The sequence below is a fragment of the Jaculus jaculus genome, chromosome 15 (assembly GCF_020740685.1).
Source record: "Jaculus jaculus isolate mJacJac1 chromosome 15, mJacJac1.mat.Y.cur, whole genome shotgun sequence".
Lineage (NCBI taxonomy): Eukaryota > Metazoa > Chordata > Mammalia > Rodentia > Dipodidae > Jaculus > Jaculus jaculus.
In genome coordinates this window covers 72,895,976-73,039,318 of record NC_059116.1, presented here as the reverse complement: position 1 = coordinate 73,039,318, position 143,343 = coordinate 72,895,976, and the positions used below count along the sequence as shown (strand labels likewise).

Genomic DNA, 143,343 nt, shown 5'->3' with positions numbered 1-143,343 from the left:
CTCATCTTTGCATGCATCAGCTCATACAAGGTTGTTCATTACAGAGTGAATTTTTCATGTCCAGAGACTGGAAACACCCTTGAAGTTCATTAAGTAAAGCCAGGCGTGGTGGTGCACGCCTTTAATCCCAGCACTCGGGAGGCAGAGGTAGGAGAATCGCTGTGAGTTCAAGGCCACCCTGAGACTACATAATGAATTTCAGGTCAGGCTGGGCTAGAGCAAGACACTACCTGGAAAAATAAATAAAAAACCACACACACAAAAAACACCACATAGTGGGAAAAGTGGGCTCCTTGTTGTTACCTTGATTTCCTTTTGGCTTGTGTATATATGCGTGTGTGTGTGTGTGTGTGTGTGTGTGTGTGTGTGTGTGTGTGTCCAGGCAGATCCTCATGTGTCCGCCTGCAGTGGCTGGAGAGGAAGGTTGGGTGCCTCGTTCTGTCACTCTTCTGCCCCATTCTGATTTGAGCTGGAGTCTCTCACTGATTCAGACACGTGCCGTGTTTTCCACGAGCTCTGGTGATGGCTGTCTTTGTCTGCACAGCGCGGGGCTACAGATGTGCCCAGCCGTGCTCAGCTGTTTATGTGAGTCCCAGGGTCAAACTCCAGGCTCTCCTTAGGCTCTCATGCTTACAGAGGAGCCAATGTTTTGATTTTTGTTTGCTTGTTCTTTTGATTGGTTGGTTGGGTGGTTTTTGGAGACAGGGTCTCACTGTAGCTCAGGCTGACCTGGAATTCACTATATATTCTCAGGGTGGCCTCGAACTCATGGCAATCTTCCTACCTCTGCCTCCCAAGTGTTGGGATTAACGACGTGTGCTGCCACGCCTAGCTTGTTTTGATCTTTTGAATCAATGTCTATGTAGTTCTGGCTGGCTTGGAACTTGCTATTTAAAACAAGCTGACCTCAAACATATGGCAATCTTCCTGCCTCTGCCTCCAGAGTGTTAGGGTTCCGGACCTTTGCCGCCACGCCCAACTCAAGAAGAAAGTTCTACTCCATCCATTTCCCCACATTTCACTCTGATTTCTAGTCCCATCCCTTGCTCCTTCAAGGTTCTCCTCGCCACCAAACTCTAGTCTAAGACATGACTATGACATTCTCTAGAAATGCACATTAAAATCATTTCTCCTCTCTTAAAAAAAAAAATGTTTCATGTTTATAGCATGCAGAACTGAGGTCACACTGAGGTCCCAGGGGTCAGACCCAGGCTCTGGGAACATTAGGCCCGCGCTCTGCTGCAAGCTAATCAGCAGCCTTTGGCTTCTGAACAGAGGTGTCACTGCAGCCAGAGCTGGCCTTAAGCTCTCTATAGGCTTGCCTTCCCCGAGGGAGTTTTCAGGACTGTGCGCCACACCTGGCCTGTAGGAATATACTTTTAATAGATTGCTGAAATCATCAAAAAGTACAGTTAGTATGAACCTCGCCTTATTTCTCAGTGTGCTCAAAAAAAATCAAAGCTGGTTCTCATTCTTTGGCATTGGCTGTGGGCAATTATTGCATCTGAATTAGTGTGGAATTTAAAAACCAGGTAAATAGTTCTACAGAAAAAAATAGTTATCAGTTGAGCAAATTTGTCTCTGCAGAAACATATAGTGGATATTGAAAAAGCTCATAGTTCAAAGTAAAGAATCACTTTCTAAAAAAATGTATTTCACTTTTATTTCTTTATTTATTTGAGAGACTGAGAGTAAGAGAAATAGGCAAGGAGAGAGAGAGAGAGAATGGGCGCACCAGGGCCTCCAGCCACTGTGCAAACAAACTGCAGATGCATGTGTCCCTTTGTGCATCCAGCTAATGTGGGTCCTGGGGAATTGAACCTGGGCCCTTTGGCTTTGCAGGCATGCACCTTAATAGTTAAGCCATCTCTCCAGCCCCAAAAATCACTGTTTTGGGCTGAAGAGATGGCTTAGCAGTTAAGGCTCTCACCAGCAAAACCAAAGGATCCAGGTTTGATTCCCCAGTACCCATATAAAGCAAGATGCATGCATCTAGAGTTCATTTGCAGTGGCCAGAGGCTTTGATGTGCCCATTATCTCTCTCTCTCTGTCTCTTTTTGCATCTCCTTCTCTCAAATAGTAATATATGGGTAAAAAATTTTAATTCTTCATTAAAAAAAGAATCACTGTTTCTTTTTTTTTTTTTTTTTTTTTTTTTTTTTTTTTTTTTTAAGAATCACTTTTAACCAGGCATGGTGGTGTATGCCTTTAATCCCAGCACTTAGGAGGCCAGAGGTAGGAGTAATTGCCAGGAGTTCGAGGCCACCCTGAAACTACATAGTGAATTCTAGGTCAGCCTAAGCTAGAGTGAGACCCTACCTCCAAAAAAAAAAAAAAAAAAAATCACTTTTTATATTTCTTTTGAAAAAAAGGAAGTACCTAGAGCAGTAAGTGCTACCCAGTGTTCTGGGATCACAGGAGTCTTGGATGGGACAGCGGATTTGAAGACGCCATCAGGTAAGATGCACACGTTTTTCTACCTGCTTCAACCCACAGTAGTGAGTTGCACCTGGCACTTTCTCTAAGAGACTTTGACTCTAAGGTCTGAGGACAGAGAACCCAGCAAAGCTTGGAGGGGATCCCTTTGCAAGCTGAAAACCTACCAGACGCATTTGGGATAGATGTTGGAGGATCTCCAAGGAGCTTTTTCCAAAAGCTACAGGTGTGCCTCTGGAAGGGTTTTGGCTAGCACAAGGGAGTACTGGTTTTGTGGTTGGTGCCAAGAAATATATCACACTCACTGACTCCCAGACCTAACAGGCCAAGGTCGGTGGTTCTCCTTAAAGGGCTGACAGCAGCTGGAAGGAGGCCTCTCTCACATGTGCATATGCAGCAGGCCCCACACACACACACACGGGTAGAGATTTGTTGAGCAAAGAATGCCATGCTAGGGCTTAACATATGGCTTGGTGGCTAGAGGTGTTTGCATGCGAAGCCTACTGACCCAGGTTCAATTCCCCAGCCACCCATGTAAAGCCTGACAGGCATCTGTTTGCAGCATCAAAGGACTCTGGCACACATATGCCAGCAAACACACACAGCCAAGCGTGCACACAAATAAATAACATCTTAAGAAGTAATAGAATTAAAGGAAATAACTAACACTGAGAGTTATCCCACCATGAATAAGCGAGCAAACTGATGCCATCCTTTCTCATACCACATCTCAAGGCTACCTTTGGTCGACGGCTCATCCCCCTTAGAACAACCTTTGCTCTGGCCGGTTCTCAGGGGTCTGTGATTGAGTTTGAAGAATCAAATTGTTGCCTGTTCTATGGGATCATGCAGCTCATTCACTTGGCAAAGCGCTTGCAGAGCAAGCATGACGGCCCGAGTCCAGGTCTGCAGCACCAACAGAAAAATGGGCTTTGCCAGGGCCACTCGTCAGGTTCTCTGGAGGAGCAGAGCCAATAGAATGAACTGTATTAAAAGGGAATTTATTGAATCAGCTTATGGCATCCAAACATCACAGTGTGTAGGCCCTGAAAGTCCAGGAACCCCATAACTGCTCAGCCCACGAGGCCGGATGTCTCAGCAGTCCCCATGGGGCAAGGAGGCCTAGAGGCGTCCGCAGCTCTTCAGTCCACGCTGGAAGGCAGCAAGCAGCCCAGGAGGCCAGGTGGGAGGAGGGGAGACTTTCCTCCCAGAGCTTAGGTAAAGCCCCTCCCCCGCAGAGGGGCTGTCCACTCTAGAGGAAGGGCTTACCCTGCGGGGAGGATTCCTCCTTTAGTTAATCCTTCCTGGAAGCAACCTCACAGACCCACTTACAAGGAATGTCTGTGGATTCCTAAACAGATCAAGTTGACACAAAACAACCATCGCACCAGGTGTGGTGGCACTTGGGAGGCAGAGGTAGGAGGATCACTGTCAGTTTGAGGCTACCTTGAGACTACATAGTGAATTCCAGGTCAGCCTGGGCTAGAGCGAGAGCCTATCTCAAAAAAAAAAGAAAAGACAGTTGGCCATGGCAGTACATGCTGTAATCCCAGCACTGGGGAGGCAGACGCAGGATTCCTAGGGCGTGCTGGGTTGCTAGTCTAGCCACATCAATGACTTCCAGCTCACGGAGAGACCCTGTTTCAAAAAATAAGGTGAGGGCTGGAGAGATGGCTTAGCGGTTAAGGCACATGTCTGCGAAGCCTAAGGACCCAGGTTCCATTCTCCAGGTCCCACGTAACCCAGATACACATGGTGGCACATGTGTCTGGAGTTCATTTGCAGTGGCAAGAGGCCCTAGTGTGCTCATTCTCTCTCTCTCTCCATCTCTCCCTTTATCTCTAATAAATAAATAATCTTTAAAAATAAATAAATAAGGTGGAGAGAGATTAAGGAAGACACCCACCATCAACCTGTGGCCTCCACACTCATATACACAAGCAAATAACTATTGCTTTCGTCAGTTTATAATTCTTGACCTTCTACCAGCCAGCTGTGTTTCTTCTAAGTTCTGTGATGTCCTTGGGGGCAGCAAGGAAGGAAGAGGAGGTCTCTTCCTGCTAGACCTGGGATTTTCCAGGCGCCGTTTGTGCTGGGGAAGGCACAAGTGTGTCTGTGGGTGTTTGGATGTGAGCCGCCGTGAGGATATATTTGAGTGTGTACTCATTCTTTCTGTCTTTTCTCCATCATAATTGCCCCCCACCCCTTGGACTTTGGATTTGCCTTATCTAAAGCAGGAGATACCGATCTGGTAATATAGCCAAGTAGTCGAGCACTTGCGCCTCCCAGCTTCGGAGGTGGCTTTGTAACCACAAAAGGGAAAGAGCTCATGTGCCCTACACGGGCCTGCATGATGAGATGTGTTTCCCACGCCTTATTTGCCCCTAAAGATGATTTTCCAGCACAGACAAAGCCTGGCTATGGAGATGCAGTAACTTCTCCACAGTGACCGAACTGTAAACAGTGGTGCGGGGATTTAATAAATCCAAGACTGTCTGAACTAAGAACGCCTTCCTCGAAAGGCTGCTGCGGTTTATCGCACACTTGCTTTGTGTTATAATCCAACCCAAAGCTTTAGTCATTAAACAAACCCTTCAGGCCACTAGGAATATCAAAGAAAACTCCTCTGGTCACATTTAACCTTACAATGGGCTCCAGAGTGACACCCATGTAGCAAGGTGCTTCGATCCCACCCCTGAAAATCCATCCTCAACAGAGTTCTTGGGTGGAATGAAATTTTCATAAAAATTTAAGATTTTTACATTTATTAAATCCACACGCATCCCAAATCCCCAATACTAACATGTCTTGAGTGTCTTGGTGAATTTAGTTCCAAACAGGGAAACCTTAAGTATCTGGGCTTCTCACCTTTTCCTTCCAGTCTCTGGCTTCAGCCTCACTTTGGATATATCTCCTCTTCAAGTTACTTTTTACAAAATTACCAGAACTAGCCAGGCATGGTGGCGCACGCCTTTAATCCCAGCACTCAGGAGGCAGAGGTGGGAGGATCATCATTGAGTTCCTGACAATCCATAGTGAATTCCAAGTCAGCCTGGACCAAAGTGAGACCCTACCTCAAAACAAAACAGCCGGGCATGGTGGTGCACGCCTTTAATCCCAGCACTCAGGGGGCAGATGTTGGAGGATCGCCGTGAGTTCAAGGCCACCCTGAGACAACATAGTGAATTCCAGGTCAGCCTGGGCTAGAGTGAGACCTTACCTTGAAAAACCAAAAACAAACAAACAAACAAAAAAGCTACAAGAACTGTTTATACTCTTAAAAAATACACAAATCTATTTTGAAATAAGTACTAGGTACTATTCCGAAACCATTGCCAGTTACATAACATATGATAATAGCTTTGTGTTCCTGCCCCGGGTGGAATACCTTGTGAGGCTTCAGTGGGTGTGCTGACTGGATAGCTGGAATGTGCTTTACAATACTGCAAATTGCAAAACATACAGCAGGTTTGTAGCATATTGATGGTTGTTCAAATGGTCATGGGAGATTCCTGCTACCTTTTGCCTCCTTTATAGTTTTTCTTAAGAATTAGTTTTTATTTTTTATTTACTTATTTATTTATTGCTTTTAGGTCTCACTATAGCCCAAGCTGACCTGGCACTCACTCTGTAGTCCCAGATGGCCTCAAACACACAGTGAACCTTCTATCTGCCTCCCAAATGCTGGTGAGAGGCGGGTACAGTTAGGGTAACTGGACCCTAAGACCTGTTTTTCCACAAACAACCAGGACCCCTCCTGGAAAGGAGGCCTTTCTTAGGATTTAAACATTGCGGTTAACCGAGTTCAGCCCCCAGAACTTGCCGTCAGGGCTAGCCTCTTCCTGAGACAGCCCCTAGCCTTACCTGTCCCCCTGAGCCAGAAGACAGCCCGCCACCCTAAGGATATAAATACGTTTGCAAAGAGAGGGCAGGCTCTCAGAGCGCTTGGGGCTTCCAGCTGTGGTGAGGTTTTTTCCCTCAGCTGGGCCTGGGCCTGGACCCAGCCCAGACCCAGCCAAGCTGAGCAGAGGGGAGTCCCCCAGCCCTTACGCTCCACACAGGCTCCTTTACCTCTTCCAGCTCCCCCATGTTAGGAGCTCCTTGAGCTTTCTTTCCTCTCTTTTCTTTTCGTGTTTTTTTTTTCCAGACCTCCACATGGGATCTCTAGCTACATGGGTGCCTTTCCTTGGTTCTGTACTAACCTCAGTAAATAGAATAATTTAATAATTATCCTTCTCAGCCTTCTTCATTATTCAATTATTTGATTAAAATTAGAAACAAACCTAGGGCTTGGGGTCAAGGACTTTCCTGGACCCCTAGCACTTGGTTACACTGGGATTAAAGGCATGTGCCCCCGCGCCTGGCGAGAGTTATATATGCACTCTCCCCATGTGTGGAGGCCAGAGGACAGGCTTAGGGTGTCGTCCTCTCCTTCCGCACTTTATGTGTATGTGAGGCATATGTGCAAGCATGTGCCCTTGTGATGTGCGTGTGCCATTGACTTCGAGGCCATCCTGACACTCCATAGTGAATTCCAAGTCAGCCTGGTCCAAAGTGAGACCCTACCTCAAAACAAAACAGCCAGGCATGGTGGTGCACACCTTTAATCTCAGCACTCAGGAGGCAAATGTAGGAGGATCGCCGTGAGTTCAAGGCCACCCTGAGACTACATAGTGCGGTACAGAACAGAACGCCATTCCTTAGCGCGCCACTCATTCGGCGCGGAGCTGGAGTCTCCTTCGGACGCTGGCCCTTGTCATTTTGTTCATGAGCTCCTGGGATGCCCAGGTCTCCGCTCCCTTGTGAGGCTGGGCTAGGGGCCACACAGGGCCATCCATGCCCAGCCATTTCACACGGGTTCTGGAGATCTGACTTCGAGTGGTCTCAGGCGCTTCCGGCCCTCACTGCGCAGGAAGAGCGCCTCAATACTTAACCATCTCTCCAGCCCCACCTTGTTTTTGTTGCCTTTTTGCCCCGGAAAGGCCCGTCTAGCTGGCCTGCAGGTTTCTCCCCGCTCTGCCTTCCATGGCCTAGGCATGTTGGAATCACAGACCAGTGGGCCACTTTGCAGCAAGCTTTGCATAGGGGGAAGGGATTGGACGCGGGTTGGTAGACTTATGGAATGAGCACCTTCGACCGCTGAACCACCTCCTCTGCTCCCCATACGAAGTTCTAGAGAAAACCGCGGTCCCACCAGATTTCTGTGCTCACCGTGTGGAGCTCAATACTCAGAGTGACGGCCAACTCCAGCGCTGGGTTTTGCACGTATCAAGAACTCCAGACGTAGAAGGCTGCCACCATTAGCTCAGCTCCCCTCTGCAGAGCACCCCCTTTGTTTCCTCTGCCTGATCGCTGCCACTCACTCTCTTCCTTGTTACAAGACGGCCCCAACAAGGTAGCTCTTGATTCAGACGTCATATCACAGTGGAGACAGGAAGGCAGACAGGCGGGGTCGTTCCTTGGGTCTGTCACGTGCAGCTAGTTGACAGTTGTTCGCATCTGCACGGGGAAAGTCACGCCACACCACAGAGGCTCCCTTCTTGCCAGGGGGCCACAGTCGTGGGTGTCACCAGTTCACCCTCTGTGCTTCTTCACGGCTCAGCTCACTCCGTCATCCCGCCTCTCCCAGGAAACTCCTGGATTCCAGAAGGTGGGGACAGCTAACCCATTCTCCTAACTCTTTTTGTTTAATTTTTAATTGATGCATGATGACACAAAACTGTATGTACTGACAGGGTCCCACGCTGTCTGACATGTGAGCGCGTTGTGTCATGTTCCTATCCGGGTTCGTAAGCTTGTCCTCGGTCTGGGCCACAAGTGCTTTACCCCTGGGCCAGCTCCCCGGCTCCCCGGCTCCCACAGCCTCCTTTCCACCTGCCCAGTGATGTCTCGGGAACACCAGGCACTCAGGACACTGGGCTCAGTGAAGCCTCACAGGGTGCTCCTTCTCAACGTGCAGGATGGCGCTGTAATAACAGCTCACGTTGCCTAGTACTTCCCCGGCTCCAGCCATATGGAAATGCTTTACACAAACCAACTATTTACATTAACTGTGTGAGTGAGGTGTTAGAACTTCATTCTTACCTCACAGATTAGGTAACAGCACGGAGACGTGGCAGAATGTGCCTGCTCATGGTTGACAACTGGGATAAACTCAGCATTTCAAGTCAAGTCACGTGAGCATGACGCCTTCTCTCAGCCGCTGTGCTGCTGGGCCTTGTGCACCATATAAACCCTGACAAAGTACAGAAAGTGACTCAAGCGCTGGAGGAACGCCTTAGCGGTTAAGGCGTCTGCCTGCAAAGCCACAGGAGTCAGGTTCGATTCCCCAGGACCCACGTTAGCCAGATGCACCAGGGGGCGCACACATCTGGAGTTCATTTGCAGTGGTTGTAGGCCCTGGCACGCCCATTCTCTCTTTCTCTCTCTCTTCCTCTTTCTCTGTCAAATAAATAAATATTTAAAAAAGGAAGTGATTCACTACACATTGGTTGGTTGATTGGCTACCATAAATAATTTCTGCCTCTCTCCTGTTTTATATAAGCACAGTTTCTCTGTACTGCCTTATAAGTGCTTATACACATAAACCCTACATAGTCACTATATATAGTGTATCCTTACATATTGATTATGTGTTTATGTCAACATATAATAGTTTTAATGTGTGGCTAGGCTTTGGGCAGAAAATCTACACAATTTGCTCTGGCGGTTGGGTGTGTATTTATTTAAGGGCGTAAAGCCTCGTTTCGTCGCGCTGGAAGGCCAGCCTGGATGCCCAGCAGCGCCCAGTGGAGGCGCTCTGCCACCTTCGAGCTCCTCTTGCCCAGCTCAGCCAAGTCCCAGGCATCAGCTCTAAGCTGGTGAGCGCTTGACGCCACCTAGTGGAAGTCCGTTGTGAAAAACCTCAAGCACGCTTGCTGTTGGTGTCTGACACCTTCCCAAATCTATGAATGGAGACAACAGAATACCTTTCCCCCAATGCCTTGGGGTGCTCCAATGTCCCCCCAGACTCCCCCCTGACAGCCCGTCCCTGAGGCCTGGACTGCTTCCTACTGGAAACCCTGCTGGCGTCCGGGGCTCATTAGCTAGGAGCAGGGTGGGCTCCCTTCACCCTGAGGGCAGTCTGGGGCAGGTCTGGCTGAGGATGGCAGGGTGGGCAAACCTGGCATGGGTCGTCTTCTCCTTCCGCTAAAGCCGCTCACCTTTCCTGAGTATGTAAATGCTATTTGAATGTGTTGTTCCTTACTTAGCAGTAAATTCAAGGGTCTCGGCATGATTTTTAATCCCAGCACTTGGGAGGCAGAAGTAAGAGGATCGCCGTGAGTTCGAGGCCACCCTGAGACTACATAGTGAATTCCAGGTCAGCCTGAGCTAGAGTGAAACCCTACCTCGAGAAAAAAAAAAAAAAAAAAAAGATTTTTGAGAACTCTGGGTCTATTCACATTCAAGTTCCTGGAAAAGGCTTTTCTGCCTGGGGTACTAGATTCCCTCAGCTTCCAGGGACAGGGAAGACCTCAGCTTCCCTCCACCTTGACAGAACTTTCTCTTTTCAGATGGCAGTGACCTTGGGATGACTCAGAAGGCACCATGGTGCTGAGAAGAAGTAACAGAGGAGTGCTCAGTACTGCATTATCTCTATCACACCTTCCAAGGCTCAGGGTCCATTGAGGGAGAGGTGACTGAAAGGATGTAAGAGCCAAAGGCAGGGCAGAATTCCTTACAATGTGCTCTTCCAGACACAAAATGGCCTGGATATCCATGACCTTGCAGTGCCTGACACTACCTACACAAGACCCTCATAATAGGAGAAAAAATAGGAGAAAAGATGAAAAAATAAAAGAGAGACTGATTGAGAGGGGGAGGGGTATGATGGAGAATGGAGTTTCAAAGGAGAAAGTGGGGTAGGGGAGGGAAGGAATTACCATGGGTTATTGTCCACAATTATGGAAGTTGTCAATTTAAAAGAACTGTAGAAAGTGTCATCCATATAATAAAGAAGAGAACAGAATATTTAAACTAGACCAAGGTGGCATATCTGATACAGTCCAACAAAGATAAAGACAACCTAATAGGAAGGTAAGAATTTGAATTTCAAGGTCTTCAGGACACTATGAAAATATCAAATGTAAGAATTCAGGGTACACATCATAATAGGAGGAAAAGATCATGACATTAAAACAAAAGAGAGATTGATTGAGGGGGGAAGGGATATCATGGAGAGTGGAGTTCCAAATGGGAAAATAGGGGAAAGGAGGGAATTACCATGGGATATTGTTTACAATTATGGAAGTTGTCAAAAAAAGAAAGAAAGAAAGAGGTGGCGCATGCCTTTAATCCCAGTACTTGGGAGTTAGAGGTAGGAGGATCGCTGTGAGTTCAAGGCCACCCTGAGACTACATAGTGAATTCCAGGTCAGCCTGGGCTACAGTGAGACCCTACCTCAAAAAACTACAAAAAAAAAAAAAAGAAAATGAAAGAGAAGAAAAAAAAAGAATTCAGAGTATAGTAGAAGGAGAAGAATTTCACTCCAAAGGCATAGTACACATTTTCAACATCATAGCATAAAATTTCCCCTAAATTGGGAACGAGATGCCAATGCAGATATAGGAAGCCTTTAGACCACCAGACAAAACCTGGAAAGAACCTCTCCTAGCCATATTATAATTCAACTACCAAACATACAAACCAAAGAACATATATTGAAAGCAGTTAGAAAGAAAAAGCAAGTTGCTTATAAAAAAACAAGTCCATCAGGATAACAGCAGGTTACTCCACACAAAGTTTAAAAGGCAGAAGGGCTTGGAATGATGTATTCCAAGTTCTGAAAGATAACAACTGTCAACCAAGAATGCTTTATCCAGCAAAGCTATACATCCAAATTAATGGAGAAATAAGGACATCCCCCCCCCAAAAAAAAAACAGGCTAAAGGAATATATGACAACTAAGGCAGCTATACAGAAAATGCTTGAAGGGATCCTCCACTCTGAAGAGAAAGGAAAGCACACATATGAGGAAATGGGGAAAAATAAATAATACTCACAAAACAGTTACCAGGGCTGGAGGGATGACTTAGTGGTTAAGGTGTTTGCCTGCAAAGCTAAAAGACCCATGTTCAATTCCCTAGGACCCACATTAGCCAGATGCACAAGGTGGTGCATGTGTCTGGAGTTCATTTGCAGTGGCTGGAGGCCCTTGTGTGCCCATTCATTCTTTCTCTCCCCCTCTTTCTCTGTCAAATAAATAAATAAATAAATAAAATATTTTTAAAAACAGTAAAGGGAAAACAGGAAGCACTACAAAACAAGAAGAATGGTGAGTACAAAAACTCTTAATATCAATGGCCTCAATGCCCCAACCAAAAGACACAGGCTTGCAGACTGGATTAAAAGGCAGGATCCGAAGCCGGGCGTGGTGGAGCACGCCTTTAATCCCAGCACTCGGGAGGCAGAGGTAGGAGGATTGCCATGAGTTCGAGGCCACCCTGAGACTCCATAGTGAATTCCAGATCAGCCTGGGCTAGAGTGAGACCCTACCTCGAAAAACCAAAAAAAAAAAAAAAAAAAAAAAAAAAGGCAGGATCCTTCTGTTTATTGCCTCCAAGAAACTCAACTCTCCAAAAAAGACAGACACTATCTTAGGATAAAAGGATGGAAAACAGTATTCCAAGCAAATGGGCATAGAAAACAAACAGGTGCTGCTATCCTAATATCTAACAAGATAGACTTCAAACCAACATTAGTGAGGAAAGATAAAGAAGGTCACATAATATTGATTAAAGGAAAACTTCAACAGGAAGACATGAAGTTTTCCTTTAATCAATAATGTACTGAGAATCAAATAGTAATGAGAACACAATATACCAAAACTTTTGGGACACAATGAAGGCAGTCCTAAGAGGAAAATTTACAGCTTTAAGGACTTATATTTAGAAATTAGAAAGGTCACAAAAAACAACTTAATGCTTCACCTTAAAGCCTTGGAAAAACAAGAAGACAAACCAAAATTCAGTATATGGGAATAAATAATGAAGATTAGGGCAGAAATTAATGAAATAGAAACCAAAAAAAATACAAAAAATCAATACAACAAAGAGTTTATTCTTTGAAAGGGTAAACAACATTGATAAACCCTTAGCAAATATAACTAAGAGAAAGAGAAGAGACACAAATTAATAAAATTAGAGATGAAAAAGGCACCATTACAATAGATACAAAAGAAATTCAGGGGCTGGAGAGATGGCTTAGCAGTTAAGCACTTGCCTGTGAAGCCTAAGGACCCCGGTTTTAGGCTCAATTCCCCAGGACCCATGTTAGCCAGATGCACAAGGGGGCGCATGCATCTGGAGTTCGTTTGCAGTGGCTGGAGGCCCTGCCGTACCCATTCTCTCCCTCTCTCTCTTTGTCTCTCTCTCTCTCTCCCTCTTTCTTTCTCTGTCTGTCACTCTCAAATAAATAATAAACAAAAAAATTTGTGAAGAAATTCAGAAAATCATAAGGACATATTTTAAGAACAAATACTCTGCTAAGTTAGAATATATGAAAGAAATGTATGATTTCCTAGATTTATATGACCTACCAAAATTAAATCAAAATGAGAGAAACTATGTAAATAAACCTATAACAAGAATGGAGATCCAAGCAGTTATAAAACTCCCAACTAAAAAAAGTCCAGGCCCAGTTGGATTCACTGGTCAATTTTACCAGACCTTCTTGGAAAAACTAACACCAATGCTTCTCAGACTTTTCCATAAAATAGAAAAGGTAGAATCCTACCAAACTCCGTTTATGAAGCCAGCATCACCCTGATACGAAAACCAAAGACAAAACAAAAAAAGAAACTTACAGACCAATCTCCCACATGAACATAGATGCAAAAATTCTCAATAAAATATTTGCAAACAGAGCTGGGTGTGGCGGGGCACAGCATTAATCCCAGCACTAGGGAGGCAGAGGTAGGAGGAGCACCATGAGTTCCAGGCCACCCTGAACTACATAGTGAATTCCAGGTCAGCCCAGGCTAGAATGGGACCCTACCTTGGAAGAAAAAAACTGCAAACAGAATACAAGAATACATCAGAAAGATCATTCATCCTGACCAAGTAGGCTTTGTCCCAGAGATACAGGGATGGTTCGCATATGCAAATCAATAAATGTAATACATTATATAAATGGACTGAAGACAAAAATCACATGATCATCTCAATAGATGCAGAAAAGTCCTTTGACATAATCCAACATCCTTTCATGATAAAAGTCCTACAGAAATTGTGAATAGAAGGAACATATCTCAATATAATAAAGGCTGTTTATGACAAAACTACAGCCAACATAATGCTAAATGGGAAAAAACTTGAAGCTTTTCCATGAAATTCAGGAATAAGACAAGTTGTCCACTGTCCCCACTTTTATTTAATATAATACTGGAGGGCATGGTGGTGCTTGCCTTTAATCCTATCCCTTGATAGGCAGAGGTAGGAGGATTGCTGTGAGTTCAAGGCCACCCTGAGACTACATAGTGAATTCCAGGTCTGCCTGGAATAGAGCATGATCATATCTCAAAAAAAAAAAAAAAAAAAAAAAAAAAACTTTGGGCTGAAAAGATGGCTTAGCAGTTAAAGCATTTGCCTGAAAAGCCAAAGGACCCTGGTTTTATTCCCCAGGACCCACATAAGCCAGAGGTACAAGGTCGCACATGTATCTGGAGTTAATTTACAGTGACTAGAGGTCCTGGAGGGCCCATTCCCTCTCTCTCTCTCCCTCTCTCTCGTGCTCTTAAATAAATAAACAAATATATATTATCAAATTATCCTTCTTTGCAGATGTTATGATTCTATACATAAAAGACCCTGGCAAACTATTAGAGCTGATAAACACTTTTAGCAATGTAACTGGAAACAAAATAAACACATAGAAATCAGTAGCTTTCCTATGCACTAACAACAAACATGCTGAAAATGAAATCAAGGAAACACTCCCATCCATGATTGCCTAAAAAAATAAGCAAAGTACCTTGGAATAAACCTAACCAAGGAAGTGAAGGAGCTCTATGTTGTAAACTTTAAAACACTCAAGCAAGAAATTGCAGAAGACACTAGAAAATGGATAGACATCCCTTGTTCTTGGATTGTAAGACTCAATATTGTGAAAATGGCAATCTTACCAAAAGCAACCTATACATTTAATGCAATCCCCATTAAAATTTCAATGACATTCTTGACGTAAATAGGAAAAAAAAAATCCTAAAATTCACTTGAAAGCACAAAGAAAAATTTCAAATAGCCAAAACAATTTTGAGCAACAAATATAAAGCTGGCAGTATCACCATATCCAATTTTAAGCCATATTACAAAGCCATAGTAGCAAAAACAGCATGGTATTCGCATAAGGACAGACAAGTAGATCAACAGAACAGAATTAAGGACCCAGATGTAAATCCAGACAGCTACAGCCATCTGATTTTTGACAAAAGCACCAAAAATATTCATTGGAGAAAAGACAGCCTGTTCAACAAGTGAAGTCGGGAAAACTGGATATTTATATGTAGAAGGATGAAAATAGATCCTTATCTTTTTCCATGCACAAGAATCACGTCCAAATAGATTAGGGACCTTAATCCAGACAGAAATTGGCCTCAATATCAATGACCTCACAATGCCTAGCAATACCTTCACAAGACCCTCATAATAGGAATAAAAGACAATGACATTAAAATAAAAGAGAAACTAATAGAGAGAAGGAGGGGATATGATGGAACATAGAGTTCTGAAGGGGTGAAAGTGGGGGAGGTGAGGGTATTATCATGGTTGTTGTTTTTTTTTTTTTTTTTTTTGGTTTTTTGAGGTAGGGTCTCTCTCACTCTGGTCCAGGCTGACCTGGAATTAACTCTGTAGTCTCAGGGTGGCCTCGAACTCATGGCGATCCTCCTACCTCTGCCTACCGAGTGCTGGGATTAAAGGCGTGCGCCACCACGCCCGGCTAGCATGGTTTATTTTTTGTAAGTATGGAAGTTGTCAGTAATTTTAAAAATACAAAAAAACACATAAAGTCATACACAGGACAGAAAAATAATGACTCAAAAGCAAAGCTAAGTTTCACTGGCTCAAGAACTAATGAAGAGCATCAACTCTACTCCCTCTCGTTGACATTTCCGCATGTGTGGTGTGGTGTGTGTGTGCACGCACGTGTGTTCGTATGTGTGTACACACATGTATGTGCACAGGCACATGCTTTCAGAGGCCAGAGGTCAATGGGTCAGTCACTCTCCACCTCACTTTCTGAGACAGGCTCTCAGTGAACCCAGAACTCACTGACTTAGGTAGACAAGCAAGTCAGCAAGGCGTGGAGATCTTCCTGCTCCACTTCCCCTGTGCTGGAGTTTCAGGAACATCCCAGCAACATGTGCAGCTCTTGTGTGGGTGCTGGGGGTCCAAATTCGGTTCCTCCCACTGGCACAGAAGCACTTCACCAATGAGCCATCCCCAAAGCCCTAGTTCACAATTTTGTCTCATGACCCATCAACTTTGTTTCAACCCTTCCTCTTTCGAAACATTTTTATTTTATGGCTCCTAGTGACATTAATCTATAACTGGATCTTTCTATGGGAGAAAGATGTGTCTAGGTAATTTAATATCATCTTGAAATTTCAAACAACCCTCAAAGAACCTATAATAGAAATGGCTTGATTTAGGCCAGACATGGTGGCACACGCCTTTAATCCCAGCACTCAGGAGGCTGTGGTAGGAAGATTGCCGTGAGTTTGAGTCCAGCCTGGGACTACAGAGTGAGTTTCAAGTCAGCCTGAGTTACAGTGAGACCCTGCTTTGAAAAAGCAAGTCCTGATTTTACTATGAGAAGGAAAGCTTCCGGGCCCACATACATATAGAAACAGACTTTCTCTTATTTTACTTCAGCAGGTCCATTGAACAAAGAGATAAGGAGCAGATATGGTTATTTACAAGCTAGCTCTGCTTCGACTTTGGACTTTCAAACTCTGCTCTTTCACAATGACTAGAATGGAATTGTATAAATGTGTATTTGTCATAGCCATTCTGTTGGAAAACCATGGAGGCACATTAGGAGTAATGAATCTCAGGTTCATTGGTGTCTCTTGAAAGTCTCAATGAGTAGTCAACAAGTTATTACTTTGTTCAAACATCATGAAATACTGTGACTTTTTTTCTTGTAGATTTACTTAGTTATTTCCATATCCATAAGAGGGAATACTGTTGTGGTGTTGACGTCTATCTCACAAAGGGGGAGCATTTAAGATAGCGGGCACTTTCACACCACCACATTGTAGCTGCCTGAGGACGGGGGCAGGGAAAGCGTCACGGGTTGATGACCCAGTGACCTGAACACACATCCTCTCCAGATGGGGCCACCGTGCTTCCAAACATCAAGAGCGAGCAAACAGCATGGTTTTTGTTTTTTGTTTCTGGGACCTTGAGGTTTGGAGACAGGTTACCAGTATGGAAATGAAAGTGTGACAAAGGTTGCCCTTAATCTGGTTTCTTCCAAGAGAAAACAATATCAGATTAAAATCAGTGAAGATGAGCTGATATATGGGAAAGACCAGAATGGTGGAAAATGACAATTATTTCTGAAAGCTGTGCCATTGGGTCTTAATTGCCCTAAGGTTGTCTCAGTGTAGATAGGAAAGCTGTGGTGACATCTTCTGGTGAGAGCTTGAACCAGGTGGCAGAGCTTACCAGCCCATTTTAGACAGGGGAGGTGGCATCTCGGTTCTGTCTGCCATTACGTCTGAAGCCATTTTTTCCAGTAGATTCAGCACTGTACAATTTCAGAGGCTGAAGAGGAGTCAAGGGAGAGAAAAACAGAGACACGTCTCAGCTACCTTCCCTGGGAATTCGGCTTTAAACCTAACAGGGAGAGGGAGGGGCTATGGCACCGAGGGAGTTGTGACCGCGAGGATGAGGAAGGCTGTCCTGACAGCTACGTTCCCGGAACGAAGGGTTCGGAACGCATCCATCAGCCTCTTGAGTCACGGTGTCCGTGCCTCCACGCGACCCTGCTTCCCACTTTCTCTAAGATAACACTTGTTCTCGGTTTAGTGTTTGTCCTTGAGTAGCATGGCTTGGAGCTTGAGTCTGTAAAGACAACTTTGTTTTTCAAGATGTGTTCCCTAATCGTCTTGGATATACAAACGCTAGTCCCTCTACAATAGAAAGTGTCAGATGCATAGGACTTCAGGTCCCTGTGTCTTCATCTCAGGTGTCTCCTCCAGGATCCCATGAACCAAGAATTCACAACCTGAGCTCAATCCCCAGAGCTCACACACAGAACGATGTGTAGCGGTGTGTGCCTGTATCCATGGCACTGGGCGGGGGGAGTGGAGACAGGCGATCCCCAGGGCTTGTGCACAGCCAGTCTAGCCTAATTGGTGAAATCCAGGCTAATGACAGACACTGTTTCAAGAGATTTCATGCCTGAGGAATTCCTGGCCTCTATGAGCATGTATAATAAGTGAACAACATAATAAATTAATTAAAAAAAAAAAACACAGCAAAGAGCTACAAGGCACCACGGTTGGCCTGGAACTCTTGGTCGTAAGCATAAGATGACCTTCCTGTACAATAACTGTGCCCTGAGCATGAGGTGCTTATTGTAGTCTGCATCGAAGAGGCCATGCTTCTTGTGCGTGACAAAGGAAAGATACTATCCAAATTGTTTACTATATAAAATTTCCTTATCACATAGTCACCTTGTTCTGAAACGTGGGAAGTGATAATCTTATAGGGAGAGTTTGATGACAACTCATGTTCAAAATCAAGTAGATATAAAAAATCTAAAAGTAACTGAACAGTTTGGAAGAAGGAAAGGCAAGTAGCAATATAACGATAGGCTATGATGAAAAATAAATCAAGAATTAACCCTTTATTCACATCTACAGTGATCAGGAAAGCAGCCTTCCAGATACTAAATCATGATTGACTGTCACAAATCTGAAAAATGGGAGTAACTTTGTGGACAGGAATGACTAAGAAAGGGGCTTGAGGGGTTGCTCAGCAGTTAAGGCCCTTGCCTGCAAAGCCTAACGACTTGGGTTTGATTCCCACATAAAGCCAGACACACAAAGTGGTACATGCATCTTGAGTTCACTTGCAGTGGCTAGAGACCCTGGTGCACTCATTCATATTCTGTCTCTCCCCCTTCTTACAAATAAATAAATAAAATATATTTTTTAATTTTTTGTTTATTTATTTGAGAGTGACAGAGGAGGCACAGAGAGAGAAAGAGAGAGAGAGAGAATAGACGTGCCAGGGCCTCCAGCCACTGCAAACAAACTCCAGATGCATGTGCCACCTTGTGCATCTGGCTTACATGGGTCCTAGGGAATCAAGCCTCAAACCGGGGTCCTTAGGCTTCACAGGCAAGTGTTTAACCACTAAGTCATCTCTCCAGCCCCAAAATATTAAAAAAAAATTTTTTTTAAGCTGAGCATACCATCACACACCTTTAATCCCAGCACTTTGGAGGCAGAGGTAGGAGGATCAACGTGAGTTCATGGCCACCCTGAGGCTACATAGTGAAATCCAGGTCAGCCTGAGCTAGAGATGACACACTACCTCGAAAAACCAAAATAAATAAATAAATATCTATATTCTTCTTTAATGGTAAAGGTAATTTCTAAATACTCTTTATTTAGCATTTGACATGTCAAATATTTTAGATGAATTGCATTATGTAGTGGCTAAGTGGTTTGATTATAAAATTAATGGATTTAGAATCACCTGGTTAACATACCTCAGGCCATGGTTGTGAGGGCATTTCCAAAGAGAGTTAACACAGGTAGAAAGACCTACCCTGAATGTGTGTGGCATTATCTTGGGTCTAAGACTAAACAGAAGAAGAACATGAGCTGCGCATTCACCATTCATCTCTCTGATCCTGACCTCAGATGCAGTGATATGACCAGCTGCCTCGCACTTCCGCCACCATACCTTTCCCATCATGACAGGCTACACCTCAAACCATGAGCCAAAGAAAACCCTTCCTTCCTCAAGTGCTTTTATGTGTTGTTTTTGTAATGACAACAAGAAGGTATCTAGTACACATTGTTCTACTACTGCAAAATACCACAGGCTGAGCAACTTAAAACAACAGACGTATTTTTCACTGTAGACTAGATACCTAAGATCAAAGTGCCTGCCAATTGGGTTGCATTTCTAGTGAAGAACCCCTTCCTGGCTTTTTCATAAGGGGAGAGAGAGAGATTAGTTAAGCTCCATAATATAAATCTTGGAGGGACACAATTTAGTCCAGAGCAATAGGAGATCATTCTCATTCTGCAAATAAGACTTACAAAGATTAAAGGGACTATCTAAGTTCTTATAACTAGTAAGGGAAGCAGTACTATGACCTAGGAAGACAAACTCACAAAGTGAATGGTGACAACCACCATCCTAAACAAAAAAGCAGGGAGTCAGGCATGGTGGTGCACGCCTTTAATCTTGGCACTTGGGAGGCAGAAGTAGGAGGATTGCTGTGAGTTCAAGGCAAGCCTGAGACTACAGAATGAATTCCAGGTCAGCTGGGGCTAAAGTTCCTACCTCAAAAAACAAACAACAACAAAAAATGTAGGGGCTGGGGAGACGGCTTAGTGGGGAGGAGCATTTGCAAGTATGAGGTCCTATGAGGACTTGACTCACCCTGCACTGGACTCTCCGGTGACCAGGTGAACAGCTGGCCATGGCCACATACCCATGTCCCCAGTCCTGTGGTGTGCAGAGACCAGAGAATCGCTGGGGATCACTGGTCAGCCAGACTGACTGAAAATGGCAGCTCCAGGTTTAGTGTCTCAAGGAAGCTAGCAGATGAACAATGCAAGTTCTCCTCTGGCTTCCCCACATGTGGAGGGGGCGCATGCATCCACACACATATGTGCCACACCACACACAAGCTCACCATACTACACACCCATGCATGCATGCAACAAGGAAATAAAACAGCATAAATTGCCCATAAACTAACCACCTAGTCAACATTTCAGCCATCATAATTTCTTTGGTGTTTGTCATTACACATATTTTTCTTAAAACTGTAAATGTAGCTGGACATGGTGGTGCACGCCTTTAATCCCAGCCCTGGGGAGGCAGAGGCAGGAGGATCACCATGCGTTCAAGGCCACCCTGAGAATACAGCGTGAATTACAGGTCAGCCTGGGCTAGAGTGAGATCCTACCTCAAAAAATCAAGTAAATAAATGAAACTAAAAAAAAAAAGAAAAACCTGTAAATGTATGCCCACATTTATTGGCACACTATTTAGCAATAATTATTGATTCATTCATACATATCAAAAGTACATGCTTATAATTTCACATTCGTATCTGGTGTTAGGCAACTACCTCACGAACCAACCCATCAGTGTGGTAGAAAAGAAGCTGAAAGTTGAACTGATTCACTGAGTTACTGTTAGAGGTAATAGCTGAGAAGCTAAACTTACCTTTGCCAGCAGATGGAAAAAAATCCCCCAAAAAGGAACTGTCCAGAAAGCCCCAGAGGGAAAGACGGTTTGGGCTAGAACAAAGTAAAATGGAGTTCATTGTTAGAGTGGCCTGACTCCAGAAATGATGGATATGCAAATTGCCACATCATGTTTGTTCACTTATTCCTCCCCTTGGCTATGAAAACTGTAAAATGGGGCCAGAGCTTCTTTGGAGGACTACCTCAAGCTCCTTGGCCTCCTAGTAAATAAATTCCTGTACTTTCACTCCTACTAGCATTGGAGTGATCTTTCCAGAGAATCTCTGCAACATCATCTAAAGCCATTGCTCTCTTGTCCTATGACGTCATGGTCTCTCTTCAAGAATACTACTCTGTTAAGGGGGTCCTTGGTTTCTTGTCTCCTCTTCCATCATGGGCTTGCACTCATGATCTTTATAAAATGTGAATGACATCTATTGCGCTGCTCCTCTTCCAGTACACTGCAGAGGGTTCAGACCCCTCTGGCCTGACAATATTGGATGTTTCCTGACCTGTGTCCCCACCACCCGCTCGCTCGCCTTCCCCTGTCTCCTGCCAGACCGACTTATTTCCATTTCCTTGGGTCTCTGGCCAGCCTTACGAATGTGGGTTCTTCCTGCCCCCTGAGGGAGCGTTGTCCACTCTTCACCTGAAGAAATCGCTCCCACTTTGAAGACCCAGCGCATGAACCCTCACTTCTCCGTGGAAGCGCCTGCACATATTCAGACACATGGCTCCCATTTTCCTGTGTCCCTTCTCTGTTCGGGGCGCGACCTTACAGTTGGTTCTTCATCCTGGTGTATTCTCCAGCTGTGGCCAGCACCTGGACTCCTGGAAAGTGCGTCCTCATGACTTACCTTTACTGAGCACCTAGTTCACATAAGAAAGCCTCCAACAATGCTTATGGCATATGAACTAATCCATTAACTTGGTGATTTTCTTAGCTTTCCCTCCATTATTTCTCAATGTGCTTGTCCATCTTTCAAGGAGAAACTTTTCTACTTAGTTTTCCTCTTTATATCATTTCATGGTAATTTGCTTGCCATGTAGTAATAATAAAGCAACAATTTTGCAACTTATAGCTTATATTTTTAGCCTTGTGCCTCACCAGAAATGTGCCCAAAGGAATGAGGGGCAGCAAGAAGAAACCTTGGTACCTTGACCAAGTCTGCAATTCATGCAGCGCCTGCTGAAGAATGGGCTCTGGTGGCATGCTGAAATTGTCCCTGGTCTTCATGTCCTACTTATTTATCAAAAAGAGAGAAAGAGCTGGCGTGGTGGCGCATGCCTTTAATCCCAGCACTTGGGAGGCAGAAGTGGGTGGATCGCCATGAGTTCAAGGACACCCTGAGACTCCATAGTGAATTCCAGGTCAGCCTGGGCCAGAATGAGACCCTACCTTGAAAAAACAAAACAGAAAACAAAAAGATAGAAAAAAGAAGAAATATTAATCATGTTTTTGGTTTTGGGGTTTGTGTTTTGCTCAGAAAACCATTGTGTTTCTTTTTTCACTTTTCCTAAATTTCTCTGTTTTCATTTAAATGAAAGAATTTTGTTTCCAGGGATGTGCAAATTTAGCTCTCCTACATGGCTTTATTTCTTGGTAAAATTTCTCACTTGGTCCTTCACAGGGGATGACAATTATCTTTAGGTGTCTCTGATCTTAAGATAATAAAAATCAGGAAAAGATACAAAAAGCACAGGCATCTAACCCTAACCCTGCCTCGTCCCCATAGCACGGTGACTGCTCCTGGAGATGCTGTTTGAATAACCTCTGGGTGTCCCTTCCGCCCCCACAGATCGAGTTTGAGCTCCAGAGCAAATATTTGTCCTGGTGTTGAACAAAGTTAGAGAGTTTTCTTCTTGCTTCTTCTTTCTGAAAACGACCTGTGATCCTCTGTTTTCCTTTGCACTTGATTCCATGAAAGGAGGGGAGTCCTCTCTCCGACACTCAAGGCGACTCTGGCAAGCTGGGCGCAGCTGGCCGGCACAATGGAGCGGCTCCCGTGCACCCTCCTCTGCTTCCTCCTTTGGGGAGCACAGGCCTCTGACATCCTCACAGACGGTCTCCCTGAAGTAAGTACTTCTTGGCCTAAACACGCAGCAGTGAACAGCTGAACGAAAACTGCTGTTCAGGGAACTTGTCCTGTGAGGAAGGAAAGCTTAGAAGCTCGTGTAGCAGAGAATGCGCTCACTGGGATTGCCACGGGGAAGTAGTCCTCTCCGAAGGCATTAAAAGCTTTTTGCATGAACATGAAGTCAACTTCAATAGTCAAACATCGTGGCGTAGCATGAAAGGAGCCTAACTGTTCACTCCTTTCCTAAAAACAGGTGTAATAGTAGACCTAGTCCAAAGTTTGTTAAGAAAATTAAATGGTGCATGGAAACTACCTAACACAGTAGATGGACTAATGATTTGTTATTATTACTATTATTGTCATGAAATATTAGTGCTGTTAGTCATGATCCAAGCACTGTTATTTTGAATACCTAGGTGAACAATTGCTTTTGTGATAATGGTACTTTAAGTGCTCCTGAAACAGAGGAAGATGGCAACTGTGGCTAGCCCAGGACAGAAATCATCGCAGGAGTTTAAAGGTTCCACTTTAAAGGACCCTCAGCTCTCCTGATGCAAGGAAAGGCCCGGACTCAGCCATCTGCACGCCATACAAGAGCTGCTTTCATGCCAGGAGAGCAAAACATGTTAGGAGCCTATTCTAGCAAATGCAGGGAACTGCACTGCGGGAAGAACGGGTTGGACTGCATACAAAAAGTGCCCAAAAACCCGACAGCATTTTTAGAAGGGAAAATCACTCTATTTAGAAGCTATTGTAGTCTTAAACACTTTGTTTTTATTTATTTAAGAGAGAGAGAGAAAGAAGCAGAGAGAGAGAGAGAGTGAATGGGCACGCCAGGGCTGCTAGTCATCGCAAACTAACTCCAGAAGCATGTCCCACCTTGAACATCTGGCTTATGTGGGTATTGGGGAATCGAACCTGGGACCTTAGGCTTCACAGGCAAGCAGCTTAACTACTAAGCCAACTCTCCAGCCCCTTCAACACTTTAAAACTCACCCAAATATATTTTAACTCTCACACTGAACCTTACCACCCAGAGGTGTTTGTGTTTTTCAGTCACTTCAAGCTGATTTTCCTTCATACCTACACTTGTCCACTTCCACATGCTTAATGTCCCTAACCTATCCATGTACTTCCCCAGGTATCACTAGGTCACTTTGTGCCAAAATCTGAAAACAAACTTCAAAGTGAATTCTCACCACCAACAAGTTTGAAGAGGGGAATTTCCATTTACTCCCCTCTCAGACCTAACTAGAGGCCATACATATTGAAATTTTTATTACATTAAAATTATGCAGTCCAGTAGTAGAAGAAAAAATAAAATAATGTAATGAATATTATTATCTATCTTTCTATAGTTTTTTAAAACATTTACTTTTCTATCTATTTATTTACTTAAGAGAAAGAAAGGAGAGAAAGAGGCAGATGAAACTGATTGAGAGAAGGGAGGGGTATGATGGAGAGTGGAGTTGCAAAGGGAAAAGTGGGGGGGGGGGGGTTACCATGGCTTATTGTCTATAATTATGGACGTTGAAAGACAGGGAGAGAGAAAATGGGAGTGCCAGGGCCCGTAGCCACTGCAAATGACCTCTAGATGCATGCTATACCTCGTGCATCTGGCTTTATGTGGGTACTGGGGAATTGAATCTGGGTCTTTGAAAAACCAAAATATAGATAGATAGACAATTTTTTAACTGAAATAAGCATCTTAATCATTTTTTAAGTTTGTAGATTATGAGGATCTTGTGGAAACCGCCCCAGGCAAATTTCAACTTGTGTCAGAGAACCGGAGACACCAGGTACAGTGAGCATTATTTCCAAGTGGGGAAAAGCAGGGACAGAGATGATGACTGAAGAAATGTCACTTGCAAAGAGTGTTCTTAATGGATATTCTCAAGGACTTATTTTTTTCTAGCAAGGAATAATACACTATTATTACACCTATGTCAGATATCATGAAGGTGATATACAGTGAGACCTCGGGACAGTCTTCCAAAAATCTCTACCCATCATGGTCACTTAGTCCCTTAAGGAACAAATGATTTTGTGTTTTCTTCAAAGTTTAAGATTATGGAATGATTTTGTGCTGCTATAAGAAAGTATTTCCTATTCAGAGGACCTCTCTTAGTCGTTGATGGCAGACACTTCCTCTTTCAGCCACCCTTTCTCCAACCTCTGGTCACTCACTTTGTTCGTGGGGCGCAGGTTAGAGAGCGCCTTGGGCCACAGGGCTGGGCGTGTTTGAGACTGCCCCTGTAGGCCACCAAGATGACATAGACACAGTCCCCTAGCCCATGGGAGAGTGCTCTGCAGTGCCTTGAAGGATCTGGTTTCAGCACACAGGGCCTGCACACTGGGAAAGGAGGAATTTATGGAGGTAACACTAAGCTAAAAGGCAGCTGACATTGTATGGCTGTGCGTGTTTGACTTTCTAAAGTCTGGCTTTGCAGATCAGTAATACTTAAAACCCAGGGTTGAGGAGGGGGCTCACTGGATAAAGCACTTACCATAAAAGTATAAGGACTTGTGTTCGGAGGCAGGAGGATTGCTGTGAGTCCGAGGCCACGCTGAGACTACATAGTGAATTCCGGGTCAGCCTCAGCTAGGGTGAGACCTTATCTTTAAAAACAAAAAATAAAATAAAATAAAATAAAAATAAGATGGGGTAAGCCGGGCATGGTGGTGCACGCCTTTGATCCCAGCACTCAGGAGGCAGAGGTAGGAGGATTATGGTGAGTTCAAGGCCACCCTGAGACTACATAGTTAATTCCAGGTCAGCCTGGACGGGAGTGAGACCCTACCTCAAAAAACCAAAATTAAATAAATAAATAAATAAATAAAATAAGATGAGGTACAACTGAGAAAGATACCTAACATAGATTTCTGGCCTACACACACATACACACCTGCCAAAAACGAATAGGTATGACTTCATGTCAGGGCTCTTATCTGGACTCCGGACATATCCAGCATGCAGGAGTCTACAGCAGGAAGGATGCCACAGGGCCAGCCTGGCTAGGCAAGGAGCTCCAGGGCCACCAGGGAGATGGAGTGAAACTGCTCCCCAAGACACACGAACAAAACTCTAAGAGGGGACACTTCTTGACCCCAGTGTGTCACATAACACCCACTAAAACCTCAGTTCATCCCAAATCAGACAAGCTGAGCTTGCATGCAACAATCCCTCAGACATTTAACATTTACCCATCACTCTGCAGCCGTCCACCTCTCAAAGGCAGGCAGTGTCCCCGGTCCATGCTCACAGGACCGCCATGCGTGTGGGGAGTCCCTCCATGGCGGGGAAGAGCAGAGTTCTCCAGCAGTCACTGCGCTCAGCGCCAGGCTCACCGTGGGAAACAGCTAGTCCGTACACTCATGTAGCTCAGTCTGAAAGAAGGAGGCAGACCTTAACCAAGCCATCCCCTGAATGGAATGAATAATTCTAAGCAAGGTGCAGGCTCTGAAGAAAGAGTCTGGTGCTGTGGAAACAGAGAGGAAGTCCTGCCAGGGCTGCGAGCTGAAGCGTGAGGCTTGGAGCTCACTGCATGTGCGTTGGGAGCCGAGGGTTCGAGGGGACGTAACAGAACCGCAGTTCAGACTGTGAGAATGGTGTGCCCGCGGCAGAGGGGACGGTCTGCATCCCCACCCCACTGAATGTGAACCAAGCCAAGGAGGGCACATGCGTGCTGTGCACTGCGAGTTTGGTTGGATGCTTGCATTTAAAACTACAGGGTTGGGGTTTTTTTGCATTGTAAATGTACTTTATTTTGTAAGCAACAATCAAAATATATTTGTGCTACTGATTTCTTCAAATATTAAGTGGGATCTTAACAAAATGTGTCCACTTTGATGTATGTTTATACAACTTTGGAACCCACAAAGAACTGACTAAAGAAACAGAGGTAGAACCGGGCGTGGTGGCACACGCCTTTAATCCCAGCACTCGGAAGGCAGAGGGAGGAGGATCGCTGAGAGTTCGAGGCCACCCTGAGACTACATAGAGAATCCCAGGACAGCCTGGGCTAGAGTGAGACACTACCTCGAAAAACCAAAAAAGAAAGAAAGAAAGAAAGAAAGAAAGAAAGAAAGAAAGAAAGAAAGAAAGAAAGAAAGAAAGAAAGAAAGAAAGAAGGAAGGAAAGAAAGAGGAGGAATTGTACAACGGAGGCTGAAGGTGTTACAAGGCTGCAAGTGACGCCACATGTCTTACACTTAACCAACATACTCTCAGAGACCCCCTGATTTTGAACATTAGGAACAACAGAGAACTACTCACTGAAAGTATCACTAATAGATTTCCATCCTTTACTTAAATACAACAGTATTCTACATTGCTGTTAAACACTGGACAATGTTTGAAATTATAAGTTATTTTTAAAATTTTTTTAACATTTATTTTATTTTTATTTATTTGAGAGAGAGAGAGAAAGAGGTGGGTAAAGAGAGAAAGAGAGCTGGGCTTGGTTGTGCATGCCTTTAATCCCAGCACTTGGGAGGCAGAGAGGTAGGAGGATCACTGTGAGTTTGAGGCCGCCCTGAGATTACATAGTGAATTCCAGGTCAGCCTGGACCAGAGTGAGACCCTACCTTGAAAAACAAAAAGAGAGAAAGAGAGAAAGAGAATGGGCATGCCAGTGTCGTCAGCCACTGCAAACTCCAGACACATGTACCACCTTATGTAGTTGGTTTACGTGGGTCCTGAGGAATTGAACGTGGGTCCTCTGACTTTGCAGGCAAGTGTCTTAACCACTAAGCCAACTCTCCAGCCCCATAAATTGTTTTACCATTGTATCATAGTTCAATGTACATCCACACAAAAATGGCAGGTTGTTTAGAGAAACTCACCAGTGGGAAATAGTTTTCCAGAATATTCTATATTTACATATTAACTCCAATGAAGGAATTGCAGCACGGTTTTAAAATAAAATTGAAAAATGTGAATGAGAACTTAGCATTAGTCCTTGAGGTAGTAAGCCACACCGCTGAATGATTGTCTACTTCCTTCCACAGAGAAGCCTTTCTGAAGAACTGGGGGAAGATATGGTAAGGTTGCTTTGGTTTTGTTACAAATTGATATCTGAGTGATTTTTCTTGTTAATTATTACCTGGAAATCAATCCAGGTGTCTCTTGGTCTTTGTCACTGGAAGTATTTACCTGACTTTTGAAACATCCCCTTGCCCAATTCTGTTTGGAAGAATTCCTAAACTTCAGAGTTGAAGAATAGGCTTTGCAGAAGGGACAGACGCCAGCCGAGAGCGTTCCCGTGTTGCCAGTGATAAAACCTTCACCCAACAGTGTGCATGTGTTCTAACTTACACCTAAACTATGACATCCCTGGAACACCCAAAGTAGACTTTCCTTGGAAAAGGGACACCCAAAAGACGTGGTTTAAGTTGGGCTTCCTGCTCTGAACTGAAAGACCATCAGACACTCACAACTAAGGCGAGGAAGCGAAATAAGTTAGCCTGGATTTTATCTTAGCTTAAGAAAATAAAGTCTAGAATATGAGACCTAATGGCAATAACCAAATCCTCTTAGGGAAATAATAAAACAAATGAAATAAGAAGCAGAATCTAATGGGTCTACAATTGCCATAAACCTGAGGTCAGCAGCTCTCAGGTGCCTCCGTGTAGAAGGGTGCTTCAGTCCTTATTTTGATCATACTGGCACACTGCTTTAGTTTTTACCATGGGGATGCATCAAGTCTATGAAGAAGCTAGAAAAGGGGCCCAGCCAGGAGTGGTGGCATACAGCTTTAATCCCACACTTGGGAGGCAATGGTAAGAATACCGCCATGAGTTTGAGGCCACCCTGAGACTACATAGTAAATTCCAGGTCAGCCTGGCTACTGTGAGATCTTATCTTGAAGAACCAAAAAAAAAAAAAAAAAGGGAGAGAAAGAAAGAGGCTCAGAGTGTTGTACAAATAACTATCAAAAAAAAAAATCCTATTGTATATATGCAATTACAATGATTGTAATGGGGAGGTCATATGATGGAGAATAGAATTTCAAATGGGAAAGTGTGGGGGTGGGGAGGGAGGGAATTACCATGGCACATATTTTATAATCATGGAAAATGTTAATAAAAATTTTTTAAAAAATCCTTCCAGAACATTCTGACCATCAGTGTTCTCATGGCTTGTTTTAAGTTGGGGAGAGATGAGGACTGAAGATGAGCTAGTAATAGGTGATACTGAAACAGACAGCAATATGGGGGTTCAGGGGACTGCATAGCTACATTACCCCCCATTATTCCTGATTGCACCTCACTCTGGAGACATAGCCAGGGTCCTCTTCCAGGGCTATGACCCCTTCCTCTAGCTATGACCCTGCATTTGAAGTTATTTCTGAACTTTCACTGGCTTGCTTTCCAGAATGGTTTTCTATGTGGATTCTAAAATAAGGAATAAATGACAGGAAAATAAGAAAGAGAAAAAGAAAGAGAGGGAGAGGAGGAGGAAGGGAAGAAAGGAGGAAGGAAGGAAAGAAGGAAGGAGAAAAGAGAGGAAGGAAGGAAGGGAGAGAAGGAGGGAGGAAGAGAGAGAGAGAGGTAGGGAAGGAGGGAGGGAGGGAAAGAAGGGGGAGGAAGGGAGGGAAAGAGAGAGAAAGGAAGGAAGGAAGGAAGGGGAGGGAAGAAAGAAGGAAGGGAGGGAAATGAAGGAGGGAGGGAGGGAGGGAGGGAGGGAGGGAGGGAGGGAGGGAGGAAGGGAAAGAGGGAGACAGGGAGAGAAGGAGGGAAGGAAGGAAGGAGGGAGGGAGGGAGGGAGAGAAGGGGAAAAGGCATCTCCCAATGCAGGAGAACTTCTTTCTGGAAGCTTTCTTTCTGGAACTTTGTAAGCAGTTGGAAGATTGCTTAATAGTGCATGATTTATATATTTACCCAAAGCCCTAGAATCGCTCATAACAAGTAAACTATGACTGCTTCTAGCATCATATACATAGGGTATTCTCCGTGATTTACGTACAAGTGTAGTCATGTGCTTTCTTGCCTATTTCAGGACGATGCCAATCAAGTAACTCTTTATAGTTATAAAGTCCAATCCACCATCACTTCTCGGATGGCCACTACGATGATCCAGAGCAAACTAGTGAACAACTCCCCACAGCCTCAAAACGTCGTGTTTGATGTGCAGATCCCCAAAGGGGCTTTCATCTCTAACTTCTCCATGTGAGTAACTCCCAGGTAGAACCGGAAATTGAATATTGCTGGCTTCTGCCCCAAAAGCTCTCCTTGTAACACTGGACCTTAGGGCTTCTCTGTTCTGGGGCTTCTAACTGCCAGGGCTGTGGAGCTCTTTCCAGTCAAGAACCATTGTGGGAAAAAGCCCGGGCGTGGTGGCCCACACCTTTAATCCCAGTATTTGGGAGGCAGAGGTAGGAGGATCACCACGAGTTCAAGACCACCCTGAGACTAGAGAGTGAATCCTGAGTCAGCCTGAGCTAAAGCAAGACCCTACCTACCGGATCCCTGTAGTTTATTTCTGTTCAAAATGTCAGGATTTGTGGACTGCTTTTCAGTTGCATGTATACATGTTCATACGTGTGTGGGCACACATGTGTGCATGCATGTGGAGGGGAGGTGTCTTCCCATCACTCTTCATATTATTTATATATTTTCTTCATTATTATTATTATTATGAATTATTATTAACGACATATTTCGTATGGATACACCATGAGTTGAGGACGCTTCTCATTGGGGTTGCAGGTATTCCCCATGGGGTTGTGCTTTATGCACTGTGGGAGCAGCAGTGAGTTGTTTGGGGAAGGGCACATTATTTTTTGAGGCAGTGTCTCTCAATGGACCGAGAGCTCATTGAGTCAGGTAGACTGGCTGCCTGGCAAGTCCTGGAGCTCCTCTTGTTTCTGCCCGTACCCACACCCCGGCTCTACTGTTACAGGCTCATGCCATTGCGCCTGGCCTTTTTTGTTTGTCTGTTTGTCTGTTTTGTGAGGTACTCTCTCACCCACTCCAGTCCCAGGCTGACCTTGAGCTCACAACGATCCCCTTACCTCTGCCTCCCTAGTACTGGGGTTAAAGACATGAGCCACCTGGCGGCACTTGGCTTTTGTGTTGGGGATCCAAACTTGAGTCCTCATGTGAACATGGCAAGCACTCTACCAAAGGTGCCCTCTCCTCAGCCCCTTATGTTTCATTCTCAGTAAAAACTATGTCTATGGTAAGTGCTTTCCACTTGACTTCATTTTAATGTGCTTTCTTTGGAAGAGAAAACGTTTACGAAGTTGCTCTAGCTTATAAGATTCCATACGTGAATGGGTGGCTGTCGGATCAGTGCTGTGAACCTTAAGTTTCTCTATGAAGGAGCGAAGAGGTTGGGAACCACTGATTAAACCCTATCATGTATCCAGTGCCTGAACTCCCCTGTTGCATCACTGATAAATGGCTTATCTGGGTTTGACTTCACTTTTTCCTTTACAATAAAATCACTACTTGCCAGGGCAAGAAACTCAATGGCTGACAGCTCTGTTAGAATTATTTCTTATACTTAACTTAAATATCTTCCATTTTCCACCCAATAACTCTAGTGCTCCTCAGTAGACTTTTTTTTTAATCCTCTACAAAATACTTATTGAAGTGCTCATGGATGAGATGATGTGCTGCCTGAGACTGACTTTCAAATAACTGAGGTACAGATCATGAGAGTGCAGATGAGTTAAGAATGGACAGGCTGAGCGGAGCGTGGTGCGCACACCTTTAATCCCAGCACTCTAGAGGCAGAGGCAGAGGTAGGAAGATCGCTGTGAGTTTGAGGCCACCCTGAGGCTACATAGGTCAGCCTGAGCTAGAGTGAGACGCTACCTCAGAAAAAAAAAAAAGAGTGGCCTGATATTGATAGTGGTAAATACCTCAGTGATGGTGTCATAGTGATCTTATGCTATCCTCTTGGTTGTTTAAATATATTTTTAAAGTTTTTCTTAATGAAAGGAATTTAACTACTTGGCTATCATTCAAATAGTTCAGGCTGCTTGAAAGGTTGGTGTGTCAAGGTAGACACCCCGCTCCAGCAGGTGGTTGGAATGGTTCCTTAAAGCACTGAGCAGCCAGGCGGCCAGCCTCAGAAAGTAGTGCCGCGGGTCAGATGTCCTCTTAGGCTATCTAGGGCAGAGCACAGTACGCTGTAGGCAGTATAGCTTTTTTTGGTGTTGCTGTTGTTTTGTTTTTCGAGGTAGAGTCTCACTCTAGCTCAGGCTGAGACTTGGAATTCACTATGGAGTCTCAGGGTGGCCTCGAACTCACAGTGATCCTCCTATCTCTGCCTCCCGAGTGCTGGGATTAAAGGTGTGCGCCACCACGCCCAGCTTGCTATTTTTTTAAAGACATTATGTTGACCTGATTCTCATTTGTTGAGTGTCTTTCACACACAAGGTAATCAATGATAGTTGTGAATAAAACAGATAAAAGGTTCAACTGGCAACCACTTTGGCTGGCAAAAATACTGCAGGTCCCTGATAACTATATTTTCTTAAAAAAAAAAATTAGGTGGGGGCTAGAAACATGGCTCAGCAGTTAAAGGTGCTTGCATGAAAAATCTGATGGCCTGGGTTCAATTTCCCAGCACCCACATAAAGCTAGATGCACAAAGTGGTGTACGTATCTGAAGTTTTGTTTGCAGTGTCAGGAGGTCCTGGCATGACCTCTCTCTCTCTCTAATAAAATTAGGTCAAAAAGTTTATACAGGGCTGGAGAGATGGCGTAGCGGTTAAGTGCTTGCCTGTGAAGCCTAAGGACCCCGGTTCGAGGCTCGGTTCCCCAGGTCCTAGTTAGCCAGATGCACAAGGGGGCGCACGCGTCTGGAGTTCGTTTGCAGAGGCTGGAAGCCCTGGCGCGCCCATTCTCTCTCTCTTCCTCTATCTGTCTTTCTCTCTGTGTCTGTCGCTCTCAAATAAATACATAAAAAATTAAAAAAAAAAAAAGTTTATACAAATTGGTATTCCTTGAAATGGCTTAAATTTTTACATTTTCATTAGCATTTTAAGCAAGCCAGGGAAGAAACACTTTCGTGTCATGCTACTACATGACACCATGTCTGCAAATCACATGAAAATGATTAAATACGTCGTACTTAAATCACGTCATCAGAACTGATCCTAAAATATGTCTCCACTTCTCAATTCTCTTGCTTTTTAAAAATATATTTATTTATTTATTTACTTGAAAGAGTGAAAGAAAGAGAAAAAGGCAGAGATAGAGAGAATGGGTGTGCCAGGGCCTTCAAAACGAACTCCAGATGCGTGGGCCACTGTATCTGGCATTGCATGGGTACTGGGTTATGCAGACAAGCGCCTTAACCACGAAGCCATCTCTCCAGCCCTCTTTGCTTTTGAAGCAGAGTCCCACTCTAGTGCAGGCTAACTTGGAACTCCGTCTGTAGCCCAGGATGCCCTCAAACTCAGCCATCCTCCCATCACATCCTCCTGAATACTAGGATTAGTGTGAGCCACTATGCCCAGCTTTCCAACTTACTTGTTTTTGTTTTTAATGTGTGTGTGTGAGAGAGAGAATTGGCATGCCAGGGTCTCCAGCCAAGGCAACTGAACTCCAGACGCTTGTGCCCCCTTGTGCGCATGTGCCACCTTGGGCGCATGCCTCACTGCGTGTCTGTCTTATGTGGGGTCTGAAGAGTCAGGGTCCTTAGGCTTCACTGAGCCATATATTTTAAAGACAGAGAGAGAGAGTCAGAGAGAGAGAGAAAAAAAATGTGTGTGCCAGGGCCTCCAGCCACTGCAAACGAACTCCAGATGCGTGTGCCCTCTTGTGCATCTGGCTAACGTGGGTCCTGGGGAAACGAGCCTCGAACCGGGGTCCTTAGGTTTCACAGGCAAGCGCTTAACCGCTAAGCCATATCTCCAGCCCAAAATTGGACGGATTTCTTTTTTTTTCTTTTTTGAGGTAGGGTCTCACTCTGGTCCAGGCTGACCTGGAATTCACTATATAGTCTCAGGGTGGCCTTGAACTCACAGTGATCCTCCTACCTCTGCCTCCCGAGTGCTGGGATTAAAGGAGTGCGCCACCACGCCCGGCTCACCCTAACTTTTAAGGCAGGTTCTCTCGCTGAACCTGAAGCTGGCTGTGGTCCTCAAGGGAGCTGCTGTAGAAATAAGCAGAAATTCTGTGAGGGAGACTGCAGCAGTCCCCTCCTCACTGCTGACACCAAGCACGGGGCCAGAAGCAGCGGGGGAGGAAGGGTTCCTTCCCCTTACCCACTACCGGGAAGCGTCACCTGCCGGGAAAGCACTGCAGGCCTGGGCACATGGGCACGCCAGCGGCAAGCAGGCAGTCCCGGCGAGCTGGCATGGGCGGGGCGGGGGGCTGGACGGTACAATCGCAAGGCCCACCCCAGGACACACCTCCTCCGGCAAGCTCCGCCTCCCCAAAGCTCCACCACTTTCCCAAATGGTCACCAACCGGAGACCAGGTATTCAGAACACACCAGGCTATGAGGGATATTTTACATTCAAACCACCGCGGGGTTCGACAGGATTTTCCCCTCTCTTTCCTTACAGGACCGTGCACTGCCCGCTTTGCTCAGCGGATGCTGACCCAGCACCGGGTGGGTGGATATAAACAATAGTAATTTGCTTCTCAGGCTGGGGACTTCAGTTTGGAGCCACAGCGCCCTCTGAAAAGGAAGACGCGCGGTAGTGATTTCTGGCCTCCATATGCGTGTGTGTACATACACACACAATAACACTTGCACCCACATTCATGCAAACACACATACATGCACATGCCACACATACACTATACACATATCCTACATTTCTGGAAGCTGGGACACCCAAGATCAAGGTGCTGGAAGATTCTGTGATTCAGTGTCTCGTGCAGGCTAATTTTCTTTTGTTTGTTTTTGTGGTTGTTATTTGTTTGTTTGTTTTTTGGTTTATCGAGGTAGGGTCTCACTCTAGCCAGGCTGACCTGGAATTCACAATGTATTCTCAGGGTGGCCTCAAACTCATGGCAATCCTCTAACCTCTGCCTCCCGAGTGCTGGGATTAAAGGCGTGTGCCACCATACCTGGCTACATGCAGACTAATTTTCTGATTTATACATGTCTATCTTTTTGCTGTGGAAATTGGTGGAGAGGAGCAAGAGAGCTCGTGAGGTTCTCTCTTATGGGGGCACTAATCCTACTTATGAGGGCTCCACTCTCATGGCCTAAGTGTCTCATGAAATCCTCATCTCCTGCCATCGTCACTGGGAGATGGAATGAAACCTATGAGTTTTGGTGGGACATAGTCATTCCTTTACGCACTTGCAGGCTCTGCCTCATTCTTAACTCTCAGGAAATGATCTGATAAGCCAAATCGAGTACTCAATGACTTGTCAACCACCTCGTCAGGCTATAAGCACATTCAAAAGGCATGCCCCCTCCCAAGTGCTTAATCTGAAGAAAAAGATTTGAGGCCCAGCGTGGTGGCACACGCCTTTAATCCCAGCACTCAGGAGGCAGAGGTAGGAGGGTCCCCGTGAGTTCAAGACCACCCTGAGACTACATAGTGAATTCCAGGTCAGCCTGGACTAGAGTGACATCCTACCTCAAAAACCAATAATAATAATAAGAAGAAGACTTGATATGGAAAATTCCAACACAAGCACATGAAGGAAATTGGGAGGCTTGGAAGTCTACCTAAGGCCTCTCAAATCACTGATTCAAAATGATCATAGTCCCTGGCATTAAATCTGGTGGACTGCTCTCATGTATTACTTTTTCTGAAATGACTATTCTGACCAACTGGTTGACCTCTGTCACGCTCTAGGACCGTGGACGGCACGACCTTTACCAGCGCCATCAAGGAGAAGACCGTGGGCCGAGCTCTTTACGCACAGGCGAGAGCAAAGGGCAAGACAGCCGGATGGGTGAGGTAAGGGCCGGCCCAGCGGGCTTGGCCTTCGCAGCCAGATGCCGCTTTCTCCCTCACTCTGCTCCCTCGGGCATAGGCACAGCCTGCTCCATGGAGGGCCAAACCTACGCAAAGGGCACGCTCTCACAGCAGTCAGATAGCAGGATTAAGTGCCACAGTAACTGTTTTTCTAAAACCCTTTTCTACATGAGGGGTTTAGAAGCTCTCACACACAGGTGTTCTTATTCCAACTTGCCTTGCAAATCAATGAATGTTCCATAAGTAAACACTGTTTTGATTTTCCTTAAAAGTACAGATAAAACCTGGGCATGGTGGCGTATGCCTTTAATCCCAGCACTCGGGAGGCAGAGGTAGGAGGATCACCATGAGTTCGAGGCCACCCTGAGAACACATAGTTAATTCCAGGTCAGCCTGAGCCAGAGTGAGACCCTACCTCGGGAAAAAAAAAAAAAAAGCACAGATAAACTGTATATAGAAATACTGAATGGTGAAACCATTATAAAAATTAACATTGGGCTGGAGAGATGGCTTAGCAGTTAAGCACTTGCCTGTGAAGCCTAAAGAGCCCCATTCAAGGCTCGATTCCCCAGGGCCCACATTTGCCAGATGTACAAGGGGGTGCCCACATCTGGAGTTCGTTTGCAGTGGCTGAAGGCCCTGGTGCACCCATTCTCGGTCTCTCTCTGTCTGCCTCTTTCTCTCTGTGTCTGTTGCTCTCAAATAAATAAATGAACAAAAAATTTTTAAAAAATTAACATTTATAGAAGAGAAGATTTAGAATTTATGCTAATAATTTGCTCTACCTTACTTTTATGGGGAGGAACTGCTAAAACATAAATAACTCAACCCAGATTCTGGTAGAATTTTTTTCCTTTGTGCTCTTACATAAGACCCACCTCACAAAAGCAGCCTTTAAAGCAAGAAATGAAAAAGGAATCTTCAACTTAGCACTCCTTGCATTGCCTTCTTCTGCAGATTCCGCCACATCTTTCTTCCTCACTGCTTCTCCATCCTCAAATGCACCCTCAGTGGACTTTTCTTTCCCGTCACTCATAGATTCATTCCTTCAGCAGAAATGCATGCCGTGCCAACTCCACCTCTAGTTCTGCTAGAAACAGCACAAAACCAAACACTGTCAGGTTCGAGGAGGAAAGCAGGAGCTATCACGCAGATAGTGGAGGGCCCACACGTACATTCTCTCTCACTCTCTCTCTCTCTCTCTCTCTCTTGTTCTTGCTCCCTCTCTCTCGCTCTTTCTGTCTCTCACTCTTACTAAGAAGTAAATAAATAAAAGCCATAAACAAACTCCTCAAAGTCAGTGGTCACATTTTCAGTATGTTCAGTGGCCAAATAAGCCCTTACATTGCAAATACAGATTGAAATTGATAGAGCAATAAAATTCTTCCCACTGAAGACCTCCAAAATATAATGAATCCCTAATATTAGTCAGAACATGCAGTGCAGAGAATAAATACTGTCTTTAGAGACATCGAAACTTAAGGCTGAGTTCTGGTTCTGCAACTGAAAAGCTGCGGGTCATCTTGAGCTGTTCATCTACAGTCTATCAGCCTCGCTGTGACCATCCGAAAGTCGAGGATAATGGTGTCCTGCAGAACTGCTGCATCAGAAACAACCTGTGTTGAGCTTCTGCCACAGAGCAGGGACCAATTAATGGTGACGTTTTGCAATTGACCCTCAAACGAGCAAGAAGCTCTGGAAGCAATAGATAAGGTAGAATTAAATTCATATAAAAGTTGCACTTTCGGGCTGAAGAAGCACTTGCCTGTGAAGCCAAAGGACCCACGTTAGCCAGATGCACAAGGTGGCGCACGCATCTGGAGTTCATTTGCAGTGGCTGGAGGCCCTGGCGTGCCCATTCTCTCTCTCTCTCTCTCTCTCTCTCTCTCTCTGTGTGTGTGTGTGTGTGTGTGTGTCACTCTCAAATAAATAGATAAAAATGAAAAAAAAATTTTAAGTTGCACTTTATTATATCAAGTTCATGAACAAATGATCAGGTCAGATTCCCCAAAGTAGAGACCAGACACCTCCTGTCTAGACCCTGTGTCTGGCAGCTTGGTCTTGTGTGTGATGCCTTGTGTCGGGGTTCCCACTTCTAGAAGCAGAGCTCTTGACATGGAGAACTTCAGTATGGAAGTAAACATCCGCGCAGGAGCAAAGGTGCAGTTCGAACTTCACTACCAGGAAGTGAAGTGGAGGAAGCTGGGGTCCTATGAGCACAAGCTGCATCTGCAGCCCGGACGGCTGGCCAAACACTTGGAGGTGAGCCTGGACTGAGGATCATGGGCAGCGCGCGGGAGAGCGCCTGCTAAGCGTGCTTATGACCCGGGTTTGCTCCCCAGCACCCTGTAAACAGAAACATGACATAGAGTGAGTGGTGAATGATGCAATTCTCTCATGATTTCTGTCCTTGGTTTCTACTTCCTGTTGTCAAGATTATTTGTGGTGTTTGGTGCACATGACTCTGCAAAACAGTGTGGGTGGTCTGGAGAGATGGCTTAGTGGCTAAGCACTTGCCTGCGAAACCTAAGGACCCGGTTCGAGGCTCAATTCCCCTGGACCCACGTAAGCCAGATGCACAAGGTGGTACATGCATCTCGAGTTCATTTGCATTAGCTGGAGACTCTGGTGCACCCATTCCCTCCTCCCTCTCTCTATCTTCCTCTCTGTCTCGCTGTCTCTGTCTCTCTCTCTCTCTCTCTCCCTCATTCTCTCTCTGTCACTCTCAAATAAATAAATAAAAGTAAACAAAAATTTTTAAAAAACAGTGTGTGTGACTGAAAAGATTTGTGCCTTTATTGGTGACCTCTGTACATATAGACAATATACCATGATCTCCTCAAACTACCCCCTTCAGAGATACTAACTTAAGGATCTATCCTATAATGAAGCCATTATTCATGTTGTTAAACATAATGTTACTAAAACGGAGTAAATAACGTGAAACTTTATGTCCACTATTACATTTTGGGGAAGATATTTTTATCTATGATGTCATTGGTTCCTCAATTTGTAAGACTGGCAATTTATACATGTGGAAACTGAGGTTCAGTCAAATTGTCTGAGGGCAGAGAGTTAACCAAAAATTAAGGTTTGAGCCTCAGTCTAACTGCATCTAAAACTACACTTTAGACTATAAAAAGACACAAGAGTGTAAATTGGAGTCCTTAGAGAAAGGGATTGGGATTGTGTAGGTCAGGGAGTACACAGTGCATCTTACATTTCTGATATTTTTACTCATTCTTCTTTCTCACTTGTTCTATGCTTTTCACAAACACCCAGGCCCAGAGCTGGGGTCACAGGCGCTCACAGCCATGACTGACTGTCACATGGGTGCTGGGGCCCATACTCAGGTCCTCATGACTTACACCTCAAGAGCTTTACCCCTGAACCCTCTCAAGATTTCTGACCCTTGTAATCTTCCTTCCCATGCCTAAGGTGGACGTGTGGATCATTGAACCTCAGGGAATAAGATTTCTTCACGTTCCTGACACATTTGAAGGCCATTTTGAAGGTGTTCCTATCATCTCTAAAGGACAGCAGAAGGTACCATAAACACCGCGTGCTGCCAGCCAGCTCTGTGGTCACTGGGTCTTGGCTCTGTTCTCTACTGTGCTTTGGAGAAGTAAAAAAGGTGCTGTGAAATTGAGCTGTGGTCAGAGTTGAGGATTTTCACTAATATGCAAAACATCACTCGCATGTATTTCATTTCATTTTGACCAGTGACTGTCTTCTTTGGAACCTCATTTCTCATAAGTCATCTGCTCGATCAGTAGCTAGAGACAGCATTCACGTAATGCTCAGTGAATCTTCTTGACTCACAAGAAATAGCCCAATTCTTTTGCATTAATGGCAAAAGACAAGCAACCATGAAGAGGGCAGATTCCTCAGAGAATACTGCACACACTCTCTCCCTGGTTGGTGGCCATCCCTTCCATGGTGGCTGCGGGGGTAGGGGGTGTCTTTAGATCTCTTCTTCTAAAGGCCTAATCCCTGGTAAACCAGCAGCACAATCTGTCGGATGCCCCCCAACAAAATCCTAGCTGTGCGCCTTCTATCAGTAATAGGACTGCGAACACAGTGTTCATACTGCTAAGTGCTCCTGTGGGCATGAACAGGTGCTGCTGCCAAGCCCTGACCTGGCAGGGCCCAGCCACAGAGATCAGCTTCTGATGTCCCTGTCCCTTCCAGGCCCACGTGTCCTTCAAACCCACAGTGGCACAGCAAAGAAAATGCTCCAACTGCTCTGAGAGTGCACTGAATGGAGAGCTGGTGGTGGTGTATGATGTGAACAGAGAAGAGAAAGTTGGGGAGCTGCAGGTGAGTGGGACCGGCTCTGGGGTAACTACCAGGTCAGGCCAGGGAACGCCTTTCTACCCGAGCTTCCTGGCTCCTGGGTGGTTTGTGTTGAAGGTCAACTTGACAGGGCTTAGAACTACCTATGAAACTGCGGTTTGCCTGAGAGAGATGATCTAGATTAGGCCTGGCTTCTGGGCATGCCTATGGGCATTATCCTCATTGGGTTAAATTGGGATAGAAAAATTTACCTCAACTGTGGTGATACCATCCCATGGGCTAGGGCTCTGCACTATATAAAAGGGAGAGTGCTGTCTGAGCTCCAGCATTCCTCTCTCTGCTTCCTGCCTGTGGGTGTTAGGTGACCACCTCTGCTTCATGCTCCTAAGGTCATGCCTTCCCCACCATGATGGGCTGTAACTTTGAACTGGAAGCTGAAAAAGACACTTCCTTCCTTAAATTGTTTCTGACCAGGTCTCTGGTCACAGTAAAGAGAAAGCAGTACACTAGGCAAGTGACCTGTAGGCTTCAGAAAAGAGACTAAAATCATATTTGTGTGATATAGTACTAAACATCTCTTATGTCATAAAAAATAAGTAATGAGGGCTGGAGAAATTGTGCTTAGTGGTGAAATGCTTGCCTGTAAAGCCTAAGGACCCTGGTTTGAGGTTCAATTCCTAGGACTCACATAAGCCAGATGCACAAGGGGGCACATGCATCTGGAGTTCCTTTGCAGTGGCTGGAGGCCCTGGTGGGCCCATTCTCTCTCTCTCTCTCTCTCTCTCTCTCTCTCTCTCTCTCTCTCTCTCTCTCTCTCCTTATCATAAATAACTAAAAATAAGAATTTAAAAAACACTAAATAGGGGTCTTGTGTGAGTCAGTGTTCTGCTCCTATAACAAAATAGCTGAGATAATTATCTTATAAAGCAAATAAGTTAGTTTGTTCCGTGGTATTCCAGGTTCCAGTCTGTGATCAGGTGGACTCAATGCTTTTATGCCTCTGGTGGGGGGTGCAGCTGGCAATGGAGGGGGTACATGGCAAAGCAAGGCACAAGAGGAAGGAAAAGGGACAAGGTCTCTCAGCCCCCTTGCAAATGTGGAGTATACCCCCAATGACATCAGAACCTCCCACAGGGCCCTACCTCCTAGAGACCCACATGACCTCCCGACAAGGCACTTGAAGGAAGACGTCTCTAGCACGTGTATGTTTGGGGCAGATAAAGGAACAACCAAAGTCCAGAGGAAGACCTGCTCCAGTGATGAGATTCTTGAAATTTTTCCTTTGCACTCTTTTCAGGATTTAGATGTGTGTCTCTGTTTTCTTATGCTAAGATAAGAGCTCCAAAGAATATGGAGGAGACTGAAAGATATGAAGCCTCCTACAGCTAAGGACCACAATGTCCCGAATAGAAAGAGCAAAGGAAAGGGGACAGAAAAGTAGGCAAGGCAGTGAATAGGCGAGAGAGTGAGAATGAATCAAGGTGGATGGCTTCCCACTAACTTTGAGAAAAATTCCAAGTTTCTACAGCGACATGTGAAAGTCCTTTGCGACCTGTTCTTCTCACTCTCCAACTAATTTCTTAGATTCTTGAATTCTATGCCAACATCTTGCTGCATTATTTATAGAACCCCAAGAGTGCGATGTCCACCTAACTCCAAACATCCTGAGGGCCTGGCATGGGTTGCCGTGCCCTTGAGGGAAGCCTTGCCCCTGCAGCTGCGTGCCTCTCCATCCGCTTCTGAAGCCCTTCCCAATGGAGACACTAAACACGCCGTGCTGAAATAACCATCCCTTGTCTGCGCCCACTGGGTGAGTCCCCGAGGGCAAAGATCACCGGATTCACCACTGGTTAGCGGTGCCTGGAAGAGGTTTGGGCTGAAGACTGGGTAAGCGCGATGGAGCCGAGCGGAGGGACGTGAAGTGGAGTGACGCTCTGCTTAGAAGACCAGACTCACGTGACACAGGAATGAAGCGAACGTCAGGAAGAGAGACGGATGCGTGCCCGGCTCCCTCCTCCACTCTCATTCTCATCTGCACGAGCAGTGTGCCCCATTCTACCACGGCTCACCTCTCCTTCACTCCTGGCCTTCCAAACATTGGCCATCGTTTGACTCACACATCATGCGTTCTATTTTTCAGGTATTTAATGGATATTTTGTCCACTTCTTCGCTCCTGAGAATCTGGACCCAATTCCCAAAAACATCCTGTTTGTCATTGACGTCAGTGGATCCATGTGGGGAATTAAGATGAAACAAGTAAGTGCTCCCCATTCACAGGGGTGGGTGAGACTCCTGCCTTCTGTGACCCTGTCTTCATGAGCAGAGTGCCCCCTCCCACTCCCCACTTCGGGCTAAAACGGTTGCTGACCAAAGGTATGAGCTCTCCCTAAGGTGTTCGGATGACCGTGTGTTCGCTAGGCCTGTAGCCCAGCCAGTTCCCCTCATAGACCTTCCTTCCTGTCTCCTGATGCCTGCTTCCTTCTCCTTCCCTTCCTCTGCACACCCAAGTGTTTACTATTATTCTAGGGTCTGGGAGGAATCCAAAAGACGCCCATGTCTTCGTAAGCCCTGCCCACCTGTGTTTGTGCACAGCTGCAGGGCACCCCAGGGTGCTGCCACTGCTGTTTTGTACGGGATCTTCTTTGCTGTGGAAGAGCCACCCTGCACATTCCAGGACGTTGAACAGCCTCCCTGGCCTCTGCCTGCTAGATTTCAGTAGCTGGGAAAATGAAAAATGACTTCAGACATTGCCCAATGTCTCCTGAGAGAACAGTTGCCCCTAGTTAAAAAATATTACTCTCAAACAAGGTTAATTCACTTCTTCCTTCCCCCAGCAAATCTTTGTGAAGCACCTACTCTGTGTCAGGCAGGCCTCACTCAGGGAACGCCTGCAGTTGGTTAACTTAAGCTCGTCAACCTAGCTGTATATAACCACACAGAAAAGATTTGAGAATTCAGAAACCAACAACACATGCTCGGAACACGTAAGGGACTAACTGTGCTAACTGAAGCAATTTTTAAAAGTTTTCTTTAAGTTTAGTTTGGGGCTGCAAAAGCATGAGCAGAGTTCAATTCCAGCTCTGATGTAAAAAGCCAAGTGTGAACCAGACACAGTGGCGCACACCTTTAATCCCAGCACTCAGGAGGCAGAGGTAGGAGGATCACTGTGAGTTCAAGGCCACCCTGAGACTCCATAGTGAATTCCAGCTCAGCCTGGGCTAGAGTGAGACCCCACCTCAAAATAAATAAATAAATAATTTTTTTCTTTTTAAAGCCAGGAGTGGTGGATCACACCTTTAATCCCAGCACTCGGGAGGCAGAGGTAGGAGGACCAGTGTGAGTTCAAGGCCACCCTGAGACTACAGAGTAAATTCCAGGTCAGCCTGAGCTAGAGTGAGACCCTACCTCAAAAAACAGAAAAACTAAACAAACAAACAAAATGCCAGGCATGGCTGTGCATGCCTGTAACGTCCGCATCGAGGGTGCTGGAGACACAGGAACTGAGGAGCCCTGGTCAACCAGTCTATCCTTAAACCAGGTTCAGTGAGAGATGGTTTCGTCTCTGGGAGATAAGGCATAAGGGCAAAAGAGGAAGATGCCCAACATCTTCCTTTCTCTGGCCTCCATGTGCACATGGGACACACACGCCTGCACACACCTGCACACGCACACACACACGCACACACACACACACACACACACGACATTCACCGAAAGCAATCGTTTATTTACTGCCTTCCCTCTTTCTTCCTTCATTCAACAAACATCTGTGTAGCACCTACTATGCGTCAGACACCACTGTGGGAGTTCCTGAAGCCAGTGGCCACCTGAAATTAGTACTTGAAAGAGGACTAGGACTAATGTTTGGTCTCCTGGTTTCTTCCTAAGCTTGGAGCTGATGGCATGGCACCTTTCTCTGTCCTCTTTTGAAACAGACTGTGGAAGCAATGAAGACCATATTGGATGACCTACGAACTGAAGACCAGTTCTCTGTGGTTGATTTCAATCACAATGTTCGGTCATGGAGAAATGATTTAGTTCCGGCTAGCAAAACACAAATTGCAGATGCCAAGAGATATATTGAGAGAATCCAACCAAGTGGAGGTGAGTGAGTTTGACCTAAACATAGTGAGAAACTGACATAAGGATCAATCTTGGTTCACTTAAGAACTGTTTTCTTGGCCAAGTGTAAGGTGTATGTCTCTAATCCCGACTATTGGAAGGCTGGGGCAGGAAGATCACTGACTTTGATGATTGCCTGGGATTCACAGAGAGTTCAAGGCCAGCCTGGACTGCCTAGTAAAATCCTGCCTCAAGCAGCAACAAAGAATCATCATTCCCCACCACCATGGTCTTTGTCCAGTCTGCAATGGCCTGCTCTAAGTAATACTTTTATTGACAAATGAGTGCTGTTTGCAAAGAAAGTAGAACAGGGGCTGGAGGGATAGCTTAGTCATTAAGGCACATAAGACCCAAGTTCAATTCTCCAGGACCCACGTAAGCCAGATGCGCATGGTGGTGCATCCTTCTGGAGTTTGTTTACAGTGGATAGAAACTCTGATGTGCCCATTGGCTCTCTATCTTCCTCTTCCTCTCTCTCTCTCTCTGTCTCTCAAATACATAAAAAAATAATAATAATAAAGGTCTTTGGAAAAAGTAAAACACAGAATATATGTTTTTAACCATTATAAACTTGTATAAAAACCATCTGTAAGGAAAGTAGGAAAGAAAGACACAAGAGAAATATCAGACTTGACCTCAAGCAGACAAAGACTGTTTATTGAAACACAGCAAGGGTCTACAGCCTTCCTGCAGAATGGAGGCTGAAGCACTGAGCTAGGCTGGGGTTCCAGTTTACAAGGAAGAAAACAGACGAGACCAGGTACCAGTCTAAAAAAGTTGATAAGAAACTATAACTATCTGTGGCCTTACTCTTAGAAAGAAAGAAAGAAAGAAAGAAAGAAAGAAAGAAAGAAAGAAAGGAAGGAAGGAAGGAAGGAAGGAAGGAAGGAAGGAAGGAAGGAAGGAAGGAAGGAAGGAAGGAAGGAAATCAGAATAAGCTGTTTCAGCTAGCTTGTCTATGGCAGGATGCCCCAGATGGCTTCTGTTCCTTCAAGGCCTTCTGAGTTAAGAGACGTTTATCAGTCAGGAGAGTTGTCAAACTTGTCTGGGACTAAATTTCTCAGATGTTCCCAAGACCTCCTGGTTTCAAGGATAGTCATTAGTCCTCTAGGTCCCTCTAGTTTCAAAAAAAAAATAAAAATAAAAATAAAAAAAAAAGTCATTGACCCGTCACCATCTAAGTGATATGAGCCCTTTTGATTATTTGTGCAGCATAAATGTAAATGTCTTCCTCAGTCTCCCAACAAGGTGAGTGAGATGCCTTGTTTGGTGTTTTACCAATGGTATCTTGAAGGACTTACTCATCTCCAAAGGGAGGGTTTACAGTACATAATTTACTGCACTGGGGAACCTTGATAAGGCAGAACAAAATTTGTGCCACTTGGAAAGCAGTTAAATGACTTTACTACTAACTATTTTGTTTTCAAGGTAGGGCCTCACTCTAGCCCAGGCTGACCTAGAACTCACTCTATAGTCCCAGGCTGGCCTCGAACTCACAATAGTTTTACTTCTCCCTCCCAAATGCTGGGATTAAGAGTATGCCAAGTTTAACATTACATAAGCTTTGTGTAAGTAATTATTATACAAATGGACCTGAGCCCAAGGTGTGATTAGTGTGTGGGGGATTAAAAGCATATACAAGCCGGGTTAGGTGGCACACTTGTTTAGTCTCAGCACTCGGGAGGCAGAAGTAGGAGGATCGCTGTGAGTTCAAGGCCACCCTGAGACTACATAGTGAATTCCAGGTCAGCCTGGACTACAGTGAGACCCTATCTCAAAAAAAAAAAAAACAAAACAAGCATACACAAGGTGCACTATATTACTTTAACAGGCACAAATATCAACGAAGCACTCCTTCGGGCAATCTTCATTTTGAACGAAGCCAGTAACCTGGGAATGCTGAACCCTGACTCGGTCTCTCTGATCATCCTGGTGTCGGATGGAGATCCGACGGTGGGCAAGTATCACTTCCGTTTTCGATGGACAGACATTTCACTGCTGTTTCTTAGGACTGCTACTTGCTGAACGCGGGCTCTCATGATGGTTGTCCGCATTTAAACTGCAGCTTCCGCAAGGAAGCCTCCTCTCCGGAAATCCTTGGTGGTGGTCTAGAGTGCTCGCAGTGTCTGCTGCTTTAGGAGACCAAAGCAGGGCTGCTCCGCAGACCCGGGCGTGCGCCCACCTGCCGCTGCTGCTGCCGTGAGCAGGAATAAAATCTCAGGTCCTCCCTTTCCTGCTGCCTGGAGTCCAGGCCCAGAACAGGGACGCAACACCGGTTCCTTGCTGCCAGGATTCCTGAAGGCTTGACTTGCAGCCTTGGGTCCTATCTAGCACGCTCCTGCCTCTCCCCACCCTGCAAGGCTCCTGGCACACAGGCTGGGTCACATGGTGTGGGACTTTCCCCTCACCACCCCTCCAGAAAATCCCTATAAGTAAACACGCCTCACTTTGGTCTTGGAACAAAGCTTTCTGGAGCCTCACCACACTCTTTCATGGCATACTCACTCCCCAAAAGAAATCCATGTGAGGGCTGCAGAGATGACTTAGTGGTTAAGGTGCTTGCCTGTGAAGCCTAAGGACCCAGGTTCAAGTCCCCAGGATGCAGGTAAGCCAGATGCACAAGAAGGCACATGTGTCTGGAGTTAATTTGCAGTGGTTAGAGGACCTAGCGTCCTCTCTCTCTCTCTCTCGCCTTTCTAATGAGAAAATTAAAAAAATAAAAACTTTTTGGGCATGGTGGTGCACACCTTTAATCCCAGCACTTGGGAGGCAGAGGCAGGAGGATTGCTGTGAGTTCGAGGCCACCCTGAGATGACTTAGTGAATTTTCCAGGTCAGCCTGAGCTACAGCAAGACCCTACCTCAGAAAACAAAAAAGAAAGAAAGAAAGGAATCCGTGTGAGCATATCTCAGCCACCCCTTTGGCAACATCTTGCTCTAGTAACCTTACAGCGAGTGAGGGCGCCCCGGCTTCTGTTGCTGGTACTGCTGATACGATACATGCTAAGAAAGTACATTTATTTCTTCAACATTAGCCGTGGAAAAGGGTGGATGGAGATTACAAATGACAAATATTTATCTGTTTCCATGGTAAAATTGTCTCCATGCTTCTCAGCGTTTCTTCCACTAGGAAGCAGAGAAAAGACTGCTCTCTGGGGCACCTTCAGTAAATCGTGTTTCTTAGCCGCAAATGGCTTTCTTAGTTCTGTGCCTGCTGTTATTGCTCTTTGTTTCATTGGTGGTTTTGACAACTGTTGTTAATAATGAGGGCGGGATGGTGTGGCAAGGAGTGTGTTGTCAGGTAGACAAGGACCACATCTCACCAGTCCCTGCCAACCTAAATGAAATAAAAACGTGAGGCAGCCAGGCGTGGTGGCGCACGCCTTTAATCCCAGCACTCGGGAGGCAGAGGTAGGAGGATCACTGTGAGTTCGAGGCCACCCTGAGACTCCATAGTGAATTCCAGGTCAGCCTGGGCTCTCAGAAAACAAAAACAAACTTGAGGCAGTAATGTCAATAGTAGGCAGAGTTTTAAAAGACAAGCGTAACCACTTCGTTACTAGTGAGGCCAGTCTGCATAGCTGTTATGTCCTTACTATGGTAGATGCAGTCTTCCCCTCAAATCTGGTAACTAAAATTTAAGTTCTGAATAAAATCCTAAGAGATGAAAAGAAACTAAGTTTAAAACAATCAGTTGGGCATGGTGATGCACGCTTTTAACCCCAGCACCCAGAAGGCTGAGGTAGGAGGATTGCTGTGAGTTCCAGGCCAGCCTGCGACTACGTTCCCCAGCTCCCCACATAAAAGTAGAGGTCTCTCATGTGCTCAACAAGAGACCCTGGCACACGCACACACACACACATAATTGAAAAGAATTAAGTATGTTTCTCAAAATGTTTCTTAATCTCCCAGGTTCTACACTGAAGTCAGTACTGGTTGCCAGTTTCCTGAGATAATTCATGCATTCTTGTATTATGCTATATGTGTAAGTGCATGTGTGTGTGTGTGTGTGTGTGTGTATACATGTATACATTACATACAAGTGCAACCAAATGCATTCATTTACTCTAATTTTTCTGCTTTAAAATGACTTGGAAATTATTCACTATACATATATATGATGGCCACATGCCATAATTTCACTAGTCTCCCTGAGTGAACTTGTTGGCAATATGTTGTTATAATATGCTGTTACAAACAAATTCTATTATTATGCACCATCACTGCCCGTGTTCCAATTCAGCATGTATGAGTGCATCTGTAAAAAAAAATTTTTTTCTAAAATTTTGAGTTACTTGGTCAAAGGCTAACTTTATTTTTATTTTTTTTTTACCAACTTTATTAAATTGGTTACTCATTCCTTTCCTTTCTGTTATCACTAACTTCAGGTGAACTGAAATTGTCCAAAATTCAGAAAAATGTGAAGCAGAACATACAAGACAATATCTCCTTATTCAGTCTGGGGATAGGATTTGATGTTGACTATGACTTTCTGAAGAGATTATCCAATGAAAACCGTGGAATTGCTCAAAGAATTTATGGAAATCAGGATACATCTTCCCAGCTCAAGGTAACATTTTCTTCTGTATTTTTTCTGTCTTACTGAAAATCATGCAACTATCCGTACCTGAAGCCCTAAGCTAATGTGGAGCCGAGCTCAGAACAGCGGCTACTGCAGCCACAGCAGCTCGGGGAGTCAAGAAAGTGTGGGCTGTCTTCTCACGCGCCCCGCCCCCCCCATGTCTGCACTGTGAGCTGCAAAGCAGCGAGGCCAGCCACATTGACCTCTGCCTTGAACCAAAAGGGCCTCTGAAGCCCCCAAAACCTGCTGCTCCCTAGTCCCAAGAGCAATGGCTCTTCCCACCATCATTGCTGCCTGTTTTCCCACTAAAGTGCATTGGTATTTGAGGGCATCATTTTTAAGCCAAAAAAAAAAAAAAAAAAAATTTTTTTTTTTTTCTTGGTTTTTCAAGGTAAGGTCTCACTCTGGCCCAGGCTGACCTGGAATTCACTATGGAGTCTCAGGGAGGCCTCGAACTCACGGCGATCCTCCTACCTCTGCCTCCCGAGTGCTGGGATTAAAGGTGTGCACCACCACGCCCAGCTTTAAGCCAATAAATTTTATTTAAGGGGTTATCCATGAGAGTCCTTCACTGCCAGTTGAGGTCACTTCAGTTCCTCCAAAGCTGAAGTCCAGCAACTCAAGCTTAATCCAATCATGTGATCAATTCACAAGTCTCTGGAGTTCATTTTCTCTTGGCCTGAATGAACTTGTGACTTATGTCTGACAACTTTAAAGTTCTCCCTTTGAGGCATTTTACTTTAGGGCCCATTGTGTGGGAGGGAGTCCACTGCAGGTTCGATGGCTGGCCAGGTTCTCAATTGCTGACACCCAAACTTCTTATCACGCCTGGGTTCAGTCATAGTCAAGCCTAAAACATCGCACTCGGGAACACTGCACACCTGTGGGGCATGCGCATGCTGTACTGAACCAAATATCACCGTCTACCTTACGACAGTTGACCTCATCTGCCAGGGAGAAGCCTTGCCAGGCGTGGTGGCACACACCTTTAATCTCAGCACTCAGGCAGAGGCAGGAGGAGTGCTGTGACGCCAGCCTGGGACTACAGAGTGAGTTCCAGGTTATCCTGGGCTAGAGTAAAACCCTACCTTAAAAATAAAAAGATAGGGGCTGGAGAGGTGGCTTAGTGGTTAAGCGCTTGCCTGTGAAGCCTAAGGACCCTGGTTTGAGGCTCGATTCCCCAGGTCCCACGTTAGCCAGGTGCACAAGGGGGTTCACGCATCTGGAGTTCGTTTGCAGTGGCTGGAGGCCCTGGTGCGCCGATTCGATCTCTCTCTCTCCCTCCCTCTTTCTCTCTCTGTTGCTCTCAAATAATTAAATAAAAATGAACAAAAATTTAAGATAAAAAGATAGGAGCTGGAAAGGTTGCTTAGTGGTTAAAGCACTTGCAGCAAAGCCAAAGGATCCAGGTTCAATTCCCCAGTACCCACATAAAGCTGGATGCACAAGGTGGTCCATGAGTCTGCAATTTGTTTGCTGTGGCTAGAGGCCCTAGCATGTACATTCTTTCTCTCTCTCTAATTCTATCTGCCTCTTTCATTGTCTCTCAAATAAATCGATACTTTTTTTAAAAAAAGATAGAAGCCTCTTTAAAAAATATTTTATCTATTTATTTATGTATTTATGTATTTATTTATTTGTAAAGGGAGAGAGCGAGAGCAAATGGGCTTGCCAGGGCCTCTAGACACTGCAAATAGACTCCAGCTGCATGTGCCACCTTGTGCATCTGGCTTTTTATGGGTATTGGGGAATCAAACCTGGGTTCTTAGGCTTTGAAGGCAAGCGCCTTAACTGCTAAGCCATCTCTCCAGTCCGGAAATCTTTTTTATCAATACTAGCATCATCACCTTGAGCAGTCCTGGTTTCTATCATATACATGAATGCACATTGAACTATTAGTTATGAATTGCAAAAGAGAATTTATTTTTATCCCCTGTCATTATGAATATAGTTTTTACTATATGAAACAGATCAAACTGTGGTTCTAAGTTTCCTAAAAGGTAGGAGACACAAGTTATTCAAATATTTATTAGATGGACAACCAAATGACATAAGTGACAAGCACTGTATTTAAACCTGTGCTGATAGGAAAGGGATATGGCTCTAATTCAATTGACTCTAGCCCTGCTGACTTTTATAATTATGTGTGTTTCATATTGATCATAACAGAAAGGGGGAAATGCTTGGTGCTGGAATTGCATGTAACTTCTCAATGACTCTATATTGAGACTTCCCAGTGTCCTGGTAGATTATCCTAATGATCATGAGTATTTTTAGAAATATTTTATTTATTTATTTTTCATTTGAGAGAGAGAAAGAGGCAGAGAGTGAGAGAGAGAGAGAGAGAATGGGTGTGCCAGGGCCTCTAGTCACTGTAAACAAACTCCATATGCATGCTCCACCTTGTGCATCTGGCTTACATGGGTCCTGGGGAATTGAACCTGGATCCTTTGACTTTGCAGACAAATGCCTTAACCACTAAGCCATCTCCCCAGCCTGATCATGAGCACTGTTACCATCCCAGAAATTCTTGTAAACATACTAAGAGATATCTACAGAGCGTGTGAAGAACCTCCGAGAAAAATACCTCGCAGCTATAGAGTGGTATGAAAATAATTGTTTCTCGGTAATTTTTCCTTTTCTATGAATTGTAGAAATTCTACAACCAGGTCTCGACTCCACTGCTCCGGAATGTGCAGTTCAACTACCCGCAGGCGTCCGTGACGGATGTCACTCAGAACAGCTTCCACAACTACTTCAGCGGCTCCGAGATTGTGGTGGCGGGAAAATTTGACCCCAGCAAGTCAGCAGAAGTTCAGAGTGTCGTCACCGCAACTTCGGTATTCTGCTCGCTGCTTTCTCTGAAACCGCTAGCTGTCCCCTAGATACCGTCCACTGCTATGTTAACATGCCAATCCTCTGCATCCCCAGAATCCTCATTTTTTCACCCAAACCCAAGGCCAGTCTCTGAAATGCAGGCACTCATTTTCCCACTGGAGGCTCTTACTTTTCTTTGCATTTCCTCCAAAGTGCATACATAGAGATGCTAAAAGTGGGGCCTGAGTGGCTAGAATTGTGCTCCCTGGGCGTCCATCATCTGACCCTTCTGTCATTCAGGCTAACACAGAGTTGGTCTTGGAAACTCTGGCCCAGATGGATGACCTGGAGGAATTTTTATCAAAAGACAAGCATGTGGACCCCGACTTCACAAGGAAACTCTGGGCCTACCTCACCATCAACCAAATGCTAGCAGAGAGGTAAGAATTTGCAAAGGTACAATGTTCCAGAAGTCAAAGCTCAGTGATAAAGCATTTGCCTAGCAGGTGCAAGGCCCTGGTGCATGCCCCAGCACGGAAAAGAAAACAAACTAATAACGGAGACAATTCAAAGCAAACAAAAACTCTCTGCCAGGCGGGCGTGGTGGCGCATGCCTTTAATCCCAGCACTCAGGAGGCAGAGGTAGGAGGATGGCTGTGAGTTCAAGGTCACCCTGAGACTACATAGTGAATTCCAGGTCAGCCTGGGCTAGAGTGAGACTCTACTTCGAAAACACAAACAAATACATAAAACCTTCTCTGAAGTCATGAGGGGAAAAGAATTTGAGACCTAGAAAGATAGCAAATTAATAGAGGGATTGGTTCCTAACACTTTAGCTAAAGCTGAGCTAACTTTGTTCCTTTTTTATTTAATAAGGTGTTTGATGTGCATTGATTTTAAGTGTACGGTTTAATGAATTTTGTTTGTGTTTGTGCATGTGAGGGGTGTGTGTAGGCCCACGCTAAGTGGGGGCCAGAACAACCTCAAGTGTCGTTCCTTAGGTACCATCTACCTTTCTGGAGACAGGGTCTCTCACTGGCCTAGAGCCCACCAGGTAGGCTAAGCTGACTGGCCAGTGAACCCCTGAGATCCCCTGTCTCTGCCTCCCCAGCACTAGGATTGTAAGTGTGCGCCACCACACTCTGCTCTTTTTTTTGGGGGGGTGGGTTTTTTGGGGGGATTAAAGGCATGTGCCACCACGCCCGGCCACACTCTGCTCTTTTATGTGAGTTCTGGGGATCAAACCCAGGTCCTCATGCTTGCCAGGCAAGCACTTTACCTACTGAGCTATCTCTGGTAGATAATAGAAAATAGAATATAGATAGATAGACAGAAAGACAGACAGAGAGATAGATGGACAGACTACAAGTACTCAGGGTGCAGATATAGGTTAGCTGAGCATCTCCTAACTCTCCCTTTTATTTCCAGAGGAAACTGTTTTTCAGACATCGGTCCTCAATGATTAGCTTTGCCTGTTGCTAAATTTCGCAAAGCCACATAATTTATTTCTGATTTCTTTCACTCAATCTGATGTCTGTGAAATCCGTGCATGTTGCTATGCTTATTAGTTTATTCTCATTTCTTCTTGAAAGCAGGTTATCATCCCAAGTGAAGTTTATCGGTATTTGATCACATGTCTCCTAAGGAAGGACTCCCTGGGTCAACTCTGGCCTCTCAGAAGAGCTGCATGGCAACTCTAATGTAAAAACACTTTACTAGAGTGATGTATGGTCCACTGACAACTTGCAGCAGAATTTTACCAGGATATTTGCTTTAAAATTTTATGATTCCAGGGCTGGAGAGATGGCTTAGCATTTAGGGCATTTGCCTGCAAAGCCAAAGGACCCCAGTTCAATTCCCCAGGACCCACGAAAGCCAGGATGCATAAGGGGGCTCATGCATCTGGAATTAATTTGCAGAGGCTAGAGGCCCTGGTACACACATTCTCTCTGTCTCTCTGTCTCTCTCTCCCTCTCTGCCTCTTTCTCTCTGTCAAATAAATAAAAATAAAATATTTTTAAATATTTTTTTAAAATTATGATTCCATGGGCTGGATAGATGGCTTAGCAGTTCAGGCATTTGCCTGTGAAGCCAAAGGATCCAAGTTCGATACCCTAGGGCCCATGTAAGACAGATGCACAAGGCAGCGCATGCGTCTGGTGTTCACTTACAGTGGCTAAAGGCCCTGGTGCACCCGTACTCTCCCCATCTACCTATCTATCTATCTATCTATCTATCTATGTATCTATCAATCTCTATCTGCCTCTTTCTATCTCTCTCAAATAAGTAAAATTAAATTTAAATGTAAAAATTATGATTCCAAAGTTCCACTCCACCTGTTAAGTTAAATCCACTTTTTGGTGTGTGAGCTTCATGTGGTGCATGCGCAGATGTGTGCAGATGGCCACACCCCATGTGCACATGTGGGGACCAGAGGAACGCGTCAGGTGTCCTCTATCCTATCACCCTGAGACGAAGTCTCTCTGTACCCGAGACTCCTCACTGCTCACTTCAACCGGCTGACAGTGGTGGTCCTTCTCTCTGTGCCCCTACCTTGGGACTGCCTGCAAGCATAAGGCGTCATGCCTAGCTTTTTAGCGGGTGCTGGGAATTGAACCCAGGTCCTCATGCTTCCACAGCAAGAGCTCTTCCCGAAGAGTCAGTGTCCTGGCCCATAGATCAGGTTATTGAGAAGCTGGAGCAAGGCCATCAGAACTGGGTTGCAAAAGTGAAATAGCATTGTATGACTGGACTCGCAGCGACAATCCCTGATGTCGATAAGATTATAGGAATTACACAAGGCTCTAAGCTGTGGCTTCGAGGTGAGCAGGAAATACCGCTGCACACTGGACAGAAGTGCATCAGCTGTACCTTAAAGCAACACAGCTCTACCACAGAAGTTAAATATTGATTTTTTTTAAGCCTGTGAAAATATCAGTGGTTTCCAGGGTTCAGGGAAGGAAGTGAGGGATAGGCAGACATACTGCATTCTAGGAGAGTGAAGCCATTCTATGTGGTACTGCAGCAGTGAATCATGATTCTCATTTATCCACAGAATTATAGCAACCAGCCTTGAACCCAAACGTAACCTTGCTCATCAGTTGTCACAGATGGGCCATTCTGCTGCAGGGTGTCTTCACTGGGGAGGCTGTTGGTGGGTGGGATACTTTTTGCTCATTTTATTAAAAACCTAAAATTTCTCTGGAAAATGAATTATTTTTTAATATTTTATTTTTATTTATTTGAGAGAGAAAGAGGGAGAGAGAAAGAGAATGGGCATGCCAGAGCCTCCAGCCATTGCAAATGAACTCCAAACACCTGTGCCCCCTTGTGCACCTGGCTAACATGGGTCCTGGGGAATCGAACCTGAGTCCTTTGGCTTTGCAGGCAAAATGCCTTAACTTCTAAGCCATCCCTCCAGCCCTGGAACATGAATTCTTTAAAAAAGAAAAATTCAAGAGACTGATTGAGAAGGGTAGGGAATATGATGGAGAGTGGAGTTTCAAAGGGAAAACTGGGGGGAAGGGAGGGAATTACCATGGGTTATTGTCTACAATTATGGGAGTCATCAATAAAAAAATTAAATTTAAAAGAAATCTCAAGAGATGACTAGGTAGATAAACTCTTAAGGCCCATGAAGACACTTCATTCTGTTTCCTTCTTACCTTATGCAGCCTCACCCTTGGACCAGGTCGTGCTTAGAAAGAGTGTGGGACCTGAGTTCAGTGATATTTTACGTCTATTTTCTGAATGCAGAAGCCTGGCTCCGACAGCTGCCAGTAAAAGGAAAATTACCAAAACGATCCTGCAGATGTCTCTAGAACATCACATCGTGACCCCGCTTACTTCCATGGTGATCGAGAACAGCGCTGGGGACGAGCGCATGCTGGCCGACGCCCCTCCGCAGGACCACACCTGCTGCTCCGGTCAGCACTGACTTCTCCCCTAAGCCGCCACCCTCTCCCACCCTAGCCCCGGCTCGCTGCCGGCTTGGGTCCCTAGGTGCCGAGCTTGCCCTCTTGGCTTACTCTGAGGCTGGTTGATGCATTGTTTTGGTCGTTGAAATCTTTTACTCAACATTTCTCAAAGGAATTTTGAAAAGCAACGAACTCTCACACCCTTGTTTTAAGTCACTATCTAAATGACTTCATACTAAATGGTTGCAACAAACATATTATGGGAGCTTATACATACCAACCTATAAATAAAATTATTTCAGTGTTTTAAAAGTATCTAATGAAAGAGAATACTTACCTAATGCCCACCATCGACCATTTAAAAGTAGCATATGGCCGGGCGTGGTGGCGCACACCTTTAATCCCAGCAGTTGGGAGGCAGAGGTAGGAGGATCACCATGAGTTCGAGGCCACCCTGAGACTACATAGTGAATTCCAGGTCAGCCTGGACCAGAGTGAGACCCTACTTCGAAGAAAAAAAAAAAGGACAGGAACAAATTCCTTTTGTTGTTGAAATTTTCTCTTTCTATGTTTTCTGTTTGGAGCTAGCTCAGGCAGGCTTCCAATTCAATTTGGACTAAGGATAACATTGAACTCCTGATCTTCCTTGCCTCTGCCTCCCAAGTGTGGGATTACAGGGGTGAAATACCATATCTGACTCATTGCTGATGTTCTATTGTACTTTTTTCTAGTTAAACTTTATTTTGATTCTACTTTGCCCAAATAACCATATCTTAATATGTTGGTATGCATTAATATCTTGCTTACCTACAAAAAAAAAGCATGTTTGCTTATTTTGTGAAATGTTTTCTGTTTGTTTAAATTAAAAAGTTGGGGCTGGAGAGATGGCTTAGCAGTTAAGTGCTTGCCTGTGAAGCCTAAGGACCCCGGTCCGAGGCTCGGTTCCCCAGGTCCCACGTTAGCCAGATGCACAAGGGGGCGCACGCGTCTGGAGTTCGTTTGCAGAGGCTGGAAGCTCTGGCGCACTCACTCTCCTCTCTCTCTGCCCCTTTCTCTCTCTGTCTATCACTGTCAAATAAATAAATAAAAATAAACAACAAAAAAATAAATTAAAAAGTTGTAATCACAAGATTCTAGGGGTTCAAAACGTCATTCCAGATTAATTATTAAAATTAGTATAGTTCTTGTAGACAGTTGGTCAAAATAACATAAATGGGAGGCTGGAGAGATGGCTTAGTGGTTAAGGCACTTGCCTATGAAGCATAAGGATCCATGTTAGATCTCTCTCCAGATCCCATGTAAGCCCGATGCACAAAGGTGACACAAGTACAATGTTGCAAATGCCCACTAGGTGGCGCAAGCATCTGGAGTTCGATTACAGTGACTGAGGCCCTGGTGTGCCAATTCTGTCTCTCTCTCTCATCCACTCTCACTCTCTCTAAAAATATATATGTATAATAATAATAATATAAATGGGCTGAGGAATGTCTAGCATGCACAAGTCCCTAAATCCAAACTCCAGTGCCATAAAATAGTAATAATAATATAAATTTCACAAATTTTGGCATAATCACAATAAAATTTGATTGGAACCATCTCTGATTTAGAAAACGTATTCAATTATATCCCGTGTATTCGTGTATAAATAGTATTTGTGGACAAAATTAAAGGGATGAAGTTTAGTTATGAGCTCTACCTTAGAAAGCTTTGTAAGCACAAGTTGAGGTGAGCGCTGTCGAGGCAGCTAAGTTCATGGACTCCAGTGGAATGCCTCTTACCGCTGTACAGCCAAGGATGGCTTTGAACTCCTGGTCTTCCTACTTCCACCCCGAGTGCTAGGCGCACAGTTGTGAGCTGCCATGGCCAGTACAGCGGGTCCTTCTTCAGAAGACTCTCCTGTCACCCTGGACACGGGGAGGCTGCAGACCCCTGCAGCGTGACGCCGGAGGGAACCAGAGGAGCGAGAATTTGGGAACAAAAAGAAGGGGGTGGCTGGGGCATAACTCAGTGGCACTTACTTTGCAAGCGCAAGGCTTTGGATGTGATCTCCAGCGCCGCCTTAGAAAATAGGAGAGAAGCCAGGCGTGGTGGCGCATGCCTTTAATCCCAGCATTTAGAAGGCAGAGGTAGGAGGATCACCGTGAGTTCGAGGCCACCCTGAGAATACATAGTGAATTCCAGGTCAGCCTGAGCTAAAGTGAGACCCTACCTCGAAAAACCAAAACAAGAAAAAAAAAAGAAAAAAGAAAAAAGAAAAAAGAAAGAAAATAGGAGAGAGCCATCACTGAGAACCTGGGAGGTGCAAAAGACAGATTGTTGTTAAAATTGTGAGTAATTTCTATGAAGAGTAACCTGGGAACTAATGATGCAGATTCTTGTACCCAGGTGCCCTGTACTACGGCAGCAAGGTTGCTCCAGGTTCCATTCCATCTTGGGCCAGCCCATCGCCAACACCAGCGACAGCCATGCTTGCCGTAGGAGCCAAGCCAGTGGAGTCTACACCCCCTCCCCATGTGATAAGAGGTAAGTAAAGACGCTACCCCCTTCCTAGCCCATCACATCCCTGTGCTCATTTCTGTACTTTTTTTGTCTGTCTGCTTGTTTGTTTGTTTTTTAAGGTAGGGTCTCACTCTGGCTCAGGCTGACCTGTTCACTAGGTAGTCTCAGGGTGGCCTCGAACTCACAGCAATCCTCCTACCTCTGCCTCCCGAATGCTGTGATTAAAAACGTGTGCAACCACGCCTGGCTCATTTCTGTACTTTAATAAAATCCATAGCCTAGGGCTAGAGAGATGGCCTAGCATTTAAAACGTTTGCCTGCAAAGCCAAAGGATCCCAGTTCAATTCTCCAACACCCACGTAAGCCAAATGCACAAGGGGCACATGCATCTGGAATTTGTTTGCAGTGGCTGGAGGCCCTGGTGTGCCCATTCTCTCTCTGTGTCTCTCTCTCTCTCTCATCTTTCTCTGTCTCAAATAAATAAATAAAATATATATTTAAAAAAATCCAGCCGGGCCTGGTGGTGCATGCCTCTAATCCAGGCACTCTGGAGGCAGAGGAAAGAGGATCTCTATGAGTTCTAGGCCACCCTGGGACTACAGAGTGAATTCCAGGTCAGCCTGAGCTAGAGTGAGACCCTACCTCGAAAAACAAAACAAAACAAAATCCATAGCCTGGGAAACTAGGTGATTTTTACAACCATCTCAGCCTTTCTTGAAAGGCAAGTATCTCCATGCATTAGTCTGCCGCAGGGGTTATAACCAAACACCTTAAGGCTGTGGCGTCAAATACATGTATCTCCTTTCTGGTGGCTGCAAGTCCGTGATGAAGGAGCCAGCAAGGGGCACTTTCATCTTGAGGTGTCTTTCCTTGAATTGTGGTGGCTGTCACCTCCCTGGTTGCTCCCATGACTTCTGTGAAGGTATTCAAGAAGAGAGAGAAGGGCTGAGGAGATGGCTTAGCAATTAAGGCACTTGCTTACAAAGCCAAAGGACCCAGGTTTGATTCCCCAGGACCCACGTAAACCAGATGCACAAGGGGGCATATGTGTCTGGAGTTCATTTGCAGCAGCTGGAAGCCCTGGTGTGCTTGCTCACTCTCTCTCTCGCTCGCTCTTTTTCTCTCTCTCAAATAAATAAACAAACAAAATAAAATATTTTTTTAAAGGAAGAGAGAGAAATAAATCCCTCTGGGTTTTTTTTATTCAGGCACTAAAGCCCGTCACCAGGCCTCATGGTCATGACCTCATTGGAATCTAATGACCTCCAAAAGGCCCGTGTTTAAATACCATCACATTGATGGTTAAGACTCAGCATTTGAATTTTGAAGGGGTCAACTCAGTCCACAGCACTGTTTCCAACCATATGAGAGGAACATTCTGGAATAAAAGTGATATTCCTCTCATGGGAGACGATCAATGGCTTGTCTACAGAACGTTTCCTTTGTACTTCATACCATCCCTGTGAACTTGAGCAAGTTCCTTAGTGTTTCTGTATTTGGCTCCCTCTGTACTAAAAACAGATGTGATACTTGTAATTATGGATGGCTAGGTTGACTAGATGTGAGGCCACGTGTAAAGCACATAAAATTGCTCCACAGTGGATGTTATTACTGAAAAGGAGGAGTCCCGTGGTTTGTGATCCAGCGTTTACTGCGTGACTCCGCGGGAGGCGCAGAGCGCAGCCGAGACCTTGGAGAGGACGCGCACTGCGGTTCCATTGTGGAACGTGTGCCCTTTCCACAGGGGAGACCGAGTCGCCACCTAGAGGAAGCAGGAGGGCACCTCCTCTTCCCGTCCCCAAGTGTGCAGAAAGAGCTACCTTGTCTTACCCAGTCGTGGAAATTACCTACCAGTTTTGCAAAAGAGAAACTTTGTTTACAAGGTGGCCAAACATTAGGGTACAGGGACCTACATCTCAGACCCACCTCCTTGGGGGCTTGGGGCAGAGGATAAAGGAACTGTGATCTGATGCTTGGAGAAAGGTGATTGGAGGTGAGGGCAAGCGCCATCTATCTTCCCATCCCTTGTGGAAAGCACACGCGGAATGAAAGTGTCAGCACCATCCAGGGATGGAGTTTGGAGCCTCTGACGCCATGTCACCCGTCTGGCACACCTGTGCAGGTTTCAATGAAAGTGGCCGTCAAGTTCCTAAGAAGGGACGGAGGCATGCACCATCATCATCCTCATGCATTAGGGTGTCATCCATAGTCAAGCTAGTGGGTGACTACTAATGCTTTGCTCAGGTACGTCGCCCATAATTAATGCTTGTTAAAGCAACCGTGGGTGAGGACAAGCTAGAGGGCTTTCTCGGGAGTCCCCTGGGCTCTCCAGGTCCCTGCATTCCTGTCCCTTCGCCCAGAAATCACAGTTGTTGGAAATCACTTAGCTCCAGGAGCATGCCTATGTGAGGTTTCCTTGTCTTGCCTGGCCTGGCCTTTTCTGTCTTCTCTACTCTTCCTTTTAGGAAGGACTGTTTCAGCACCCAAAGAGAGCTCCAAGTCCCTCGCCCCCGAAGTCCCAAAGACCAGTGTACTTTACATTGTTTAAATGGAAGTGAAAGAGTGCAGCTCTCTACTAGACAGATGGCTCAGTAGTTAAAGACACTTGCTTGCAAAGCCTGCCAGCCAGATTCAATTCCCCAGTCACCCACATAAGCAGGATGCAAAAGGTGGTGCAAACGTCTGCTGTTCATTTGTGGTGCAAGAGGCGCTGGCGTGCTCATACATATATGTATGCATGCGTGCACATGAACGCACATGGAAACAAATAAAACGTGGAAAAAGAATGTAGCTTTCAGGCTGGAGAGATGGCTCACTGGTTAAGGCACTTGCCTGCAAAGCCAAACGACCTGGGTTCAATTCCCCAATACCCACATAAAGCCAGATGCACAAAGTGGCACATATGTCTGGAGCATATTTGCAGTCATTGAAGGCCCTGGTGTGCCCATTCTCTATCTGTCTCTCTTCTCTCTCTCTTTCTGTGCTTGAAAATAAATAAAAATATATATTTTTTAAAAGAAGTGTGGCTCTCTCGCAAGAGTATGGAGCCAGGCATGGTAGTATAGGCCTGTAACACCTCCATTTGGGAGGCTGAGGCACGTGGATCATGAGTGTGAGGCCATCTTAGGCTACACACAGAGACTTTGCTCAAAATATAAGATAAAATTAAGCCAGGCGTTGTGGTGCACACCTTTAATCCCAGCACTTGGGAGACAGAGGTAGGAGGATCACTGAGAGTTCGAGGCCACCCTGAGCCTACATAATGAATTCCAGGACAGCCTGAGACAGAGTGAGACCATACCTCGAAAAATCAAATGTGTGTGTATGTGCATGTGTGTGATAAAATCAATGGCACAGGACTTAGGAGGCGGAGAATCATGAATTTGAGGCCAACCTGGGCCGTATGATAACCCTGTCTCAACAAATAAGGATCAAGGGTGCTGTGTGGCAAAGCACTTGCCTAGCATGTGAAAGGTCTCAGGTTTCTTCCCCAGCGCAGGGAAAAATAATTAACTCAAAGAGTTTATCTATATGTCCCTGTCGTGGTTTGAATGCAGAGTGAGGGTCATGTGCTTGAGCACATGGTCCCCGGCTGGTGGCACTGTTTGAGAGTGAGTCACTGGGGGTGGCCCCTGAGGCTTTATAGCCCAGCTCCATCTCCCGAGCGCTCTGTTCCTGACTGTGGACGGAAGGGGACCCGCCCCGCGCCTTCCTGCCACGACGGAAGGCGACCCCTGTGACTGCAAGCCAAAATGGCCCTCAGCCTACTTCTTATCAGAAGTTTGGTCGCAGCAACGAATAAGTAATAGAACACCAGACTTCACCTGGTGACAGAACTCAGCAGGGACTCTGGATGAATATGCTTAAGTGATCTCCCACTCCTGTGACCTAGCTCTAAAAGTGTCATTTGTGGGCCCACAATGGCTTTCTGTTTTGGCAACAATAATGCTTCATACAGCGCCCCCGTGAGTCGGGAATCTGTAGACCACTGCGCCGGGCTCCTAGAGTGAATGGCTTCTAAGGGTAGGATATTACATCGCCAAGTACATGAGCCACTTACCCTGCTACATTGCAAAATAAACATTTTGCAGAAAAGAAAAGGCTGAGATAATCTATTGTAAAGTGATCTTTGCAGTAAGAATGAAAGATTTCTTTTTTTTTTTTTAATGTGATGGGGGAGAGAGAGAGAGTTGGTGTGCCAGGGCCTCCAGCCATTGCAATTGAACCTTTGTGCACATGTGTGACATTGCGCACCTGCGTCATTGCGCATCTGGCTTATGTGGGACCTAGAGAGTTGAACATGAGTCCTTGGGCTTGGCAGGCAAATGCCTTAATCACTAAGCCATCTCTCCAGCCCTGAAAGATTTCTTATATGTTTCTAGTCCCTGCTGTATGATCCAGTGAAAAGAATAGCCCTTGAGTCAGACCATATTGGGGTCAAATTCTGTCTAGTGACCTTGGGCCTGGAACCTGTCTGGGTCTCAGTTAAGCCATCTATAAAATGCAGGTGATGACTACGGGGTGGCTATAAGGTAAGTTTCTCATACCTAGTGGAAGGTCAATAAACTCTGTTAGAGTTTGGCCCATAGACCTCAGGTTCTCAGGACTAGAAAAGATTGTCATGGAGACCCACAATCTACTTTCAGTCTAATAAAAGGGTAGAGCTTCACTGGCTAACTTAAGCCTAAATTCCATTTTTCCTAGAATTACCTTTATTCAATATGGCAGCAGGAGTGGCTTTGCCAAGGTCTGATTGGTGGGATTTGGGTTAAGATGACAAAAACAATCATGGTCTCTATTACAGACAATTTTCTTCAAATAAACAATTTTCTTCAAAATATTGTATTTTTATAGCCAGGCATGGTGGCGCACGCCTTTAATCCCAGCACTCGGGAGACAGAGGTAGGAGGATCACTGTGAGTTCGAGGCCACCCTGAGACTCCATAGTGAATTCCAGGTCATCCTGGGCTAGAGTGAGACCCTACCTCGAAAAACATATATATATATATATATATGTATATATATATATATGGTATTTTTTTAAAATTTATTTATTTATTTATTTATTTGAGAACGACAGACACAGAGAGAAAGACAGATAGAGGGAGGGAGAGAGAATGGGCGCGCCAGGGCTTCCAGCCTCTGCAAACGAACTCCAGACGCGTGCGCCCCCTTGTGCATCTGGCTAACGTGGGACCTGGGGAACCGAGCCTCGAACCGGGGTCCTTAGGCTTCACAGGCAAGCGCTTAACCGCTAAGCCATCTCTCCAGCCCTATATATAGTATTTTTATGAAGGAAATAAAAAGATACAATGCAATTATTTTTGGAGTTGTTTTTTTAAAAAAGAGCACCTTTGTTTTACACTGTGACAGCGCCCCCTAGTGTCTACTTTAAATGAAACTCAAGGAGCTAAATTGATTACTCAGCATAAACTTGATGTCTGAGGGTTAGAAAAGCAGTACGAGCTTTTTTAGAAAAGCAGTACAAAGCTGAGTGTGATGGTGCATGCCTTAAGCCTGCACTTTGGAGGCTGAGGCAGGAGAGTCACAAGTGTGGAGACAGCCTGGACTACAGTGTAAGACCATTTCAGAAACAACAACAAAAATAACCTTCCTAGCCAGGCGTGGTGGCCCACACCCAGCACTTGGGAGGCAGAGATAGGAGGATTGCCATGAGTTCAAGGCTACCCTGGGACTACAGAGTGAATTCCAGGTCAGCCTGGCCTAGAGCGAAACCCTACCTTGGAAAAAAATAATAACCTTCCTTTTTTAAAAAAAAATTTATTTTTATTTATTTATTTATTTGACAGAGAAAGAGGGAGAGAGAGAATGGGCATGCCAGGGCCTCCAGCCACTGCAAATGAACTCCAGATGTTTGCATCCCCTTGTGCATCTGGCTAACGTGGGTCCTGGGGAATCGAACCTGGGTCCTTTGGCTTTGCAGGCAAGCGCCTTAACTGCTAAGCCATCCCTCCAGCCCATAACCTTCCTTTTTATAATTTGATTTGTTTTCCCCTTTCTTGTATATCTTCCAGTTGAAAATGACCCTCACTTCATCATTTACCTGCCCAAAAGCCAACAGAACATTTGTTTCAATATCGACTCAGAACCTGGAAAAATCCTCAGCCTGGTCTCTGACCCACAATCAGGTAACACAAAAAGCAAGGTGCATTTCAGTTCAGTAACTACATCATTCCCATGCTGCCCTGTCATCACCTGGGAGTTTTCTTTCTCACCTTAACAGAAATTCTATAGTTTTCAAACTTCAGAAATTAGAGATAAATTTAATTATAAATATATTATATATTAATTATAAATATGTTAAGCGTTGTGAATGACAGTTCAAAACATATACTCTAAGAATGAACTTGCTAGTGTTATTTCCATATAATTACTTCATAATCAAGTATATTAGCTTATAAAAGGAGATTTATGAGGGAAAAGATTCAAATTATGAAGCAAAGGAGAAAGGGAGACATTTTCTTCAGTGGTGTGGCCACTGTTGAATTGCTCAAGCTCTGGTGAGGAATTTCTCAGCAACACTCGTGAGCAGCCTTACACTGAGTGGGTCACAAAAAAAACAAGACATCAAAGAACAGGTGGGACTGGTTGAGAGGAGAGGGCGTACTGGGAGAGGAAGACAAAAGAATATGTCAAAGCCAGATATGGTGGAAGAGGCCTTTAATTCCAGCACTCAGGAGGCAGAGGTAGGAGGATCACTGTGAGTTCAAGGCCACCCTGAGACTACATGATGAATTCCAGGTCAGCCTGGGATAGAGTGAGACCCTATCTGGAAAATCCAACCAAAAAAAAAAAAAAAGAATATGATGATAATGCATTATATATAATTGTCAAAACTAGAAAAGTAAAATTAATTATTAATAAGAATAATGATAATAATTTTCTCAACTGGTCAAGTTTCATAAATTCAACTTATGGTGCCCACACATGCAAATTAAATGGCTGGAGCAGAGAGAAGGAAAAACGTTTTTTTCTTCTGTAGGAATTTTGGTCAATGGGCAGCTTATTGGTGCCAAGAAGCCTGAGAATGGGAAACTAAGCACTTATTTTGGAAAACTGGGATTTTATTTCCAAAGAGAAGACATGAAAGTTGAAGTCAGCACAGAGGCCATCACCTTGAGCCGGGGCGCATCCGCAACCCACTTGTCCTGGTCCGACGCGGCCCACCTTGTCAGCCAGAGGCAAGTACACTCCCAGCTGGACTCAGGCCTGGCCTTGGCACCTGACTGCAGGCGTGAGCCCAGACTCCGCAACACCAGCCAGGAACCTAAAGTCATCGTGTGAACTATAAACAAACCGAGTTCTTACCCACTGTCCTGGATTGGGCAGTGAGAACTGCGTTTTCAAAACCCATTGTGTCTTGGTGCCTAGTTCATGCATGGCGTACAGAAAATGCTCCCTGTATGCGTTTGGCTAAGTGAACACGTCTAAATATTGGAATCTGTAGCTGACTGTGTCAGAGTGAGTTTCCGAGCAGTATGCTTGTGTCTCATGCAGAATATCTTCCCAATTAGGATCAGTTAATTGGAGCTGGGCGTAGTGGTGCACAGCTTTAATCCCAGCACTGCAGAGGTAGGAGGATCACTATGAGTTCAAGGCCACCCTGAGACTTCAAAGTGAGTTCCAGGTCAGCCTGGGCTACAGCAAGACCTTACCTCAAAAAAAAAAAAAAAAAAAAAAAGAGGATCTGTTAATAGGCTACTACAGGTATGAAAAATGACAGAATTTTAGAGCAAGAAGTTAAAAGAACAGTATCCCATAGCAAAAATATACCAAAGCTCATAGAAAACCAAAGGAAGAATGGAGACTTCCTATTAGGGCTGAGAATGCGTTGCCAAAAAAAAATAAAATAAAAAAGTTGGGCTGGGGAAATGGCTCAGTGAGTCAAGTGCTTGCTAAGCAAGCGTGAAGACTTGAGTCCCCAGAGCTCATATAAATGCCAGCGTGGTGGTCTGCTTATAGTCCAGAACTCAGGGTGTAGAAACAGGACACCCCTGGGCAAGCTGACTAGCCAAGCTGGTGAGCTCTGGGTTCAAATGAGGGACTGTGTGGTAGAGAGTGATTGAGGAAGACTCCTGGCATCAACCTCAGGCACCCACATGCGCACACACACGTGTGAGCCCACGTGGACATATGAACCTACTCTGGAGTCATGTAATTCCACGTTGACTTTCCCACTAGGGTGCTTGTCTCTGTGAAGAAAGGAAACGTTGTGACTCTTACCCTGGATAAGGAGATATCCTTTTCTGTTCTGCTGCATCGTGTTTGGAAGAAACACCCAATTAATGTAGACTTTTTGGGGATCTACATTCCCCCCACAAACAAGTTTTCGCCCAACGCGCATGGACTATTAGGTAAAGTGTCTCAATCGTTTGGCACATCATGCCCTAGATGTCAGGTTAGAAGTCGTGAGGGTGGCAGGTGTGGGTGCAAGAGCAGAGAACCCCAACATAGCAGGGTGACTGGCGAATGTGATGGCCAGGATCATCTACCCTCCAAACGAGGTGCCCAAGACTAGCTTCAGCAACCCAGACGTGTTAAATTAAGAGAAGGATCCAAATGGAAGAGAGACTGGCTGGAAGGAGGGGAAATTCAGTGGAGGGAAGAGCCAGGAGCGGGCACGGAGAGGATGGGGGAGGGGATTGTGGGCATGGCATGTTTGTCTATATGTACAGAGGTTGTCAATAAAAGGCTAAGCAAAACTTTTTTTTTTTTTTAAGAGAAGGAACAGAAACAGTTTAAGGTTTTTGCCAAAGATACTTACTGGTACTGGTGAGATAGCTCAGTAGGTAAAGTGCTTGCTGAGCGAGTGTGAGGACTGAGTTCACACATCTAGCACCCACATTCAAATGCTGGCTGTGGGGCTCAAGCTACAATCCCAGCACTGCTTAGATTCCAGCTAACAGTGAGCTCCAGGTTCAATGAGAAACTCTGTCTCAAAGGATAAAGGGAGGGCTGGGGAATGGTGATGCAAGCATGTAATTTTGCACATGCACACAAAAAGGCACACACATCTGGAGTTCATTCACAGTGCCTGAAGACCCTTGCATACCCATTCTCTCCCTCCCTCCCTCCCTCTCTCTCTCTCAAAATAAATAATAATTCTAAAAAAAGAATAAAATCAAAAGCTACTCAGGAAGATGCCTGATGTCAACCTCTGGCCTCCACATGCACTCACATACACATATGCAAAAAAGGTGTGAATGAACATGCACACATGCGTACACATCACACAAAGATCTTTTTAACTAAAGAGTGGTGAATTGGGTTAGCAAGTCTGATAAGCATATTAAGAAGGGTCCAGATATGAGCATGCGTCATCATAAACCAACTTGTTCCTATGATATGAGCAACACTCTTCAGTGCCAAACTCACCCACTGCTGACAGATAGGCAGCAATTTCCTGATAGTCCAGTCAGTCTTGTGTACACATGGACCATAGGACATTAGCTCTTGGGAAGGCCCCTCACTGGCATTGTTAGTCCTCTCACCTCTCAACATGCATTTTATATATACACATATATATTGTTTATTTTTTATTTATCTATTTGAGAGCAACAGAGGGAAAGAGGCAGAGAGAGAGAGAGAGAGAATGGGCGCACTGCAAGCGAACTCCAGATGCATGTGCCACCTTGTGCATCTGGCTTACATGGGTCCTGGGGAACTGAGCCTCGAATCAGGGTCCTTAGGCTTCATAGGCAAGTGCTTAACCGCTAAGCCATCTCTCCAGCCCTCAATATGTATTTCTACCCTGGAAATTGTGGAGGGAGGACAAAAGAAAACATCACTGGGAAGCAATTGACAGGCTTGGGTTGTGTGTGAAGATATGCGTGTGCTTTCTCTCACCAGGCCAGTTCATGCACGAGCCGAAGATTCACATCTTCAATGAGAGGCCAGGGAAAGAGCCGGCAAAACCAGAAGCAAGCATGGAAGTAAAAGGACATAAGCTGACTGTCACCAGGTAGGCCTTGGGTGCACAAGACAGTAAGAAAACGAGCAAGAAAAGCCTCTTTAAACACTCTCTCTGCCAAACTCCACCATTCACTGGGAATGGACAGGTGTGTGACATTTGCATAGGATGCTTCAGATAGTCCTTAGGCACAAATAATGACTGTACACGTGTGAGCAATGGGAATCTACTGTTCTCATGTGCTTAGATTTTGAAGCCCTGCTCTCACAAGTTGAATAATTGGAAAAGTTTATCAAAGGAAGAAAGTGTAAAAGTACCCATGAATCACAGTGCTAGAGAATCCATGTGTATTTTCATTTAAGGCCTTCTCTTTTTTAAAGTTTTTTTTAAAAGATTTTATTTTTATTTACTTATTTATTTATTAGAGACAGAGAGAGGGATTGAGAGAGAGAGAATGGGCACACCAGGGCCTCCAGCCACTGCAAACGAACGCCAGTCACATGCGACATTTTGTGCATCTGGCTTATGTGGGACCTGGAGAATTGAACCGGGGTTCTTAGGCTTTGCAGGCATGCGCCTTAACCGCTAAGCCATCTCTCCAGCCCAGGTCTTCTCTTTGAGTATGGCTTTAGTGACTATTTCCGGGTAGCTTTTCTTACACAAATCATATTCATAAGCTTCATTTTAAAGTGAGAATATAGATGCTTACAAAACATTCCAAATGTGAAAGTCATGTAAATCTTTATGTTTCCTGATCCTTCAGTCGTCTCCCTCATATTTTATTTGATACCATTTTAAAGCATTTTTAGTAGTTTTAGAGTTTTTATAAAGCAGCTAATTTTGCTTTATCAGAAAATGACTGCCCAGTAATGCCACTGGTTTCCACATGATTGAATTGTAACCTTACAGTAATAAACCACAATATTTTAAGTGTCACACCAAAATAGACTTGTGAATTAAAACAATGGACCCTTAGTGAGTGTACCACCACGTTTGGTCTACTAGACAGGGAACAGTGGGTGGGCGGTGGGCACCCACGAGAATGAGGAAGCAATGGTGAGCGCCACGTAGTGATGGCCTGAAGTCCCGTGCAGCTTCGTAAGGGCACTGACTACACAGCAAGAGGTCAATTGTGCCTCAGTGTTGCCTTGCCATGCGAAACTGAAGCTGAGTGACCCGGTCGTTCCACAGTTTTAAGGCTCATTAAAGGCAGAGTGTTGCATACCTTTTCAGAACACTGGCTTCAACTGGGCATGGTGGTGCACACCTTTAATCCCAGCCCTTGGGAGGCAGAGGTAGGAGGATCACTGTGAGTTTGAGGCCGGCCTGAGAATACATAGTGAATTCCAGATCAGCCTGGGCTAGTATGAGACCCTACCAATAATAACAAAAACAACCCACTGGCTTCTCTGTCCTTCAAGTGGACAACTTGGATTTGCTCAGGAACTTGCGTATATACGATGATGGTAAGAGGTGTCTCTGATTCGCTCCTAGGTAAGAGGAAAGGTTAGCCTACAGTACTTTGGAAGTTCTCTCCTTTCTTTTTCGGCCATTAATTTGCTACTCTTTACCTTGCTTGAAGATCCATGCTGCAGTCAGCCTCACGTTGCTGGCAGAAAACACCCTGCAGCTGGCAGAAGGAAAGGGTTTATTTTGGCTTACAGACTCAAGGGGAAGCTCCACGATGGCAGGGAGAAACGATGGCATAAGCAGAGGGTGGACATCACCTCCTGGCCAACATAAGGTGGACAGTAGCAATAGGAGAGTGTGTCAAACACCCATAAACCCACCACCAACTATATATATATATCGCCACCAGGAGGCTCCAATTTCCAAATTGGCACCAGCTGGGGAACTAACGTTCAGAATATAAGTTTATGGGGGACACCTGAATCAAACAAACCACCACATTCTGCCCCTGGCCCCCATAAACTGATAACCATCCATGATGTAAAATGCAATGCATTCAGGCCAACTTTAAAAGTCCCCATAGGTTTTGTTTTGTTTTGTTTGTTTTTTGTTTTTTGAGGTAGGGTCTCACTCTGGCTCAAGCTGACCTGGAATTAACTATGTAGTCTTAGGGTGGCCTCGAACTCACGGTGGTCCTCCTACCTCTGCCTCCCGAGTGCTGGGATTACAGGCATGCGCCACCACGCCCGGCTCTCCCCATAGTTTTTAATCCATCCCACTGATGTCCAAATATCCTCATAATCCAAGGTCCTTTAACTGAGCCACAATGCAAATAATAATAATAATGGCACATAATAAACATTCATACTACAAAAGATGGCATTGGTCATATCAAAGAAATACAAGATTTTTAAAAAAACAGGGCAAGACATATATGGCAGCACACACCTTTATTCCCAGCACTCAGGAGGCAGAGGTAGGAGGATCACCATGAGTTCGAGGCCACCCTGAGACTACATAGTGAATTACAGATCTGCTTGAGCTAGAGATTCTACCTCAAAAAATGCTTGAGCTAGAGATTCTACCTCAAAAAAAAAAAAAAAAAAAAAAACAGGGCTGGAGAGATGGCTTAGCGGTTAAGTGCTTGCCTGTGAAGCCTAAGGACCCCGGTTCGAGGCTCGGTTCCCCAGGACCCACGTTAGCCAGATGCACAAGGGGGCGCACGTGTCTGGAGTTCGTGGCTGGAAGCCCTGGCGCACCCACTCTCCTCTCTCTCTCTCTGTCTCTTTCTCTGTCTGTCGCTGTCAAATAAATAAATAAACGAAAAAAAAATTTTTAAAAAGAAAAAGATTAAATTAAAAAAAAACAACAAAAAAAGAAAAACAGGGTATGTATCAAATTCTGTAGCTCCAAGTGTAACAACTCTAGTGTGATCATTCTAACCAGTGACAAGTCTCTGGAGTTCCAATTTCACTTCTCCAGCGAGGCTACTCAGAGTCCTGGAAGACTCTATTCAGTGCCGGCAGTGATCCTTGGCAGCCATCCCACAGTCCTGGCACCTCCATTGGGTCTCTACTGCAACCCACGGTTCATCCTCATGGTTCCACTGGGTCTCCAACAAGCCTGCTCCACACTGCCCATGGCCATTTCCAAAATACAAAACCACGTTGCAAATTCAACGACCCTCTCTTTCCTGCACTTGTACACCATAGTACCAGTTGGGTGCCAATGTGTTAATCCAGTGGGGAAATGAAGCAGACTTTGAAGAACAGGACACTCCTTTAGTATTCAGGCCCCGTCAGAAGAGTCTGCATTCTTCCTGTTGTCCCAGCTGGCCCAATCTCAATGGTTGTAATCTCTCAAACAATTGCAGTTGAAAGGGCATTAGTTTGGGCCCAAAGATTTCAGTTTTTCTGTGCCATATTCCTCTGCTCACACCAGTCCGTTGCTACGCAGTGCAACCCTGCACAAGTTCTCAGGACACAGGTATAACAGCAAGCCTCTCAAACAAACTGCTTTTAGCCCGATCCAGGCAAAGCTCTTTCTCACCTTCATAAGCCAAACCTCACAGTCCATAGTTCTTACTACATTCAGGTCTTTTAACTCTGATAAGAATAGTCCATCAAGCTGTACGTACAGCATTGCAAGGTGTCTCTTAGGCCAAGGTTTCAAATCCTTCCACATGCCTCCCTGAAATTAGTCCCAAAAGGCCAAAGCCTCACAGTCAGGTGTCTAGCAGCAATGGCCCCACTCTCAGTACCAACTCCATTGCTGCAGTCAGGTTCACATTGCTGGCAGAAAACACCTAACCAAGAGCAGCTGTTGGGAGGAAAGGGCTTACTTTGGCTTACAGATTTGAGGGGAAGCTCCATGACGGCAGGAGAAAATGATGGCATGAGCAGAGGGTGGACATCACCTCCTGGCCAACATCAGGTGGACCATAGCAACAGGAGAGTGTGCCAAACACTGGCAAGGGGAAGCTGGCTATGACACCCATAAGCCCGTCCTCAACAATATATATCACCACCAGAAGGATCCAATTCCCAAATTTCCACCAGCTGGAGACATAGCATTCGGGACACGTAGTTTATGGCGGACACCTGAGTCAACCCACCACAATTCATATGTGAGTTCCCACCAGAGGTGGTGTTGTGGTGGTTGTTTGGGTAGGGTCCCTCTGTAGCCCAGGCAGACCTGAAATTAAGTATGTATTTTTAGGCTGGCCTCGAACACACAGCAATCCTCCTACCTCTGCCTCCAGAGTGCTAGAATTAAAGGTATGTGCCACCATCCGAGATTTTTGAATGATCTGAGGACAGACTGGTTATTTGAGGTCCTCCCATCACCAACCCCCAGGCTCTGCCATTCCATACAACTTGGGGAGCAGGGGGCCATGTAGAGGCCCAGGAAAGGTGCAAGGCACAGCAAAAGAAAGAGGGTGTTTTATTGTTAACTCAGCCTTGACAGCCCCGTGCGCTCTGCGCCCTGACCCTGCCCACCGTTCTCCTTGCAGGGGCTTTCAGAAGGACTACAGGACAGATGCAGTGTTTGGCACGGAGGTCCCCTGCTGGTTTGTGCACAACAGTGGGAAAGGTTTCATTGATGGACATTACAAGGATTACTTCGTACCTCAGCTCTATAGCTTTCTCAAACAGCCTTAAAGGGTTACAGTTTGGGAAACTATATGGATACGTATGCATTTTCTCCTTTGAAACTTTTAGTTATTTCTGTTTGATTAAAAACAAAGTATGCTGATGGCTGACAAAGCCTGAAGAAAATAAAGGTTTTGCAAAGAAGCCTCAGGACTCTGTTGCCTTTTCCCACGGTGAGTTGTACCATTAGTTGAGGTTGAAGGGTTAATGACGTACTAAGAGACTGGGGCAATCTGGCCCTGATGAAGGCCTAGGAGCCAGGGGAAAATTCCTTTCTACAGGCCTTTCCCCAAGCCCTGGGCCCAAGAAAGGACATCTGTTGCACAAGCAATCCCTGTCCCAAGGCCACTAAGACAAGCCCATAACCTAGAGATAGACAATTTTGACCCTAGATCTGACCAGACCACCAAGAAAAACAAGTCAGCAAGGAAAATGGGATTGTTTGTTTTCTCTCCCCCAGTCCACATTTTACTCACCTTTCTCCCTCCCTGATCCTATAAAAACCCAGTTCTGAGCCGGGTGAGTTCGAGGCCACCCTGAGACCACAGAGTGAATTCCAGGTCAGCTTGGGCTAAAGTGAGACCCTACCTCAAAAAAAGACCCACCAAAATAATGATAATTTCTTTTAAAAATTTTAAAACCCACTTCAGCTGTGTCTGAACTACTATAGCCTCAAGCCAGGACAGAGGTTTCTGCACTCCTCCTCTGGTCTTTAGTCAAGAGCAAGCAGTCTATTGTCGCAGAGGTTTGGTTGCATCATTTCCTGTCGCCCCAGTTGGTTCTGGTCCCCATTCAGATCCAACAAAGGTGACACAAAAGGAAGCATGTGAGGAGCTGAGACAGTCGCCATTACAAGATGGCGCTTACTTCCTGCCAAGGGGCAGGACAATCAACTCCTTACTTGGTCATGTCTTAGCGGCAGTCGTGCTTGATGCTGCGCATGTGCGTGATGTAATGCACCCTGGGCCTATCCCGTGGCCCTGGGTGGTGGGTGAACAGGTGGCAGCCAATCCGTAGGTGCCTCGTAGTGCTACACCCTATAAAAGCAGCTACACTCCCGCGCCCCGGCCCCTCGCCATCAGCTTTCCTGTTAACCAAGAGGCTCTCCAATAAAGTGTGATCAAGAAGGATCTTCATTTGCTGGTCGTTCTTCTCCTGCTGGTCAGGGGGTTTGCCGCAGAAGCACAGCTGGTGAGTCGGCTGCTTTGGGGACAAGACCCGGGTTAGGCACTGACTGTGAGAGTGTTGCTGTTGCTGAAGGCCGCCTCAGCCGTGCGGATTAAGCACGATGTTGCTCAACATGTTACAGAAGACCAATTATGAGAAGGCCAGTTGGTAAACATAGGAAATAAAGAGGATATTGCTTGATCACAGTTGCCTGTGACCAAGATATAAAAGCTTCTCACCTGCTGTGGGAGAGAACCAGCTGTTTTTGTTTTTTGGGTTTTGTTTTATCTTTTTGTCTAGTTAGGCCTTCAGCTGATTGGATAAGGGCCCGTGACATTAGGAAGACAATCCATTTTCCTGAAGTTCACTCATAGAAACATGAATCTCCCCAGAAACAGTCAGAAGAAGGTTTTGGCCAACTATATGGACAAAATCAGGGTACTTCAGTATAGATTTGGGTTCTCTACATAATTAATTGTGAATTTAAATTAATAATAAGTTTTGGATTTCAAACCAAGGAACCAAATAAACAAGGATAGTTGGAAAGTGAACAGTTATTCCCCTGGCTACCTGACTCATTCCCGAAACTTACATGCCTTTCGGGAATGAAAAAATTCAACTTGAAAATGATCTAAGTACATTTGTTCATTCTCTTGTGTGTGAGCACAGGTGTGTGTGTGTGCAAGCCAGAGGACAAGCTACAGTGTTATTACAGGAACACTGTCCTTGTTTTTGACAAGGTCTCTCTCATTCACCAGTTTGGCTACACTAGCTGGCCAGTGTGCCCCAGGGATACTCCTGTCTCTACCTCCCCAGTGCTGGGATGACAGGCTCATGCCCCCCCCCCCACCAGCACTTACCACACGGATACTGGGGATCGAACTCCGATCCTCATGCTTGGGAGGCAAGCACTTTCCTCACTAAACTGCCTCCCCAGCCCCACTTGCTCATTCTGTGGAGCATTTTGCAGTCGATGGTGACTCAGCATTTAGTTTTGGTGGTGTCTTAGTGTGCAATTTAAATCCCACCTGGCAGAGCTGCTAGTTGTGAGATATATTTTCTTTAAGATTTATGCAGCCTGGGCTGGAGAGATGGCTTAGCAGCTAAGGCATCTGCCTGCAAAGCCAAAGGATACCAGTTCGATTTTCCAGGACTCACATAAGCCAGAAGCACAAGGGGGTGCATGCGTCTGGAGTTCATCTGCAGTGGCTGGAGGCCCTGGCATGCCCATTCTCTCTCTCTCTCTCCCTCTTTTTCTCTCTCAAATAAATAAATTTTGTTTAAAAAAAAGGGGGGGGGCTGGAGAGATGGCTTAGCGGTTAAGCGCTTGCCTGTGAAGCCTAAGGATCCCGGTTCAAGGCTTGGTTCCCCAGGTCCCACGTTAGCCAGATGCACAAGGGGGCGCATGCGTCTGGAGTTCGTTTGCAGAGGCTGGAAGCCCTGGCACGCCCATTCTCTCTCTCCCTCTATCTGTCTTTCTCTCTGTGTCTGTCACTCTCAAATAAATAAATAAATAATTTAAAAAAAAAAGACTTATGTAGCCTGTGTTCAAAGCTTTTCCCAAGCAGCAATCACAAATTCACCATTAAGCCAATTAAATAGATGTGTTTTACTGTCACAAAAATGGAAGCCTTTGCTTTTTTAAGTATTTTATTTATTTGCAAGGGAAGGGGGTGGGAAGAGAACATGAACACGGGCATACCAGGGCTTCTTGCCACTGCAAACAAATCTCAAATGCATGAGCCACTTTATGCATCTGGCTTTATGTGGGTATTGGGGAGTCAAATCTATACTTTCAAACAAGCACCTGTAACTAACTGCTAAGCCATTTCCCTAGTCCCAGAAGCCTTATTTTGGAAAAAAAAAAAAAAAAAGGGTGGGGGGGGGGTTTGGATCTCCATGTTGGCATTGTCACCAGCTGGTCCCAACTGAACCTATTTCCAGGTCCTGAGTGACTGGTACTGAGGAACTGAGCTGTGACTGGGGGAATCCACAGAACCGGGGGCTCTGAGCAATTTTCCCTGCACAGGAGCCCAGAGGCAGCAGCTTGCAGAACTCCTATTAGAACCGCTCCTTGTGCAAGGCTCAGGCAGTTCATGCAGGTAATGGCTGAAACAAAACAAAGCAGACAGCAATTCCCTATCTCAGGAGCAGGAGACAATGAGGTCAGCTTGAAACTGTAGATGACTGTTAGACTCCCTAGCAACAGGACAGACATCACAAGCTGTTCCCAGCATTCCAGGATAAGCACAGGTGTCCTTATTCCCAAAGCATGGCATCAGCAGAATCACAAAGTGTTCTGCAAACCAAGCTTTTACTAGGATGGGCTAAAAGACCTCTACCTCCCCAGAATGCACACCAAGCCCGACATGGTGGCAAGTGTTTAGAATCCCAGCATGCCTACAGTGAGCTGGAAGGTGGAGGATGCCCAGAAGGCTGCGGCCAGCTAGCCCGGCTTACACAGCGGCAAGCGAGAGACCATCTCAAGTAAGATGGGAGGCAAGAGCCAGCCCGAGGTCGTCTCTGCCCTCCACAGGCTGTGTGGCACACGCACACACGCACATGCAGTAAAGTTCTGGGGCAAATACCCTGCTCCTCGTCTCTGAAACCACCGATAGCTTCCCGTTTCTAGTCCTTACTCTGCCTCTTATCTCCACAGCCAGCATAGCCTCTTCCAGCATCTGACAGCAGAAGTGGTCAGCTAGCTCCACTCTCACTCCAGGCAAGAGCTCCCAGGGACTGGCATACAACCCTGGTGGGACCAGTCCAAACACTTCCTTTGAAGTGATCTGTCCTAGTGTGGTAGACAAAATGAAATTCCGGGCTTCTTTGTGACTAGTTACAGAAGACAACGGCTTTTCACTGGTACTGCTAATAGGCAAGCCAAGCCCGGGGAGATGTGGAGCCGTGTTGCTCTTGAAAGAGGACCTGAGCATGGAGCCAGCACTGAGAAAGCCAGACACGAGGAACGAGCCCCGGTAAGCCCATTCACGCCACCCTGCTTACCCAGGCATGTTCAGGTGGGCACCGAGCCCCGCTGCACCTTTTATTTCATTTAAGTGAATGATAGCTTTCCTTTCTGATGGTGGTGTGAGGTGGCAGGCAAGAAAGTACAAGGTAGGATTCCTGTCTTTAGCACCCCCAAACAACATACTGCTCTATTTTTAAAAATGTGCAGTTCAACAATGTTGGCACGATGTATCACACGATCCTGTAATTCTGAAAGCATACGTCCACAGAACCCTATAAAAGTGCATGTCCACCACACAAACCTGAGGCATAAACATCGGACAACATTCTCAAGAGCCACAAAGAGTCTGTCAATGAAGGGCTAAGCAGGTGGTGTATCTACATGATGAAATATTGTTTGATAATAAAAAGTAATAAAGTTGAGAGATCTGTGAGGTCCTCAAATCAACTTAGGCCATTGCCAAGCACTTGGTTACCCAACAGAGCTAAATGGTAAGACCCCATTGCTAAAGACACCACGGGCTGCCATCCTAGGGCACCAAGAGCCCATGTGGAGCCCAAGAGGAAAGCCAGTCCTGCCTGATGAACCCTCCTGGGGCTGGAAAGTGCTGTAGGAGCTACTGTGTGAGAAAGGTCACCAGCAGCACAGCAAGCAGGAGACCCTGCACACCACGCAACCACGAGATGGGTGAGAAACACACTCACGCAACAGTGGCCCGCAGCCCCCGGGGCTAACCAACTGAACCTCCAGGTGGACAAGAGCTCCACTCAGTGGGAAAGAACTCCTATCCGATACTGGGAACCAAGTCAGTGCCCCACAGACAGGAAACTCCCAGGTCCCTCCCCGAGAGAAACCCCCACAGTTCTCTAAACAAGTCGAGTGGGTTATCATCACTAAACCGTCTCTTAAAATCACACGCATGGGGCTAGAGAGATGGCTTAGTGGTTAAGCACTTGCCTGTGATGCCTAAGGACCCTGGTTCGAGGCTCGACTCCCCAGGATCCATGTTAGCCAGATGCACAAGGGGGCGCATGCTTCTGCAATTCATTTGCAGTGGCTGGAAGCCCTGGCATGCCCATTCTCTCTCTCTTTCTCTCTCTGTCACTCTCAAAAATAAAAATAAACAAAATAATTTTTAAAAAATTACATGCATACCCCTCTCAATCAAAGTTGCTCTCACCCTCGGTGGGAGAATCTGTTTTATTTTTCGGATGGCAGATACTAGGAGATCCAAGATCCTCCGATACAACAAGACAGCCGACTGCTCACCACGAGACGGGCCACCTCTACGACATTCGTGCCACTTCTTCCACATTGCCCGGGGTCCAGGGGAGACCACAGAGGAAGCAGCAATTGGGAGCACTCTGCTCCCAGTGCTGGCCTGACAACCGCCTCCAGGGACTCAGCCATGAACACGGAGGGGAACTGAAACACATCCTCACAGAAACGCAAAGGCTCCAGTGACTCCGCACTAAAAACAACCTGCCAACGCACCCAAGGCGCAAGAATTGTTGTGGAAGGGGAGTGGGAAGATTGTCAGAGCCACAGGGTGGACAGAAATATCCTGAGGTACAGCCCAGCCCAGAAACTAACAGAGGCCCTAACTAGCCCACAGTGATCACCAAGGACCCTGCTGAGGAGGGGCCCAATGGGAAACAGGGGCCTGGGGTGAAGGGACATAAAACTATAAGCTATATAAATAATATATATATTTTAAACTAATGAAGGGTTGCTGGCCATGCTGGTGCATATCTGTATTACCAGTGCCCAGGAGGTGGAGATAGGAGGATTAGGAATTCAAGATCATCCTTGGCTACATACTGAAGTCCAGACCAGCCAGAGTTACAGGAGCCCTGTCTCAGAAAATAAAAGCAAAACAATAAACGCACCCACGTGATAAATATGGGGTAGCTCTTGAAACAGCATGTTAAGTATCAGAACCAGTCATAAAGCCCATAGGCATCATTCTATGTATGTAAGAACCCAGCATGGGCAAATCCACAGGATGGGCAAATCCACAGCGACAGAAGAGAGGCTGCTGGCTGCAGGAGACCGGGGTGCAGCGGAGAAGAGACTGTGTGAGGGTGACAAAAACGTCCTAAACACTAGATACCGGGGGCTGGACAGATGGTTCAACAGTTGAAGGCTCTCTTGCTTGCAAAGTCTGATGGCCCAGGTTCAAATCCCCAGTACCCACATAAAGAAGGCTGCAGTGAAATGTGAGTATGGAGCACCCAGGTGCGTGTGTGCATTCTCCCTACCCCCCCCCCGCTTGCAAATAAATGATAAAATATTGTTTAAAAAATTAGATACTGGGCTAGAGAGATGGCTTCATGGTTAAGGCGCTTGCCTACAAAGCCTAAGGACCCAGTTCTACTCCCCAGTCACCACATAGGCCAAATGCACAGGATGGCACATGTATCTGAAGTTCGTGTGCAGTGGCTAGAGGCCCTGGCATGCCCATTTTCCCTCTCTCTCTGCTTGCAACTAAATAATTTTTTTTTAATTAAGATATTGTGCCCAACTCTGTTAATACACAGGAAATCATTGATTTGTTTATTTTAAATAGGTAAATTTTATAGTATGTGAATTATATCACAAGTGTACTATTACATTTATAGTTTGGCTTTTTGAACTTTAATTATATTTATAGTTCAACTTTATTATTCTAATACTAAAATATATCTAAAGTGTATTAAATATTTTTTCAATTATGATTCTAAATTGTTTTATACAAATACTTTTTACAACATTTAATGATAGAAATCATCACGAAAATATTACAAAGATAAAACTACAGAGTTTTGACATTTTAGGAGACACAATTGGATTTTTAGCTAACAACTATACAGTAATATTTAAATAAATCCATTTGTTTTATATAAATAAATACCCTAACACAGTAGAGTCTCATAGTGGCTTGACAATCATCAATTTGATGCTTTGGAGTTCATGTTGTTAATAACTGTTCAAACTCAGGCAAGTTTAGATATGTCTTCATATTGAATTCCTTCAACTCTGCGTCCTTTCAAAGGACCCTACAAATTAAAGTAACATAAGAAAATGTTAAACACACATACACTTAAGAGACCTAAGAATGGTCTGCAGAGATGGCTTAGCAGTTAAGAAACTTGACTGAGAAGACTAAGGACCCAGGTTCGATTCCCCAATAACCACATAAGCCAGATGCACAAGGTGATGCATGTGTCTGGAGTTCATTTGTAGTGGCTGGAGGCCTTGGCGTGCCCATTCTCTCCTTTTCTCTCAATCTGCCTCATCCTCCCCCATTACAAATGAATAAAGTATTTTTAAAATAAAAATAAAAATTTAAGCTGGGCATGGTGGGGCATGCCTTTAATCCCAGCACTTGGGAGGCAGAGGTAGGAGGATCACCGTGAATTCAAGGCCACCCTGAGACTACATAGTGAATTCTAGGTGAGCCTGAGCTAGAGTGAGACCCTACCTTGAAGAACCAAAATAAATAAATAAATAAATAAAATAAACATTTTAAAAAAGAGACTAAAGAATGATACTATACTCATGGACTCTAAATTATTATCACCAAGGCAGTGAACACTTCTATATATTTAAGAATTTTTTAAAACCCTAGGGCATTCTAATTAACAACCATCATGTTTTCCTGAATGCTATTAGAATGCGCTTCCAGTAGATCCTCGCTAGTGCCAGGATCACTATGGCTTCCCAGATACAGAGCTCCAGTTACGAGCTGCCCTTGGGAGCCAGGGTGTCCGCAGACGGCGCTCAGCCTCGGCGGTGAGCAGAAGGGACGGCTCACCGCGATGCCGGCTTACAAGCAGCCCGCCAGGACGTGGGCTTGGTAAATGGAGATGGCATCTGCTGAAGATGGTGAGGCCATCTCTTGGAAGGACCCTGGACTCACTCCTAAGTCACCACTTACAAAAGAGTTGTAACCCAATCAGGAAATCAATTCTTGGGGCTGAAGAGATGGCTCAGCATCTAAGGCGCTTGCCTGCAAAGCCTAAGGACCCAGGTTTGATTCCCCAGGACCCACATGAAGCCAGGTGCACACTGTGGCACGAGGGTCTGGAGTTTGTTTGCAGTGACAAGAGGCCTGGTGCCCGTTCTTTCTATCTGCCTCTCTCTCTCAAATAAACAAATACAGACAAATGAAAATATTTTTAAAAGCATATCAATTCTTACCTCAAAATTGCTTTTTACTGTGCTGCTATTATTATTATTATTGGTTGGTTTTTTGTTTGTTTGTTTTTGAGGTAGGGTCTCACTGTAGCCCAGGTTGACCTGGAATTCACTATGGAGTCTCAGGGTGGCTCGAACTCATGGTGATCCTCCTACCTCTGCCTCTCGAGTGCTGGGATTAAAGGCGTGAGCCACCAAACCCAGCTTGCTATTTTAAAATAGACTTGTAAAATGCTTAAACTTGTCTGTCTGGTTTAGTTGTGGTAGAGTTGGTCCATATGGCAGAAAATGGGTCAAACTACATTTTGTTCAATTCTAGCAAACAAGAGAAAGGGGAATTTTACAGGCGGTCACAATCTGGGAGCGCTGGCTAAGACTCAGGCCCCTGACCACAGCGCCAAGTCCCATTCCGCTCTCAGGAAGTGACTGAACACCTGGGCTTCAGTTCCTCTCTCTGAGCCCAGGGTTCCTCACTGGGGCACAGTCACGCCTGTGTTATTGAGTTGTTGGAAAATACAAAGGGTTTTTATACATTAATACCTAGAACTTCATACGTATATGAGTTCAAGAATTTTCAACTTAAATTGTTAAATTATTTGATTAAAATTTGACAGCTGGTACTCTTCATTGTATGACATCAACGACGTCATTATGATGACGAAATAATAGTGACAACAAGGATGACTGCGCCCCTAGGTTCCAGTTCTAACAATTTTTGTTATTTTATTTATTTGAGAGGGAGGGAGAGAAAGAGATGGGGGAAGAGGCAGACAGAGAGGTAGCGAGAACGGGCACACCAGGGCCTCTTGACACTGCAAACAAATTCCAGACCCATGCACCACCTTGTGCATCTGGCTTACATGGGTCCTTGGAAATCGAACCTGGGTCCTTAGGCTTCAAAGCATTTAGATATTTTTGACTTTGTATAAATAAACTTACAGTTTCAATAACTATAGTAGCTGAAAAAGTCTTCTCATTGATGGATTCAAGGGTACCTTCATTTCCTCTGTAGCCACCATTTAAAACTAGAATTCTTTTTCCTGCAACACAAAATACACAACTTCATGCAAAGGAAATGTTTACTTCTTCTGCCTTGCTATGCAGCAAAACACATCACATGCGGGGAACATAATGAAAAGCAAAACTCTTCTCTCACCAGCCCCTGCTCATGTTGGAAACTGCATTAGGGGCTGAGGAGGTGGCTCCATGGGTAAAGGGCTTGCCAGGCAAGCATGAGGACGAGTGCAGCTCCCCAGTCCTCACATAAATGTTGAGCATGTAGTACACGCCTGGAGTCCCAGTGCTCAGAAGGCTGACTAGCATATTGGTAAGCCCTAGATTCAAAGAGACTCTGTTTCAAAAAGTAATGCGGGGCTGGAGAAATGGCTTAGCGGTTAAGGCGGTAGCCTGTGAAGCCGAAGGACCCAGGGTCGATTCCCCAGGATCCATGTAAGACAGACGCACAATGGCACATGCACCTGGAGTTCGTTGGTAGTGGCTGGAGGCCCTGACACACCCATTCTCTATTTGTCTCTTCTCTATGTCTCTCTGTTTGCAAATAGATAAATAAAAAAAATTTAAAAACTAATGTGGAAAGTGATTGAGGGAGACACCTGACACTCATCTACACGTATGCATCACACTCACATGTGCACATACATACACACACCAAACACATACACCACACACACATACAAAACAAGAAACAAACAACAATGTGTATTAATATTTTCTTTTGTAGTTTTGTGGTGGTGGAGATTGAACAAGCCTTTCTATGCATGGTAGACAGGTGTTCTATCATTGAGTGACGTTCCCAATCTCTATTTTGATCACTCTAACATTTTAAGACTCTTCATTTTTCCTAAAGACTTCATACAGGGATGTATTTTAAGTTGGTATATAAGGAATATAAAGTACTTGGAGAAAATGATAAAAGAACAGAAGTACTCTGAAAAAATTTAGTTTACTTTGTCCTTTCTAAATTTTTGTTTGTTTGTTATTTATTTATTTATTTTGAGTTAAGGTCTCACTCTGGCCCAGGCTGTCCTCTCTAAGTGGTGGGATTATAGGTGTGAGCAAACAAACCTGGCTTTCTTTCTAAACTCTGTAACACCGGATGAGCATGTGGCTCACACCTGTAACCCTAGCACTCAGGAGGCGCGGGGGGGGGGGGGGGGGGGGGGGGGCGGGCGGGCAGCAGGTTCCAGCCAGCAAGGGCTCATAGCAAGACCTGTCTCAAACAAATTAGTAACAATTTATAACATGGATTGGCAGTTTTATAAAAATTTAAACTGTTTGCCACCTGGTTGAACTACCTGAAGCATTTACCCAAGAGAAATCATAGAGCCATATAAGGACTGAAACACAAATATCCATAACTTTTATCTGTATCTTCCAAAAGCTATGAGCAGCCTAAACTGCCATCGACAAGTGCCTGCATAAATAAATTATGCAGTGTTATCTATACTATGACATATTATTCAGCAATAAAAATGAAATATATGTGTGTATGTGTGTGTACACACACATAAGCAAAAATTTAAAATACACACACACAGGCTGGAAAGATGGCTTAGTGGCTAAGGCACTTGCCTGCAAAGCCAAAGGGCCCAGGTTCAATTCCCCAGGACCCACGTAAGCCAGCTGCACAATGTGGCGCATGAATCTGGAGTTCGTTTGCAGCTGCTGGAACCTGGAATTGGCGTGCCCATTCTTTCTTTCTCTCTCTCTCTGCATCTTTCTCTCTCTCTCTCTCAAATAAAGAGAAATAAAATATTTTTAAAAACCATACATACCCACATACGCAACCATGACAAATGACATCAATTTTATCTATATTAACGTCTAGAAAAATATGAACATCTACAATGACAGCTGGTCTGCAGTTGCATGGGAAAAGGCAGCAGAGGGTGTGAGGGAGGGCTCAGCAAGGGAAGTGAAGGGATATGTTCATTACCCATCTGTCACAGCAATGATTTCACAGGAATATTCACATGTTAAAGCTGGTCACATTTTGTTATTGTGTAATTCATGTACAATAATTAAATGTTAATAAACTCTTAATATTTTTCTAGTCTAGAACAAGTTTTACTTTAGGTAGAAAAGAATAAAGGCTGTGACAAATAGGATTTCCAAGACTGACATCAGTGCATCACTGCCCCCAGGGAAATCCCGAGTCAAGAGGCAACATGCTAAGGACTAGAGCTGACACTGAGACACGGACTAAGACAACTAAGGGGAAAATAAGTGAACAAGCAAAACAGACCCTGACTCAACGACCTCAGGTAGTAAAGATCACACCCAATGTGACTGATTTTACCCATACAGGTGTTCAGAATCAAAAAATTGTACCATAGAAAGGGAAAATTCACTTCTTTCATAAAATAGCTTTATTGGAGGACTGGTAAAGTACTCACCACCTAAAGTCGCTTGAGGATCAGTTACATTGGCAGTTAGTATTTCTGAAAAGGAACTGTGTCTATAGCCATCAAGTAATGTCAAAAGCTACAAGTACAGGTAGGGTATTTGCCTAGCATGCACAAGGCCTGAGTTCAGCCCTCAGTAACACGAACACAAAACCAAACCAAACCAAACCTAAACACTACACGTAAGAATGGATTACACTCTTTGTTAATAGCATATGTATGTGATAGTAGATGCGTACAGGTTTATTTACCTGGTGCTGGAATTACCGTCTCTAAATGAGTCTGGTCAAGTTTCAGCCTGTCTCCAGAATCAATCATCTTTACAACAGCTGTGTACTTGTCAATTACTTCCTGTCATGTAAAATAAACATATTTAAAATGAAAGAAAGAGGTAAATATATAAAAAAAAATTCCAATCAAAGAGTAACTCCTATAATTAACAGCTTTTTTTAGATTCTACATAGGATTTCTCAGTCTATGGTTCTTTTTTTCAGTATTTTATTTTTATTTATGTATTTGACAGAGAGAGAATGGGTGTGCCAGGGCCTCTAGCCACTGCAAACAAACTCCAGATGCATGCATTCCCTTGTGCATCTGGCTAATGTGGGTCCTGGGGAATTGAATCTGGGTCCTTTGGCTTTGCTGGCAAGTGTCTTAACAGCTAAGCCATCTCTCCAGCCCATGGCACATGCCCTTAATCCCAGCATTTGAGAGGCAGAGGTAAGAGGATTGCTGTGAGTTCAAGACCACCCTGAAGCTACATAGTGAATTCCAGGTCAGCCTGGACTAGAATGAAACACTACCTAGAAAAACCAAAACCAAAACAACAACAAAAAAAAAGAATTCAAAGTTTGATTAAGGTTTTTATCCAGAAGGAATAAGAGATTTGCTGATCTTAGAATAAGACTTAAAAGAAAAGCAATTTACATATGGACATATTTAGGAAAGACAAAAGTTAGAAAAGGACCAGAATTTCAAAACCAAAGGAGTAGCAAAAAAAAAAAAAAAAAAAAAAAAAAAAGGGACAGTAACCCAGGCAATTCACAAGAAAGTGCTTTGAGATGGGGGGGGGGGGGGGGCATAACTACACCGCCCAGCCTTAACGAGGAGAATGTGTTTTACTGATTAATTAGCAAGGTGTTCACACTGAATCTTTTAAGTGGTACCGACGGGATATCACCCATAGTAGCGCCCTAGTAAGAAAATAGAGCAAGGTTAAACATAAAAGCCACAGTTGGAAGAGAAGTATTTTTCTAGTCATGGCTTCAGGTTTCCTCTTAGGGACCTGTGCACCGTCACACACAGACACGTGCGCTGTGGGCCTGGACTTTCAAGGGACCCTACAGCGGCCTCTCCGTCACTGCTAGTTCTTCTTACGGACTCTGTGCCTTCATGTCCTCACCTTCACAACTCCCTTTCTCCTGTGATATTTCTCTCCAAGTTTTTTAGTTATGATTTTCACGATGATTTCCTAGAAAAGAAAAACAAAGGAAAGACATAAATTTTCTTTTGCAATTTGCTGCTTCTTTTTACACCATGTTTCACCAAAACCTATAGCAAGATGTGACTGTCCTAAGAAGTTATGGGATTCTAACTCATTCCAACAATGGCAAACAATGCATCAAGAACCCTTCCTCAGGCTGGAGAGATGACTTAGTGGTTAAGCGCTTGCCTGTGAAGCCTAAGGACCCCAGTTCGAGGCTCAATTCCCCAGGACCCACATTAGCCAGATGCACAAGGGGGCACACGCATCTGGAATTCATCTGCAGTGGCTGGAAGCCCTGGCGTGCCCATTCTCTCTCTCTCTCTCTCTCTCTCTCTCTCTGCCTCTTTGTCTGTTGCTCTCAAATAAATAAATAAAAATAAACCAAAAAAATTTTCAAAACAGAACCCTTCCTCTTCTCCCACTTTGTGTCCAACATAGTCACCACGAAGGAAAAAGATAAACATAGTATGTGGCTCCCACAGTGAGAGCTTCTTAAGCACTCTTGCTTCAATTTTTGTCTCAGCTCCGCTAGGCCATGTCTTCACAAGGCATTTTCTCTCTCTCCACTGAAAACACCAGCCATGCTGATGGGGACTTTACCACAGTCCTACCAGGGAATTATAAGGAGTGAGCCTTTGAGCTTACATATGACATTTTCACAAGACTCTTTTCTCATTTAAAATATTATATATATATACAAAATAACTTTTTTATTACTAAGAACATACTTTGTATGGATGCATCATGTGTTGGTATCATCTTTGCCCTCCTCCCTGCCCTTACTCCTCAGGTGGCCCTTCTCCATGGGGTTGCTGGTATCACAAGGCCCATTTTTATTAGGCTGCCTTGAATATTTTTGTTTATTTTTAATATTTAATTTATTTATTTGAGAAAGAGAGGATAGAGTGAAGAGAGAGAAGAGACAAGAGAGGAGAGAATGGGCATGCCAGGTCTTCCTGCCACTGCAAATGAACTTCAGACACATGTGCCACTTTGTGCATCCGGCTTTCCATGGGTGCTGGGGAACCAAACCTGGGCCATAAAGCTTTACAGGCAAGCGCCTTTCCCTCCCAAGCCATCTCTCCAGCACAAGCCAGCTTTAGCTAGTGTCTCACCTTCAAATGGGAGACGATCCAGGCTCACTAATATGAATGAATTCTAGATTTGCTGCTCTAGTTTGTTATGGTCTGGATTAGCTGTCTAAGGCTGATAATAAAAATTGCATTGCTGGGCTGCAGAGATGGCTTAGCGGCTAAGTGCTTGCCTGTGAAGCCTAAGGACCCCGGTTCGAGGCTCAATTCCCCAGGACCCACATTAGTCAGATGCACAAGGGGGCACACACGTCTGGAGTTTGTTTGCAGTGGCTGGAAGCCCTGGTGCACCCATTCTCTCTCTCTCTCTGCTTCTTTCTCTGTTTGTCACTCTCAAATAAATTTAAAAAAAAAAAAATTTTTTTTAATGTCATTGCTTGGGGGCTGTAAGATTGCCCAGTGGTTAAGGCACTTGCTTGCAAAACCTAACAGCCCATGAGGCTCAATTCCCCAAGACCCACGATAGCCAGATGCACAAAGTGGTACATGTATCTAGGGTTTATTTGCAGTGGCTAGAGACCCTGTAACACCCATTCTCTCCCTTCCTCCCTCTCTCTCTCTCAAATAAGTATACTTTTAAAAAATAGCAAGAAAAAGAAAAACTCTATTGACAGAAATTTAGTGAAGATTTTAGAGGTAGGATACTTAATAATATAAAGATATGTGTAAGCAAAAAACTTCACATTCTCTTTCATTTTGCAAATAAATAAAAGAAAAAAAAAACAAATATTACTTCTGGGCTGGGGAGATGGCTCAGAGATTAAAGACACCTATTTCCAAAGCCTACTGGCCTGGGTTCAATTCCCACGTAAAAAGCAGATGTTTAAAATGACACATGCGAGCCCTAGGGCTGTAACATCTGCTGATGTCTGGAAAAATATATATACTGTGCTTATCAAACTGCCCAGGAAGCACTTCTCTTAATATTTATACCCTTATATTAATGCTACTCTCACTTTGGGTAGAGAGTCTTCTCTTTTCAGATGGCAGTGACCTTGGGATGACTCAGAAGGTATCATAGTGCTGGAAAGAAGTGACTGGAGTATTGAGTAACATCTAAATCACACCTTCCAAGGCTCAGGGTCCTTGCGGAAGAGGCGGTGGAAAGAATGTAAGAGCCAAAGGAAGGACAGAACTCCTTACAACGTGCTCCTCCAGACATAAAATGGCCTGGATATCCATGACCTCACAGTGCCCAACACTACCTAAACAAGACCATCATAAGAGGAGGAAAAGATCATGACATCAAAATAAAAGAGAGACTGATTGAGATGGGGAGGGGATATGATGGAGAATGGAATTGCAAAGGGGAAAGTTGGTGGGGGGAGGGAGGGTATTACCATGGGATACTTTTCATAATCATGGAAAATGTTAATAAAAATTGAGGAAAAAAAAATGACACATGCATCTGGAATTTCTCAGCAGCAGCACAAGCCCCTGGCACGTGTGCACGCTCTCTCTCCCGCCCTCCCTCCCCTTGCAGATAAAAGAAGAAACTGAAATGGTCTTCTTTCTTTAGTCTGTTCTACTAAGACTTTCTAAAGAAGCCAATTAATGCCAAAAAAACATCACGCCCGCTAAGCCGTAGTATTTCAGGCAAAATACTCAAAGACCCTGCTGGGTTCATACACTTGTAATCTGAAGGTGACTCAGGACATCACTGTGCTCACTGGCCTTGGCCTACAGTAGGTCTGTTCAAAATATTTCACTTCTGAGTATAAAAATAAAGCCCTCAAAGTCATCTCTAGACTGCTGGTTATTTGAGCACACTAGCAGAAATTACTTCAAGGACACACACTGAGCCACCAGTGGCCTGTCGCTGGCCAGCACTTTTCACACAATACTGTCAGACAAAATGTGAAAAATATGAATCTAAACTAAGAGAAACTATGAAACAAAACATTTAATTGAAAATACTGTTAATGCAAAGAGAAATTGATAATTAGCTAAAATTTTTTAAATTATTTTTTAAAATTTATTTATTTGACAGACAAAGAGGGAGAGAGAGAGAGAAAATAGGCGCACCAGGGCCTCCAGACACTGCAAATGAACTCCTGACGCATGCACCCCCTCTGCATCTTGCTAACATGGGTCCCAGGGAATCAAACCCGGGTCCTTTGGCTTTGCAGACAAACGCCTTAACCGCTAAGCCATCCTCCAGCCCAAATTAGCTAAAATTTGATAGGTCTTATCTTTTTTGTTTTTGTCTTTTTTGTTGGTTTTCTTTCCCCAGAAGCCCTTAGTCCAAGGCTCCTATCAAAATCACAGGGGAGGAGAGTCAAATTCTGAGTTTCACCCCAAGAGATTAGATGGCAGTAAAATTAAAGCACATATGGTTTCAAAATACTATTCTAAGAAGTTCAGAATTATCCTCCCGTTAGCGCCTACTGCTTTAAGCAAGATTCATGCTTTTCATAAATAACATACAAAACGATTAATTTTCGAATGCCAGCTGTTCTGACAGGGAAAGCAAACCAAAATAGCTCATAGATGGCTTCTCACAGGACTTTTACTCACTAATCTTTTAAGTAAGAAAGCTACATATTTTGTTTTTATTTCTTCTGTGTGTGTGTCTGTGCATATGTGCACACGTGTGAGAATGTGGCATGCCTGTACCACAGTGCACGTGTGGAGGCTAGAGAACCACGGGTTGGGTCCTGGCTAATTCAGTGCGGGAAGCAGGGTCTCGTGCTGGTTGCTCCTACATCCACAGGCTGGTGCCTTGCAAGATTCCGGGGATCTTCCTGTCTCCGCACCTCCCATCTTGCACAGGAGTGCTGGGGTCCGAGACGCTGGTGCCACCACACACAGCTTCACACAGCTGCTGGTATTTGAGTTCAGGTGCTCACACCGCACAGCACGCACTTTTGCCCTTGGGGACGTCACCCTGCTCAAAGGTTAGCTATTTCTATCCCATGACATGATTTCTGAGTTGACAATGACAGACCCAAGATTGCTCGGGAACAGAGGCAGTACCATATAGCCAGGCAGAGTACAAGCTAGGATTCTGGACAGAGTGGGAAAAAAAGAAACCAATAAAAAAAAAGGGGGGGCCAAGACAGGCATGTTGGCACACGCCTTTAATCCCAGCACTTGGGAGGCAGAGTTAAGAGGACCACCATGAGTTCAAGACCACCCTGAGAATACATAGTGAATTCCAGGTTAGCCTGGGCTACAGCAAGACTGTACATCAAAAAAACAATAAATAAATAAATAGAAGAAGAAGAAGGAAGCCAGCTGAGCAGCAGAGTGTATTTCCCTCTGCTTCTCAGACTGCAGACACAAAGACCAGCCACCTGTCTTCAGGTTGTGATGTCCTGTCTCTCCTAAAACTGTGAGCCTAAAAATAAAGCTTCCTTTAAGTTGTTTCTGTCGGGTATCTTGTCACAACAATGAGAAAAGCGACTCATACTTCTACCTGTGTAATTTACATATAGTGGAGAAGTGTACTTATTTATATCAGGTGCTATTTAAATCATTTACCGAACATAAATGTAGAAGTGAGCAAGCTCGCACTGAACACTTACAGGTTGTAGCCAGTAGTCTGTTCGGGCAGTTCTTTTCTTTTCCTCTTCAATCTACAGTAGATTCACAAGATACGCATAAAATTATTTCTTTAAAATCCTGTTTGCTTCAAAATACCATTCTGTTTACCAAGCCGACATGCGACTCCTGCGCACCACAGAGCAGTGGTGGCACTTCAAGCTCTGACGACGCGGACGTTACGTGATAGGGCAGGTAAGCGACCCAGAGGACAAAACAGTGCAGGCTGCGCGCGCGAGGCCGCCTGCGACCCGTGACTGTCAGCAGCTGGAGCAGGGACATTTGCTGTGGCAGAAAGAGCACACAGACCAGCCTAGCCAGCATGCTCTGGGAGACAATAGAAAACAAAGGAGAGGCCCCTGCTGCACAGCTCATGAATGAAAGGAAAGAAAACTATCACCAAAGGACCAAAAAGGAAGTGCTGGGGGGCCACCACAGCTGCGTGTCACATCCTTTCCCCCTTTTCACTGTCTCAACTGCGCATGCATGCACAGGCCAGAGGACCTACCTAGGATGTTCTTCCTCAGGAATGCTATCCACATATTTTTTCAAGGCAGCATATCACTCTAGCTCAGACTGACTTGGTTCTCATTCTATAGTCCCAGGCTAGCCTTGAACTCACAGCAATCCCCCTACCTCTGCTTCCTGAGTGTGGGGATGAGGTAGGGTTTCACTCTAGCTCAAGCTGACCTGGAATTCACTATGTACTCTCAGGGTGGCCTCGAACTCACAGCGATCCTCCTACTGCTGGCTCCCCGAGTGCTGCAACTAAAGATGTGTGCCGCCATGCCTAGCTCCCATCTACCTTTTTTGAGAAAGGGTTTCACTTGGCTGCCCAGCAAGTCGCAGGGACCCACCTACCTCTGCCTCCTCAGCACCACAAGCACTCACTACGTACTGCGCCCAGCTTCCTAACACTGGTTCTGGGACTGCGCTCCAGTCCTCACACCCATAAAGCAGTTTTCTAACTGGGCCATCTCCCCAGCTCCCTCACCTGATGAACACTCCTTAACAGAGGCTGTGCTTTCGCTCCAACTCCACTCACCTGGGACTGCGCATAATGACTGGCACATAAATGCAGCTCAATGACCACAGGATGATGGAGTGACATCATTTACAGGGGAGTCACCTTAAACGTTTAAGATTTTTGTGTTGTCCTTAGTGTGAGGACTAGTATCAGAAGGCTAGCTACCTCCTTTATAAACATACATATGAAAATTTCAAGAAGTAAAATAAAAGGGAAAAAAGTATCACGTATCCATTAGCTTCCTTTCTTCTCCTCTTGAGCTTCCTTGTAAACTCACTGCTAGGTGGGGCATTGGCAGTTCACACCTATAATGCCACCATGTGGTAGGCAGAAGCAGGATTAACCAGGCCTGCCTGGTACACATAGTGATTTCCACGCCAGCAAGAGCTATGTGTTGAGACACTGTCTCACAAACAAACTAAACAACAAAACATTGGTAATATTATGAATATGAATTTAAAGGGAGAAAGGGTTTCTTGGGACTGTATTAAGAGCCTTCTGGCTAGGCATGGCGGCACATACCTATAACGCCCGCGCTCGGGAGGCTGAGGCAGGAGGAACGTTGTGAGTCTGAGGTCAGCCTAGGGCGAGAGGAAGACCCTGCCTCAAGAATGAAGAGGAGGGTACGGCCGTGTGCACGGGGGCCGTGTGGCTTCCACACCCCGCTACCCGGTACGGCGGGGCTGGGAAACCACCCTGAGCACAGAACGTGCCTCAAAACCAGGACTGGAATATTAATGCGGGTGATTTAACCCGTGACGGGGGTTATCTGACAGCTGCAACGAAGAATGTGATCATCCCATTTTAGATGAAGACGGAGGCTTATAATGAGAAGAAACTAGTGTCCAGTGTGAGACTTTCCAAGTTCTTTATGAAGAAGAAATTGCCCAGCAATGTACCCGAAGAGCTAGAGGACAATATAAGCCAGATCCTGAAGGGGATTGAGCAGTGGGCCAAAGATAATAAATAGCTCTTGACTTGTAAGACTGGCCATGTGACAGTCACTCTTGCTGAACGAAATCTTTCTAGCCACTTAAATGAAATTTCCCAAGGATCAATAAAATTATTGCATAATGGTAGATAATGTAAAGGCCTGTGCCCAATTTCCTTTTCTACATGAGAAAGCTAAACAATCTCAAATATCATCAATATATTACTAAGGACTGAGAGCAAAGAAGAAGAAGAAAGGAGGAGGAGGAACAAAAAAAAAAAAAAGACAGACAAAAAAAATCTTCTAGGGCTAAAGAGATGGCTGAGCAGTTAAGGTGCTTGCCTGCAAAGCCCAATGACCCAGGTTCGGTTCCTCAGTACCCATATAAGCCAGATGCACAAGGTAATGTATGTGCCTGGAGTTTGTTTGCAGTGGTTAGAAGCCCTGATATACCCATCTTCTCTCAAATAAGTAAATAATTTTTTTTTTAAATCTTCTGAAGAATTTCTCTGGAGTTTTGGGCGGACTCCAGGCCCGACGTGGCCCTGCCTCCAGATACTCATACGCTCTCAACGCTTGCGCAAGTAAACCCCAACATGAGGCCACATCAAATCAAAAGCATGTCACAGCTTTCTTTTGTAGCAAGGAGGTGACAGGTACAAGTTGGAGGTAACAGGAGATGTACAGAAGGTCCAGTTACCAACTATGACTAATGCCCTTGTAACTGAACCCCACTAAGCTAACTGCACAGAGTTCTACAAACAGCACTGAGAGGTTCCAACAGGCTTAGAAGAAGCTGCAATGGCCTTTTCAAACTTCATCTTTTTTTTTTTTAACAATTTTTTTTATTTGCAAGCAGAGAGACAGAAAGAATGGGAGTGCCAGGGCCTCCAGCCCCTGCAAACAAACTCCATATGCATGTATGACCTTATGCATCTGGCTTTACATGGGTACCCAGGAATCAAACCCAGGTCGTCAGGCTTTGTAAGCAAGTGCCTTAGCCACTAAGCCATCTCTTCAGGCCCTCCTTCCCTAACTTTACGAACAGCGAATGGACTCTGCACCGTGCCTGTGCCTCCCGAGCGTCCACAAGCAGTCAGTACCGCACCTCCATGATTTCATCCAGAGCAGACTTCTTTTTCTTCTTCTCTTTAGACTGAGCTGAGCTCTGCGACGAGTCTTTCCGCTTCACTGACGCAGCGCTCCCGAGTGTCTTCAATGCACTTGGTCCCAAAGAACTGGCGAACAGAAGAACTGGGCTTGTTCATAAGAACTTCACAGACAAAGGGTTTATCATGTGCAAAAGTAACAGGACAGGGCTGGAGGGATGGCTTAGCAGTTAAGGCGTTTGCCTGCAAAGCCAAAGGACCCAGATTCGATTCCCCAGGACCCAAGTTAGCCAGATGCACAAGGGGGCGCACATGTCTGGAGTTTGTTTAGAGTGGCTGGAAGCCCTGGTGCACCCATTCTCTCTCCCTCTTTCTCTGTCAAATAAATAAATAATATATATATTTTTAAAGTAACAGGATAACTGTGCCATGGTGAAACGGCACCACGCTAATTAAAATGACGTGCACACCCGTGCAAGGCTATCAGCACTACCCGAACATTCGCGCTGGCCTCTCCCAACTCCCCTCGCTCGCTCGCCCCTTTCTCTGTCAGCCGCTACAACAAAACGACAGCCTCAGCCTGGGCCCATCAAGGCTGCGGCTGCTTCCGTGAGGACGCGGCGACCTCCACCACTTCAGTGTCTGCCGGTCGGAGTAACGGCGCCACGCTCCACCCCGAGCCGCACACTTGTGTCGGAGCCCAGCACGTCGCCGCAGGCCCTGCTGGCGTCTGTGGGGCTGAGCACCGAGCCCAGGGCTCCGCGCGGCTGGCCAAGCCCTGCACCCGGGAGCCGCACCCATGCCTGGTGCTGTTTGGGCGGGTGATTTACATGCGTCTGCTGTGTGCCCCAATATGTGCTTGTTCCCGTGTGTGTGGGCACAGCTGTGGGGAGCCGTGTGCGGGGAAGACAGGCTGACGTCGGGGTCTCCCTCAGTCGTTCCCCATCGTCTTTCCTGAGGGAGCCTTGCTCACCTGAACCCCGCTAGCCAGCCTGCCCCGGAGATCCAGCGTGAGCCTCCTCTGCATAGGAGGTACAGGTGGGCCACACACCCGAAGGCGTTGACGTGGGTGCTGGGGAGATGACTCTTGTCTCGGTCTCCCCATCTCCAGCCCCAGTTCATTTTTTTTTTCATTCACAAAGAACAAGTCTCTCAAGGTTAAAAACCTAATCAACCCGCGTCTTTCTCAGCTGGGTGTGTAGTGCGCATCTTTAGTGTGTGCTTGGAAGGCTGAATCAGGAAGATTACATGAGGCCAGGAGCAGGAGGTTAGCCAGGGCAACACAGAAAGACCCCACTGTAAACAAAACCAAAGAAAGTGATCACAAATTAAAATAAAATGAGCCCTTCCTCCAAACATAGAATCACCTCATTACAGGAAAGAACAGCTGCTAAGAGCCAAATGAATCAATAAAGAAAAACTCCCAGGGGCTGGGGAGAAGGCTCAATGGATAAAAGTGTTTGCTACGGCTGGGAGCGGTGGCGCACGCCTTTATTCCCAGCACTCAGGAGGCAGAGGTAGGAGGATTGCCGTGAGTTGGAGGTCACCCTGAGACTCCACAGTGAATTCCAGGTCACCCTGGGCTACAGTGAGACCCTACCTCGAAAAACCAAAAAAAAAAAAAAAATGTGTTTGCTACGCAAGTATGTGGCCCTGAGTTTTATCCCTAGGAACCACATAAAAATCTGGGCATGGGGGCTGGAGAGATGGCTCAGCAGTTAAAGACACTTGCTTGCAAAGGTTCAATTTCCCAGTGCCCACACAGAGCCAGATGAACAACGTGGTGCATTCATGGGGTTCATATGCAGTGGCAGGAGGCTCTGGTGTGCCACCCACCCATCCATCCGTCCATCCACTCATTCTCTCCCCCTCTCCTTGCAAATAAATAAAAATTTAAAAATAAATCTAGACATGGCTATGCACCCCCCTACACCCACCCCTCTGCAGTGAGGGGTGGACACAGAGTTGTTGGGGCTCCAAGGTCAACCAATCTAACTTAAAACCATCTGGGTTCAGTATGAGACCCAACCTAAGGAAGTGAGGTAGAGAGAGGGGGTGTCTGCATGGGGCCTGTGCACATGTGCACACAGGGCACGTGCACCTGTACACGCCACATTCCCACACCAAACAATAAAAATAAGAACCACCAACCAAACCACAAACACAGACCACGCAAAGAAACTATAACCAGGAAAAGAGTCCCCACACACTGAGAAACAGGAAGCAGCGTTCTCACAGTTCCGCGGTTCTGAGGCAGGTCTTCCCATAGCTCACCTGGACTTGGAAGAGGTTGCTGCTGAGCCACACGCTCCTCTGTTCAGATTAAACGTAACTGCAAGAAAAATTATTGGCCATGTGTATCTCTGCATAGGGAAAATTCTGATAAAACATCCCAAAGGGCTGGAAAGATGGCTTAGCGGTTAAGGCGTTTGTCTGCAAAGCCAAAGGATCCCAGTTTGATTCCCCAGGACCCACGTAAGCCAGATGCACAAGGGGGCGCATGCATCTGGAGTTTATTTGCAGTGGCTGGAGGCCCTGGCGCTCCCATTCCCTCTCCCTCAAATCAATAAACACATTTTTAAAAAATAAATCCCACAGGCATTGAAATAGGAACTTAAAACCATTTCATAGCTGGGCGTGGCAGCAAATGCCTTTAATCTGGCGCTCGCGCTCAGGAGGCAGAGTGGGAGCGTGGCTGAGTCCAAGGCCTGCCTGGGCCGACAGGGCAGCCCATGTCAGTCTGGGCTAGAGTGAGAACCTAGCCGAAAAAAACAAAACCAGAACAAAACCTTTTTTTTCTTTTTTTATGCAGTCACAATCTGACGGTCTTCCTGCCTTAGTCCTGAAATGGTGGGCTTATAAAGCTGTGCCACCAAACCCAGCCCTATGCATGAACATTTTGTATGAATGAGGCCAAAATGCTCCTGTCCCGAGGTCACAGACTCCTGTGTAATGTCCAGGCTGGCAGGACCTCACACGTCACGTTGCTGTGGCAGGCAGCAAGGCCGCTTCGCCACTCCATGGCCCCCTTTCCCTCTCTGTCCAGGTGTCCATATGCCTTCAGCTCTGGGGTAAACCCCCACGGTCAGAAGCAATCACGCTGCGCTTCAATCCCCGTGATTGCTGTTAAGGTGGACATGTGACTCTGAAAGCAAGTCCACTGGGAGAAGTGCTGTCTCCTGGGACAAAAGGACTCCAGCAGAGGTGCCCTTGCCACCCTTGGAAGTGCTACGTGGATGTGCCACCTGGACTGCTGGCAGTTACTCTGCATGCCCAGATCAAGGCAGCAGCGTCTGAACTCTGGACATTCATTTCCTGGGCATTGAAATTGATTCTGTACAGTTTTGTTACTTTTGGTGGAGGGCATCCCATCCAACTCAAAGTATTACCTTTTCATTTTATAGATAAGAACAATGCAATTCTGACTGATTAAATGTCTTCTTCCCAGACATGATGCCAGCTTTTAGCAAAGTCAATACAAAAAGTCCATGATTTTAAAAGGGATAAAAAAGGAAATAAAAATTAAAACCACCTTTTTCTTCATCATTCTCTCTGCTTAATTCTGTAAAAACAGGGACCTCCTAAAAACAAACAAACAAACAAAAGATTTTTAAGATTCACCTTAGTTGCTTTATTATCAACTCTACAGTTATTACAAGTCTCATTATGAAAGTATGCAGGGTATATTGATGCACATCTGTCATCCCAACTTGAGAGGATGAGGTGGGAAGATGGAGGGTTTGAGGACAGTCTGGACTACCCAGTGAGACCCTGTATTAAAAAAGAAACAAAGGGGCTGGGAGAGATGGCTTAGTAGTTAAGGCACTTGCCTGCTAAGCCAAAGGATCCCTGTTCAATTCTCAAGTAACCACATAAGCCAGATGTACAAGGAGGTGCATGTGTCTGGAGTTCTTTTGCAGTGGCTGGAGGCCCTGGTGCACCTATAATCTCCGTGTCTCTCTCTCTCTCTCTCTCTCTCTCTCTCTCTCTCTCTCTCCCTCTCTCTCTCTCTCCACCTGCCTACTTCTGTTTATCTTTCTCTCTCAAATAAATAAATAATAAAATATTAAAAGAAAAAGAAACATAGGGGCAGGTGTGGTGATGCATCATGACTTTAATCCCAGCACTCGGAAAGCAGAGGTAGGAGGATGGTTGTGAGCTGGAGACCAGCCTGGACTACAGAGGGCTAGAGTGACACCCTACCTTGAAAAAAAACAAAGAAAAAGAAATGTCGAGGCTGGAGAGATGGCTTAGCAGTTAAGGTGCTTGCCTATGAAGCCTAAGGATCCAGGTTCAATTCCCCAGTACCCACATAAGCTAGATGCACATGGTGGTACATGCATCCGAAGTTCATTTGCAGTGGCCAGAGGTGCTGGTGTGCCCATTCTATCTGCTTCCTTTGCTTTGTCTCTCAAATAAATAAATAAAATATTTTTTTAAATGTATGGCAAATCTGTAGTTAAGATTTATGCTAAGCTAGATGTGGTGGTGCACGCCTTTAATCTCAGCACTTGGGAGGCAGAGGTAGGACGATCACTGTGAGACTGAAGCCACCCTGAGACTACATAGTGAATTCCAGGTCAGCCTGGACTACAGTGAGACCCTACCTTGAGACACCCCCCCCCAAAAGAAGATTTATGCTAAAGAGGTGAGGGAGGGGCGGGCTTGAGAGATGGTTTAGTGGTTAAAGGCACTTATTTACAAAGCCTGATTGCAGGTTTGGTTCTCCAGTAACCATGTAAAGACAGATGTACAAAGTGAAACATGCATCTGGAGTTCATTTGCAGTGCAGGAGGTACTGGCATGTCCGTTTTCTCTCTTTCTCCAACAAACTCAAGGAATTTTAGCTCCAAGATTACTTTTACAAAAGCAAAACTGGAGCTGGAGAGATGGCTTAGTGGCTAAGGCGTGTGCCTACAAAGCCTAATGACCCAAGTTTGATTCCCCAGTACCCATGTAAAGCCAGATACACAAAATGGTGCATGCATCTGGAGCTCATTTGCAACAACTAGAGGCCCTGCATGCCCACCATTCTCCCTCTCTTCCCGGTGTGGTGGTACACCCTTTAAATTCCAGGACTTAGGAGGCTAAGGTAGAAGGATCACTACAAGTTCAAAGCCAGCTTGAGCTAGAGCAAAATGGGCTGGTGAGGTAGCTCAGCTGGTAAAGTGCCGACAGCGCAAACGATACGGATGTGACTCCCAGAACCCACGTGAAGTGTGGGGCAGGGTGGTGCAGCCCTGTGAGTCCAGCACTAGGGAGTTGGACACTTGAGGATCCCTGGGGCTCACCGGCCAGCTACTTCGGCCTTTCTGGTGAGTGGAAAGCCAATGTCGCAAATGTGAACGGTGTTCTTTAACATGATACCCAAGGTCATCCTGTCACCACCTATGGGCACACACATGCGCACCTATGCACACATATAAACACTCAGACACACAAACACACAGAGCATTTTTAAAAATGCATGACTGGAGATATGGCCTCATAGATAGAGTGCTGACCTATCATGCATGAAGTCCTGGGTTCGATTCCCAGCAGCACATGAAATTTAGGCATGGTGGCACATGCTTGTAATTTTAGCATCACTTGAGAGGCGGAGACGGGGTTCAGGAATTCAAGGTCATCTGTAGCTACCTAGGGAGCTGCATGCCAACCTGGAACTACATAAGACTGTCTAAAAAAGCGAAAGCCTAAACTGGGCATGGTGGTGCGTGCCTTTAATCCCAGCATTTGGGACTTAGAGGTAAGAGGATCGCCATGGGTTCGAGGCCACCCTGAGTCTACATACTGAATTCCAGGTCAGCCTCAGCTAGAGTAAGACTGTACTTGAAAAACCAAAAAATAAATAAATAAAAGTAAAACCTTCTATATGAAGGGACAATTGTGCATAATGATTAAGAACTTTGGATTAAAAAGTAAAATCAGGGCTGGAGAGATGGCTGAGTGGTTAAGCGCTTGCCTGTGAAGCCTAAGGACCCCGGTTCGAGGCTCAGTTCCCCAGGTCCCACGTTAGCCAGATGCACAAGGGGGCGCACGCGTCTGGAGTTCGTTTGCAGAGGCTGGAAGCCCTGGTGCACCCATTCTCTCTCTCCCTCTATCTGTCTTTCTCTCTATGTCTGTCACTCTCAAATAAATAAATTTAAAAAAATAAATAAATAAAAAAGTAAAATCAAACCACAGCCACCTTGGTAACCTATCAGCTTTGTCAGCTGCATCAATCCCATCTGCTTTAAGCCTCAGCTATGCATGAAAAAGGTGCATGTTATTTAAAGGGTTAAATAAATAGTACAATGGGCGGAGGAGACATTCAGCTTAATGCGGCCATAGGAAGTATTGTACAAAGACTCACTGTTGGGGTGCAGCTCAGGGACACAGCATTTGACTGCAGATACTGTCAGTCTCAGGGGTGTCCAGCCTTTTGACATTGCACCTTGATACTGTCATTTACAAATGGGTTGGGCCATAATATTCAGGCTATCCTGGGATATATATAGCCTGTGGATGGACATGCCAGGCTCGATTAATTAAAAAGAGATGTCTTTCACATCTAGGTAAAATATTTTTCCTGTGAATGTTATATAGGCTTTTGAGCAGAAAGGTATGATAAATCTTATTATAAAACGATCAGTATAGTTAAATGTAGAACAAGGATGTGTGAGCAGCAGGGTTTCCCCCACTTTTTAGGGTAAGGACACGATTGGTACATGAGGAGGGCAAGAGAAGCCGGAGGTCTGGGTGGGTTAAATCTGCTGCTGCAGTCAGCACTGCCCTGCTGGAACAAGCAGCCAAGCAGACCAGGTGATGGGAAGACAGACGCTTATCACAGCCTTACAGAGTCCAGGGAACACTATCAATGAGGGAAGAGGCCGCCTCCCTTTCGCAGACACAAGCAGAGAGACACTGCCAACAGGCAACACCACAAAACGTGACCAGCTAGAGCCCAAACTGCTCAGGATGCAGCGGAGGCTGCACTTCAGACCCTCCTCCAAACGCGCCGCAGCAATAGGCTCCGAGACCCATCCCTGGTGACTCCTCCAGTAGGGTTCCACCCACTGGAGACTTCAGATTCAAGTCCAAGTCTATGGAGCCATGCATGCAAATTACCACAACTACCAAGCAATCATGCTATTCTAAATGGTAAACTAAGATATGGCCCCACGTACCTACATACCTACATTTGTAAGCACAGACAGACAGACTAGCAAACAGAATGGGCATGCCAGGGCCTCTAGCCACTACAAATGAACTTCCAAATGCATGTGCCACTTTGTGCATCTGGCTTTACGGGCCTTAACGACTTAGTCTTAACCAGAGGCATTTCTCCAGACCAATATATGGTCCTTCTCAATTCCTATAATAAGAGATTATAATATTCCTTCTACAGGCAACACGGGATTAAATTTTAAAACAAAGAGAAATGTAAGGATAATGGGTTTCAATTTTAAGCAATTTAACATTGTTCATGTTTTAAACCCATAAAAATTATTTAAATATGTACATATTAATGTAATTAACACCATAATATACACACATGCATTCTGTGTCTTCTCCTTTTTCTCTCTCTCTCTCACTAATCAAGATTCAATTAACAAGGTATAAAAGCTGATATAGGGCTGGAGGGATGGCTTACCAGTTAAGGTGTTTGCCTGCAAAACTAAAGGACCCAGGTTCAATTCCCCAGGACCCACATTAGCCAGATGCACAAGGGGGTGCACATGTCTGGAGTTTGTTCACGCTGGAGGCCCTGGCGCACCCATTCTCTCTCTCTCTCTAATAAATAAATAATGCTAAGACATTTAGCCAAAAAAAAAAAAAAAAGCTGACGTAATGGCCAGGTGTAGTGGTGAACAACTTTAATCCCAGCACTCAGATTGGGAGGCAGAGGCAGAAGGATGGCTATGAATTCAAGGCCAGCCTGAGACTATATAGCCAGCCTGGGATAGAGTGAGACACTACCTCAAACAAAACAAAAAATGCCAGAGATGGCTTAGCAGTGTTTGTCTGGGAAGCCTAAGGACCCATGTTTGATTCTCCAGATCCCACATAAGCCAGACGCACAAGGTGACAACACAAGTGTGTGAGATTATACATGTGCCCAAGATGGCGCACGTCTCTGGAGTTCAACTGCAGTGGCTACAGGTACTGGTGTGCCAATTCTGCACTCCTCTTCTCTCTCATAAAAAGAAACAAAGTTGAAGTAGCCAGGCACGGTGGCACACGCCTTTAATCCCAGCACTCGGGAGGCAGAGGTAGGAGGATTGCCTTGAGTTCAAGGCCACCCTGAGAATACACAGTTAATTCCAGGTCAGCCTGGACCAGAGTGAGACCCTACCTCAAAAACCCAAAAATAAATAAATAAATAAATAAACAAATAAATAAATAAAGTTGAAGTAATGGCTGGTGGTATATAGTTTGGTGGTATAGCACTTCCCTAGCATGTATAAAGCTCTGTGTTCCAATCCCAGCACTGGACAAAAATGAATGTTGATTCATTTCTGAAAATAGGTCAGATGTTCCTCAGCCAAAGTATGGACAGTTTTATAATCATCAAATGGGCTATATACACATATTTATCAATTTTGAAAAAGAATGAGCAGGGTGTGGTGGCTCGCACCTTTAATCCCAGCACTCGGGAGGCAGAGGTAGGACTGCAATGAGTTTGAGGCCACCCTGAGACTACAGAGTGAATTCTAGGTCAGCCTGGGCTACAGTGAGACCCTACCACGAAAAACCACAAAAAAAAAAAAGAAAAAATAGAATAGTAAGTGTCTGAGAGGATGGATATGTCTAACTTAACTACATACTGAATACATGTGTGTAATTACTTGTTGCTTGGTGCTGTGAACAAATACCTTAGGGAAGTTATGGCAGGAAAGGGCTTTAATTTGGCTCACAGGCTTGAGGGGAAGTTTCTTGGCAGGGAAGACAGCAGGAGAGCAGAGTTGGGCACACTGTCAGGCAGGAAGCAAAGGGAGACCAGGAGGTAGAACCTGGCCACAAAAACCTAAAGCCTGCCCCTAGTGAGCCACTTCCCCCAGCAAGGAGCTACCTCGTGAAGTTCCACAGCCTCCCCAAACAAGCCCAGCATGTAGCTAAGGAAAAGGGGACAGTGTGAGTCAGAGACCAGCCAGGGCTAAATAGCAAGACACAACCCCCCAAAAAACATGTGGAAGTTCATTGAGCTATATACTTATTTTATATATTTATATCAGGCCTCATCTTTTTCTGATTAAAAAATAACTTAGGGCTGCAGAGATGGTTTAAGTGGCTACGGTACTTGACTGCAAAGCCTAAGGACCCAGGTTCAACTTTCCAGTACCCACATAAGCCAGATGCACAAAGTGGTGCATGTGTCTGGAATTTGTTTGCAGTGGCTAGAGGTCCTGGCATTCATTCTCTTTCATTCTCTCTCTCTCATAATATAAAAAGAAAAAAAAAAATTGGGTTAGAGACATGGCTCAGTGATTAAAGGTTCTTATTTGCAAAACCTGACAGCTCAGGGTTTGATTCCCCAAAACCCATCTAAAGCCAGATGCATAAAGTGGCACGGGCATCTGGAGTGTCCTCCCCCCCACCCCCGTCTCTCAAATAAACAAAGATATTTTTAAAAATTTTAATTCCAGCCGGGCGTGGTGGCACACGCCTTTAATCCCAGCACTCAGGAGGCAGAGGTAGGAGGATCGCTGAGAATTCGAGGCCACCCTGAGACTACATAGTGAATTCCAGGTCAGCCTGAGCCAGAGTGAGACCCTACCTTAAAAAAAACAAAAGCAAAAAAAATTTAATTCCAAGCCAGGTGTGATGGTGCATGCCTATTTTAATCCCAGCAGTCAGGAGGAAAGGTAGTAAGATTGCTGTGAGTTTGAGGCCAGCCTGGGACTTCAAGGTGAGTTCCAAGACAGCCTGAGCTAGAGTGAAACCCTACCTCAAAATCCCCTTCTCCCCCCAAAAATTGGTTTTGTTTTTGTTTTTCTGTTTTTCAAGGCAGGATCTCACTCTAGCCCAGGCTGACCTGGAATTCACTATGTAGTCTCAGGGTGGCCTCGAACTCACACTGATCCTCCTACCTCTGCCTCTCGAGTGCTGAGATTAAAGGCATGTGCCACCATGCCCGGCTTCCCCCAAAAAATTGAATAGGAAATGGCTAACAGTTTCACACACACACAAGGCTATGGTTTTGATTCTGGGTGATGCTGGGGCTGGAACCCAGGGCTCTGGTGTCACAGTCAAGCACTCTGCAACTGAGCCGCACCCTTAGCCCTTTCCAAGACGCATTTCCTGCTTCCATACAACTGACAGAGAGTCCGGGGAAGGGTTTGAACGCATGTTGTTCATAATGGATTCCCAGCACTTAGAAACACCCGGCACACAAGAGGTACTAAGAACTTGGCTGAACTACATGCCTTGCTGTAGTTGCCCTGGCACTTGAGCCCTTTCCCGCCAGCTCCCTGCTCACGCTGCTCACCTGGCTCTCACCCCGTCTTCAACCCTGGGCTTGCTCGGCCTGCCGGCGCTACTCTCTTCCCTCTGGAAGAACTGTTCACTCACAAGGTTAATCTCCAGCCTGCAGTAATTACAATCAGGGGAGGCATCTGTCTATATATCTTCCCTTTAGGTACTGTCTCTTTTAGAGATAAGAAGACTAGGTTTAAAAAGATAATTTAAACGCAGGCGTGGGGGGGTGCACACCTTTAATGCCAGCACTCAGGAGGCAGAGGTAGGAGGATCACTGTGAGTTCGAGGCCACCCTGAGACCACATAGTGAATTCCAGGTCAGCCTGGGCTAGAGACCCTACCTCAGAAAAGCAAAAATAAAATAAAAAGATTAGTTAGAATACAAGACCAAAAACTAAACCAAGGTTTGCTATAACTCCAAATTCTATGTTATACCATGTTGCTCTTTCTCTTCCAAAACAAGAGAAGGACTAGAAGCGATTCAGCGCCTGGAAAGCAGGCCGCGTGGCTGTGCCCGGCTCTGCCGTGATCACTCTCAGAGTGCCAGGGGCGCTCACCTGCTCCTTCCCCTCCAGCCCTCTTCTCACTTGTTCCTCAATAAACTTGGCAGTTTTTTCTTCATCATCAAGGTCCTGTTTCTTCTTTTTTTCTAATTCCAGCTGCCGGCGAATAGTTTCTGGATCTCTGTCTATGTACTGAATGTACCAGCCTTTTGGTGTCTCATCCACTTTACATAAGCCTTAAAAACATGACAGACATCATAAATATGCATCATAAATATGCAAAGCAAAATTAAGGAAAATGTACTGTCTTCATATTTACTCATTCAGATACTGTCAGGTGTAACTGAATACATTTCTGAAGGAACTGTTCAAATTTACCGTAAGGAAATCCTTTATGTGCTAAAAAGAAAAGAACTGCCACGTGTGGTGGTGCACGCCCTTCATCCCAGCACTCAAGAGGCAGAGGTAGCATTGCTGTTAGCTTGAGGCCAGCTTGGGACTATACAGTGAATTCCAGGCTGACTTGGAATTCACCCCAGTCTCAGGGTGGCCTTGAACTCATGGTGTTCCACCTACATCTGCCTCCCAAGTGCTGGGATAAAAAGCGTGCACCACCACACCAGCTTTTCTTTAAAAAAAAAATTATTGACTGCATGCAAATAGAAGGGGGGGGAGAGAAAAAAATACGGGGTGCCAGGGCCCGTAGCCACTGCAAACAACTCGAGAAGCAGGCACTCTCTGAGCAGCTGGCTGCTACACGAGTACTGGGCCTGAGCCCGGTTTTTAGGCTTTGCAGGCCAGCATCTAACCACTGGGCCATCTGTGCAGCCCTGCTTCGCTCTTCCTTTGCCTCTCAGCTGCTTTCGCTCCAGCACCATTCTGCCTCAGCACAGGCCTAGGTACAAGGGAGCCAGGGACCTTGCGCTGAAACCTCTGAAACTATGGGCCAAGTGAACCTTCCTCCTTGCAGACAGTCTCTTAGCTCTTGTGTGACAGCGATGAAAAGCACCTAACACAGAAAAGGTGCTTCAGTGATAAATCTCTGCAGTGCCGCCAAAAGGAATACTCTAACGAGATGGCTCAGTGGTTAAAGGTGCTTGTTTGTTTGCAAATCCTGCCCGCCTGGGTTCAATTCCCCACTAGCCACCCACATAAAGCCAACTGGTATTTGAATGCAGCAGCAAAAGAGCCTGGTGAACCCACACCCACACATAAATACATTTAAAAAAAAATCTTTAAAAAATATTCTAGCTGGACACTGTGACTCCTGTCTGTAACCCCAACACTTGGGTGACAGAGGCAGGAGGATCATGAGTCCCAGGCGGGCCTAGGTTACATGAGACCCTGTGTCGAGGAACAGGTAAAACAAAGCAAAGTGACACCGGAGTGTCCTAGGTATTTGTGCTCAGCTCAGATCAACAAACTTCCCACTCCAATACCACACTCCCTCTTCCAGTTGTTTAGTTGTCCTGGGTGTCCCCTTTCCCTACAGTTAGGCAGAAATGACAATTATTCCCCCCACTTCCACAAAGCCACAGGACAAGCGGCTCCGTCATCGCCTCACCCTCTCTGCCCAGCCACTTGGTGAAGTCCGTCAGCGTTTCCCACTGCGTGGCGTTCATGTGGATGTGCTCTCGGTGGCTGATGTACTCGTTGTACACGATGTTGTTGTGGACTCTCTTAGTGCCTGAGAACAAGACACGACAGTCTTGATCCCGAGAAGGTTACCAGCTGTAAAAGTGTTATTTGCACAATACTCAAGATAAGTGTGTTTACCGAAACGCCTCCTGAGAAGTTCTAGAAAGTCGTTGCGGAATTCCCTGGTGAAGAAAAAAAGGGAAACTTCTAAGTGCTTTCTATAAATACACAGCATTACCCTCTTGAAATTTAAGCAATTACAAACCTTAATGTTGAAGTGATACATCAAACACCTATCTTAGCATGTGCTAAACTGTGTTAAACTGAACAAGGAAAAGCTCCAAAGGATTAGCTTGCACAGACTACAGCTACGAGTCAGCTTATAATTGGAGTGTGTTATCTCGGTGAAGCACCACGGGAAAGGTAGCTTGTGTCTTCAAAGAGGATGCCTCACAAAGTCACTTCCTGCTCAGGAATAAAGCTCAATAATGCCATATCACCAAGGGAAAAAAACACATGGTGGCTTCCAAGAAATTCCAATGAAGTCAGCTGAAACACAACAGGCGGCTTTAATAAGGACAGTGCCATGCGGGCAGGGCTGGCGTGGGAAGGAGAGCAAGCCCTTCCTAGGTGACGGCAGGAGAGCGCGGCATGTTGCAGCAGTGACGCTCAGCAGCAGGCCAGAGCGGCACCACCGTGCTGAGTGTAGGCTGTGAGAGATGCAAAGTCGCGTGTGTCTTTCTGAAGTACCTGTGACGTCGAGTTCATTGACCGAGTTTTAGGCATGAAAGTAAAAACCACTTCCAAACTAAAACACTAAAGAATTCTAAAGCTTTGGGCTTCTGCGTGAGAAGGAAAATACTTGGTAGCAGAGGCCAGTAAGTTAAAAAGGAGACATAAAGGGAAGAGAAAGGAAGGGAGGAGGGTACTTAATAGGTTGGTATTGTATATATGTAAGTACGATGATTGTAATGGGGAGGTAATATGATGGAGAATGGAATTTCAAAGGGGAAAGTGTGGGGGTGGGGAGGGAGGGAATTACCATGGGATATTTTTTTATAATCATGGAAAATGTTAATAAAAATTTAAAAATTAAAAAAAAAAGAATTCCAAAGCTGATTTGTTAAAAATCTGGAATTTGAAAGATAATCATGGTTAATACTGTCATAAAGAAAAACGAAATCATGACATTTGCAGGAAAACTGGTGGAACTGGAAATCACTAGGTTAAGTGAAATAGACCAGACTCAGAAAGACAAGTATCACATGTTTTCACTCTTATGCAGAACCTAGACTTCAAATTACCTGTGTGTGTACATGGATGTATGTGTGTATATATGTATGTACGTGTATGGATGTGTGTAATGAAACCAGAAGGGTGAAGGATCATGAGAGGAGAAAAGCAGGGAGGGAAGGAGGGAGAAAGGAAAGAAAGCATGATAGGCAACAAAAGACAGCGATTTTCCAATTGTGTTCCCTAAACCAGCAACATCGCCACCCCTGCGAACTTCACAGAAATGCACAATCTCTAGCCTCATTTAAGAGCTGCCAATCTGAAGCCGGGTGGGGGTCTGTATGCTCTTACTCTCTCAGCTGATTCTGCGCACACATGACGTATGGGCCACTGGTGTAAAACCCACACAGGGGGGCCAAACTTGTAGGCTGCACAATCCAGTGAGGAAGTCATGGAAATAGTTCTGGTGAAAGGCTAAGAACTCTTTCTTACCGTGCAGACAGAATGGAAAACTAAAGATTAAGGACATTGTATAGGAGAATAGACAAGGTGTTCCAGGCAGGCCTAAGGACCTCTTAGCTGACAGGGTAGGAAGTAAGTTTGTTAGGGAGAATACTGAGTTCAATGTTAGAAATGCTGACTCAGATGCAGCTTTCACAAATATGTAGCACAGTTGCCAAGAGAAACGTCTGTAACTCAAGACAGAAGTTAGACATGAGGGCTGGAGAGATGGCTTAGTTGTTAAGGCACTGGCCTGCAAAGCCAAAGGATGCAGGTTCGATTCCTCATGACCCATCTAAGCCAGATGCACAAGTTGGCACAGGCATCCAGAGTTCGTTTGCATTGTCTACAGGCCCTGATGTGCCCATTCTCTCTCTCTCTCAAATAATAAACAAAAATTTTTAAAAAAGTAAGTTAGACAGTATCAAGGTTTACAAGGCAACCAAGCACAGAGGTAACAGTTAAAAGAGTAACATGACCTGTAGAAACGGAGGACTGGGGTGAAAAGCAGTCAAAAGAGGCATGCAGAAGAACTCAGAACTCAAGAGAGAGAAGTGCTTCAGTGAAATTACAAGCATCATCCACTGAAGAAAGATCAAGGAAGATGAAGGTGGGAAATGTCACAAGGCACTCATCAGGAGAGTGATGGGCAGAAGTCATCCTACAGCCGACAGCAGAGACCAGGAGAGGAGAAGGAAGATAAGCATCTTGCTCTTGCCAGAATGCTCTTTTCCCGAAGTGTGGCATGTGTCCTGGTAGTATTCAAGAGAGGTGGTTCACAGATAAAACAATTTGTGCCTTTGTTGCTATGTCATTTGCACCAACAGTTTAAAAGCAATGGAAGGAAGCTGGGTATGGCTACGCAAACACCGGGAGCTCGGGCGGGGAGACTGCTGTGAGCTTGGGACTGGCCTGGACTGCAGCATGAGCACGGCGTGAGCCAGAGCTACAAACGAAACCTGGTTTCAGCACACACGCGCGCGCACGCACGCGTGCACACACACACCCACCCAGGCTGACTTGGAACTCACTCCGGGATTAAAGGCATGTGTCACCGTGTCCAACTGATCAGTGGATTTTACCCGAGGAGAAAAAGTTTGCTGACCTGCTTTTCATTATTCCCATCACAACTTATCTTTAAGAAACTTCCCATACTGTGTTTTAATGTAGAATCCAAGTAGGGCATGTAACTTATTTGAAAAGATTGTTAAAATACTCCCCTTTTCTCACCAGGTGTGGTGGCACTTGGCTTTAATCCCAGCACTTGGCAGGCGGAGGTATGAGGATCACTGTGAGTTCGAGGTCAGCCTGAGACTACATAGTGAATTCTAGGCCATCTTGGACTAAAGCAATACCCTGGGGGGGGGGGGGGATTACTTTCTCTAATTATGTATCATTGCAAAGGCGAAATTTCCTTTATTTGTGTCAATCAAACAAAACAGTATTTCGGGCTGGAGAGACAGCTTAGTGGTTAAGCGCTTGCCTGTGAAGCCTGAGGACTCTGGTAGGGGCTCGTTTCCCCAGGACCCACGTTAGACAGATGCACAAGGGGCCGCACGCGTCTGGAGTTCATTTTCAGTGGCTGGAGGCCCTGGCGCGCCCATTCTCTCTATCTGCCTCTTTTTGACTGCTGCTGTCAAGCAAATAAATAAATAAAGAGAACACTGCAGAACAGGACAAATGCTGAGGGAAATATGAGAATCCAACTGCCTGCAATTAAGTGAGACCATTGAAGAGATTTATAAAAATTTAAGGAAGGGACTGGAGAAATGGCTCAGCAGTTAAGGTGCTTGCCTGCAAAACCTAGGGACCTGAGTTCAATTCCCCAGTATGCATATAAAGCCAATGTGCAAGGTGGTACATGTGTCTGTTCATTTCAGAGGCTAGAGGCCCTGGCCCACTCATTCTCCCCCCCTCTTTCTCTCTCTCTCTCAAATGAATACATAATTTTTTTTTAAATATATAAAACAGTTACCCTTTTAGCACAGTAGGCAGAATGTCAGTCTCCTAAAAATGTAAAATATGTATTGTAATTTGGAAAATATGGTGTTTCCCCACTAAAATTCCCAGCCAGGTGGGTAGAAAACACCTATAATCCCAGCACTTAGGGGCTGTGGCAAAAGGCTGGTGAGTTTGAAACCAGTCCGGACCACACAGTGAGATCCTGTCTCAAACAAGTAAACAAAGAAACAAGCAAGCAAAGACAAACAAATACTGTCTATTTTAACATGTGAAAAGAATATTTTTTTTGAGACAAGGTCTCATGCAGCCCAGGCTAACCTTGAACTTGCTATGTAGCCTATGCTGACCATAAGCTTCCGATCTTGCTTCCACCTTCCAAACTGCTGGGATTACAGCACTGCACAACCACGCTTGCTATGTGAGTGCTGGGAATCAAACCCAGGGCTTCATTTATGCCAGGCAAGCACTCTATCAGCTGATCTTCAGCCCCAGCCCTGCACGTTACTACTTTCAAATGGACTCGTAAGTAGTATTTGTTATTTGTTAACTTTCTTAGATTCAATTTCTTTCTTTTTATTTTTCTTTTTTTGGTTTTTCAAGGTAGGGTCTCACTCTAGCTCAGGCTGACCTGGAATTCACTCTGTAGTCTCAAGATAGCCTCGAACTCACAGCGATCCTCCTACCTCTGGCCTCCGAGTGCTGGGCCACCCTGAGACTACTAGATAGTGAACTCCAGGTCAGCCTGGGCAAGTGCGAGACCCTACCTCAAAAAACTGGGAAAAAAAAAGAAAGAAAGAAAGAAAGAATAGAAAAAAAGATAAAAGTGTGAGGAACTCTTCTGTAACAATTTCATGCCATTAATTTTCAAAAGAAGAGAAAAACTATTGTGACGGGTAGGTAATATGATGGAGAAAGTGGGGGGGGGAGGGAGGGAATTACCATGGGGTTTTTTTTTTATAATCATGGAAAATGTTAATAAAAATTTAAAAATTTTAAAAAAAAGAAGACAAAAACTATTGTGATGGGGAGGTAATATGTTGGAGAATGGAATTTCAAAGGAGAAAGTGGAGGGGGGAGGGAATTAACATGGGATTTTTTTTTTTATAATCATGGAAAATGCTAATAAAAATTAAAAAAAAAAGACAAAAACTGAGCACAGAGAAAAATACAACCATGTTAACAGACTTGCCATATATAAAATAGCAGGGATTTACAGTGAATGTCCAATTGAATAAAGCTTATAAGAATGTTTTTAAGTTACTTACTCTGAAAAATAATCCATAAACTGCTGAGGATTTTCTGAGGCCAGCAGCAGTTGTCTCTGATGAGATTCAGACATACAATGACACTTAAAGCCATTCTACAAAAAAATGCAAGGTGGTAGTTAGCTCTGAGTTACAACATCAGAATGGATTCCAAAGAGAAAGATTTAATTAAGTCCTACCAGTCTTTAAATTCCTCAGTGATACACTACATTCAGTACATCTAATCACTAGCTACCAACACCTTTCTTTCTTATCTCTACTTCCTATGGAGTTGATTTTTGTTACTCTGTTAAATCAAAGGGTAACTGCTAAGACCAAAGAGACTGAAAAATAGTGATGTAAAAACCACACACTAGGGCTGCAGAGATGGCTTGACAGTCAAAGCTTTAACCACTGAGCCATCTCCTCAGCCCCACACTTACTTTTTTTTTGTTGTTTTTCCTCAAGGTAAGGTCTCACTCAAGCCCAGGCTGACCTGACACTTTAACTCTATAGTCCCAGGCTAGCCTTGAATTCACACCCATCCTCCTACCTCTGCTTCCCAAGTGCTGGGATTAAAGGCATGCACCACCATATCCGGCTATGCAGCCTTGTCAATAACTCATGTTCCATCCCACTGCCACTGTTTAGATTTCAACAATTCCACTGCTACTGTCCACATTTCCACTTGATTTTCTAATCTAATCATCTGTAGACAACCTTATAATTTTTGCCTCTTCTGTGCACTATCTAAAAGAATGAGTTATTTAAATTTAACTTATAAAGAAATTAGGCATCAGGGCTGGAGGGATGGCTTAGCTGTTAAGACATTTGCCTGCAAAGCCAAAGGACCCAGGTTCAATTCCCCCAGGACCCACGTTAGCCATATGCACAAAGGGGCGCATGCGGCTAGAGTTCGTTTGCAGTGCCTGGAGGCCCCAGCAAGCCCACTCTCTCACTCTCTTCCTCTTTCTCTGTCAAATAAATATTAGGCATCAGTCTCATAAGTGAAAGGACAGTATTGCTTTCCATAAATTCAAAAACAAATCAGTAAAATTAAAATAAAGTAATGTTACTAAATTCTAGAGACTCAAAGAAATGGACGGATGGGGACAAATATTGCCACCATCTTCCTCCCGTTCAACCTTCTAGTAATACGAGACAGGGCCAAGGGAGGGAGCGCGTGAGGACCAACACTTTCCTCCGAGGAGGCAATGAATCAACCAGACAGCAAACAGGGCCAGAGCTACAAGAGCTTCTGCAAACTGGCAAGTGGACAGAGAGAACGTGGCATCATTTATCCTACAATCACCGTCACAGCTGGCGAGTAAAAGCTGATGTTCACAAACTTACAGCAGCCAATAATCAAAGTACACAGAATTAACTGAGTCGGGCAAAGACACACTGACACACCTAAGCATAGGCTTCGGGGCCCAGCACGGTAGCACACACCCGCAATGCCAGTACTCGGGAAGAAAAGGAGGGAATACCACAAGTTCCAGACCATCCTGCACTACAGGGTAGGTACAAGGACAGCCTGGACAGTATGAGACCCTGTCTTCAAAATGTAGACAAAATAAACTTGGTGTGGTGGTGCACGCCTTTAATCCCAGCACTCGGGAGGCAGAGGTAGGAGGATCACCATGAGTTCAAGGCCACCCTGAGACTACCTAGTGAATTCAGGTCATCCTGGGCAAGAATAAGGCCCTACCTCAGAAAAAATAAACAAACAAATAAATAAATAAAGACAAAATAGTAGCCAGGTGTGGTGGCACATGCCTTTAATCCCAGCACTTGGGAGGTAGAGGTAGGAGGATCGCCATGAGTTCAAGGCTATCCTGACACTACACAGTGAATCCCAGGTCAGCCTGAGCTAGAGTGAAATTCTACCTCAAAAAAAAAAAAAAAAAAAGACAAAATAGAAAGCTGTTAGTAAGCTAGATGCAAGGGTAGGCTTTCAAAGTATTACCTAGTTCTTGTTCTCATAAGAGGAGAGGGAGAGAGAGGGAGAAAGAGTGTGTGTGTGTCTGCCCTCCTCAAGCCTCCCTGGCCCCCTCCTCTGGTCCCCTTCCTCCTCAGTAGGATTTACTTTCTAATACTACCTTGTAAGCAAGCTGTTATTTGTAGTTGGGCCTCTAGCCCACACTGGAGACATTATGGGTTTAGGTGATATAGTATGAAACACAAAGGAACGCCTATAAGGTTTTCTTTTTTTAATTTCTTTTGGTTTTTCAAAGTAAGGTATGTAGTCTCAGGCTGGCCTCCAACCCACAGTGACACTCTTACCTCAGTCTTCCTCCCTAATCCTAGGATTAAAGGCATGTGCCCTGCTCTATAAAGTTTTCTTCCCCAAAATGTTTTACCTAAACCTAATCTTGTCATATACTCTTTTATAAGAGCTTGACAAAAGTGGCAAATAGACAACCAGAACAAAACAATTCAACAGAATGGTGGGGTATGTGATTGGACAACGAATTGAGTTTCATCTCTCCAACAAGTCAATGCCAAGAATAAAAGGGTCAGGGATGGGGGACAGGGTTCCATTCTTCTAAATAAAGAATTTTGAGATGAAAGTCCTGGCTACATAGTGAACTCCAGGTCAGCCTGAGATACAGTGAGACCATACCTTGTAAAACCAAAAGCATTTAGGGGAAGGGACTCAGGAAACAGCTGAAAGGCAGAGCACCTGTCTTAGTACGGGTAGAAGCCCGGATTCAACCTCTAACACTGCAAAATAAATACTCACAAGTACCCTTGGGAAACAACCGAGAAAGTGTCCATGTGAAATGTGTATTAGATGATGCAAAGGAATTAATTTTGACACTTTCTGGGTAACTGCATGCTTGTATCCCCGCAATGGCATGGCAGAGCCTTGGAGAGGCAGCTAAGTTTAGAGTAGGTTTTGAGAGTCGAGTCCGTGCACATGATGGGCTTAGCCCACTTGTAAGAGGTCTGAACTTGTTCCCTCACCCTGTGGACACCAAAGGACTGCAGAACAAGAGCAGAGCCCTCACTGAGATTCCACCACGACAGCTTTTGGATCAGGGACTTTACAGCCTTCAGAGCCGTAGGAAACAAAGTTCTGTTGTTTAAAGCACTTACTCTTGTCTTCCACTACAGCAGCCCAAGCTGGCAAGTACATGATGGATATATAGATACCTATTGCACTTGTTTCAAATTTTCTCTGTAAGAATTTCACCATAACTTAAAAAAAAAAAAAAACACCATTGTATTTATTTGCAGGGGGGGGGGGGAGAGAATGGGCATGCCAGGGTCTCCATGTGCTGCAAATGAACTCAAGATGCACGTGCTACTTTGTGCATCTGGCTTTATGTGGGTACTGAGGAGTCAAACTCAGGTCCTTAGGCTTTGCAGGCAAGCATCTTAACTGTTGAGCCAACTCTCCAGCCCTCACCATGATTTTAAACAGGAAGGAAATAAAGAGATTTAAGTCCTACCTAAAATATCTCATCACTCACTTCTTTAATTTTAAAGATATTTATTTATTTATTTCCAAGCAGAGAGAGACAGAAAGAAGAGAGACAAACAGGGAGAGTGGGCGTGCCAGAGCCTCCAGCTGCTGCAAATGAACTCCAGATGCATGGGCCACTTGTGCATCTGGCTTTATGTGGGCACTGGGGAACTGAACCCGGGTAGCTAGGCCATAACCACTGGGCCATCTCGAGCCCTCATCTGTCATTTCTGCAAAGCTTCGAATTATGTTACCCCTGCTGCCTGTGCGTTCTTCGCTGCTGCCCAATCCAGTCTCCAGAGGGAAATGCTACAGCCCTAACCTGCCGAATGTTCTTTCCGAGGCTCCACCACGCCCACCTCGTCACTGGGAAAAAGTACACTCCTTGGCATGATGTAAGATCTGCCTGACTCTGAACTTGACACATAACTCACTCTAAAGCTCAGCCACAGTCATACAGTTTTTATTACCACTTTTCCAGTAAGAACTTAAAATCCCCTTACCCACGACCCTCCTGCCTTTCAGTGGCGTACTGCCTGACTTCATGATGTTGACAGTCTGATTCCAGGTAAGTCCATAATTTAAACCAAAGTGTCCTTTGGGGCATTGGCACACTGTTTAAAAGCACAATAAGTGCTTGGTTTGGTTTCCCTCCTTTGTGGGGTTGGGTGTGGGGTGTGGGGTGAGGGGCAGGGAACTGTCAAGGCCCCCTGTGCCCCGCTGAGATCGCTGACTGCGGGGAAGGGCAGCTCCCCAGAGCTGGGGGGCAGCACCCCTGCGGATCCCGGGTTCGGCGGGGATTTGCCCGGTACTGCGGCGGGGCCCTGGGGCGCGGGTGTCCGGGTCCCCCCAGGCCCGCTTACCTCGTCCCGGCACTGCTTCTGGCACATCTGGCAATACCAGCGCAGCTTCTGCAGCCCTTTGGATTTGATCCTGTTGGCGATGGCCTTGGGGGTCAGAAAATCGGACTTGCCCATGGCGGCGACCCGGGGCAGCCACCACAGTCGCCAGGCAGGGGCGCGGAGCTCCGCCGGCCGGAAGCGGAACTGGAAGTGGGCCGGCGCGGGGAGGCGGGACTAAGCGCAGGGCAGGGACTAGGTGGGGCCTGGGAACGCTCGCGAGACTTCGGGAGCCCGAGGCTGCGAGCGGGGCCGCGAGGACGCCCCGGGAGCCTCCGCGCGTGCGCAGCGCGGCCCGTCTGCCCGACCTTCAGCAAGGTAGGTGCCGAGGAGCTCCCTCGGGGCCCCGGGGCCGTGCCGAGGGCCGGGGCCCGGCAGCCTCCGCGGCGTGGCAGCTTGCGGAAGGTGGGCGAGCGGTGGAGACGATCGGCTCGTGGGGGGGGAGCGGGCACGACTGGGGTGCGGGGTCGGGCCGGGCCCGGTCTTGGGGGCGCCCCGGGGCTGCGGAGCGGGACCGCCGGGCGCCAGGCTGCAGCCGCGGTCACGGGAGCGAGGTCGCGTCCCCCGAGGCCCACGCGTCCTGCGGGACCCCGAGGCGGGACTGGAGTCCGGGCGCCGGCCCAGGCGGTCTTGGCGTCGTCGGGCTCCCGCCACGGGCCAGGAAGTGCTGGGCAGGGCCCGCGGAGAGGAGAGCCGAGGAAGGAGTCCCGGACCCTCCGCCGGCGCTTCTTGCCCTTGGCGCCGGGGAGACACTCGCCCGCCGGGCGCCGTGACCTTGCGCGAGGGGCAGTCGCCCGCCGCGGGGAGCATGCGCTGCTGGGCACTGCCGACCCGGAGGGGCAGCTCTCGGTCGTGCAAAAGGGACTTGGAAGGCCTGCGAGTGTCTTCTCGCCATGGGGTTGTAATACACCCTGCAAGGTCACCAAGTTGTCCCGGGACTCCTCAGCAGGGGGAGGAGGCCAGGTGGGCTTTAGTAAAGTGACGTGTGTTAACTACTGTGCTGGTAAACGTTGCTGTAAGTTTTGACGACGTTGAGCATTCATTCTCTGCGCAAAAAAAAAAAAAAAAAGCAAAGCATTTTAGAACGTCTAGGGATAAGCAAGTAAAATTGTTTTGTGGGTGGTTCTGTATAATAAGATGAAATACTTTCTTTACTTATTTTTGCGAACAGCTCTATGTGGGTGGGTGCTGGGGAGGATCAAACTCGGGCAAGCTTTGTAAGCAAGCACCTTTAGGTGCTGACCTACCTCTCCAGACCCTCGGCTTTTACTTTTATTTTTTTACTAACTTCCATAATTATAGACAATAAATCATGGTAATTCCCTTCCCCCTCACTTTCCCCTCACAACTCCACTCTCCATCATATCCCTCCACCTCTCCGTCAGTTTCTCTTTTATTTTGATGTCATCATCTTTTCCTCCCATTGTAAGGGTCTTGTGTAGGTAGTGCCAGGCACTGCCAGGTCAGGGATATCCAGGCCATTTAAAAGTGCGTTGTAAGGAATCTTAGCCTTCCTTTGGCTCTTACACTCTTTTTATTTTATTTTTATTTGAAAGAGGGGGAAAGGCAGAGAGAGAGCCCGCGAATGGGCCCACCAGGGCTTCCAGCCACTGCAAAAGAACTCCAGATGCACTTGCCACCTTGTGCGTCTGGCTTATGTGGGTCCTGGGGAAACGAACCAAGGTCCTTTGACTCTACAGGCAAGCACCTTAACCGCTAAGCCAGCCCTCATATGCTTTCTGCCAGCTTTTCCGTATTGGACCCTGAGCCTTGGAAGGTGTGGTAAAGATACTTCAATGCTGAGAACTCTGTCACTTAGCACTGTGGTACCTTTTGAATCACAGGATGAATACTTTAAGTTAGACAGTTTGGAAGAATTAAGCAAAGATTTTGTAGCAAAGTACAGGAGTTTCAGGGCAATGAGGAAATTTAAACATGTGAATTTGCTACATAAATTTTTTTGTTTTGGTGAACTAACTTTGGAGGTTGAATTGTTTCCTGATACTGGAAAAGGACATTCATGACAATTAAGAGGGGTTTTCTCATTTGTTAACCAGTCAGCAGAGATTTCTGAAGTGCTGGTCCTGCACCAGTTTGCACCATATAGTGTTGAAATGTAGAGGTGAACAAACAGATCCACTGTCTTTGAGCTTCCGGACACAGAGCTTGACTCATGCATCAGCTCTTTTCCCATTCTTCCCTTCTTGCTGTGCCTTGCTGTTACCTTAGTATTTTAGAACCTGAAGATAAATAGGGTAAGATGTTTCACATGAAGTCCTAGAAGTAACTTGATAAACCACCTGCAAGATCATTTGAACATGCTTAAATAAAGGATTATTTTAAATAAGAATTCTCAGTCTGACATAACTACTACCAGGAACTTAATTGGCATTTTCGTCAAGTAAAGGTCATAGTGCCTGCTTTAGTCACTGTTGGTTTCAAACAGCAGTGCTCCACTGTGGAGTGCATCTGCTCTCCTTTCCATGTATTCCATCAGTCCTGCTACCATTCTCCGCTTTCTGCCTGTGCTCTTCCCTTTGTTTGCCTGCTGAGTTAAGAAAATAAAACCTTGCCAGGTGTGGTGGGTCACGCCTTCAACACTTAGGAGGTTAACACTCCGGAGGCAGAGATAGGAGGATCTCTGAGAGTTTGAGAACACCCTGAGACTACCTAGTGAATTCTAGGGCAGCCTGGGCTAGAGCAAGGCCCTACCTCAAAAAACCAAAGGGAAAAAAAAAGAAAAGAAAACCTTAACGTTTGGGCTGGAGAGATGGTTCAGTGGTTAAGGTACTTCCCAGTTTGATTCCCCAGTACCCACATAAAGCCAAGATGCATCAAGTGGCATTAGAGTTCATTCACAGCAGCTAGAAGCCTTGGCATGCCCATTAGTCTCATTCATATTCTCCCTCTCTCTGCTTGCAAACAAATAAAAAATAATTCCTAAAATGGAACTATTCTATAACAGAGTGTCAGTAGCCGTAAATCAGACTGTATGCACAGAAAAGCGATCGTATCAGGATGGATTAGGCAGGCTGCCATTGGTGGGATGGAAGTGCATAACTTGGAGGTCGGTGTCCACTGGGAGACCTGCAGCACAGTCTGGCACGTGGCTCCTGGAGTGAAATGCTGGGGTTGAGCCTGATGCTGCCATTCCACCTGCGCACGCCACTTCATGTCCACCACTGGTTGCTCATCTTTCATTCATCTTAAAAATTTTATTTGTTCAGCTACAAGTTCCTTATCTACTGCACCTAGTACAGTCTGTTTTTTAGGATCTTCCATATAAGTTTGAACCCTAACCTGGCTCAGTGCTTCAGCCTTCATCCCATGGGAAGGTTGCTGCCCCTTGCTATTTCTCTCAATAAATAGCCTCTGCAGAAAAAAAAATTATTTGTTCATGTGTATAAGCGCACCAGGGTGTCTTGTAATTGCAAATGAATGCCCTTCTGGCTTTAAGTGTGGTGCCTGAGGAATAGAACCCAGACAAAGAGACTTTGCGAGCAAGTACCTCCAACTGAGGAGCCATCTCCCCAGCTCCACCTCATCTTTTCCTTTTGTAATATTACTGAACTTTTTTTTTCATTTATATTTTTATATTTATTTATTTATTTGTGAGATAGAATGAGCATGCCAGAGCTTCTAGCCACTGAAAACAAACTCCACACACATGCACCACCTTGTGCATCTGGTTTACATGAGTCTTGGGGAATTGAACCAGGGTGCTTTGGTGTTGCAGGCTAATGCCTTAACCACTAAGCCATTGCACCTTGTCTTTTAAATGGAGGCAATAAATAGTACACAATTGTGTAAGTGTAAGGATTAAGTATTTGTAAAGAACCTAGCACAGTGGAAGAAATGATGGTATAGCTGTAATATGAAAATAACTCCAGACACATGCACCCCATTGTGCATCTGGCTAACGTGGGTCCTGGGGAATCGAACCTGGGTCCTTTATCTTTGCAGGCAAATGCCTTAACCACTAAGCCATTCCTCCAGTCCATTATACATTCCTTTAAAATTTCCCACACAGGGCTGGAGATTTTAAGGCAAATTAAGGCACTTGTGTGCTAAGCCTAAGGACCCAGGTTGGATTCCCCAGTGCCCATGTAAGCCATATGAACCAGGTGTAGCATGCATTTGGAGGTTATTTGCAGTGGCTAAAGGCCCTGCCATGCCCATTCTCATTCTCTGTCTCTAGTAAATAAAATAAAACATATCCAGGCTGGAGAGATGGCTTAGCGTTTAAGTGCTTGCCTGTGAAGCCTGAGGACCCCGGTTAGAGGCTTGATTCCCCAGGACCCACATTAGCCAGATGCACAAGGGGCCGCATGCATTTGGAGTTCAGTTTGCAGTGACTGGAAGCCCTGGTGTGCCCATTCTCACTTTATATCTGCCTCTTTCTCTCTGTCTGTCACTCTCAAATAAATAAAAATAAACAAAATTTAAAAAAAATAAGCCGGGCTTGGTGGCACACGCCTTTAGTCCCAGCACTCAGGAGGCAGAGGTGGGAGGATTGCCATGAGTTCGAGGGCACCCTGCGACTCCACAGTGAATTCCAGGTCAGCCTGGGCTAGAGTGAGACCCTACCTCAAAAAAACCTAAATAAATAAACAAACAAACATCCCACGCTAGTTTATTTGGACTGTGCCTCGTGCTGAAGCACTCCCGTGCTGACTGTAGGTTGTCTACAATGCTGTGCTTTCAGGGCAGACGCTGGGGAGCCACAGTCCATGTGATTCTCCCTCTGCTGCATTCGGCACATGTCATCTTTCTCAACTCCTGCAGGATTTCTTGACAATGAAGTGATTCAGAACTTGATTATCAGTGCAGAATTCCGTACACTAAACTGCCATTCAAGCAGCTCACGGCATTCAGTGATCAGGTTGTACTCTGAAATAGATGTAAAACTTACACAGCCGTCTTTCACTAACGGCTAGACGAGGCAGCACCTCAAAGCACACGAAATTACAGCATGTGCCCAGCATTCGGAACTGCAGAAGACACTTCCTCTTCATACCACATACTTGGAATACAGAAACCAAAACAAATACAGTAATTTGCTCCATACAGTCTTCTTTAATAAGAAACTCATGTTAGTTAATTGAAGTATCTGCCTACAACCAAACTACCCAAATGCCTGTGGTTAATAACCCATACATTTAAAGAGTTGGGGTAAAGTAATTCTGCGGGAAGAAAAACAGTTAAAAATGGTATTTACTTTTCCAGTGCCATTATGAGAAAAGTTTGTTACCAGAACAGCCATATGTCCTGTAGTCTACTGTAGCACTTGTCAGTATTTTCCCGCTCTTATCTTCTTGAGCACGTAGATTTTTATGCCAGGCGTGGTGGCGCACACCTTTAACCCCAGTCAGTACTCAGGAGGCAGAGCTAGGAGGATCGCTGTGAGTTTGAGGCCAGCTTGAGACTACATAGTGAATTCCTGGTCAGCGTGGGCTACAGTCAGAGCCTACCTTAAAAAAAAAAATTATAACCAACCCTAATATTTTCTATATTGTCTGCTTGCTTTTTATTATCTGTGACTAAAAGCAGTATTAAAGTATATAAGTCAAGAGGTTACCTATTTTTGACTTTGCTGTGCTAGGGGTTGAACGCAGTGCTTAGGACATGCCAGGCAAATGATTGACCGCTGCACTGCCTCCCCAGTGTGTGAGCCAAGAGCTGGTTTTGTTTTTAACTGTTTTGAGTGTGATCTTCTATGCACATAATCAGAAAAATGAGATGTGACGTACAATTCCATAAACTTTATTAAAATTTAAAATTATAATTAATAATAGTATTACACTTATGAAACTTGAATATTCAGTACAGAGTCTTTATACCTAACCACCACTGTGGACAGTTTTGCCGTTATTACTCTGTAGGATTAAGTGATATAAGCGTTATAGTCAATGAACCATGCTGATGCTCCTGCTACTGCCCACAGCCTAAGAAGCACCACACCATCTCGCATGGTGGGTGGACCCTTTGCACTCCCAGTAACAATCAGTGAGGGCTCCTGCTACCAACAGCCTTACTGTACTTGTGGGTTTTGCTGAACTTCACCCAGCCTTGTAGGTTTGTGTCATCTCTCCTTGTTCCCATCTGTAACTCCCAGTGAGCATTGCTCTGTCTGCTCATCTGTCACTTGCATGTCTGATGCCTAAGTCTCAGCCATTTTATTTTATTTGTGTTTTTATTTTTACCGTGCCTTAAGGGTAATATAAAAATGTTACAGGTCAAGTCCTTTTCCCAGAGTAGTATTTTGTACGTTTTTAATTGCAATAGTTTGCAACTTACTTGTTCACTTTCATAGATAATCCTTTTGGTATCTAAAAACTCATTGCTATTCTCAAGATACCTAAACTTTCTTTTCTTAGCCTGCTTTATTATTCTGCTTTTTTTTTTGGTCTTTTTGAGGTAGATTCTCACTCTGGTCCAGGCTGACCTGGGGTTAACTATGTATTCTCAGGGTGGCCTCGAACTCCTACCTCTGCCTCCTGAGTACTGGGATTAAAAAGGTGTGCGCACCACGCCCAGCTTGTTTTGTTTTTATGAGGCAGGGTCTCAGGGTGACCTCAAACTCATGGTGATCCTCCTACCTCTGCCTCCATATGCCACTATACTGGCCTTAATTTGCTTTTTTTTTTATTTTTTATTTTATTTGAGGTAGGGTCTCACTCTGGCCCAGGCTGACCTGGAATTCACTATGTAGTCTCAAGGTGGCCTTGAACTCACAGTGATCCGCCTCCCTCTGCCTCCCAAGTGCTGGGATTAAAGGCGTGTGTCACCACGCCCGGCTTAATTTGCATTTTTATATTGAGGTCTGTGACCTATTTAAAGTTACTAAAATGTATAGCATCACTGTTGAATTTTTTGTATGCAGATGTCCAGGTGTTTTTGTTGTTTTGTCAATATTCTGTTGCTTGGGTTGGAGAGATGGCTTAAGGGTTAAGGCTTTTGCCTGCAAAGCCAAAGGATCCCTGTTCAATTCTCCAGGACCCATGTAAGCCAGATGCACGAGGTGGCACATGTGTTTGGAGTTCCTTTGCAGTGGCTGGAGTCCTTGGCGCACCCATTCTCTCCCTCCTTCTCCTCTTCCTCCCTTTCCCCCTCCTTCCCTCCCCCACTTCTCTCTCAAATAAATAAAATATATTTAAAAATAATTGGTTGTCTGTGTGTGTGGGGCTATTGTGTGGTTCTTTTCTGTTCTGCTGATCTTCACTGTTCTTTGACCAGTCCTTGGCTTGACTGTAAGTTTGTAGTAAGTCTTCGTATATTAATCTTCTGATGTTGCTTCTCTTTAAGATCGGTTTATTGATGTCCATATAACTTAAGATTTTGATAGATGCACGCACCATTCTGTGCTTCTGTCTTTATGTGGGTACTGGGGAATCAAACTCAGCTTGTTAGGCTTTATGGGCAAGCACCTTAACCACTGGGCCATCTCTCCAGCCCCTACATATAAAACATAAGTACAGGGCTGGAGATATGGCTTAGCAGTATGGGTGCTTGCTTGGAAGCCAGATGGCCCAGGTTCCAGTAATCATGTACAGCCAGATTCACAATGCACAGGATGGTTCACCTGTAGTGGCGGGGTAAGGAGGGCGTTAGTGCGCCCATTCTTCCCCTCTCTCTCCCTCCCTTCCTGCTTACAAATAATAACAAATAAACTTTAAAAAATTAACTTCAGGGGCTGGAGAGATGGCTTAGTGGTTAAGCACTTGCCTTTGAAGCCTAAGTTCCCACATTCAAGGCTCGATTTCCCAGGACCCCCGTTAGCCAGATGCACAAGGCGGCTCATGTGTCTGGAGTTCGTTTGCAGGGGCTAGAGGCCCTGGCGCGTCCGTTCTCTCTCTCTCCCTCTGCCTCTTTCTCTCTTTGTTGCTCCCAAATAAATCAATAAAAATAAAAATAAAAACAAAGGTTTTTTTAATTAACTTCAGATTCCCAGTTATTTGCTGATACAACTGGGTATTATTGCTTGTGGCTTTTACATCACAGATGCAACCATATTATGCCATGTTATATCAGGAACTTGAGAGCAACAGGGTTTGGTTTTGTCTTATAATCCAGGAAGAGTTCTGAAACCAAATCCCTTGGTTCTGAAGGATAACTGTATATAGAAAAGGTAATTAGCGGCCGTGGTAGTGCACACCTTTAATCACTTAGGAGGCAGGCGTAGTAGGATCACTGTGAGTTTGAGGCCATCCTGAGATTACATAGTGAATTCCAGGTCAGCCTGCGCCAGAGTGAGACCCTACCTGAAAAAACAAAAAAAAGAAGAAGAAGAAGAAGAAGAAGAAGAGAAAAGGCAATTAGCTTAGTGTACATTGTCTGTATCTCCTGAAGGCTTGCTCTAATTATTGGTTCTAGAAGGCTGTTTTTAAATTTTTTATTCTTTGGGATTTTCTGCATAAACGTTTATGATCTGTTTACCTCCTGAGCTATTTTCCTGTTTTTCTTACTACTGCATTAGCTGTGACAGTGGTGAGAGAGAGGATTTATTCCCAGTCTAAGGGGAAAAGCTGCTCTGCCTGTTGATGTGATAAATTAATTTGATTTTTTTAAATATGTTTATTTGAGAGAAAGAAACAATGGGCATGCCAGGGCCTCTAGCCACTGTAAATGAGCTCCAGACGCATGCACTATTTTGTGCATCTGATTTTATGTAGTACTAGGGTATCAAACCTAAGTCCTTTGGTTTTACTGTCAAGTGCCAAAACTGCTAAGCCATCTTTCCAGCCCCGGTTACAGTTTGATTTTTTTAATCACCAAACATTTCAGACCTGAAGTAAGTCCTACCTGATCATGGTGTCTTAGCAGGTTGTTGAATTTGACTTACATTACTGAGTATTCTTGCATCTGTGTTCATGAAAGATTCCGTGTGAGTGTGTGTTTTGGGCATTCACTTGTTTGTGCCCGTAGAGGGAGGGCATAAGCTCACCTGTGCTGGTTGGAGGGGAACATCTTGTTTTCTGTTCTCTCTTCCCTCTAATGGAGTCTCTTACTGATCTTGGAGCTTGCTCTTCCCTCTTTTCACCTGCCAGCAATACCAGGGTGTCTGCTGTCCTGCAGGACTGGGGATCCAGACACGTGTGGCCACACCCAGTGCTCGTGAGGGTCCTGGGGGTTGGACTGGAGCGGGCTCGCAGGCCCTTACATTTGCACTGGGAGTGCTCTCCACTACGAAGCCATCCCTCCAGCTCCGATGTGCCTTCCTTGTGCTAAGTTAGGTAGTTTCGTTGTCAATTTAATTCTTGCTTCTTGCGCTATAGAATTAGGAAGTTTTCCTTGGCCTTTAGTGTCCACCACCATCTCTAAAAATGGTTTTCAAAATTTCAACTCAGGCCAGGCGTGGTGGCGCACGCCTTTAATCCCAGCACTCGGGAGGCAGAGGTAGGAGGATCACCGTGAGTTCAAGGCCACCCTGAGACTCCATAGTGAATTCCAGGTCAGCCTGGGCTAGAGTGAGACCCTACCTCGAAAAAACAAACAAACAAAAGCCCTTGGGTAAGTCTTTGTTTTCCTTTCCTCTAAGAATTTTCTCATAAGTCTATTCTATTATTTTCCCACTCTTTTCTGGAAGCCTCATCTGCCTCTGTCTTGTGTTCACCATAGTTTGACTTCATTTATCTGAAAACTATAAACTCGTTTGTGGGCTTATAAACATCATTTCCATACTATCTGCTAATAGTGCTTATATTAATTTGCTTTGGAATATTTAAAGTAATATTTAGATACAACCTACATTTCTAGTTTCCCCTTCTTCTATTTCTTACTGCTCCATAAACATACCATTGTCTTTTGGAACTACATTGTATTCTGAGGTTGACAACCTTAGGCCTCATTTGTGCACATATTCATTGATTCTTCAATTACCCCACATGGCTTGCCTGTCAGCACAAGTAATTTGTATAGATTCTGAGACTTACGGTAATATAACACATTATCTTTCCCATTGGAGCAGGGGTCTTCTCATATATCCTTCACTAACATTTAAATCTAACCTTTTATTGGCACTTAATTTTAAAGACCTCATAAATATTTAAATTTTCTGAGTATCTTGAGTTTTCATGAATCTTGTCTATTATACGATATTTATGGTGTTCAAAGAACATATGATCTTCATTAGTATCCCATGTAGAAGCTGCTTGTAAATGTTTATAGAATTGAATTGAAAAAAGCTGAAAGTCCATTCACATAAGTGTACTACTATTCATGTGGCCATCTTAAGGTAGCTGACAGTAAGAATTGTTTTTAAAGGTTGCTATGCGTCATGGGAGTCAGAGATTGCATTTTCAGTATGTCTTGCCTGGATTTTAAGTATAGTTAGATGATCCTAACAAGGGGAAAGACTTTACTGTCCTGAAAATAATGTAAGCAAAGATGTGGCAGTGGAAATAGTGTTTGTGAATGTCGTTACAACTTCACGGGAGTCTCTGATATAGTTAGGTCATATAACACAAGGCCTTTGTGGCAGGGCTTGATATTAATATTAGCATTTAAATATGTAAACATTTCCAGTCATATACATTCAGAGCCCATAATAGACTGTTTTATAGCATGTTCGAGTAAACATTAACTGAAAATATTTCTTGTGTAACAATGCTACTTTCAAAAAAAACTGAAAGTTTTTTTTAAATCTTTATTCTCAGGATCCAAGTTTGAAACATGGCAACTCTGAAAGATAGTAAGTATGGTATTTACCGCAATATATGAAATTAAGAAAAATCACATTTTTATTTATATATATAACTTTTATTTATTTATTTGAGAGAGAGAGAGAATGGTCACACCAGGCCTTCTAACCTCTGCAGATGAACTCCAAACCCAAGCACCACCTTGTACTTATGGCTTTTGTGTGTACTAGGGAATCAAACCTGGGTCCTTTGGCTTTGTAAGTAAGTGCCTTTACCACTAAGCCATCTCTCCAGCCTGAAAAACCCAATTTTGACAAATAGAAATACTTTAAAAAATACACCACTTTAAGGGGTCTGGGAAAATGGATCAGCAGATTCGAGTATTTGTCGTGCAAGCACGAGGCCCGATACGGCCTAATTCACTCTGGGTTTGATTCCCTCGTCCCCAGGTAAAAGCTGGGCGTGTCCATGCAAGGCTATAACGTCGGCCTTGTGGGGAGCAGAGACCAAAGAATCATGGAGGCTCCCTGGTCAGCTAGCCGGACCACAAAAGCACAGTAGGTCTGCATTCCGGTACACAGAGATGCAGTCAAGGAGGACCCCGAGGTTCTCCCTGGGCTTTTGCACAGAACACACACAGTACACTACTTTAACCCATTCTGTTGGTCAGAATTAGCAAAACTGAGGTATATTATATGCAGAATACAAGAGGAAGTGACATGAGAATGTTTTGTCTTTGTTTTATTACCTGTCGAATGATAATTCTATAACTAGAAAGCCTCCTATTTTGTTATGTTTATATAAAAGCAGTTTAAAAAATAATGTTAGGCTCTGTGACCACTTGGGAACTTCCAGCTATGGGTGAGTTTTCCCTCTGCATGGCCTGGGCCTAAGCCCAAGCCCAGCCGGGAGGCCTCCAGCCCTTACTCTCCACGTGGCCTCATTTATCCCCTCCAGCTCCCCACATGGCAGGAGCTCCTTGAATTTTCTTTTCCCTCTTTTCTTTCCATGGTTTTTTCCAGTCCATGTGGGATCTCTAGTCACATGGGTGCCTTTCCTTGGCTGTGTACTTCCCTCAGTACATATAATAATTAAAAATATATATATTAGGAAATATGTAAGGCTGCTTTCAATATCAAGTTTAATAATGTTTAATGTACTGTTTTCTTGTGTTGTTATTCTTATCATGAATAAGTAGCTCCTAGACTTGATCCTTCATTAGCACCACTTTTAACGTTAAGATTAGTTTACCATCATACAGTTTACTGGTAGTCTCAAATGCTGATTATTCTATCTTGCACTTCAGAAACATCATTCTCTGACTTCATAAATAAAACTACTGTAACACCTTTGTCTAACATAGCACTTCAATGTTTCAGTTACCAGGCGCCTGAAGTCAATCAGAAACATCCAGAAAATTACCAAGTCTATGAAAATGGTAGCAGCAGCAAAGTACACCCGGGCTGAGCGGGAGCTGAAACCAGCCCGAGTGTACGGGACGGGAGCGCTGGGTAAGAGAATGGAATTCACAAATCATGAAGCGCATCACATAAAGAAGACCTAGAGTTAACGTGATGCCAGGCTAGATCCAGGAACCATGTGCATGTATGGCACCTGCACACAAAGTTAAATAGCTTGCCCAAGGTCACATGAATGGGGAAGCCTTTGTTTGGTGTTTTGTCATTAAAGCTTGTGTATTAACCACTGAATATGACTATGTTAACTTTAAACAATCTGAAACGTTTCCTATATTTTCATATATACTTGTAATACTTGGAAACATGGTGTATGGGGTAAAATGCCAGGTTTCATTCTGCAACCTTGCGTGGTGCGCTGTTTTAGGATGGCAGAGTGGGGTGGGTGGTGGGAAGGCAGGACCCTGTGGTGGAGAGTGGAGGGTTCTTGCTCTGATCACGCTGAGTTGCTGTGAAGTGTCACAGGATGAGTAAGCCAGCAATAGTAGTCTCAGCAGGGCAGGGCAGGGCAGGGCAGGTGGGCCTTTGCGATGACTTCCAGGTGAGCTGCTGAGAGCCTTGGAGTGGAGCATCAGGCGCACGCCCAGCCTTGGCTGCCCTCAGGAAGAGGAGAGCGCCGACCGAGGGCTAAGGCCCCGCAGCGTCGTCCTGTTGATGCGCGCTGTGTTGCGCACGCGAGACCACTAGGCATTTGTTGCACTGTCAGCGAAGAGCACATGGCCGCAGGCGGGTCGTGGTGAACGATGGACACTGTGATAGTGACAACTACACTGTCTTTCAAGTTTTAGCTGCCGGCGTAGCCACAGCATGGTGTTCCCACCAACACCACAAAGTCAAATATTTTTCTGTAGAAGAATCGCTTTTAGCCAGGCACCTGGGATGCTGAGGTAGGAGGATCGCCGTGAGTTTGAGGGCAGCCTGGGACTACAGAGGGAGTTCTAGGTCACCTGGGCTAGAGAGTGAAAGCCTGCCTCAAAACCAAACAAAAAAGTCAGCTGTAGCCAGGCATGGTGGCGCACGCCTTTAATCCCAACACTCAAGAAGCAGAGGTACGAGGATGGCTGTGAGTTCAAGGCCATACTACAAAGTGAATTCCAGGTCAGCCTGGGCTAGAGCAAGACCCTACCTTGAAAAAACAACAAATTTTTTAAAATGTCACTTGTGGGCTGAAGGGATCTTAGTGGTTAAAGCATTTGCCTACAAAGCCAAAGGACCCAGGTTCAATTTCCCAGGATCCACGTTAGCCAGATGCACAAGGGGGCGCATGCATCTGGAGTGTTTTTGTAGTGGCTGGAGGCCCTGGCATGCCCATTTTCTTTCTCTCTCTCTCTCCCTCTCCCCCTCTTTCTCTGTCAGATAAATTTTTTTAAAGTCACTTGTGGGCTGGGGAGATGGCTCAGTGGTTAAAAGCACTTGCTTGCAATGTATGCCAGCCCATGGTCTATACCACTGTATCCACGCAAAGCTATGCCCACATAGTGGTGCATGTGTATAGAGTTTATTCGATGCACCTGAGGCTCTGACATTGCACACTCTTATTCTCTCTCAATCTGGCTCAAATAAAGAAATAAATAAAAGCCGGGCGTGGTGGCTCACGCCGTCACTCGGGAGGCAGAGGTAGGAGGATCGCCGTGAGTTCGAGGCCACCCTGAGACTACATAGTGAATTCCAGGACAGCCTGGACTAAAGGGAGACCCTTCGTGGGTGGTGGTGGGGAGTGGGGGGAGAAAGAAAGAAAATTGTGTATAGATTTCTGTTTTACCACTTAACCTAAATCCCAGCTGAAGGCCATCTGGATTTTAAGTTTTGAGCTCCTATCTTCCCCAGGGAATATTTTTCATTTTGAGTAAATTAGTCCCTATTGCTCAATCCAGCCTTCTAACTAGTACTATTATTTTTATTTTTTCAGAGTACGGCTTCACTCTAGCTCAGTCTGAGCTTGAATTCACTATGTAGTCCAGGCTGGCTTCAAACTCATGGCAGTCCTCTTTGCCTCCACTTCTCAAGTGCTGGGATTAATGGCATGTGCCACCCTGCCCAGTTACTGACTGCTTCCAGTTTTGCCCCTACAGAACTGTCAGTCAGTTCATTCTGCCGCTGCCCAAATATTTTTTCTTTCCATTTAGAATATATTTAGTAGCTTTGGTGGCTTCAAGAGTACAGGGTCCTAGGGCTGGAGAGATGGCTTAGCAGTTAAGGCGCTTGCTTGTGAAGCCTTAGGACCCAAGTTCAGTTCCCTAGTACCCACATAAGCAAGATGCTTAAGGTGGCACATGCTTCTGGAGTTTGCTTGCAGTAGCTGGAGGCCCTTTTGCTGCAACCATTCTCTTTCTTTGTCTCTCTCTCTTCCTTCCCCTCCCTCCCTCTTTCTCTCTGAAATAAATAGTTTTTAAAAAGATTACCAAGTTCTGTTCCTACTGTGCCTGCCACGCTCACACTGCTGCTCAGCCCTCCTGCTCCTTCCTTGTGCATCTTTCTCCTCAAATATCTTCTCAACAGGACTTCTCCAACCTTGTTGTCTGTCCCCAGTGGCATTTGTCCATATGACTTCATGTACTTGGATTATGCTTCCTTATTGATTTCTCACTTGTCACTGTGTTACAAAAGACTCTTGGTTCTTGTCTTCTTGAAGGATAAAATCATTTGGGATGCAGAACATTTAAGTAAGTGTATATTTAGCAAAGCAAAAACCTCCAAAGAGGTTGGACTGTACCAAAGGGTGGGAAGCAGCACAGTGTAGATTTTCAAGCTTTATGAATGAATGATTTTGAGGTAGGTGGAATACTTATGAAGTGAACTGACTCACTCTCTCCAATACCATAGTGGACCGGATTTCCCTTTTAAGATATTTCTCCCATGGTCCTTCAAAAGTTCCCTGAGGATGGAGTTGGGGGGTTCAGAGAATTCCAAATGCAGATGTTGTTATAATGAAGCACAGACCCTTGGCTGCGTGCATGTGTAGGAAATGTCGACACATTCATTTTTCCTACAGTGAGAACAGCTTGCCTGCAGTCTGCAGGACATTCAGCACACGGGCCAGGCTCCTTTTGGAAACTGCTCAGGGTCCTTCCATGACTGGTCTCAGGATCTGTGGCTTGAGGGAATTAATGAGGTCGGTTTTACAGTTGTTCTTCAGGCTGCACAGTCAGGGTCAAGGCTTGGGCTGTCTTCTAGGGCGCTCGCACCTGTCTTTTACCTAGTAACGGTGATGCAGCACGTTGTGCTCTTGTTTGTGGCTTTGTTGTTTGACTTCCCTACTAGGATGCAGGCTCCACTCCTGTGGGCCCAGTACCGCTAACAGCACATGCTCATTGCCACAGAAATGGGTGAGGCCGGCTGGAGAGAGGCTCAGCAGTCAAGCGCTTGCCTGTGAAGCCTGAGGGCCCCGGTTCACCAGCGTTAGCCAGATACAGATGCACAAGGCGGCACACGTGTCTGGAGTTCATTTGCAGTGACTGGAGGCCCTGGCACACCCATTCTCTCTCTGTGTCTCTCTAAAATAAATAAAAATAAACAATTTTTTAAAAAAGAAGGAAATGAATGAGGCCAGAAGAAATGGGTCTTCACCAGGATCCATAAGCTTTTGACTTAATGAAGTTTCCTTACTTCCAAATTGAAGACCTGTATATTGATTGCCTGTATATTATATAATAGCACTTCTATTATGCATTAGATGTAGAATTGCCTTCCATACCTCTTTAAACATAAACTTATATGGCTGAAGCTGATTTTATGTGGAGAAACAGTAGTATACAGGCCTCAGATGAAATGGCTCCCTACCACAAAATTTACCACATTACCTAATACACACAGAGGAGGTAAGCTACAAGCTTGCCACTCTGACCAGCTGAAACCTGTTGATAGTCATGTGTTAGTAGTGATTGGTTGACCGTTGATTGAGCAAGTCCTGTTTAGAGTAAGGTAAAGGGATTTTCAGTTTATACAATACTATATTGTTTAAATTTGTATACTTGGTTATCTACTGTACATAAAATGTCTGCCATAGTGGGCACTCAGTAATTTTATTTCTTTATAGAATGGAACAGGGCCTCACTCAGGCTAGGGCAAACACTTAAGCTATATGTCTGGCCCTCCAAATAGTCCTTACTACTGGATTTTCTTAGCCCTTGGCTCAGTAAAAGCAGATGTAAGGTGCTGAAAAGATAGCTCAGGTGGTAAAATACTTGCTTTGCAGGTGTGGTGGACCTGAGCTTTTATCTCCAGAACCCCGTGTAAAATGCAAGGCATGGTGTCGTGCACCTAAAATCCTGATGCAGGGAAGGTAAATGCACATAGGAGGATCCCCAGTCTTTCTGGCTAGCCAGTGGGAAACTGTCCTGGCCAGGGTGGACAGGCTCCTAAGGTGTCCTCTGGCCTCCACATGCTCCTATACCTACACACGTTACAAAACATTCAAGACAAGACTTCTTTAAGCTGAAAAGATACTAACTACTAGATAGTAAGTTGGTAATAACTAAAAAAGTTTTGAGCAAGCATTTTATGCTATGTAATATAAAGCAGAAAGAGACTTCAATGTTTCCCGCCCACACACACTGCCTGGACTTTGGTATATAGTACTTAGTTTTGGTGAGAGGAGGAAGTACTCTGAGATTCACAAGAACTGGGGAAATGCTCAATTAATAAAGTGTCTACTTACCATGCAAGTATGAGGGGACCTGAGTTTGATTCCCAGAATCCATGTGAGAAAAAGCTGAGAGTGGTAGGTAGCACACGCTTAATTATTTGTAAGAGAGAGAAGAGAGTCAGATAGAGTGGGCACACCAGTACCTCCAGCACCTGCCAACAAACTCCACATGCACGCGCCACCTTGTGCATCTGGCTTTACATGGGCCATGGGTACCAGGGAACTGAACCCAGATTGTTAACACTTTGCAGGCAGGTGCCTTAACCACTGAACTCTCTCTCTCTAGTACCCCCCCCCTTCTTTTTAAGCAGAGTCTCCACTCAAGCCCAAGCTGACCTTAAATCACTCTGTAGCCCAGGCAAGTCTTGAACTCACAGGGATACTCTGACCTCATTCTCCTGAGTGCTCTTACTAAAGGCATACAACGCCATTCGAAATAGAGATAGCTGTTACTGGACGCCGGCAAATATTGCAGCTTTGAGACTCCCTGGAACTGCAGGGAGTTCCCTGAGAACATCAGTTGATGGAAGCCACCCACCCCTTGGGTCTTAGCCAGGCCAGGGGCGGCTTCGACAAGTGACTGAACATAGGCAGATGGTGATGTTGGGCTGTTCATGGGAGACCTGGGTTCCCTGACAGCCCTGCTTAGCCTTCTCTAAGCAGGCGGCTCTGCAGAGCGGCTCTGAGCCTCTTCCTCCTCTGTGGGGCAGGCTTTCATGTTGGCCCTTCAGCCTCTCTTGACGTCTTTTGCTTTCTCCCACGGGCATTCCATCCAGTGAGATCTGGCTGTCTTTAATCCCACTGAATTGCTCCTTGGCCTCTGCTGCTTGGAAAACTAGGCCAGGAAAGTTGGTGAAGTTATGCCAAAAATACTTATTCCCTACATTTTTAGTTAGATGTTGGAAGTTTGCATTCTGTAGAAATCTGGTATCTTCTACACTTCTGTCCTCTAAGCTCTTTAATTGTACTAGAAATTATCAGTATTTTTAGAAATTTACTGTTAATGATCCTCATAAATCTTTATGGTTTTTCAGCCTGGTTTATAAATTAAGTACACTGGCACTTTTTATTATAGTAGTCAAGTCCCACTTAAATATAAATGTATACATATTATTGCTACAATAATATAGACTAATACTCTTGCCCTGTTCTTTTCCAGCTCTGTATGAAAAGGCTGATATTAAGGGGCCTGAAGACAAGAAGAAACACCTCCTTATTGGTGTGTCCTCAGATCGAGGGCTCTGTGGTGCTATCCATTCCTCGATTACTAAGCAGATAAAAAATGAAGTGGCCTCCCTTACCGCAGCAGGGAAAGAAGTTATGCTTGTTGGAATTGGTGATAAAATCAGGGGCATACTTCATAGGTAAGGGAGATAGAGTCTCTTTCAGAATGGTACAGACAGGAGCCAATGGAATTCTCTGGGTGTTTAAGCAAATAACATTAATATGCTCATGTTTTATTTTCATTTGTTTGAGGATATAGTAGAGAATATATCTGTGTCTTGTGTTTTACTTTTTTCGTTAATGTTTCTACATTCACATCCTAAGTGAAATACAATGAGAATACCCAGAGCTATTAGCATGAAACCAAACAGAATTTGAGCAGCTGTCATAGTCTAGAAATGCTAGAGAGGAACAATAGTTCATTAGGGTTGAAAAGGACAGTCAAGGGGGATATAAAATAAGATAGGCCTAATATGTAGTTCTTTACAGTTGCTGAGATAGGAGTAATGGTAATAGTGTGTGGAACAGTGTGAGTCGGTACCACATTCTTCCCCAAAGAAAATACGACCCATGTGATAACTTTTTTCTTGTTTGCCATTTTGTTTGGACATATTTCTCCATTAACCTATCTTATGTCATTCTAGTACTCATTCTGACCGGTTTCTGATGTCATTCAAAGATGTGGGACGAAAACCCCCTACATTTGGAGATGCATCAGTCATCGCCCTTGAATTACTAAATTCTGGATATGAGTTTGATGAAGGTGCCGTCATCTTTAATCGATTCAGGCAAGAAACATTTAGAATTCAGTTTTATGTTGATACTTTAAGATAATTAAATGTCTGCTTAGTTCAGAAATATTTTTTAAGCCAGGGATGGTGGCACACGCCTTTAATCCCAGCACTGGGGAGGCAGAGGTACAACAATCACCATGAGTTTGAGGCCAGCCTGAGACTACATAGTGAATTCCAGGTCAGCCTGGGCTAGAGTGAGACCCTGCCTCAGGAAAAAAGAAAAGAAAATTAAAGGAAAAGGGTGTGGCACTGGGGAGGTGAAGCACTTGTCATCCAAGTGTGAGGAGCAGGGTTTAGACCCCCGGCCCCATGTAAACACTATGAGCAGGGTGGTGGCCGCCTGCAGTCTCAGCATTGGGAGGCAGAGACACTGGGTCCCCGCGGCAGACTGGCCTCGAAGCAAGCTCTGGCTTCAACTGAGAGAGACTGCTTCAATCAAATGAAGAGAATAATCAAAGATAACTTGTCTCCACATGAACATGCACCCACTGCCCACTACGCATTTGTTTGGAGATTAACATTTGTCTTTATCATTGCTAGGTCTGTTATCTCCTACAAGACAGAAGAAAAGCCCATCTTTTCTCTTAATACCATTGCAAGTTCTGGTAAGTCATTTATGTATGACAAGTATTTGGGGGTAAAGAATGGAGGGATCTGTACATGAGGAAGAGTGCTTGTCAGAATGTGTTCTTAGAGCTGCAGCAAAATGATTTGGAGCCGTCCTGTTTGGCATTGCGTAGTCTCACTGTGGAGTCCAGGCCGGTCCTGGGTTCCCATGCTCCTGTTTGGCATTGCGTAGTCTCATTGTGCAGTCCAGGCCGGTCCTGGGTTTCCATGCTCCTGTTTGGCGTTGCGTAGTCTCACTGTGGAGTCCAGGCCGGTCCTGGGTTCCCATGCTCCTGTTTGGCGTTGCGTAGTCTCTCTGTGGAGTCCAGGCCGGTCCTGGGTTCCCATGCTCCTGCCCCAGCCTCCCGAACAGGCTCGTATACCCTTGCCTGGGTTGGGACTGTTTTTAAGAAACACCATACATTAGTGACTTCCATGACACCTTAACTCCTGTTCCATTCCTTCATTAATAGAATGGATAAATGTCTATTGAGCTTTCTAAGCATGTGTTCTGACCTCCAGAGCTGAAGAACAACCTCCCTCGCAGTTGGGTTTACACTGCACGTTGTGAACTCCCAAACGACCAGAAGGTCTAGAGCAGCGATTCGAAATGTTCCCAAATCACTGACATTGAGCTGCAGGACCAAGCTGTCTTAGTGCAGGAATGAGCCATCCCTTCTCAGGACAGATCTTGGAAGTGATATGCCTAAGTGGTTATTTTTTTCCAAGGGCTTTTCCTGCTTGTATTTACTGTGCTTCACTTATTTTGAGTTGTATGGATGTTTGTGTTTTCTTATGTGTATACATGTACAGGTCTGCATGTATGTGCATGAATGTGGAGATCAGAGGATAGCCTTTACCTCTTTTTGAGACAGCGCGTCTCATTAGCCTGGAGCTTACCGTCTGGGATAGGCTAGCTGGCCAGCAAGCCCTAAGGAAATCCTACTGGGTCTGCTGACCCTGCATTGGGATATAGCTGTGCATCCAAACACCCCTATTTTTACATGAGTTACTATGATTGAGCTGAGATCCATAGACTTGCAAGGGAAGCACTTTGCCAACTGAGTTTTTTTTTTTTTTTTTTTTTAAGTAGTGTCTTGCTCTAGCCCAGGCTTACGTGAAATTCACTGTGTAGTCTCAGGGTGGCCTGAGGCCTCAAACTCAGGGCAATCCTCCTACCTCTGCCTCTTGAGTTTTTATTTGACACAAATTTACACCCAAGCCACCCTCAAGCTCTCAGTCCTTCTGTCTCCAGTTTGTAGATGCAAAAATAGAAGTTGGAATGAATGCTTTATAAATCCGGTTCTATAGAAGAACATAACTGATAGAACAAATTGGCATTAAAAAGGGAATTTAGCCAGGCGTGGTGGCGCACACCCTTCATCCCAGCACTCGGGAGGCAGAGGTAGGAGGATCACTGTGAGTTTGAGGCCACCCTGAACTACAAAGTGAATTCCAGGTCAGCCTGGATCAAAGTGAGACTCTACCTCGACAAACCAAAAAAAAGGGGGGAGATTTATTGGATTCACTTACAGCATTCCAATGCTAGCTGTGTGCAGGTTTGAGGATCAGGTAGCTGCTCAGTCCACGTGGCTGGATGCCTCAGCCGTCCTCCCCATCTGGTATTGAAGGCCTGAAGGCTTCCTGGAGAGCTGCTGGTCTTCAGTCCATATTGGAAGGCTGAGGAAAATTGGCTCCACTGCTGAGGAAAGATAGCCAGAAGGCAGCCAGAAGGAAAAAGGGACCATTTCCACTCCAGCTTCCCTGTGCATGGCCCACCACTGGGAGGCCCCTACTCTGGAGAAAGGACTTCCACAAGATAAGCTTTCCCGGAAGCAACCTAGAGACTGTCTAGATTCCTCATCTGATCAAGTTGACAACAGAACCATCACAAACACTATCTAAAGTTTCCCACGCTAGCCTAATGAATGAATTTGAAATGAGATGATGAAATTTCTGCATTAAAACCAAGATTCAGGCTGAAAAGCTAGCATAACATTTAAGGGACTTGTCTGTGAAGCAGGTTCGACTCCCCAGAACCCAGATGCACATGGTGGCCCATACATAGGGAGTTCGTTTACACTGGCTAGAGGCCCTGGTGCACCCATTCATTCATTCTCTCTCTCTCCCTCTAATAAATAAATGAAATATATTTTTTAAAATCATGTCAGCTTCTAGTTCTCCCATTCTTCTGTGTGCTCAGAAAGATCTTTCCTCACACTTTGTCAGGTTGACACAATCCTGTTTCTTGATTGCTTTCTATAGTTGTGATACTCTGATGGATATTGTTCAGAGGAATTTATACCCAAAAGAATTAATGACTTGGGTAATTATAAAGGATTTTTATACCAGTAAGCTTTTTTTTTTTTTTCTTTTTTTGGTTTTTCGAGGTAGGGTCTCATTCTGGTCCAGGCTGACCTGGAATTCACTATGGAGTCTCAGGGTGGCCTCAAACGCACAGTGATCCTCCTACCTCTGCCTCCCGAGTGCTGGGATTAAAGGCATGTGCCACCATGCACAGCTGGTAAGCTATTTTTGATGAAATCAATCTTTGCTTTTTAAAACTTGAAACAAAATGCTTGTTTTAACAGAGAACCTGAGTGTGTATGATGATATTGACGCTGATGTACTACAAAATTACCAAGAATATAATCTGGCCAACATCATCTACTACACCCTGAAGGAATCCACCACCAGTGAGCAGAGCGCCAGGATGACAGCCATGGACAACGCCAGCAAGAACGCCTGTACGTGTGCCTGGGCTGGGGTCGCGCTAGAGGACGCTCGTTAGCCGTGCTTGGAGCACATGAGTACCTGTGTGGTGTCTCTGTTAAAGGTCTGTCATCCAGACTAGTATCGAAGGTCCTGACACAGAAGAGCCTCTTACTTGATAGGTGGTAGACTTGCACGTACCATGTAAAGAACAAGTTTAGGGGTCAAATATACCAGAATCTCTTAAGCAACCCAAGTTATTCTTTTCTAGTTTTAGATGTTGTATAATCTTTTCTTTTGTTTGTAGCCGAAATGATTGACAAATTGACTTTGACATTAAACCGCACCCGCCAAGCTGTTATCACAAAAGAGTTGATTGAAATTATCTCTGGTGCTGCTGCTCTGTAAGTAACTGTAGATTGTTGCCTTTAGAGGGTGTTTCCCTCATCTCTGCATGTCTACTTATTAACATAGGGGTGCTTACGTTTTCTGTGTTGTCTGTTAAACTTGAGATTAGTTGTTGCAGAATCTTGTGTGCTTACTCTCAGAAAGCAAAGATTTGATCCAAGTGGACTCTGTGGTTTAGTCTTACTGTTTCCCTGAAACTTAGTTCTTGTTTCTTCTGTTGAAGAATCTTATGTTCAGCAAGGTCCCACTTTCCTGAAGTGTTAGGAACAAGGCTGTGCATACTCGGCTATCATTTGTAAAATCTGTCTTTGTAAGTTAAGGCACTTTCAGGTGAAGCTTTCTGACTTGCAAGACCTTGAAACTGCTGAGTGTTGGAATATCTTCACTATTAAACATTCTGCACGAGTGCCATTAGATAGTATGCTGCTTTCCTTTAGAAGACTCAGCATTGGGCATCTGCTGCGTGCCAGGTATAATGCTAGGCACAGTGTGGGCTTGAGAAAGGCACCTGAGGTGTGAGGAGCGATGAGGTGTGCAGGGAGTTATCTTTGACTCCTCGGTCTTACCTCCTTCTAACTGGTCACCTCGTTGACCTGCTGAATACCTCTTCAGTTTGTCTTATGCAGATCATGGTGCCTCTTCTCTCCGGAATTACGAAAGGTTAGGTAGGCTTTGTTGGTGATGGGCTCTCTCTGTGTTGCCCAAGCTAGCCTTAAATGCCTAAACTTAGGCAATCTTCTACCTCAGTGTTCTCTCTGGCTGTGCATGATGGCACCTGGTAACAGAAGTTTGGTTTTTTTTTTTTTTTAAGATGATGTGGTGACGGTGTTTGTTTTCAGAGTCCTCACAATCTTGACAGAGAAGGTTTTTTGTTTGTTTGCTTATTTTTTATTTATTTGAGAGCAACAGACAGAAAGAAAGAGGGAGGGAGAGAGAGAGAGAGGGCATGCCAGTGCTTCAAGCCACTGCAAATGAACTCCAGACACGTGCACCCCCTTGTGCATCTGGCTAACATGGGTCCTGGGGAACCGAGCCTCGAACCAGGGTCCTCAGGCTTCACAGGCAAGCGCTTAACCGCTAAGCCATCTCTCTAGCCCGACAGAGAAGATTGTTAAATAAGAAGATACGGCAGAATTATACCCCTAGCAAACTTGGGCCCTGAGCTCCATTTTTAAGGATTATAGAAAGACAGCATCAGGTTTTTCAAGACCTATAAAAACAACGTAGCTTCATCTGTGTGTTGCTTTGCTCGTTGTCCAGTCTGTGCTCTGTCCAGTCCAGTCTGTATCTTTTCCCACCTGCTTGGAGCTCAGCCCCTCGATCTGTTTCCAGGTCTTCAAATATTTCACACCGTCCTCCCCTCCAAGGTGGCCTGCACTTTTGCTTCACATGCCAGGTGTTTTTTTTTTTTTTTTCTGATTGAGCCCCTCACTCTTCATCTGACTCCCTAATTCTGGGTTAGGGGAATCCTTCCTTCCAGAAACCTTTTCTCCATTAATTGAGTAAGGTATCCTTGAGTATTTGGGCTTTACTTTTGTCTTGGCATTTGCACCATTCTATCAGGACTTACCTTTTATTGGTCTGCGTGTTCCTGGAGGCTAAGCCGAGTTCACGTCCTCAAACTGGCTGAGCCAGCAGAGTATTTATTATATTGTTGCAAGTCCACTTCATCCTGGTCTGCACTTACTTTGCTTCTAAGCATAGCTTTGTTAGCAGTAGCCCATCTTTCAACCATTGCCCTATTAGCATCATGGAATATAGTCTCCTGATGTCCTCATGGTAAACTTGGTTTGAGATACTGTGATTCAGCTTTTTCATGTGTAACATAGAGATAATATGAAGACTAAATGTAACTACTCGTATTTTTCCATGCCAAATGTCCTGTCCTGATGCTCTAAGATGTTAAGTGTGACGTGGCTTGGAAGAAAGCACTGCCTTTTGAAGATCTAGGGACTGGATGAGAGCCAGAGAATTAAGTTATTTTGTTTTTTTGCTTCTAAAAAAGGGAGATGCTAGGTAGGAATTGACAATAATACAGATTATGAAAAGTTGAGAATCAAGCTTTTCTTTCCTAGGAAGGTAGGAGAGAAACCTAATTTAAGATAGTAAAATTAAAAGAAATGGAAGGAAGGTGTTAGAACATGAAATTAAGAATTTGGTAGCAAAAAAATGTAACTAATCTGAAATTGACTATAGCTTTTCATTTTCTGGAAAGGGCATGTTAATCTTATTCACAGTTACCTATGTATTCCCAGTATTACATTGCTGAGATGAGTGGCTGCATGCTGTGTAACCTAGCATTTAACTACCATTCAGAATTTTGATATAAACACATTTGGCTATTCAGTAATAAAGTAGAAAACATGAATGAATCATAAGCAAGTTGCTAGCTTAAATAGTTTTTAGTATTTAGGCTGTGCTCTTTTCTAAAAATAAAGTAATGTAAATTATATATTGGTTTGCCTATTTGCATGAACGTGTTTTTATTATATCTGCCTAGAATGAAATCTAGTTTTTCATATCACTAGGTTGGTTTTAAACAAATGTTTTGGTATTTATATGATGTACTTAAGGTAACATGCAAAGAAATGGTCTGTGATTAACTAGCATGGATTGCTTTTTGACCTGCTTGTTTTGTGTTTGTCTTTTTTCTTCTAACACAATAACCAGGGATTAATGAAAATCAAGTATCGCCCTCAAACAAGAGGTAAAATTTATGTACTTCTCCTATGCCTTTCACAAAGAAACCTACTCCGATACAACTGAAACTAATTAGCAAAAGTGAAAATGATTTTTCTAAAAGGTTATAGATGCTAGTAAATGCTTTTTTTTTTTTCTATTTTTGATTTTTCAAAGTAGGGTCTCAGTCTATCTCAGGCTGACCTGGAATTCACTGTGTAGTCTCAGGGTGACCTCAAACTCATGGTGATTCTACCTCTGCCTACTGAGTGCTGGAATTAAAGGTGTACACCACCACGCCCAGTATGAGTGCTTTATTTATTTATTTATTTATTTTATTTTATTTTTCATGGTAGGGTTTTATTCTACCTCAGGCTGACCTGGAATTCACTATGTAGTCTCAGGGTGGCCTCAAACTCACAGCAATCCTCCTACCTCTGCCTCCCGAGTGCTGGGATTAAAGGTGTGCACCACCACGCCTGGCACATGAGTGCTTTTTTTAAAAAAAATTATTTTTTCATTAAATGTGTTGTAGAAAATGTAGGCATAAGGTGATAAAATTTAAGGGTAGAGAATTAGCATTGTTTTAAAGTATAAAATGTGGGTAGTGTGGACTGATCATTGACAGACCTTTTGGTCACAGAGCCCCTTTCACTGTATGATTTAACAGAAGAGAAAGAATCTGTTGCAGTCATGTTTGCCTTGCTAGGATAAATCACCTGACAAGAACAACCTTTGGAAAAAAGGGATCTATTTTGGCTTACAGACTTTAGGGGAAGCTTCATGATGGCAGGGGAAAAGGATGACATGAGCAGAGGGCAGACATCTCTCAATTGCAGCTGAATGGGTCATTTCTGTGCCATATCTTTCTGCTCATACCAGTCCATTTCTATGCAAAGCAACCCTGCACAAGTTCTCAGGACATGGGCATAAGAGCAAGCTTTTTACACAAACTGCTAGCCCAGTCCAAGCAAAGCTCTTTCTCACCCTCACAAACCAAACTTCACAGTTCATAGTTCTTACTGCATTCAGGTCTTTCAACTCTGACCAGAATAGTCCATCAAGCTGTACTTACAGCACTGCAAGGCATCTCTTAGGCCAAGGTTTCTAATCCTCCCACATTCCTCTTGAAAATCAGCTCCAAAAGGCCAAAGCCACACAGTCAGATGTCTAGCAGCAAATGACCCCACTCTTGGTACCAACTTTACTGTTGCAGTCAGGTTCACATTGCTAGCATAAATCACCCGACCAGGAGCAACTTTTGGGGGAAAATGAAGGTCTATTTTGGCTTATAGACTCTAGGGGAAGCTCCATAATGGCAGGGGAAAACGATGACATGAGCAGAGGGTGGACCTCACCCCTTGCCCAACATAAGATGGACAACAGGAATAGGAGAGTGCTAAACACTGGCAAGGGGAAACTGGCTATGATACCCATAATCCACCCCCAACAATATGCTGCCTCCAGGAGGCACTAATTCCCAAATCTCCATCAGCTGGGAACCTAGCATTCATAACACCTAAGTTTATGGGGGACACCTGAATCAAAACACCACAGCATCTCATTTATTTTTACACTCATCTTGTGGATAACAGGCACCGTGTAGCCTCTGAAAATGACCATCTACTCTGAGTTAGATAGAGTGAGGATGCAGTGAGAAGCACTAATGGGGAAATAGTTTTGTCCTCACAAACCGGAGAAAGTCTCAATACCAAAACTTGAGAACCACTGAGTTGTGTTTTTTCAAGGTAGGGTCCCGCTCTAGCCCAGGCTGACCTGGAATTCAATATGTATTTTCAGGGTGGCTTTGAACTAATGGTGGTTCTCCCCTACCTCTGCCTCCTGAGTGCTGGGATTATAAGCGTGCTCCACCATGCCCAGCTAAATTTAATTCTTTATATCCCACTTAAATATATATAGTAGGCTGCAGAGATGGCTTCACGATTAAGTCACTTGCCTGCGAAGCCTAAGGACCCAGGTTCGATTTCCCACTCCCCATGTAAGCCCGATGCACAAGATGGTGCATGCATTTGAAGTTCATTGACAGTAGCTGAAAGCTCTGGTGTGACAATTCTCTCTCATATAAATAAATAAAATATTTTAAATATATAGCCCCCTCCCAAGGGAAAAGAAAAACGCTGTTTGATTTTTATTTGTTCTGTACTTTGTTTTTCAGGTAAAGAAGGAAAATTCAGCGAGCAGATTTTATGCTTAACTGATGGCTGTCTTTGTCAGAAGAAATTTAGTCCATTGTTTGAATTACTAAAGACAGCAAGATATTTGTAAATGATCTTACAATAAAGTTACAGTGAGGAAAAGAGTCTCGTGATTAACTTGCTGGGGCTTGGGCAGGGCCACTTTGTACTGCTTGCCTGCCAGACACAGTCCTGGGCTCGCTCTTCCGCACTGCACAGCACCAGGGCTGGGGTGCACGCATGTCATCCCAGCGCGTGGGAGGTAGAGGCAGGAGATCAAGATTTCAAGGTTATCCCCAACTACATGAGAAGTGTGAGACCAGGCTGAGTTACATGCAAGGCTACTCAACAACCAAACAAAATGCTCCCATGCTGCTGTTCAGACGTCGTAGGGAAGGTAGCTTAAGATGTTCTTGGGTTTTATGGTTCTGGACTCACCTTAAAGTGTCGCGCTCTGGGCTGGGGTAAGAACGGCAGCAGCCATGCTGCTCCTAACAG

At 45.0% G+C, this 143,343-nt stretch overlaps 3 protein-coding genes across 6 annotated transcripts; 2 read left to right on the top strand and 1 right to left on the bottom strand.

Annotated features, from left to right (window-relative positions):
* The first annotated feature begins 22,912 nt into the window (after positions 1 to 22,912).
* On the top strand, positions 22,913 to 72,637 carry Itih2 (inter-alpha-trypsin inhibitor heavy chain 2). Of its 2 annotated transcripts, XM_004662391.2 has the most exons (21): positions 22,913 to 22,996; positions 24,723 to 24,797; positions 28,008 to 28,040; positions 29,998 to 30,167; positions 35,780 to 35,884; positions 38,002 to 38,164; positions 39,341 to 39,448; positions 40,094 to 40,222; positions 42,339 to 42,455; positions 44,135 to 44,303; positions 46,153 to 46,278; positions 48,709 to 48,890; positions 51,557 to 51,742; positions 52,020 to 52,159; positions 55,476 to 55,645; positions 58,022 to 58,159; positions 64,171 to 64,284; positions 65,139 to 65,337; positions 66,338 to 66,510; positions 68,006 to 68,117; positions 72,490 to 72,637. In XM_004662391.2, exons 1-21 carry the CDS (start codon positions 22,913 to 22,915, stop codon positions 72,635 to 72,637), a joined length of 2,841 nt encoding a protein of 946 aa, XP_004662448.2. The 2 variants fall into 2 exon arrangements, with proteins under 2 accessions (XP_004662448.2, XP_044991125.1); XM_045135190.1 differs by lacking the exon at positions 24,723 to 24,797.
* Positions 72,638 to 79,504: 6,867 nt separating this feature from the next.
* Positions 79,505 to 115,595, bottom strand: Kin (Kin17 DNA and RNA binding protein). Its single transcript, XM_004662390.3, has 13 exons — positions 115,432 to 115,595; positions 111,118 to 111,212; positions 106,295 to 106,338; positions 106,083 to 106,205; positions 104,573 to 104,754; positions 97,090 to 97,138; positions 95,832 to 95,889; positions 93,557 to 93,686; positions 90,475 to 90,525; positions 85,773 to 85,841; positions 84,622 to 84,721; positions 81,885 to 81,985; positions 79,505 to 79,804 (listed from the first exon to the last, which is right to left on the bottom strand). The coding sequence occupies exons 1-13, from the start codon at positions 115,543 to 115,545 to the stop codon at positions 79,742 to 79,744; spliced, it is 1,179 nt and encodes a 392-aa protein (XP_004662447.1). The 5' UTR covers positions 115,546 to 115,595; the 3' UTR covers positions 79,505 to 79,741.
* Positions 115,596 to 115,700: 105 nt separating this feature from the next.
* Atp5f1c (ATP synthase F1 subunit gamma) lies at positions 115,701 to 142,968 on the top strand. Of its 3 annotated transcripts, none has more exons than XM_004662389.2 (10): positions 115,701 to 115,785; positions 126,123 to 126,157; positions 127,487 to 127,618; positions 133,387 to 133,591; positions 134,096 to 134,239; positions 134,786 to 134,850; positions 137,443 to 137,598; positions 137,871 to 137,967; positions 140,642 to 140,678; positions 142,827 to 142,968. In XM_004662389.2, exons 2-9 carry the CDS (start codon positions 126,139 to 126,141, stop codon positions 140,646 to 140,648), a joined length of 825 nt encoding a protein of 274 aa, XP_004662446.1. In that variant the 5' UTR covers positions 115,701 to 115,785; positions 126,123 to 126,138; the 3' UTR covers positions 140,649 to 140,678; positions 142,827 to 142,968. The 3 variants fall into 3 exon arrangements, with proteins under 3 accessions (XP_004662446.1, XP_044991326.1, XP_044991325.1); XM_045135390.1 differs by having other exon boundaries at positions 115,772 to 115,872; XM_045135391.1 differs by lacking the exons at positions 140,642 to 140,678; positions 142,827 to 142,968 and having other exon boundaries at positions 137,871 to 137,971.
* The last annotated feature ends 375 nt before the right edge of the window (positions 142,969 to 143,343 follow it).

Bases quoted from the DNA above. Each gene is read 5' to 3' on its own strand.
- Itih2 (XM_004662391.2), top strand. From the start codon at position 22,913: ATGGAGCGGCTCCCGTGCACCCTCCTCTGCTTCCTCCTTTGGGGAGCA. The intron at 44,304-46,152 runs GTGAGTGAGTTT...TTACTTTAACAG, and splicing joins GAGAATCCAACCAAGTGGAG to GCACAAATATCAACGAAGCA. The intron at 68,118-72,489 runs GTAGGCCTTGGG...TTCTCCTTGCAG, and splicing joins CATAAGCTGACTGTCACCAG to GGGCTTTCAGAAGGACTACA.
- Kin (XM_004662390.3), bottom strand. From the start codon at position 115,545: ATGGGCAAGTCCGATTTTCTGACCCCCAAGGCCATCGCCAACAGGATC. The intron at 106,339-111,117 runs GTAAGTAACTTA...TTTCTTCACCAG, and splicing joins TTTATGGATTATTTTTCAGA to GGAATTCCGCAACGACTTTC. The intron at 104,755-106,082 runs GTGAGGCGATGA...CATGTTTTTAAG, and splicing joins CAAGTGGCTGGGCAGAGAGG to GCTTATGTAAAGTGGATGAG.
- Atp5f1c (XM_004662389.2), top strand. The intron at 133,592-134,095 runs GTAAGGGAGATA...ATGTCATTCTAG, and splicing joins ATCAGGGGCATACTTCATAG to TACTCATTCTGACCGGTTTC. The intron at 134,851-137,442 runs GTAAGTCATTTA...TTGTTTTAACAG, and splicing joins TAATACCATTGCAAGTTCTG to AGAACCTGAGTGTGTATGAT.